Source organism: Mustela lutreola, chromosome 5 (genome assembly GCF_030435805.1).
Source record: "Mustela lutreola isolate mMusLut2 chromosome 5, mMusLut2.pri, whole genome shotgun sequence".
Lineage (NCBI taxonomy): Eukaryota > Metazoa > Chordata > Mammalia > Carnivora > Mustelidae > Mustela > Mustela lutreola.
The window spans coordinates 4387187-4531365 of NC_081294.1; the positions used below are offsets into that span (position 1 = coordinate 4387187).

General features: G+C 47.3%; 1 long non-coding RNA gene across 1 annotated transcript; it reads right to left on the bottom strand.

Annotated features, from left to right (window-relative positions):
- Positions 1–114503: 114503 nt before the first annotated feature.
- LOC131831295 (uncharacterized) lies at positions 114504–115957 on the bottom strand. Its single transcript, XR_009353583.1, has 2 exons — positions 115774–115957; positions 114504–114864 (listed from the first exon to the last, which is right to left on the bottom strand). It is a non-coding gene; the product is annotated as an uncharacterized LOC131831295 (long non-coding RNA).
- Between the last annotated feature and the right edge of the window lie 28222 nt (positions 115958–144179).

Sequence of the window (144179 nt, forward strand, 5' to 3'; positions counted from 1 at the left end):
CGGGAGGCTCTTTGGAGAAGGCAGGCTGCGGCATGAGTGTGGGTGGGGAAGGCGGGGTAGAGGCAGACGGGCCGCTCCGGAGGATGGAGCTTGTGCCCACCCGAACCGAGGTGAGGAAAGGGGGAAGGTGAGGACGGGGTCTCGGGCCGGGTCTGCCGGGCGCAGTCCTCACCGGACGTGGATGGTGACGGAGACTGTGCTCAGGAAGGACCCGGGTTCCTGGCTCATACACCTGGTCCCGGGCCGTGGTGGGCCTGCGCCAAGGTCACACGAGATGCCCCATCCAGCCGTCGACTGTCCCCTCACGTCCACCTGTGGGATGCCCACGTGGAGACTTTTGGGAAGCGGCTGGAGACGGGCATCAGGAGCTACGTGAGAAGTGGGTGATGGTGTCAGACTCAGGCTGAGGGCTGAGGCAGGTCCCTTCGATGACTGGCTGAGCGAGGAGAGGCTGCTAGGGCAGCAGGAAGGAGAGGACCCACCCGGCAGCTGAGCAGCAGCCCCCGTGGTGAGAGGACAATGGCCAGCGTGTGACATGAGGCGGCAGAGAGGAGTCTTCCCTGGAGGGCTGGGGTGTCAGCGCAGGGCGCCCGGGAGGCTTGGACGCAGGGGGACATGCAGTGGGGCCTGGAGATGGCAGAGACCACAGGGGAGAGACCTCAGGCGTCTGGACAGTCGTCACTGCTGGGACCAGAAGGAGTGTGGAGAAGGGATCATGGGGGGCCTGGTGGGAGGCAGAGTCCTCCCGGAGCGTGAGGCAGGGGTCCGCTGGGAGGCAGAGTCCTCCCGGAGCGTGAGGCAGAGGGTCCCCCACACAGAGGGCGGGTGGTAAGCTGCTCTGAGGAAGGAGAAAGTCGGCAGCCTGAGAAACCAGGGCGGGGCCAGCACAAACCCAAGGGGCCCTCGCATGCGACTTGGCGTCACCCCCAGCCGGCTTGATGCCCCATTCTGCTCTGCAGCCAGGGCTTAGGGCGGGGTGATGTGAGGTGCACGGGTTAGCACCACCAGAAGGGCACGGGACGAGACCCTGGGAAGACAGCAGAATGGTTTTTGAATCTCAGCTCTTTTTGTCTTTTTGAACCCCCGACGCACCGCAGAGCAGCTAGAGAACCGAACCCAAGAGCCACGGTGCCCTGTTCCCCGCAAACCCCTTTGCTATTAGGGTCCCCCACAATGGCCAGCCAGCCGTGCCCTGTTCCCTGTCCGGGTCTGTCGCAGCCATGGGCCACAGGACACCAGGGGGGCTCATGGAGACGGGGGGCGTTCGCAGCAGCTGAGGGGTCAGGGCTGGTCCCGGGGGACTCCTGGACCCACAGTCAGGGCTCCCACAAGGCAGCGTCCCACACTGAGAAGCTGCAACTATAGGAACAAACCAAAGTGAGTAGGACAAGGACAGACAGCAAAAGCCGTGCCGGCTGAATGTTGCGTTGCCTCTATCCAAAAGCCACGTTCCTTCTGTGAAGTCACATCATTCCTGAGTCATGTTTTCTTCTGAAATTTCAGGAAACCCAATTTCAGATTAAAATAAGTTTCAGAGAAGGACGAAGACGTACCCCATTCAAAGTTGTCATTGAAGGGAGCACAGGACAGCATCCTAGCAGGCCGTGGAAGCACAGCAGAGAGGTGCAAGCTCCAGGGCCGGGCACGGCCACCTCGGTCCGCTGCACCAGCTGTCCCTCCTGCTGCGGCAGGGCAGTGGGGGCTGCGGCTGACATGCACAGTGACCGTGCGGCTTGGGCCCAGGGCACCAGGGAGCAGAAGAGCAGGTGGGCCCAGTCCCAGAACTCAGGACAGTGTGATGTCTTGTCTCTTTCTGTAGTGTGCACTTGTCCGTGTGTCTGTGTGTCTGTGTGCGTGTCTGTGTGCGTGTGTAAGAGTATATATGGTGCATGTTTGTGTGTTTGTGTCTATATGTTTGTGTGTGGTGTGTGTCTGTGTAACTGAAAGTATGTGCGGTGTGCGAGTGTGTGTGCATGATGTGTGTGTGTGTGAGTGTGCCTGAATGTGTATATTTGTGTGCCTGTGTGTTTTTGTATCTGGGGGGACTCCGTGGTGTGTGTGTGTGTGTAGCTGTGTTGCCTTCAAGGGAGAAGGCGAAGGAGACTGTGTGTGAATAACTGAAGGGCTGGGTGACGTCACCCCCTCAGGCACAGCGAACGCCCGAAGGATGGAGGGAAGCCCCGGAAGCATTAGAGGCCAAAGTCAAAGACAGATGCGAGGGGACCCGCGCTCTGCACCAGCCCACCGCAGACCCGGAGCAGATTGCTCTAGCTCTTGTGCCTCAGTGTCCCCCCTGGAAACGGTCATGTTGGCAGCGTCTGCCTTGCGTGCTCTGCCAGGAGCGAGGTCCCGGCAAACCACAGCTGCCTGTTTTGGGGGAAGCCTGGAAGCCAGCGCGGTGTGGGTGCGCGGTTCCTGCATTCTCTGGGCGCCCAAGAGCGTGCCGGCACTGGGGGACATCAGAAGGCACCAGAAGGCTGTGGCACAGGCAGGAACCACACTGATGGCTCCCTGTCTTATGGGACCAGGGCACGGGCGCTACGGGAAGTGGAGTGAGCGCCGGCATCCCACCTCCTGATGCCTGCAGCTCACTCCTCCCCAGGAAGCCCCGACAAAGCTTGTCCCCATATTAAATATTATAGAATTAATAAGACTTTTAGCAGTTCACGGCATACAATAATTTCTCATTACCTATCAGAATTATTAGTCTGCCTCACTGCAGTTTAATTTTGGCTACCTGGAAAATTCAGTAATTTAATGTCTATTTCTCAGATGAAGAGACTGAGGTCCAGAAAGGCCATGGGATTTCCCAAGCCCCCAGTGAAACTAGAGCCGTCCTGAGCACTCCAAGGTGGTGGCTGACGCGTGGCGTCCTCGATAAACAGCATGAATAGCTCTGGAGTTGTGTGAGTGGCTGAGCCATTCAGCCAGTACTTGGCAAACGAGGTGGGAAAACCTTGACTTTCTGACTTTGAGGGCACCTTAATTTCCTTCCTCCTGCTGTGGTTCCTCCTTTGACTTCAGAATAAGGCCTTGGAAGGCCGTCTTCACCGGGCTCCTGATTATCGAGATGGAAAGGAGTGGTGTGTACAACACTTTACAAACTAAAACATAATATGGGCGTGCAGAAACCCTCCCCAGCAGCTGAGACATACAAATGAGAAATGCTCGAAAACACCCGTCTTACTTACTGAGCTCACCCTTTCCCGCACATTCTTTCCTCCAGTTTGTACCACTCGGGCTCGCAGGGATCCATCCCTTTTTTTAAGTGGCCAGGAAAAGTGCCAGCTGCTATCCTCAGAGGAACATTTAGTTGTAGACAATTTCTCCTTGTTAGAACATTTGCCTCTCAGTGGCCCCATCGCCAGCTGTCTTCTGCTCTTTGCCTGGTGTGTGCATTCTTAGCTTTTCCGTGTTTGTGGATCTTAACCTCAAGCATCTGGGTCACAGCTAGTTAGTCTTCAAATCACCAGTAATTGCCTCCTAAAGCTCAGTCTTCTGTTTACCTCATAGGGAGCTCCTGGCATTTTCCTTTCTGTGAAAGTCATGAGCCAAGAGTTTGCCTTAACCTTGAAAATGGTCCCCAACCACTGAACTATTATAAAAGGGCAAATGGGCAAAGGCAGGATGGTCATTGCAAGCTGTAGAAAGATTCCTCAGCAATCGTCTTGAACTTCAAGAAATTGTTTTCCCATCAAATTGAGAACAGAGATTGAGCAGGAGGCAAATTTGACTTTGTAAAACTATATGGTTGCCTTAAGGCTACCTCATATTTAAGGGATGCACTTGTCCTAAGGATCGCTACCCTACATCTGTTGGAAACCATTGGACCTTCCATTGATACACCTATTTCAAAGATTCTGTCACACATTAGTATTTTTTCAAATAATATTCCCAAATTCCATCACAATGTTAAATCCAAAGCTCTAACTGCATTGAGGTACAGAATAAAGCAGAGTCACCTCTGGTATGTCAAAAAAAAAGTCAAAATTAAATAATACTTGTATCCTATAACCAAACCATAGCAATGGGTCATTGTACCTAAAGAAAAAAGCAAAAGAACTTTAAATAGTGAAAATAAATAACAATAATAATAATAGTAATTGTTCATGTTGAGACCCATAAGTCCCACAAGTTAGAGGTTTGAGAAGTCACCCTTGAACACTTGTGTGTAGGTGTAAGCATGCGTACATGTGTGTAAGTCAACTAGAGTCAGCAAGATCTCATTAAAGAAATTAATGGAGAGCTTGAACTATTGAATGTTTTAAAGAAATGTAAATTACACTGGTTGATACTTTCACAAAGAGCTTTGATTTATTTCTTAATTAGCATATATCAATTGTTGACAAGCAATTGGGTAATTTGAATATGCTTGAGAGAGTCTGAAAAAAATTGTTATCTTAAGCCTGCAAATTTATATGCATGGTTATTTTGTTAGTAATGTCTTTCTTCCCTGGGAGTGCTTCGATTAATCCTGTTGAATAATCAAAAGTTGTAAATTAGCATACAATGGCCAAGACGTTACTGCATTTGTGCAATTTCAACATACGAATGCATTGTCTTTTTCTCAGCAAAAGTGAAGTGTGTGTGTGTGCACACACTGCCGTGTACCTGTGCGTGCGTCAGAGCCCGAACCTTTCTACGGAATCATAAAAATTCAGTACAAACGCAGAAGAGGATGAAGAGAAGCCAACACCTGCCTACGCATTCCCTTTGCCAACTCCTACAGTCATCTCGTTCCTTCCCTGTCTCACTTTCTAACTTTCTAGTTCACGTCAAAATTTTCCTTCTTAATGAATGTTAATCAGAGTCTACAATTATTCCTGGTAGGCATAAAGTGTTTGGGATTCTTTTCAAAGTGGGAAGGCTGTACTGAATACATTGCTTCATTTGAGCCCCAGAAAGCAAGGTCAGCGTGACACTGTTTCATGAAGGCATTTGTGTTCCCCGCTGGGTGAGGTCCATGCCAGCATGGGAGCTGCTAAGGGAACAGTATTTGGTGCAAGGAGCCCAGGTAAAGTGGCGCCAAGGAGTCATCTGTGCGCAGGGAAACTACCCCCCACACCCCATTGTCACCAGGGACAGAGGGAGTAACGGACGGGAGAGAAAGGAGATGGGGGCACGGTTCACTTCCTGGAGAGCACGTCCCCTGTGCACTTGGTGCTAGGTATCAGCTTCCAGACACTGGGCGTGGAGGTGTGTCTCATTTCACTGAATAAGCTTTGTATAGAAACCATCTGGATGCATGAATCTGACACCATGCATTAGGAGTGTTGGTGTCCAAAGCAGCCTTGCAGGTAACATTTTAATACTGAGAAGACTCCAACCAGATGGCTGTCAGATGACAGTTTTTCTTAAAGCGAGATTTTGTGCCGTTTACTGGGCTGGGCTCTCTTCCTGCCGGTACAAAGTCGTGGCTTCCCACGTGCTGGACAGCACCTTGTCCCTGCCAGCCAGGGGCGGGGGCACTGGGCACGGGCACACCTCCTGGGAGCTGGATACTGGCGGTCTCCGGGAATTCGCAACATCAGACGCAAACGAACATCCACTTCGCTCTTTGTAAGGGCTCCCAGAGCTTCGTTTAATCCTTGGGACATTCTGGGAGCAGCGATTATGATCCCCACTTCATAGCTGAGGGAAATGAAACAGAGAACGCAGTAAGCAGCGCGCTGGACGTGCCACGGCCCATCAGCGGGACACACGCCACACACCTGCGTGGTCGGAAAGATGCAAACAAGAGGGAGCAGGTAGGAGGTGACGACGGGGAGGTGGCCGTGGACCAGCCTCTGCCGGGCAGGGTGGGTCTGATTCTGCAAGATCATTTTCACACCGGAAAACACCGATGTGCTGATGGCCCCGCTGCTCCACTCAATCCATACCCGATCAGCCGCACCAACGTCGCAGCCACTTTTCACCGCTCAGGGGTGTTTCTGCCAGTCAGCTCGCTCATTCTGAATGTGATTTCCTCATCACTGATTTCCTTCAGTTTTTAAAAGCCACTCCGTGAGAGTCTGTTAGTGATCCTTTCTCTGGGTCTTGACTTTCCTGGTTCTTAACTTGGCAGTTCTATGCCCTCAGCCCTTTCTTTGTTAGTGGGGAAGACTCTGAGGCCAGTTAAGTTGTCATTCCTCTGTATGCAATCTCTCCCTTTCTCTGTTTGTCCCGGAGGCTTTTCTCCTGGTATTTGCTGTTACGTAATCAGAAAGCAGTCTGTTTCGGTGTGTGTTTAGTTCATGTGTTCGGCTTGTAAGTTCGTTCTGTTCTTCAAGCTGCCCCTCTTCAGGTCTGAAAAATTTTTAGCTACTGCTTTTTGGAAAACTGACTCAGATCCCAGATTCTATTACTGATGTACTAAACCTCCTTCACCCTCTAACTTGGGCTGTTTTCATAAAAAACCCATGTCTCCCACCCTCTGTGTCTAACTCAGGCTGATTTCCGTGTCTCTCTTGTCCAGTCAACTCCTGTCTCTTCACATGTATCAAACATGTTGTTTGCTGTTCATCGCTCTCTTGGATGGTCGTATTTTTCACTGCTAGAAGTGCTGTTTATTTCCTTCTCCAAATCTCTTTTTTTGCCTTCTTGTCCTGAACTTACCTCAGGAACTCTGAGGTAAAAAAAAAAAAAAAAAAAATCAATAAATTTAAACATTTAATATTTCATTATCTCTTTCCGAAGGTGAAGTTCCTGAGGATACAACAGCCAACTGGCTGTGTCTGTCTATTCTGACACACAGAGAACGGACTCGGTGTGGTTAATTTTATTTCCATTTTGAGTGCCTTTGGAGTACAGAGTTTCTTCCAGTTTTTATTCAAGTAGTGTTGAACTTACAAATCCTATTTACATTTTTCTGGATTACCCTTAAATGTCGGTTCCATAAATGTATTTTATCCACGTCTGGCTTTCACCTCCTCCCTCTGACGAGGCGAGAGCCGGCTCCTACTGCTGTTTCTTCTCTGTTCCCATCGCCTCTCCCATGTAATCCTCTGTGAACTTCTTGCCAGATATGTATCAGTTGTCTTGCTTTATGTCATTGTTTCGTGTCTGAGTTTCTCTCATTGTACTGTATCCGTTCTGTGCTTTGCTACAGTCAAGTTTGAGTGACCCCTCCAGAGAGGGCGTGAGGTTTGTGAAGCTACTGTAGGTTTGCCTTATACTCAGAGGTGTTTAGATCTTACCCTGGAGTGTGATTTTAGCAGGATGTAGGATTCTGAGATTAAAGTGCTTTTTTCTAAGGACTTAGAAACCTTTGAGGATCTTTCTCCTCTTGACTCTAGCATCATCCTTGTGGATGAAAGTTTGGGGCTGATCTAATTTCACTCTTTGTAATACTTTGGTCTCGCCATCTGAATCTCTCTCTCTCTCTCTCTCTCTCTCTGGGTCCCTCAATATTTTCAAAATTTTGCTCCTTAGAGGTGTTATTCTAAAATCTCTATTATCGTTATATGTCTTCTTTACAATAGACATTCTTTAGTATTTGATGAGAGTCAGTCATCCATAGGAACTCAGTTTTTACAATGGTTCTATATGTGTTCAAAACCATTATAAATGAGAACTGGAGTGGATGGATATTTCACTCAATTAAACTACTCAATGAAAATGTATATAATTACTGTATCCTTACAACTGAAAAGAATGCTAAAATCTCCCGTTATTTCTGTGAGTCTGTTCTCTAGTCTCCTTTTCTTCTTATTTTACTGGTCAAATACACATTAATCCACTTGCTTCCTTTAATCATTACAAGTTTTGTGATCACACTCAAGATTTTACTACATATAACTGACTTAACCAAAAACGTAAAGTTAATCACAATCTCTAAAGTCTTCCTCATCCGTGATCTAACAAGACTTTGGACCACTGCCCTCCCTGCCTTAACTGTTCTTCATTGTTGTGCACCAAAGAGTCTAGTCATTGTTCTATGCATCGCACTAGAAAGTCGACGTTCATTTAGATTGACCAACCAACTATTGTCCCTGCAGCTTATTTTAGCTTCAGTTTTCTTCTTCCTAAAGGGTTTTTATCTTACTCTTCTATGGAGATTTATGGTGGTGAAATTCCTCCATCTTTGACTAATAAATAATATAGCCATATAGCTATATAGATTATATATAATAATAAACATATAATATACAGATAATATAGATAATAGCATTATCTAACACTATATATATAGTGCTATATATAAAATACTGATATTATAGATATATAGAGAGATATACAGATATAAAGATAATATAGATATATCTATATAGATAATATAGATAATAGCATTATCTAACACTTATTATTAAATAATACTAATACTTTAGCTGGATATAGAATTCCAAGCAGAAGTTTATTTTCTTTTAATATTTTATAGATTATTTCATTATCATATGATTTCTATTGTTAATATTGAGAAATGTTTTGTCAGGCAAATTTTCACTATGTAAATAACTTTGTTTTCTTGTTGGACATACTTAAGAGCTTTTTTTTTTTTTCTTTTTGGAGTTTGTACCTTCTTTATAATGTGTCTACCTACATCTTTTATTTATTCAGTTGCATTCATTGATATTTCTGCTTAGGAGAATTCAGGTTTTTCCTTAATTCTGAGAAATTTCCAGCCATTATACTTTGACTGTTTCTTCTCTTTTATGCTCTCTTTTTTCTCCTTTTGGAATCCTTTCGGAATATATAAGTATAATTTGGTCCCTCATTTTTGCTAGGAAATCTTTATGTTTCCTTTTAGAAATTATATATATGGTTATTATATATGTTATATATAATACATATATATGTTATGTATAATACATGTATATATATACATAACACATATATGTGTTATATGTAATATAGAGAATTATATATAGCTACATTATATATAGTTGTATATAATCTTATATACTTATATATAATAATATATCATATATTTATTGTATTATATAAGTATATATATATATATAATTTAAGAAGAGTTACTCACTGTTTATACTTTTCAAGCATTATGTAAATATCATTTCATTTAGTCTCTAAAACAAGCCTGAAGGGCACATGTGTGGCTCAGTCATTAAGCATCTGTCTTTGGATCAGGTCATAATCCCAGGATCCTGGGATCAAGCCCCACACTGGGCTCTCTGCTCAACGGGGAGCCTGCTTCTCCCTCTCCCACTCCCCCTGCTTTGTGTTCCCTCTCTTGTTGTGTCTGTCTTTGTCAAATAAATAAATAAAAATCTAACAACAACAACAACAAAAAACCAAACAAGCCTTGAGATAATGTTGAGGAAATCACTAGAGCAATTCTGTAGTTCACTGACTCTCTCTTCTGCTTTGTATAACTTCCCCCATTTCTTCAATTATCCATTTCAATTACTGGGTGATTTCCATGTCTGCCTGGTGTTCAGTTTTATCTCATAACTTCCTCATGCCCTGGACTATTTTTAATGATCTTGTGTGCTTGGCTCTCCCCTGCTTTCTTCCACCAGATACTCCTGGACCTCTTACATGACTGGCTGTGTCTTCCGACTCGTGTCGTGGCAGGTTTTCCTTTCGTGTGCTCGTCTGTGGATTTGTCTTGGGTGGCTATTGTAGCTGGGAATCCTTGGTAGCCTGGGTTGCAGGTAGTCCCTAAAATGTTCTTTAAGTGTTTCCGTTTGGTTGTCATAAGGGTATTCTGGCTATGTACCCCTACTATGCCAATTCATGACCATTCAGATGGAGGTAGTATAGAGTTCAACCAGTAGGCTGGGCCACATTCTATATTCTTTGGAAGCACTTCTATTCCTCTCAAAGCCTTAAGGTCAAGGCAAGAAAGCTTAATTGTTTGCTTTCTGAACTAATCAGAAGACTTTTCCTCCTCCACTTTTTACTGAATATGTGATTCTGTGAGGTTCCTAACATGATGTCATAGACCTTGCGTAGACCCACGGCTTTTCTTACACAGATCTGCCCCTCCCACCCACAGTCTGGTCTCCCCACTTCTCATCCCTTCCAGAAGGCTTTCGCGACAGATACTCCTTGTGCCTTTCTTCTTAGGGCCCACACATCAGCGTTGCTGAAAATTTCTGTTGCTTTTCTAATACCTTATCTATATATTCCAACACATATCACTATAGTGTTCCTAGCATTTTTACCTGTTTCCTAGTTGATTAACAAAAAAATAACATCACAGCTAACAGGGTGAAGTCTGAAGGCGGAGAGCCTTGGTTCCATTCCCAGTCTCACCCCTGAAAAGACGTAGAAGACTTAGAAAGTTTTATAAATTTTCTGTGTCAGTTACATCATTTGTAAACCAAGATTACGGCATTCCCTTTCTCTTTTGAAGTGTGAGAAATGAATAAATTAGCTTACGCAAATTATCTAGAGCTGTCTGTAAGTGACAACTATCATTATAATTGTTACATGTTTGCGTTTAGAAGGTCATCTTGTCAGAAACCCATGTCCCCTTCAATGCAATTTTAATATAATAGGTGTTATTTTGATTGTGTTTTGAATAATTCTTCTTGTTTTACACTGGCTTATCCCTTACATACATTTCTTACAATGCCCCAGTGCCACCTGAGCCCCGAGAGATAGGTCTTATTACCTCCATCTGGCAAATAAAAAAAAGTGGACATGCAGCTACCTCCCAGACCCTCCGCAGGGATCAAGGATGCAAATCGCAGACTCTACAAGCCTGAATTCCTTGCTTTTCCCACTTGTATTGAAATCAGACATCCTTATCTCTAGTTACTATGACTGTCTCTTAAAAACCACATTTTTTGTACCATAAGACAATAGGCATGCCTCCCACAGTACTCTCTTCTCAGAGTACCTGAGTTGTGGTGCACAAGAAAGAGAGGAGGAGTCTTGTGAGTATGGAAATGGCGAATCTGAGCTGCTAACAGGATGCAAAACCCAACACCAATGGGCAGGTGGACAGAATAGGCTATGGCTGTAGGTATGATTTAGGCGTGATAACAATGGAGAAAAACATAGGCAGGAGCAGAGATTGTCCTTTGTTATTTACTACCACAGTCTGCCCTGCTGGTAGTCCCTGCCTTACTAATATTTAATCGATGAACATCAATATCTTTTCAATAGGCACCAGGAAAACCCAACGTAAAACCTACAGCTTTATCCCATGTCCCAATTCAAGATACCTTCAGGGAGAGGAACATGTTCACTGGGACGGCCGTCCCAATCCTTCATCCCCAGCAACACTTTGCGCAGCGTTTTCTCTGATTTGAAAATGAGTCCATGGCCACTGGAACTCAAACATACGAGTTTCCCCACAAAGCCCTGTTGGGAAGGTGAGTGCATTCCTGGGCCGGTGCACAGAGCATTTCAAACATCGTGACAGAACAGGACACGGACCCTTATGTAGCCTGACTCAGCTCTGATGTATGAATTTGTTCAGTTTTAGAAAGTGGTCAAAATTCCTCACAAGAGGCTTAAAATGAGCTTTTGGAATTCAAACGCTTTCTGAGTTAGAACTGGTTGTATTAACATTTGTTTTGATTTGTTGCTGTGTTTTGTTCTATGAGCCAAAAGCGATTGCGTATTTTCCTTTGAAGTCTTGCCTCTCTTCTGTGAAGGAATACGAGTTAATTCAGTTTTGTTTGCGGGAACGTAAATGTTCATTAAGAATTAATCACAGGATTGAAAAATATCTCACCATCTGTAGCCCTCCTTATTATTATTCCCAAAAGTTCTTGAGACTTCTATTTCTGGCCCCGTTCTCTCTCCTCAGCCAAATTGGATGGGATCCTTCTCAAAGTTAAGAATCCAGGGTTTGGTGCCTGCTGAGGTGTGAAGATGTCCCACTACGGGGGGTTGGGGGGCGGCAAAGGGACAGATGGGAGGCAGCGTGTGGCCGAGGGGGCGATGCTTGTCAGACTGGAGACCATGTGTGGGTGTATCCATTTGTGGGATTTATGTTTGTCCTCAGCACTTTCCTTAGAGAAAACTTTTTCTCTATGTATAAAAATATCCAGCAAGGAAATGAACGTGATGCTGTTTGCAGGACCCTGATTTGTCTCACTGCCAGGCCACTTGGGCTTCTCCAGGGACCAGCTAGCTCTGAGTCTCCCGGCCCTTGGGACGACTGCTCATTCATCGATGCTGGCCCCCTCTGTAGGTATTTAACTATAGTACAGAGTTTTAGGGATGGGCTGTCAAAAGGCGAGAGAAAGAAGTCATCCTTGGTAAGGGAGACCCAGAGGAAAAGATCTTTGCAGGTTTGGAGCAACCTGGTTGACGGGAAGACAGCCTTTAAATCCTAGGAGGAGGACTGGTTCGGACATGGCAGTGTACTGCTGACAGTATTGGAGAAGCAGAGAAAATAAGACCCTCCATGTCCTCATGCGAGTGCGTCGTGGCTCTCTCCAGGAGAGGTTAGGAAGGAAAGTGCAGCGGAGAGCACAGAACCGCAGAGCACCGGTATTGGGAGCTGGAGGCATCTGTGTCTCCTTTCTGGTTGTTTAAATACGCTGTCTAGACACACGTCTCTAATGTCATTTTCACTGCTCTGAGTACGGCGAGCTGGGCTCTTGCGGAGGGGCTGTCTGCCGTTGTCTCCATCTTGAACAGAGATTGGACAAGACACATGGAAAGTGATATGAAACACTGCATTGGGCCACAGAGACATTTCTTCGTGGAAAATTCTAGAAACTGGTATGTGAGAATTGGAGTGGAGATGGAGGGCAGTTACATGGGGGTGGGAGGGCCGCTGCCCCCTCCCTCCATTGCCTTTGCTGAGTCCGGTCGCTGTGGGTAGGGGAGCACAGGTGGGAGCCTGTCCTGGCTTCTGAACCTCCAGGCTCACTTCTCCTGAACTCGCTGCCTCCCTTCTGCCGTCCTGCCACCTCCTGTCAAGTAAATTTCAGCTGCTTCAAATCCAGCACAGAATTTAGATGTGCCATCAACACCACGCTGAGCGATGTCCTGTGTTCTGCCTATGTGACATCACAGCCTCCAGCACCCCAGGGATGTCTCCCCCGACATCCCTGGAGGCCGAGGCTTACCCTCAAGGGGAGTTAGAGACTTTAGCCCGCAGCCATCCTCCCCGCAGCCCCTTGAATCAAAACTTCCATAGAAAGCTCTCATTTTAAAACTGTTTCATAGTTAAAACACATGCATAAATCTATAGTCTGTCAATTTTTTTTTTTTTGGCTACTTAAAAATCTTAGCCAGTAACATGTTTACCTGCAAAGTTTGATAAAAATATCATGTGTATGTATCTGTCTCCATCCTAGAGGCATAAGGGATTTTGAGTTCACAGTTTCCAGCTTATTTGGCTACTTGGAGCTGAGTTTGGAAGGAGAAGGGAAAGAAAATGGACATAAAAGGATACATGGTTTATATCCTTACAATGTCCTTCTGGAAAAAATAACCATGGTTGCCAGGGCTGACACTTAGGACCCACATCATTTGCCCCCAATACCTCTGAAGGGCTGTGGCTCAGTCCCCCACCCTGTGACCCGATACGGCTCTTCTCTCAGGGTGTGCTTGCCTGGGGATGTCCTCGGCTCCCAGGCCCAGCCTTATAGCCTCCATGAGCTTGGCAGCAAGCTGACCTACCAACAGCTGGCATGGTGTGCCCCCAGAGCCTCCTTGCAAGACCAGCTCCACATGAGGGTGCCGGGGTGTACACCAGGCTTTCATTTTCAGGTTGAGTGGCACGTGGCTACATAAAAGTCATTCCAGAAGGGCTAAAATTGCAAATATAATCAACCTCAGAGTTTCCACATGTTCCTTGGGAAAAGCCTCCCCCCATCTTTCTTATTATATTTATTTTCTACAGTCCGGGGTGGGGGGCAAGAAACAGACATTTGCAGAAGGATGCAATTCGGATGTGCAGAAAGTGTATGTCGTCACATTGCTCTGGACTGTCTAGATTCTCATCCCAGTGGACTCTCCTTATTAAGGTTTGAGATAAAATCTGCCAGTCACTGCCGTCATCCAGCATGCACGCAGGCCAACACTGTTTCTGTGCAGGCTCTGTTTCCAACGCTGCCAATGCTCCAGAGCTCCCAAGAGGGAGAAATCACAGGAAACAGTCCAGCTTTCTCTGCAGTGTGAATTCCAAATTCAAGTCAGATCTCCTAAATCTGAATCGGAAAGTTTTGAGATGCCCATTTCTGACCCGGGGGGTGGAAATGTGTTGTTTGTCTTTATATATGAGATGCGACCTCTGGGCACTGCTATCGAGGGGGCAGTCAGGTTGGGGCCCGGATAGGACCCATTGACATCACTCGGGATGGCTGTGGGTTTGCAGAGGTGGGGTCCAGCCCCGGAGGAGCTGGGAGTTTGGTGGAGGAAGAAGGGACGAAAGTTGCCCCATGTGCACAGAGGCTTCGTGAAGGTCTGTGGCCTCAGAGGGATGGTGCCGGTGAGCGGAGGTATAAGGGGCCATGGGGACTCCGGGGGCCTGGAAGACGCTGACTCAGCAATCTCAGAGTCCAGCCTTTCCCTGCCAGCCTCGAGGAAGCAGCCAGCGTCTGTGGCAGTGGGGAAGCCAGATGTTAGTGGCCAAGGCCAAGGTCTGGCGAGAAGGCTGGCAGTGTCCTCGGCAGGAGGGAGAAAGGCTACAGCGCACGGCCTGCAGGGCGGGATGTGGTGCTGTCCCCACATGGAGGCTGGGACCTAGGGGGCACGGGCGAGCATGAAGGACAGTGACCGCGATCCCATTCCTTGAGGTCTTCTGCTTTGCTGGAGACCATGTCTCTGTGCTGTCCCCCCATTCATATGCTGAACACCGAGCCCTCCTTGTGATGGTATCAGGAAGCAGGACCTTTAGGATGTTATTAAGGTTAGATGAGCTCATGAGGTTGGGGGCGCCATGGCGGGATTAGTGCCCTTGTAAGAAGAGACCGGAGAGCTCGCTCCCAGGAATGACCTTGTGAGGGCACACGGAGACAGGCCATCTGCAAGCCAGCAGGAGGGGCCACACCGGGCCCTGATCTTGAACTTGCAGCCTCCAGGACTGTGACCAATGAAGGTGGTGTTGGTTAATCCTCACAGTGTGTGGTATTTTGTGACTGGGGACCAGCTGACGAGGCTCGGAGTTATTGAGGGCAAGACAGGAGTTGCTGGGAGAGGGGCGAGGTCTGTTTGGACATATTCCATTCGATCTGTTTTGAAACCCTCAGGAAGACTTGCCAAGTTGGCAGGTGAATCAAGTCTCCACCTGGGGCAGGGGAGGTTGGACTTAGACACATACCTGTGGTCCCCACTGCCTTTGAGGAGCCTCTCATGGTCCTCGGTGGACTACACACTCCGTCTCTGTCTATTGCTGGGCAGATGCAGCCACAGCTTGCTCCCAGCTTACACGACAGGACAGTGAATCTCTGTGAGATCATGTAACTTGCCAAGGTCAGGAGCCCGTCTGCATCCAATTCAGAGCAGGGGAGGGAATGGTCAGGACCCTCAGCCCTTAGCCTGTCCGGCGAGACAGCACAGAAGGGAAGGGACAGGAGAGTCACCCATGAAGCCACAGCGATCTGCCTGGCCAGGGGAACACAGTGGGTTTTGCAGTGTTTTCCTTCGTTTTGATATTGATGGAAAGACAGACGCACCCTGGCCCACAGAGCCCCATCAGGTCTACAAGGGAAGGGCCCACAAAGGCCTTGCCTGAAATGATGGATGACTTCCTTGCAAAAAAAAAAAAAAAAAAGGCATTTAAAATTGAGAAAATTACAACACAAGGCAAACCCCTCCTGTTACAATTCTACCTATGCAAATTAAATTTGGAATTAATAATTCCCAGACAGTTATTTAAAAAAAAAATGAAGAAACCTGGCTTATTGATGAAACTAACCACACACCTTGGAAATGAAAAACCACCACAAGCACTAATGGTGAAGCCCTCCCACGTGCCAGCTCCCTTCGAGCGCCACAGGCCGCAGCCCATCCCAGGAAACAGAACGCACGAGACACGAAGCTGTCCCTTCTCCCTCCTCGCCTCCCCAGCTGAGCTCCTAACAGACCGTTTCCTAGCGAGCAGCGGCCAAGCTGGAGGCTGGCGAGAGTCTCTGCAGCCCCAGTAGCCTAGCCTTGCTGGCTGATAGGACCCACAGGCTTTTCCCGGTGGCCCTGCACGCACCTGTCATCACCAACAGACGCCCCCGCTGGGGTCCCGTCAGGGGCAAACCTGGGCTGATGCTGGCTTCTAATTTCCATTTATCCACAGGGATGTGCCTCTCACACACTCTGAATCACACCCATGTGTTCACACTCTATATTTTGTGCTTCACACCATCACAGCATCTGAAATGTGGGCTCGGGACTGAAGGCACACCCAGAGCCTGATGCAGGGAAGGGAGCTGGCTATGAAGATGAGCAGAGAAGCTGTGGGTCTGGCGGGCTCATCTCTCTTTACAGCCTCTGTAGATGCACTGGGTGGCGGGACACCGTGGTTGTCCCAGACTTGGGAGCAGCGCAGCTCACTCGCAGGCAGGTGAGAAGGGGAGAGGGTGGGCTGTTCACCCCAGCTCGGGGGGGGGGGGGTAGCCTGTTGCCAGTGCTTGTTCCTGGGGACACACGAGAAGAAGGGGGCTGCCCCTAATGACTTGCCCTCCTCTTACCTCGAGGACACAGGCACCCCTTCCCTCACCTGCCTCCGGGTTCCCCGGTGAGAACAGGTGCCGGCTGGGGGCAGGAGGGAGAGGATTGGTAGTTCAGGAGCCCTGCTCGGACCCTGCACCCGGAGAGGCCCTGATTTCCATCTGCTGTTCTTCCCCCTGGAATTACTTACTGTCGCTTTTCTCAAGCAGCTCTGAAGACAAATGAAGCCAGCAGGTCCTGGTCAAGGCAGCTCCTCTCAGTCCTCCAGCCTCGCTGTCCCCTGCCCCAGCTCTGTCCCCCGCCCCAGCTCCGTCCCCACCCCAGCTCTGTCCCCCGCCCTAGCTCCACACCATAGCAAGGGCACAGGAAGATCCAAATGAAACCAGCGCCAACGCATTCAAAGGTAGTACATGTGCAAGGCGAACCTTCATTAGGGAGGATTTAGAAGTGATTTATGATGTGATAAAAACTCAAGGATATAATCTCTCTGTATTTTCAATTTGCATATTATATTCAAACTCAAGTTGATATGCAAATAAAAATGATTTAAAACCTAAAGCCCTGATATTTATTTATAAAAGGGACATGTAACTCCCTTATCCCCAACTTTACTAATTTTCTGAAATGTCATAAAATTACTGTTTTGTGTATTTTTACTCATTTTTGAGGTTCTTTGAAATTAGCCCTACCATGTCTTTAATTAATCTATCCAACTCGGTTTCAAAGTATAATTTTAACACATCCTCATTCTTCAACTTATGCATCAGTGATCCATAATCTCATAAAGATTGTCTTTTAAAAAAAATTCTATTTATTGAATTGAAACATGTTCATTATAGAAGCTTTGGGAGAAGGAGAAGAAAATAAAACTTACCCCTCCTGATCCCATAACTCAAATGTAATATGTATTAGAATTAAGAAAAACACACAAAACTGTTTTTAGTTACAAGAAGCGGAAGGTGATGACCACAGAGTCACTGCCCCTGAACGGCGTGCAGAGAGAGTTGGCCACGCTGCAGCTCAGAAGTCGAACACAACTCAGCTCCCTCCGAGGACAGACTGGGAAGACCAAACCTGGATTAATTGTAAAAGAGGCTGTCCCCTGTCTGAAAGATGGGAAATCCGCAAACACACTCCTCACAGATTTTTTTTTTATCACCTGAAGAAATATTATAAAAGATTTGATCAAAGGGAGAGTTTTCTTTTTCTTTCTTTCTTTCTTTTTTTTTATTTATTTTATTTTTTTATTTTATTTATTTTTTTAAAAGATTTTATTTATTTATTTGACAGAGAGATCACAAGTAGGCAGAGAGGCAGGCAGAGAGAGAGGAGGAAGCAGGCTTCCTGCTGAGCAGAGAGCCCAACGCGGGACTCGATCCCAGGACCCTGAGATCATGACCCCAGCCGAAGGCAGCAGCTTAACCCACTGAGCCACCCAGGTACGCCCCCCCCCTTTTTTTTTTAAGATTTCACTTACTTGTTAGAGAGAGCCCACACACCCACACACAAGCGGGGGAGCGGCAGGCCGAAGGAGAGGGAGAAACAGACTCCCCCCGCCCCCAAGCAGGGAGACCGATGTGGGGCTCTGTCCCAGGACCTGGGACCGTGACCTGAGCCGAAAGCAGAGGCTTGACAGCTTAACTGACAGAGTTCCCCAAATGCCCCAAAGGGAGGGTATTCTTGTGAGGTTCGAGCTGCAAAATAATAAGTGAAAAAGGAGTCAAAAGGTTGGAATAACAGATGTTGGTGAGCAGTCCCGTGCGGGGAACCCTTCCTTCCACAAGCATACGGTACAGGCAGCTCGTCAGACACGTGGGAAAACAATTTTCTTCTAAAGATTACTGTCAGTAGCTCCCGAGGGGAAAGTAGAGAGAGATTTAGTTCATGCCTGAACAGGTATATTCAAATATTTGCATTCTGCTCGGGATGGTTATGCAGATAAAAATAAAAGTGGGTATTTGGGGTATTTGTCTAAATGACACAGGAACTGACTGCTACCTTTTTACTTGAATGTGTGCTGCTCAGGTAGATACAGCTCTAAGTGGCCTTTAGAGCACGGATCCCCTAAGCGTGGAGGCTCTGCAGCCCGGGAAGCTCCCGCCTGTCAGCGAGGAAGGGGCTGGTTGCTACCGCAGCAGGGCGCACAGGCATGCGCAGGGCTGGACCCTGAACCGGGCGCTGTCCCAGGGGCCCCACGCTGCGCAGTGCGTGCTCCTGCCAGGGACTGTGGCTCCCGCGGTACGAGTGACGAATGCAGACAGAAGTCAGCCCCTTTCACTCGGAAGCACACCACGCTGAAGCTATGGCTGGGTGTGGCCCCCTCCATTTTACCAACTCTGACATGGTACAGATTCTTTGAAGTTTGTGGATGGAGCATCGGCCCAGTGGAAGAGAGAATGGCGGGGAGGTGTGTATGATGTGGAGCTGGCCCGCAGTTTAGGGCATCGTGCTGAAAGCTCACAAAGCAACTGCAGGGTATGGGCTTATCTTAGAAGTAGAAGATGGTAAGTCATGCACATCATTTTGCTCTTGTTTTGGCAAAATCATGAGATTTTATTCATTTTTATTATAATTTTTTAATCTAAATTCAATTAGCCGACATATAGTACATCATTAGTTTCAGTAATTCATCAGCTGCTTTTCTCATCCTTAAGGCCCATCATCCAGTTACCCCAACCCCCCCACCAGCCTCCCCCACAGCAATGCTCAGTTTCTTCCTGTAGTTAAGAGGCTCCCATGGTTTGTCTCCCTCTCAGATGACTTCCAATTCGGTTTTTCCTCCCTTCCCCTAGGACCCTCTGTGCGGTTCTTACATCCACATGTGAGTGAAGCTATATGACAACTCTCTTTCTCAGCCCAATACCCTCTAGTTCCACCCAACTCACTGTAAATGGGACCTATTCATCCCCTCCGATGGCTGAGGAAGACTCTATTGGATATATAGACACATCATCTTCATCCACTCATCTGTCGACAGACATCTGGGCTCGCTCCACAGTTTGGCTCTTGTGAACATCGCTGCTATGAACATTGGGGTGTTTGGGCCCCTTCAGGTCACTACATTGTGTCCTTTGGGTAAATACCTCGTAGTGAATCTGTTGGGTCATACGGTAGTTCTATTTTTAACTTTTTGGGAAACGTCCATACTGTTTTCCAGAGGCTGCACCAGCTTCATTCTCCCAGCAGTGCAGGAGAGAGGAGGCTGCGCAGCTTCATTCTCCCAGCAGTGCAGGAGAGAGGAGGCTGCACAGCTTCATTCTCACAGCAGTGCAGGAGAAACTTTCTCCGTATTCTCTCCTTTATTCTTTCTCCACATCCTCGTCAACATGTGTTGCTTTCTGACTTGCTAATTTCAAAGAAAGCCCTCGTTCATTTGTTAAGCAGACTTTTGTTGCATGCTAAGGATGCACAGGGCATTGGGATGAGTACTGAAAACCACCTTTGCAAAGATACAGATGTGTTCATCAATCTCGTATAAGCTAATGGGGAATAAATACATGATTATTAAAATTATTTTTCATGAAATGGCACATACATGCCAAGAGTTTATGGGAGCAGATGTCTTCCCTCCAACCTGGAGGAACACACGTCCTCCAGGTGCTTCACAAGACACCCCTGGGCTGGCTTGTGTCCCCCCTTGCAGCACAGCTGTAAAACGGAAGTCAGCATCTCTCGTCACCAGTGGCAAGGACCATTGTCCCCATGATTGCGTCTAAAGCCCTCTCTCCTCTGTCGTTCATCATGAATACCTTACATAGCTTTCCTGGAGTGTGTTTTGCATGAAATGAAGTTCAGGCCATGTAAGGCACAGTGAGATGATTTATAATCAAAGTGTACCTGGCGCCTGGGTGGCCCAGTGAGTTAAGGGTCGGACCCTTAATCTCAGCTCAGGTCTGGATCTCCCAGCTGTGAGTTCAAGTCCCACGTTGGCATGGCCCAGTGCAGAGCCTACTTTAAAAAATAAAATAAAATAAGGACACCGCTGTGCAATGACCACAAAGTCACGCTTCCCAGCAAGTTTCCTCAGGCGCTTCTACAGAAAAATGTTTCACAGAATTCTTACCATTCAACATAAAGACTCTCAGGAAATAAGGACTGATGGGAACTTCCTCAATCCAAGACAGGGGTCTCAACATAGAGCCTCCAGCTCACAGAATATTTGATGGAGAAAGACAAGTGCTTTATTTATATGGAGCACGTAAGACAAGGATGTCCACTTTCACCACTTCTGTCCAATATTGTATAACATGTGCAACACAGCAAGAAAACCATGCAGATTGGAAAGTGATAAGTACACCTATAAAGGCAGATACTGTGATTCTATACCTAAAAAGTCCTGAGGGGCAAAAACTTACTCAAACTACTAAAAATCTACCAAAACAAATATGTGAGATTAATAAGATGGCAGGTACAAGTTTGGTATATAAAAATTAATTATATTTACCTGTACTAGTAGCCAACAAATATAAAATTAAAATTAATAAAAATAATTTTATTACAGTAACATTGAAAAACCTAAGAATAAATATACCAAAAGATTTGCAAAATCTCTCTACTAAAATCCGCAAAACTGCCCTCAGAAATGAAGAAAGTAGAGATGTACTAATTTCTTTGATTAGAATACTTAATATTGTCAATATAAGAATTTTCTCCAAATTGATCTGTAGCTCAAAGATCATCTCTATGAAAACCCCAGCAACCATTGCATTGAAATTGACAACCTGATTCGAGATGTATATGGAAATGCAAAACAAAACAGAACATAATAAAATAAACCTAGAATAACAAAATAATTTTAAAATAAAAGAACAGCCAGTGGACCTATATTACCTGATTTCAAAATTTGCTATAAAATTAAGTAATCAAGGGGATAAAGTATTGGCATAAAGGTAGACATAAAGTTCAATTCATTGAGACAGGATTTATGACCCAGCTTAAAGTCTATCTAGAGAAAGTTCCAGTTGAACTTGTGAAGCAGAAATGTGTTCCATCTGTGTCTGTCCCTCCTGGCATGGCTACAAGACCACTGGCCAAGAAAGGGAAGGAGGGGGTGTGGGAATATGTGAGGTGTGCTGAGGAAGAAAGGGGAGAACAGACGCTGAAACTGAATCTTTTCAAACTAAAAGTAGACAAAGGAAACTTATGTGTTTTACAATATGCCCCAACACTGCTTTTTTTTTTCATTTATTTATTTATTTATTTTCAGCATAATAGTATCATTATTTTTTCACCACACCCAGTGCTCCATGCAATCTGTGCCCTCTATAATACCCACCACCTTGTACCCCGACCTCCCACACCCCTCCCCCGCCACTTCAAACCCCTCAGACTGCTTTTGAAACAGTGAGCTCTCTTACCTGTGGTGTGATTGTACCCTATTTGCAGTCAGATCATCTAAAAGGTATCCAGTTAGTTTCTTAGCTCATTTTGAGAGTAGAGAGATGTTTAAGATTTCAAACACTTAGCTGCCAACCTTCTCGCTCATTCATTTCCTGTAATGGATGTTTTTCCCCAACAGGCTCATGCTTATTTATGATTCAGTAATGTGCTTAATGAAGCTTATGAAATGTTTATCTATAGTGTTGATTTTTTTAAAAAACAGATTTGGATTTATTTTCTCATTTCAGTTGTTTTTATTGTTTTGTACCTAATTATTTTTAACTTAATATTTTAACTTAACTTTAAGATTAACTTAACTTAATCTTTTAAATTTATTTTTCCTCAATTTTTGTGGGTTTTTTTTTTTTTTTTTTTGCTTTTTCTCTTAATGTATTCAAATAAATACAAGTGTTCTCCATATATAGTTTCTCTTCTTGAATGATGTAGCAATCCTGGCATGCAGACTTTATTTTGCTCCACAGCTTTTGATAGAATCCATGAGTTATCTAAGAGAGTGCTTCTCAGTAACTAAAGAGTTAAAGGCTGTTGTTATCTCTTATCACTTATTTCTAACTCATGATCAGAGACACTGAACTAAAAAAGGAAATAAATAAATGAATAAGTAAATAACAAAATACCCCCCCAAAACTCTCCATTTAAAAATGAGTTTAGCTTTTGTAGCTAAGTAATACCAATTTTTGCAAATAATCCTCATATAAAACACTCTCTAAGAAATGTACATTTCTCTATACAGGTATTATTCATTTACACATTTGCAAATTTTTAATTACCTTTTAAAATTAGCCTATGTTCTTATTTTGTTCTAGGGAAAATGTCTGATCTAATGATATTTATGAGTCTTTCATTATACCATTATGTTTGTGCTTCTGTCTCTATAGGTTAAATGTTACCTTGTTCAGTATATTAAGCTTTATTACGGATATATTTTGTTTGTAAGTTTGGACTTCTGATCCTCTATATTGTTTAGCATTTTCCATATCGAATTCTGTCCTAATACTAATATCGCTTCTCAAGCTTTCCTGTTTCCTGTTTCCTGTTCTTGCTCTCTGCATCACTGGTTGGTAACATCCCTGGATGAAAGTGACAAAGAACAGGACCTGTTCACGGTCCCAAAGCCTCTCTCCACAAAGGGCTTAATTACAAGTGGAAAAATAACAATTTTATGATGGAAAAACCTGGTGACATCACTTTAATGAAATAATCAAAGGTAATTTTATGAGCAAAGAGACAAAGGGACATCCTGAGGCTCGTGATATGATGCACAGAGAAGGATACAACATCACTTCTGTAATGTTGCTGCAAACACAAATAATAAAGCTAAATGTAGTGATACAGAAACGTTAAGCAAACCCAAACTCTAGATCACTCAACAAAACAACTGGGCTGCATTCACCTTCCAGGCTGACCCTCAGGCATGGTTTCTTATCCTGTCTCACTCATTTTATTCACATTGAAAATGGGATGTGGAGGGCTGCCCTTCCTTGTGCCCACAAGAGTTGTCTTCCTCTCACAACACTCATCTGAAGAAAATATTAAAGCTGTTGTTTGTGGAAATACCAGGGTTGCTAAATCAGGGTGGGGGTTGCCAAAGAAAAAACTGGAAAAGACCCTGAACCTGTGGATTCTGCCAAGCAGTTACCCCTCCCAGAGAAGAAAGGAGAACTCTTTGAGAAAGAGCCTGTGGATGAAGGCAGCCTGTGGGACGTATATCATAAACACAAGTCAACACCAACTTCTGATACTTACTCCAGCCGAGGCTTTGCTGAGCTTGCTGTATATCCTGGAGTTTCTTTCAGACTCAAGTCGAAGGAAACAACAGATGATAGTTCAATAAATTAAGTGGGATTAAAGCAAAAAAAGGAAGAAAGAAAACAGACACAGAATGATATAGTGATTTCTAATTTGAGGGTATAGAGGAAGAAAAAGAGGGGCATGTTGTTAATGGAGCTCCCGATGGCCATTAAATGCAGGAAAAAGCCATTTCCATAAATTATGGAAATCTGTGCTGGTCTCAAGTGCATCCCATTTTCATATTGTTTTGCTGGCTTAATGACATAGGCTATTTTTGTAACATCTGTTTTTGGGGACCCTCCCTTTCTCCTGTGCTTTATTAGAAATGCACTGGCTCTCCTTTATAATGAGCGTTGGTGTTGTCTGAAAATGGATTGTGTGTCTCTTGTTACTGTAGGGGTCATTATGTCTGAGTTGAAATGGTTTGTCCTTGGAAGAGGTTCTGATGTGACTCTGGAAAAAATACCTGGAAGGTGTAACAGTGGGTGCAATGTGCCACATAGATGGGCATACATTCAGCAAAGGCCAGAGGCTGGGGCCTGGCAAGGACTCCTGGGAGCAGGATCTGACCCCGTGAGGTGGACATTACCTTCACTCTCCCTAAGCAGCAGTGTGAATTCAAAGGGTCTGATAAAGACTGTGTGAGATGAAACTTTAAGACAAAATCTGAATTCAATACCCACAGCTATTAATACTGTTTTGGCAGGCTACTGTACACTCCGAAATGAAGCTCCAGCCACCAAATACCGAAGCTGGGGGATCCGGTGCAATGAATGGCAAGTGTCTCATGCCAGTGTCTCTCTTCCAGCTGCCCAGGGTCACTGTAGAGAGCCGTTCTGTATTACATTAGTGGGGGGTGCAGCTCTGCCCTGCTCCTAGGCTGCAGGTGAGAAAGTAAAACAGAAGGAGGAGAAATGCGAGAGTGAGAGGGAAGAGAGCAGGAAGCCTGGAGAGCAGGTGGAAGTGTGGTGCCCAGCCCTTCACTCTCACCTGCACTTGAGCAGACAGGATCCCATACTCCTCCTCGTTCTGGTCTCTGCTGCTCAGAAAGGGCCCCAAAGGCAACAACAGGGAAGAATTCCTTTGGTGACCGGGAACCCAGATGAAAAGGACTTGCCTGTGTTCTGCCTCTCCTGGCTTTGATTTGCTGCTTTGAGTTCTGCATTTTAGTCTGACTCTTGTAAGTATTCTGTCATTAAGTTATTTTTCCAGAGTGTCATGTATCAATCTGAACTACAAAGGCAAAAGGTTTGTGAATCATAACACCTTTTTGTTTTCTGAAGAAATGAGACCCTTACATAACAAATCAGCCAGACTTCTGTCCATCACACATGGAGCACAGATTCCAAATAAGCCCTTCTGTTTCCTTTCCTGACTTACCGTCTAGCCTCCTGTTTTCCTGTACTCCACCACCTCCAGCCTGTTCCCCTCACCTGCGCACACGTGTACACACAGGCACAAGCTTGCACAAATGCACACACGTGCACACACATCCCCTCCTCGCCCTCCTGCCCGCCTGGCACGATGCATCCCCTTTGCCAGGCGAGGCTGGGTGGCCGTCCGTGGGACTGCTGAGGTTAATTTCACAGCTTGGATCCTGGGCTGGTCATCTTGTCCCTCCGCCGGCCTCCAGATCTGCTGCTTCTTGGAGACAACCTTCCACAGACCCTGGCAGCCCTGCCGTGCGGCAGCCGTTTCCAGCCCGAGGGCAGAGACCCCCGAGGATGCCTTTCTGCGCCGCCTCCTCCTTTAGTCCATTTCATCCAGACATGCTGATGAATTAAGCTCTCCCACTCACTGTCCGGCTCAGCCAGAAAGGCCGACAGGGCAGCAGGGCAGGAGTGAGGCCGCAGCTGCAGGGGAAGCGAGCTGGCCTGCGCCCTCTCCGGCCAGGCGGGCAGAGCGGCCCTGCGTGCCTCCCCTGCAGGGGGCGCACAAGAGCAACCTAAATGCAGCCCCGGGCAGAGCCTGGAGCCGAAGGGCTGCTGGACCTTCAGAGCAGGACAGCTCCACCGCAGCAGAGCGCCCCTCCTGGGGTCACAAACCTACTCTTCAGAGTATTTTTTTAAAGATTTTATTTATTTATTTGACAGAGAGAGAGAAAGATCAGAAGCAGGGTCCCTGCTGAGCAGAGAGCCCGATGCGGGGCTCTATCCCAGGACGCTGAGATCATGACCTCAGCTGAAGGCAGAGGCTTTAACCCACGGAGCCACCCAGGCGCCCTTCTTCGGGGTATTTAAATAAAGAAAGTGAAGGGCCACACACGAAGCCCCGCCCAGCTCGGGTGGACTTCATCTTCAGCGCGGCAAGGCTGTGCGCTTGAGCACGTGCTGCCGGTGTGCGCATGCGTGTGTGTGCTACCTAACCGCGCATGCGTGTGCTACCTAACCGCGCATGCGTGTGCTTCCTAACCGCGCATGCGTGTGCTACCTAACGGCGCATGCGTGTGTGCTGCCGCGGCCGCACTCGCCCCCGCGCGAACACGGCCTTCTCGGTCCGCCGCTGCGGGGCTTACCGAGTTCGAAGGTGGTGCTCCAGGCCAGCTTCCGTCACAGCAGAGGTGCCCGGGAGGCTGTCCTGGGGCGTCGGTGGGCCCCGCCACACTCGCAGCTTCTGGAACCCTCCGAGCCTCCCCGGCTCCCCGCGCCGTCCCCGCGGGCCGCTTCTCGGACGGCCCCTGCGGGAGTGCACGGGCCGCGGGGCCTCCTGCCTGGGCGGTTCGGGGCGCGGGCCCGGGGAAGCGCCAGGCCGGTCTCCCTGCGGTGGGGACGGGGGCGGGGGCGGGGGCCGGCTCCGGAGAGGACGCGCGAGGACCTCCCCGGGCGTTGCAGGAGTGAGGCCGGGCCGGGGACGAACCGGAAGGGATGCCGCGCGGCAAACAGAGGGCCTTGGGCCGCGGGACCCAGCCGCAGGCCTCCGCGCCCGACACCCCACCCAGGGGCACAGACTCTGCTCGTAACGTCCCCTGGAGGCGTTTGCTCCGCGGGCTCGTGGGTCCGCAGCCTGGGACTGGCTTCCTGCCCGCTGCACGGGACCGTGGGCGTCTTCACTCCGTGCAGGGAGGGACCCACTGAGGTCTCGTCATCGCCGCGCTGCCTGGTACGTGGCACACACGGCTTCTGTTCTTCCCAGCGCCTCTGGCTCCGGGGCCTTGGCCACTTCCAGCCAGCCTTGCAAGGACTGAAGCGAGGTAGGCTCCATCTAGACTTGAAGGCACACACTGGAGGCTCCTTTCTTTAGCCTCCTGACCCCACTTCCTTTATATGCAACCCTTACCCCTCTCCCCACCCCAGAATGTCCCTAGAGACATCGAGCCCTTGCCAAACGTGAACTAAAATTCCCAAGGGGAGAGCGTTTGAGACGTGAGCTGCGCAGCTGAAATCCCCCTCACCCACGTTGGGAGCCCTGGAGATGCAGCAGTGTCATGCAGGGAAAAAACCAGCCAACACAGCGGCTGCCCCGCACTGGCTCTCCTTTGTCTTTATCTCGCGCACCTTTGTCTTTCCTCCCGCCCTTGTAGGGCCTTTGACTGTGCCTCCTGGACATAAGCCTGGTGGCAGAATGGGTAGTGGTGTCAGAAGTACCTGTGTGCTTGACTTGGAGTCTTACCTCCAAGAAATCCGAAACAAGGTTATTCTACCATGAAATTCCTAAAAAGTCTTGCACTTTATTTCTACCACACTTAGAAGAGCTGAGAGTGTGAGAACAAACAGTCATTCTTCCTTCATTTTCTTGTCAGGGTGTCTGACATCTCAGACCCCAGGGCATCCAGATAGGAGCAAGCAGTGTGGAGGGAAGCACCGAGTTCTTCTTCTGGGACTCAGACTTCGGTGAAAGATGCTTGGGACTGTGTTCAGCTTGAGGATGGATATGGTCCCCTGGATTCCTGATGGTTGCTTACGTCCCGTGTTCTTTTCCTAACCATGCTTCTGTAATTCCAGTTTATTTGTTTGTACCTATATATTTGTTAATGTTTGCATTAACCAATTACTCTGGAGTGGCTTTTGTGATACCAACAAGCCCTTCTCCTATGACCAGGGGTCTGAGGAAAAGAAAGAACAGAAATGCTCCTCCTTCACTGCAAATCCTTGCCCTATAGTGTTTATCACAGGGCTGATGTTCTTTAGACATACAGGAAGAGAAAGAAGCTTTCACTAAACTGTTTTAGAATTCTGCATCATACTAACAACAATCACCATAAAAATGTGAAGATCTCATAGCTAAAAACTTCAAGCTGTGTTTATTTCTATCTATGTGTTCTTCATGTTCATTAAGTCTCCACTGTTCAATACCTTTATATTGTATTGATGTATTTTTCTGGCAGATTTGCAAACGAGGTGATCCCAACAATCTTGGCTTATGTGTTGGAATAATCCAGAGAAGATGGCATATTTTACTAAAGCCCTTCTGGCCTAGTTTGACTGATTCATATATGTAATATATGCATATATATTTAAGACATATGCATATAAGGCATGTATGTTCTATGAAAGACATGGACACACATATACAGGATGCAAACACTATGTATCAGATGTATACACATGTATCAAAGACAGGCACAGTATCTGCATGACTTGTGTACATGAAGTGAGTGCACCTGCAGTGTGAACACTCCCTCACCAGTTCCCTTGTGTGTTGGTTGCCTGAGGGTAGCACCTGGCTGCAGAGGTAGCCATATGCGCTGATTTATGAATGAATGACCTCCATGAACCAAACCCTGAGATTAGCTGATCATGAATCCCATCAGATCCTCCAAAGAAGCCCCTAGAATATGGGATGGAAACGGCCATGCACAGCAGGAGCCAAGTGTGCTGCAGAGCTGCCATCTCTGTTCCTGTCAAGTGCCTTCATCCTTGCTGTCCTATAAGCCATCCACCTGAGGATGACCTTTCCGAGTAATCTTATATCATGAAATTGGAAGTAAGGTGAATGCCCAACCAGTGGGGTCAGAAAATTGTCAAAGACAATCTGAGCAGCCTGAAACTAAAGACAAGATAATTAGTGTGTTCTCCTAATCACATACTTTGTAAATAAAATAGAAGATTTATTTGATGAAAATACCATATTCATCCAGTATTATCAGGAAACGGAAAGTTTACTGGGAATCAATTCTTCAGTAAACTGAAGTGTACCCCCTTCCGAGACAAATCTTTCTTTCTGATATTTCTCTCCAAAAATGTAGCATGGGTTTTCCTGCCTTCTTAGGCAGAAACTGTTGACCAGGCTTTGATTCCCTAATGCTCCAAGTCCTGCTGATGAAAATGTTCAAGCAACATCATGGCTGCTGTGGGGAACCTTGGTCTCTCCTCCTCAGGCTTGGCAGTCACTTACCCCTTCCCTGTCTGTCGTCATGCCTCATGATTTCCACTGCTTTGCTGCTTCTGGTCTTCTCTGAGCCAGGATTCCACACCAACCTGCATATTAAGCATGTCATACTGAGAAAGATTTGATCAGAATCTGAGTGAGAACTCAAGCCTTGGGGAGTTGCTTTAGGGACATCAGAGAATGCTTTGATAACTTTTTAATAATGAACATGCCCCACAGGGATGAGGCTGGGAACATCTCTGGTTGACAGTTTTGGTCTAAACTAGTGGCCATCAGCCTTCACTATACATTATACTTTAATATTTCAAGAAAAACCACCTTGCATGATTGTCACTTAATTGGTTTAAGATGCAGCCTGAGGGGTGCCTGGGTGGCTCAGTGGGTTAAGCCGCTGCCTTCGGCTCAGGTTATGATCTCAGAGTCCTGGGATCGAGTCCCACATCGGGCTCTCTGTTCAGCAGGGGCCTGCTTCCTTCCCTTCCCCTCTCTCTGCCTGCCTCTCTGCCTGCTGTGATCTCCCTCTGTCAAATAAATAAAATCTTTAAAAAAAAAAAAATAATAAAATAAATAATAATAATAATAAAAAGATGCAGCCTGAGAATCAGGACTTTTTAAAGCCCATCAGGCAAATATAACATGTAGTCAATGTTGAGAACCTCATTTCTAAAACATGTCTTATATGGAAACCAGGCTCTGCAGATAGAGGTCAGTGGGGTCTAGGGAAGTGGTTGCTCTTCACAGGTATTATGAGTTGAATCGTGTCCCCCACCCTGACAAATATGTAGAATTTTTAACACCCAGGGCTTCAGAATTTGACCTTATTTGGACATTGTATTGCTGCAGATATAATAAGTTAAGATTGGATTGGCATAGATGGGGCTCTAATCCAATGATTGGCATCCTTTGGACACAGTCCTCAGAGGGAGAATGAAGGGTGAGGATGTAGGCAGATTGGGTGATGCTTCCACAAGCCAGGGAAAGCCAAAAATGGCCAGCAGTTCCCCAGAAGCCTGGAGAGTGGCCTGGAGCTGACTGTGTCTCCCAACCTCAGAACCAGCCCAGATGACAACTTGACCTTGGCCTTCTAGCCTCCAGAGCTGTGAGACAACAAATTTCTGTCGTTGAGGGACCCGGTTTGTAATACTTCGTTATGATAACCCTAAACTTAGTACATGAGACATGACTATAAATTCTCAGAACTCCCATTTCGAGTGTGCTTAAGAAAAACCTTTCCCAAGCATCTGCTATAAATCAGACCCAATGAGGTATTGAGAGAAGATGCTGGGCATTCAGGAATAGGAGAGGGAGCTTTGCTCTTAAGCTTACCTGGTAATTTTTGTCTTACATTATCAAGTCAGATTGCTCTACAGAGAAGCAGGCAACTCACACTGAGATGGGGGGTGGGGGCAAATGCAGGATCGCTGTAGGAACATTCCTCTCTCTGATTTGCATGTGCAAATAGCATGGGGATCTGTGTGTTTAACTGATTCACAGGCATAAATGTAAAATGCAAAAATTTGCATTGCAAAACATTCTTACTCCAGATGCTGAGTTTACAAGAATTTCCCTTGCTTTATAAATTATAACACTACGATTTTATGAGATCAAATACTTTGGGGATTTTTAAAGGATCAATTCAAAACCATATTTCTTATCTATGAAAGAAAGTTAATTGTGTGTAGTTTCTAATATAACCACTGGCCTTTAGTAAAATGCATTTTGCATGGATGCCTTTACTTATTAATCTTTTCTGAAAGTCAGTATATAGATACTATTCTCAAGGGTCTTTGAAAACAGGAACTGCTTTGGGGAAAGTAAAATAAAATATCTTTTCTCAAGAAAAAAGATGACATTTCATAGGCAGTGACACTTTTACTACTTTCTCTAGACATTTTATTATATTACCGATATAAAGTAAACAAAATATGTCGCTGAAATCCACATGATTTTATTTTATAATATTTGTTGCTCAAACTTTTCCAGGTCATATTATTTGAATGAAGGAAGATATTCAGCCTATTAAGAAACGACAGGGTGAGGAGACTTTTTGATACATTGATCCCCGGGCTGGTCTCTGGAGACTGAGATGGTCTGGACAGTGGGGACAGAGAAAAGGAAGGGGATGGTGATGGGGCCTTGCAGGAGGCCACAGGGAATGGTCTGTCACTCCTCGTGCAGCAGAGAGCAGACCCATCCGTGGACACGGAGTTGGGTGTCAGAGTGAAGCTGGCCATGCGGTGCTGGGGAGAGGAAGTGGACTCCGCGGTCCGACTACTCGCCTTCAACAGCGGGCCCTACTGCTCCTACCACGTGCATCTGAACTTGAATCTCTATTTGCTTCTCTCATTAATGGGACTAAAGAACCAAATACATATCCCCTGAGAGATCCAGAGAGACAGTAAATGCCGACATGCTCGCTCGAGTATAAATGCTCAGTAAGTACTAGTCTCCATCTTCCCAGTGAGCGTCCTTCCTCGGGTCCCTCCTCCCTCCATTCCTTCCTTCTGATGAAGTTCTAGAACCTAGGTGAGGTTTGGTGGGCTGAGGTCTGGAGCCGATGACCAAGAAAGAATTCTTGAGACATCTTTGGTGCAAAATGGTGGTTTATTAAAGCACGGGGACAGGACCCGTGGGCAGGAAGAGCTGCTGCCCCGGGTTGTGAGGGATGGCAGGTTATGTACCCTGCGGTTGGGGGAAGGTGAGGGGAAGGGAGGTGTCAGTGGAGTTTTCATATGCTAAAGAGGGCCTACAAGGTGCCAGGATGTTCCAGGCCTGCCCGGAGGCCTTGCCCTTGCTGCTGGATCAATGTTGTCTTTAGACCAGCCATTAACATTAAGATCTTTGGGAGACTTTTTGGTGGGGTCTCACAATCCTGCTATCAATCGTCTTTGTTAGTGAGATTTAGGACATTTGTAAGCCAAGGGAGACTCCTGTCTAGCAGGATTGTGAGCTCTGCAAGTTAACTATTTGCTTATTGTTCATGGCAGTCAGGGCTGCCTGAGGGATGCTACACTTCTGGAGGAGAAAGGGTGAAGGGGGGGTGCAAGGCGCCAGCTCTTGCTTTGTCCTCAGCCAGCCTCCTGCTCCCTCATCATTCCCCCCTGAACAATTTTGACCCTTAAATCTTTAAGGTGGTTGAAGGTGGAAGGTCTCATCTTCTGTAACTTCTTCGTGCTGAATAGGGGCGTAGAGCTGTCCCTACCTGCTCAGGTCAATATTGATCAGGGTAGGAACGTATAGGGGAGTTAGGAAAGGTGGAGGCAGCTGAATCCAGCGCTGACAGTGAAGAGGCGTCCTCGCGCGTGACCAGGATCGTCTGTCGTGGTGTAGTCATTGTAGCAATGGAGTCTCGGCACCAAGTAGAGAAACATGGAACAAAGCAACATATTAAGATTAATAAGGCGATAAGAATAAGAAGCCCGAAAAGGAGATTCGGCCATAGCCCTCCTTCAAATTAGGAACTTAACCATTTACTGAGAGAGAGAGAAGGATCTTGTAGGGCCTTAATCTGGGTATTCATATCTTTTATTAGTCCTGTGACATTTTTGTGATAGTCTGGAATGTACACGCAACATTCTGTTTTGATGATTGCACATGTGCCACCCTGGGCTGCTGTCAGGACATCTAAGGCCATCCTATTTTGTAGGACTGCCTTGCATATCTGTGAGACTTCGGTATTAAGTAGGGAGATGCCATTTAGTGGATCATTGAGTGCCTTTGTAGTATATTTATTAAGGGCTTCTACATGCCACATGACCTCCTCTAGTCCCGCAGATGGAACAGAAATGGATGCTAAGTGATCATACCATTTAAAAACAGATTGTGTCCATCTTTGTTTCAAGTTGGGGGATTAGCTGGAGTTGTAATGGTTTTAGTAATGCACCCATGAATCCAGGAAAATCCTAAAGTACAGCAACCTATCCACCCTGGAGGAAGCCAGGGCCACAGGTTGGTTCCACATATCCAGTGGGTTCCGTTTGGAGCTGGCCATCTAATGCCAGGTCACCTTACCCAATCAGTAGCAAAACATTCAGTAGCCTGGAGTACTATTATTTGGGAACACATTTCTAATGATAGCCATCCTCGATACTGTGTGTTATTTGTCCAAGTATCCTACGTATGATTCTTTTGTTCCCAGCATAAAACTGCCTTTTAACTGAGCTGTCCAATCGTGGTGTGAACCACAAATATGTATCCCGGATCTGATATATGCCATCTTCAGTATAGCGATAAGGAGGGTTTTGTAACTTAGGCCCATATTTGATTGGGGAGTTATGGCTTGATAGCAATCCCCTTTCCTTCCAAATTGCTCCATGGGCATGTAGTACCAGGAAAGCATATTTGGAGTCAGTATAAATGTTAATTCTTAGGCTTTGGCAATTGCAAAGTGCTAGTGAGCACTATGGCATACCTAGCTTATCTTTATTTTTTTCTATGAAAACTACTGTCATCAGAAAACCAACTGTCATTCATATTTTTAACAGGGGTATCTTAAATCTGGCCATATAGAATAAGCAAGATCAATAACCTTTTTTGCATTTATAGAGAAAGAAGTACAGTGGTCATGTTCAGGCATACAGGTAACTAGGTTTAAAGTTTGGCAAGTTTTATTTCTGGCATATCTGTTAATGTAGCCCAATATTTAATAAGTTGGCCTCCATCATCCATTGGTGGCCTTTGCCTTCTAAGACAAATCTGGACCTGATGTGACATCATTACAGTCAAGGACTGTCCCATAGTGAGCTTTGAGGCTCTTTTATAGGAGGGCTGTTCCATGCTTAGCTAAAGCATCTGTTTGCAATTGCACCTCAGAGGTGGCCTCTAGGATAAATATAACTAAGGGATGAAACCAATAAAAAGACCTTTGAGTGGTCCGATTACAGAGGATCATTGGCAAGTGAGAGAAAACTTGTCAAGAGATAAGGGGAGTCCCCCATGGATCATTCAATCCACTCATAAAGAAAGTGGGGTCATCCATTGTTTCCACAAGTCCATAGTTAATCCTATGGAGTGCAATAGGTTGGCTTTTAGGCAATTTCATTATTCCAGTTGTTTAATCATGTGCCGTGGGGTCTGCTAATATCCCCACAAAACAGTAAGATCGACTAAAGAAGCTATTGTGCAACTTTTCTGAAGTTTACCTCAAATTGCTTAGCATAGGTAAACAAACATTTAAAGACAATCAAATCTAGAATTTAACATCCATAAAGGTGTTACTAAAACAATTTTTCTCTCTAAAATAACCCTCATTTACAGAGATAGCCAAATCAGGACTAATTCACTTGTGAAACAAGTCCAGTTTTAACAAACTTGGCCTATTATTTACATAAGCTCAGCAAGAACAGTGAGTGTGATCAATAGATCTTTTAGAATCTGCTTTGCTGGAACTTTGTATAAGGAATCTCTAGGTTGAACTTTTAGTAGCCTCTCCGGGCCAGAAGCCATGCCACATACTTGCCATCAGGCATGCCTGCAATACCTGTTAATTTGGGAGAATGCCTCTTCTGAGTCTCCGCACCTACCAAAGAGTGACATTCTTTACTCACCTGGTGAGGCTGCTGGGAACTCTGTAAGCAAGGTATCAATCAGGCCAACAGTCCCAAGGGGCTTCATGGCTCCAGGTTTCATAAAGTCAACCTTAGTTCCTTTAAAGCTGTCTGGTCATATCTGAGTCTATGCATGTCTTTCTCAAATATGACATTCCAGCCAAAGCCTTGGTAAAATAACCCAGGTTTCCAATTCTTTCCTGTTACAAGGAGAACAGATTCTTATTGAACTTATGCAAATGACTGATTGCCATGGAAGAAAGAATACTTACTGAGACCTTTTTGTTTCAGAGGGTTCAGATAGAGAGAAAATTTGAATGCTTTGATTTGTTTGCAAATCAATACTTTTACATCTCTGTAAGTTACAGATAACTTAAGGAAAAAGTATCCCTAGTCTGGAAGAGCAAACAGTAGAAAGAACCAGCAATATCTAAAGTAAGACAAAACATTAAGAGACACAACACTATAATCTTTTAGTTCATTTAGTCCCATATTACTAATTCTGGTGAATGCGGCTTTAGTCCGTTTTGGAAATTCTTACCCATTTCAGTTTTAGGATTTTCAAGTATATCAAATATCTGTATTTGTCCTGAAAGTCCTTTATAGGAATCTCCTTGAAGATAAAACTCATTTTACAAGAGAATTAAAACAATTATAAATGACAAAAACTCAGAATGGATATGGTTAGAGCTAAAGAGACACGGGAGTTTACAATTTAGCTGCAAGGAAATCAGGTTATTTCTGTGATACATAACATTTCCATAATTACAGTATCAAGCGATGATCTCTCAAAACGTTAAAACTTTAGGAAGTGCGTAGAATCTCTAGAATAGTTATAGCATTTTCCCAAATGTAACCCAAGGTTTATCATTGGTTCAGTAGTACTTCATGAGCAACTTCACATACCAAGGAAAAGCCTGAGTTAAAGAGATTTATGATTTAAATCTTGTCAACATTTGCTAAAATCTTAGAAAGTTTTAAAGCACATGCTAAATATAATTAGGGATGTTAAACACCTGATAAACAAAACATAGAAACTCGTTTTTCTGGGCAGGCAAAGAGAAAACCATTTACATTTTCTTAACAGCAGATCAATTGATCTAAGAAAACATTGTCCTTTTGAACAGAGAATTTCAGTCTTGTACCAATGTACCTTTAAAACCCATTCATTTCAATCTTCGTTCATTCTTGACTATAGCTAAAATTCCTTTTCTGAAGATTTCCCTTCACAAACCTTCTACAACTTTCCTTTGTATTCAGGTTTTGTCCCAAGTCATTTCCTTCTAAACAACCATCTCATTTAGGACAAAATTGCCTTCCTTTACCTTCAACAAAATGTATTCCCATTCCTTAAATCTTTCTTACATATCTCCTACTTTCCTACATACAGTTTCCCTTTATTTCCATCAGTCTTAGTTACACTAAGCAGAACTTTGTATTCTTAGAAACACCTTTAGTTATTAACCAATTGTGAACTGCTACAACAGAATTCTTCAGGTGGCAAATTTATGAATCAGTTATGTGGAAAACAAGTTTACCAACAGATTTAAATACTCTTAGTTTCTTTGCAGTAAGAAGTCAAAAGCACAAACCTACATTCAGTAATTAACGACTTAGCATTTTATCCTGTTTGGTTAAGACCTAGATGTCCACAATTTAATTCCATTTGTCATCCAAGCAAAACTTTAAAACTTTCAGGTTACCAAAGACTTTGAAAGCTACTTCAGCAATTACCCATTAGAACTTTGAGACAGACAATTAACCATCAGTTTAGTCATTTCTTTGTTAACAAATTTTAATAAATAACATGAGCTTACTTGACCTTCAGTAAACTTCAAAGTTTTACATTTACTGCTGATAACTCAAAAGACACGTCTTTCTTAATTAAACCAACAAATTTAACTTAGTTCCAATAGCGATTTACATTCCACCTGGGCCCACTCCAATTTGAATGTTTACCTGAGACATGCGTGGGAAGATCTGGAGTGGGTGTTAGGTCCAGGGGGTTCTCTTCTTGCTCCTTGACAGTGAAGAGAGAAGGAGCTGTGGTGCATGATCTAGAGGCTAGTCATGCAGGTTGCACGCGCGTTGGTACAGAAACAGAAGGGGAAAACAGAGGAAACAAAGTGCTGCCAGGAGGCAGAGAAAAGATTCCCGGTTTCAGAGCTCATAAGCCCCAACAGAGGAGCAGACGCCATGCTTTCTCACCAGCAAGGGGGAAGGGGTTAGGCAGTCCAAGTCAGGCCAGAGAACACAGGGAAACTTCCCCGAAACAAAGAGAGTTTCGGCAGCTGCTTGGGAATATTCCTTATAGTCTCTGTCTCGAGTTAGACCAACCCCAGTTGGCTCCAGTTATAGCCATTAACACGGGACGTGAGTGAGGGAGAAGCCCCCACATCTATTAAGAGAAACAGAGAAATAAAGCCAGAGTCCCCTTTGCTAGGGATGGCCCAGCAACCTGGGTTTACTAGAAGAAGGCTTATTTACGTAATTATCATCGAATATGTCAGGAGAAAGATTACTAGCTGACTCATTTGGGCAAACACATTCCGCAAAAGCCCCTTAGTCTGGGGTCCTGGTATAGAGCAATAAAGGCCTAGGTATGAGCGGTGAAGGTATCCTAGGTCCATTTGCCCTGTTTCCTGCAGAGGAGATCTGATAGATCCCACTGAGGCCATGCAGTGTTACAGGAGCTCAGTCCTTTCCTACGTTTTGCAATCCAAATTATTTCCAGTGGGTTAAAAGGCACCCCAAGGTAGAGTCCTTGGGAACTGAAGAAGCCTACTGAGGCCATGCTTCCAGAAAAGTAATGAAGGTCCATTACCAAATCCCCCCTGACTCCTGGGTAGCGTCCCACGCAGGATGTCAGAGGTTCCTGTGTGGCAGGATCGATCACCATCCTGCCTTCCCTAGAAGGCGTTCCTGCCATAAAAGGCCCTGGAGGGGTGCCGGCATCCCTCCACTTCCCCATCGCATCCTAGGCTGCTGATGGGTGCCTGGTGAATGGACTAAAACGCTTGTGCCATGCTATCGTATGTCCTGAAGACTGCATACTGTTTTGCCATATTAACCCATGGAAATGCTAGAGAAGTTTTGGCAAGGGGAAATTACTCAATTTCATAGCTTTAGGCGGTTTGCAGAAGACACTGACGAGAAACAGTAAAGACTGAAATCCATCATGGTCTATGCGACATTCCAACACATGTGGTCTTTACAGCCAACTTCCCTAGGAAACGGTCCCCGGTTGCGTTTTAATTCAATCGGGTACTGGTTTCGGCCGGCTCCCAGTGGATGTCTCGCGGCCAGAAGTGGCTAGACCGGGCATGTGGAGGGGATCACATTAGATCAATCAGGAGGAAACCTCACACGGGAGTCTTAAGATTGGCAGCCGTCCTGGTGACTTAGTTGGCTGTCCCGTGCCCAAGAGAGACAACTTTCTATAAGAACAGGAATAGAGTGAGGCCATCAAGTTTCTGGGTCTTATTGCCATTCCGGCCAGGGTACTAACTTACAGCCAAAAGGCAGACGCTCTCCTCCCCGTGGAGTAGCCACGGGCTAGAGGATTACAGCCTGAGCAATTGACATGCAAGTGTTCCAATAAGACCATACTCCTTGAAAAGCCCCTGAAATCAGAGTAAATGGAAAGAAAGTACTCACCAATTTTGCACCGAAGCTCAGAGTCCAAATGTAAAGACTCACAGCCCCACGCTGGGCGCCATATGATGAAGTTCTAGAACCTAGGTGAGGTTTGGTGGGCTGAGGTCCGGAGCCGATGACCAAGAAAGAATTCTTGAGACATCTTTGGTGCAAAATGGTGGTTTATTAAAGCACGGGGACAGGACCCTTGGGCAGGAAGAGCTGCTGCCCCGGGTTGTGAGGGATGGCAGGTTATGTACCCTGCGGTTGGGGGAAGGTGAGGCGGTTGGGGGAAGGTGAGGGGAAGGGAGGTGTCAGTGGAGTTTTCATATGCTAAAGAGGGCCTACAAGGTGCCAGGATGTTCCAGGCCTGCCCGGAGGCCTTGCCCTTGCTGCTGGATCAATGTTGTCTTTAGACCAGCCATTAACATTAAGATCTTTGGGAGACTTTTTGGTGGGGTCTCACAATCCTGCTATCAATCGTCTTTGTTAGTGAGATTTAGGACATTTGTAAGCCAAGGGAGACTCCTGTCTAGCAGGATTGTGAGCTCTGCAAGTTAACTATTTGCTTATTGTTCATGGCAGTCAGGGCTGCCTGAGGGATGCTACACTTCTGGAGGGGAAAGGGTGAAGGGGGGGGTGCAAGGCGCCAGCTCTTGCTTTGTCCTCAGCCAGCCTCCTGCTCCCTCATCACTTCCACATGCATTTCCTCTCCCTTCCTACCTTTTCTTTCCCTCTTTTCTTCCTCCTTCCTCAGAAAGGAAAGGTTTGCAACAGACACTCTTGGGAATATCAGAGAGAATCCGCGTCCTCTTTTAAGTGTCTGCCCACAGGCCCTGCCCTCCCAAGCGAAGAAGCTACAAGGCCACTGAGCTGTCCTACCTGTTGTGCCTTTATATTTCTTCTTCTGATTATTATTATGTTATGTTGGTCACCATACAGTACCTCATTAGTTTTTGATGTGTCCCACGGTCACTGTTCGTGTTTAACACCCAGTGCCCCAAGCAATATGTGCCCTCCTTAATATTCCCCATTTTATCCACAGCCTTCCTGCTAGCTCAGCTTCATAAAGAAAATTCCAGAATCTAAAGGATTATGTTAAGTGTGCACTTAATGTACAAGAGCTTAACTGTGCGATTGCCTTTGGGAAGACTCCCAACAAAATGTTCCAAGCAAATTAAAATCTATTCTCCTTTTAAAGATTTCCCAAATACGTTAATTAAGAATTTACTCTGGTGTTTAATAACTGGATATGTGAAGAAATCGTCCCAGAAAATCCTCTGAATGCTGTTTGCTGCGGTGGGAGGGGGTCCTCCTGAGGAGGTGTTCATTACCTAGAGCGCCAGCTTCTGCCGAGGTCCCCTCGGCCGTGTTATCCGGTGTGTGACTGCGGTGCGTGTCTCAGTTAATGAGCCTCCTTCTGCATTTGGTCTCTCCTCTTGGACAAAGGAAAATGACCCAGCGCCCCACGAGGCGTCCTAGCGCTATGTGCGTCTGCGTGACAGTCGGACACACACCTCGAATACGGCCCAGTGTGGAGGAGAGTTCCCTGAGTTTGCTGAGCGTGAGCAGCCCGGAAGCATCATCCTGAGTGAGGACAAGTCAGAAGGCGGGGGTTTTAGATTTACTCGGTGTGGACTGCCTGCCGGGCCTGCCTCCCTTCAGTCAGGCCGTCCTGAGGCTCTTCTTCACATATCAGACAGTGACACCAACAAGGACATGAATTATTCCATAAAACGCAGCCCAGCTTGGGACAGCATCCGTCCTTGGTTCGGAAGGTGATACATTCCAGGTTTGTTTTTTTAACTTCATCACGTATTTTGAGCTACATCCGAGGGACCTGGGGACACAGGCAGGACGGGAAGTGGCCCCGTGTGTGTGAGCAGGTCAGGAGGAACTCTAGCCAAATCTGGGCTTTTCATTGGGGTCTTCTGCAATGGTTGAGCATTGAGTTTGGGCCGGCCAGTTGTGGACACTGAAGCATGTTTGGAAACACCCACCACACTCTCCCTTTTTTGGCTGTATTCTATAGCATCCTTGGAAGGACCATGGCAACAAAGTCCAAGCCCAGAACCCCCTTGACATTCTCCTGGACATGACCAAGCTGTCCTGCAAATGAGGCTCTCAAGGCTGCTTGTCCGGACCCCGCCATCCCCACTGGGTTCACTGCTTTCTTCAGATTCTACATTTCTTTCGTTTTTTTTTTTTTTTTTTTTGGCTACTAGGAAAATTTTAATAAAATTATTTACATTAGTAGACAAAGGGAGAAAATTTGAAATGATCAAAAGGTTTTTTGTTTCTGATGAACTCCCCAGTGATGGTGATGCTGTCAGGTCTGGCCCACATGCTGAATAGCAAGGCTCTAGATACTCTAATTAGCCCAAACAAAGTGGAAAATGCATTTATGACATAGGCCTTTGAAAGATGTTTTCAGTGGGTACCAGGCATATTCATATAAAATTTGCCTTTCATGCTGCAAAGCTAGCATCAAATAAACCGTAGATGTGTGAATACCGTAGGAACGCCTGTCGACTAGCCCAGGCCCGGGAGGTAACCGGGAAGAGGGCAGACTTCTGAAAGCACGAGTGCCCTGGCCGCCCTCCTGGATGAATTCAGGCAGAATATCTGGGGCTGGGACACAGGTTCCTGCGGGGTGGGAGCTCCCAGGTGACTTCAACATGCAGTCAAGGTGGTGATCCCTGAGCACAACCTGACATGTGTCGCCACTTCACACCCCATGTGAGATATTAAGACCAAAGTAACTTCCCAGCATTAGGTCCCCAAAACACTCAGGACCTGGTCAACTTTTTCTTACTAATTCTCAATGGCCACTATTTCTGAAAACTCTGTCCCTATTAACAGCTGGAGGGAATCCTGCCTGGACGTCCTGATATCCAGTGTCGGTTCGGAAGCATCGGATGAAATAAACCAGTTGAGTTGCCGTCTGCAGGCACGTGTCCTATTTTGATCTTGCAGGTTTCTGTTTTCGACATTATTTGAATATTCTTTCCTCTGCTTGCCAGCAAGGTGCTCAGTTTCAAAGGACCTCATGGTAACGAGCTTGAATCTGGCCAACAGTGACTTCTCTAAGTGGTCCCAGGAGAAAGTCTGGTGAATGACGAAGGGCATTGGTCCCTGGGATCTTCAGGAGTTCAGCCAGGATCCTCTGAAAGGGAATGTGGCCCTGCCCAGCAGAGTACGAACAAAAGAACGAGTCACCGTCCGGCTGCCAGAGGCTCGGACCAAGAGCACCATTTTGGTTTTTTGATGCAGAAGGAACAAGGGTCGCCTGAGAAGTGGAGGACGGAAGGTGGGAAGCCCCATGTCACTGTCACTCCTACGTGCACCCCGGGGAAACGGAGCCCCGAGCCCGTGCACACGCACACTCATTCCCGTGCTTTCCACAAAAGCCAAAACACAGAAACTACCCAAATGTCCAGCGATGTATGAATGAATAAATAAATTTTGGGCTCAGTACACGATGGAAGTTATTCAGGTTTAAGAAGGAATAACGTCCTGGTCACACTTTAACATGGTTGAAACTCGAGACCATTATCTTAAAATGTGAAAGAAACCAGAACGCAAAGCCATGTGTGGTTGGTCCCCTGCATAGGAAACACCAGAATGGAGAACCTCATAGAGACCGAATGTCCCTGGAGCCTGCCAGAAGCAGGACAGGAGGAGGAAATGGGGGCACCTGCTTCTCAGGGAAGGGGCTTTTTTTTTTTTTTTTAAGATTTTATTTATCTATTTGACAGACAGAGATCACAAGTAGGCAGAGAGGCAGGCAGAGAGAGAAGGGGAAGCAGGCTCCCTGCTGAGCAGAGAGCCCGATGCAGGGCTCGATCCCAGGACCCTGAGATCATGACCTGAGCCAAAGGCAGTGGCTTAACCCACTGAGCCACCCAGGCGCCCTGCAAGGTAGGGGTCTTGCTTGGCAGTGATGAAGATGCTTTGAAAGGAGATAGCGATGGGGGTTATGCATTACTGGTGCACTAAATGGCACTGAATTATTCTTTGTAAAAGGGTTGATTTTATTATGTGAATGATAGGTTATTTTAATGATGGAGAACGTTTGGTTTATCTGATGGCAGTATGGCTATGGAGGAAAACAAAGCTAGAAAGGCAGTTGGGGAATGGAGGTGAGGGAAACATGTTTACATGCAGCCCCTGGGGAGGCATCTCTAAAACCTGAATTTGGGTAGAGCCTAAGGGACGAGGGAATGAACCCCTTGGACGTGTCTGAAAAGACCACTGGCGGCGGGAAACCCCCAGCAGAGGGTGCTGGAGTGTGGAACAGAGGGACTGGCTGGGCACACACACCTGTAGTCTGATCCTAGGAGGGAGTGACAGGGGGTAACTGGGAACCACAAGGAGTCCAGAAGGAATCAGACAGAGGCCGGAAGGCGTGGGGAAATGAGAACTACAGCAAATCACATGGAAAACGTTGAATTTAAGCCTTGTTTTTTAAAAGCCTTTTTCTTAAGTGGGTTGCAGGGCTTTCACAACTGGGTTAAAACTTACTACCTATTTTAATAATGACCTAATAACTATAGAAACAGCATAATTAGGTTATAAGCGCTTTATTAAATGTTGTTAACTTACTGTGTTTATCAGGACTCAATCTCTTCGGGCCCGGCCCCCTCCAGGTGGGGACAGGCAGCATAGCCTGCTGCGGTGCAGAGGCAGGGCTCAGTGTGCCGCCCTGGGGGTGTGTGGGGCCAGGCTTTCCTAGAGGAGCCAGAATGGCTTCTCCGGGCCGGGTGGGGGCGGGTGGTCTTTGAAGCCAGGAGTCCGGGTTCAACAGACATCTTGTCTGTGAATTGAAGCCGCTTCCATGCATACAAACTGTGCGCTCCCCGCAGTAAACCTCCTGCCAGCTAAGCACCATCCTTCCTCACCCGCCCCGCCAGCTTCTTGATTCCTGCTCCTTCCCTCACCTCAGCTCTAAGCCACAGTCATCTGCCTCACTTCAGCACCTGTCCCTGCACTTCCTGCCCGCTTCCACTCCCCTCCGGGCTCTGGCGCACACCCTGCGCCAGTCCCTCCTGGGAGCTGCTGCTCTCTGCCCACCCTGCCCACAGCTTCCGTCCGTCTTCCTTAGACCGCGCTCTTTGTCCCGGCTGCGCCCTCTGGCCCCGACCAGTTCTGGGTGGAGGTGTTTCTCCTGCCGCCGTGCTTACTTTGCAGATTCAGAGAAGCAGGGAGGGGGGTGGCTGGAATGCTGGTATGGCCAGACAACTGGTCTGATTTGACCCCAGATGGTCCAGGTAGGTGAGATGTATTCAGGGAATGGTTAGATTCAAGATACATTTAAAAACTGAACACTGGATGTTCATCACTGCAAAGGCCACAGTCGCCAAAGTGTGGGAAGAGCCGAGATGCCCTTCAACAGACGAATGGATACAGAAGATGTGGCCCATATATATAATGGAGTATGATGTCTCCATCACAAAGGAATACCCAATATTTGTATCAACACGGACGGGACTGGAGGAGATTATGCTGAGTGAAATAAGTCAAGCAGAGAGAGTCAGTTATCATATGGTTTCACTTATTTGTGGTGCATAAGGAATAACATGGAGACATTGAGAAATGGAGAGGAGAAGTGGGTTGGGGGAAATTGGAGAAGGAGACGAACCATGAGAGACTGTGGACTCTGAGAAACAATCTGAGCATTTTGGAGGGGAGGAGAGAGGGGTGTCGGGAGAGCCTGGTGTATTATGGAGGGCACGCATTACATGGAACACTGGGTGTGGTGCATAAACAATGAATTCTAGAACACTGAAAAAATAAAATTAAAATTTTAAAAACCCTGAAAACCAACATTTTGGTTTTTTATAAAACAACACAAAAAGTAAAAAAAGCAGATTACATGGTAATTCCCACTCTTAGCCAGATTTTTTTTTCGTTAACTCTTTATTACTTTGCATACTTTTCCAGAATCATGTGTCCTCTACTGCTCTGAAGATGAGCCCAGGTAAGCCTTATACCCACAGAGCTTCCGACAGCTGGAGACCTAAGGGACTTCCTGGGCAGCTGTCCAGCCCCTGGGGCTTCCCATGTGTGGTTCTGAGGAGGAACCTGCTGGCCGGTCCATGCAGACTGTCCTGTGGTCCCAAATCCCATGCACAGGCTCACTCCCTGTAGTTTGGGTCCACAGAGAACACAACGCTGAGCCTCTCAGGAACGTGCCCATTGTGACAACAGCAGTGTCACAGAGCAACGTGCAGGAACGGTCCCACCTGCCTCCATCTCTGGAGGTGGTGAGCACTCTCCGTATGCAGCCCTGTCTGCTGCCAGAAATGCCCTCCCCGCAGCTATCCCCAGGGCTCCTTTTTGCTGCCCTCAGGTTCTGTTGGGGACAAAAGGGGACAGACTAGTTCCACCTTTCTCCCAGGCCTTGCTCAGATCAGACCATAGCACTCAGCACCTTAGGGCGTGCAAAGCCATCAATGTCTGCTTAAACCTACACCCTTGTGTGCATCCAGGTCTTTGCCGATGTGATCCACACATGCGTGTAACATCTACTCCACTCTGCAGCTGAGCCCTGAGCAACACGTGGTGAATGGCACTGACCCCCACTCCCAGCACAGTCAAAAATCCACATGCAGGGGCGCCTGGGTGGCTCAGTGGGTTAGGGCCTCTGCCTTCGGCTCCGGTCATGATCTCGGGGTCTGGGATGGAGCCCTACATCAGGCTCTCTGCTCGGCGGGGACCCTGCTTCCCCCTCTCTCTGTCTGCCTCTCTGCCTGCTTGTGATCTCTCTCTGTCAAATGGATAAAATCTTTGGAAAAAAAAAAAAATCCACATGCAGTTTTAGCTTCCCAAAAGTAAGTACTAGAACAAAAGAGCAAAAAGAATACAGTAAAAAAGTATTACATTCTTACAATAAAGTGAGCTGGAGAAAAGAAAATGTTACTAAGAAAACCACAAGGAAGAGAAATACATGTACAGCCCCGTCTTGTATTGATTGGAAAATGTCTGCAGGGTCCTGGATCTGCCCAGTTCAAACCAGTGTTGTCCAAGGATCGGCTGTTAGGCAATGTTATATAAGATATATGACATGTATATGCATATGAGTACCTTTACTGTATATAGGTGCACCTACACATTTGTGTTAGGTGGACTATGTATACACAGATATGCGTTCATCATTTTTCTCCTGCCTTTAAAATGCAAGCTCCATGAGGAATCTTCTTGTTTCGTTCATTACCAAGGTCCCAGCACTTAGAATAGATTCTGAGACACAGTAAATCCTCAGTCAATATTTGAAGAAGGAGAGAAAGGAAGGAGGGATGAGAGACAAGGAAAGGGGGAGGGGGTGAGAGAGAGAGAGAGAGAGAGAGGTTGGTTCTGACTTCCAGCCTGGGGAACGTCAGCTCCCGGGTGATTAACACCCAAACTCATTGCTGTAATGTCAGAAAAAAGATAGCTCCGACAGACAGCCAAGATAAAAAGATACCTCAAATGGATAGCCGGGTTTCTAAACAGTAACAATTAGGGGGAACCGTTAGGAAGTAATTTGGAGAGGCTTTCAATGGGTTGGGAGAGATTTTACTTAGAACAGATGGAATGAAATGTCTGAAGCTAGAAACCACAGAAGACCAAGGACAATTAACAAGTGCGTAAGTGGTAAATGGCTTGAAACCCCATGATAGACGTTCATAAATGGGTACGCGTGAAAAATAAAGAACGCCCTGCGGAGAGAGTGAAACAGCCCCTTGCATCACTCCTATTAAAAGCCATCACCCAAAGCTGGTGATGATGTCGTTGTTTTAAGACAGAAGGCTGTAATTGCGTGATTGTGTGCAGCCCATTGAAAACCTTCCGGAGCAGAGGCAGGAGGCTAATTTGGAGCAGCGAGTGGGTTAGCATTCATTGCACAAAGTCTTCTCCCCGACACACATGCTACGTCAAAATGGACAGCCTTGCTCTAGCCCCACTATTCTCTTAAATATATTACCCACATTTGCATACGTGTGTTTTAGCTCCAGGCAGGGAAATATTTGTAAGTAATACCTGGTGCCCTGAAAGATACACAGTCTACTCCATCTCCAACTTTATATTTTCTTTGCTCCCGAGTTCAATGAAAAGACTCCCCAGTGAAGTTTTATTGATTTACTATAATATATGCCTTAAACTCAGTCAGGGCATAACTGATTTCTAAACACAATATCCTGTCGATGAACAAAAGATGCCACAAAGTAACTGTCAAGTTCTGCTGACAGATCATTTTGCTCATGTTCTGGGAGACTTTTCTTTTTTGTAATTCTCTCCCCGAGTGTCTTCAAGATTGCTGGTATTGTGGGATAATCGATCATATAATGTGTGCCATCAAAAGAATTGGGGAAAAATACATCCTTTTGAAAAATACATCCTTTTGAAATTTAAAATCTGTACAGTTTTCCTTCAAAGAAACTAATAGGTCTATGCTTCCAAGATAAAGTTCTTTCTGCAAGCTATCAGGGGTCGGGGTGGAGGTGGAACATGTCCCTTACAGATCTGGTCATATCAATGAGGACATAAAAGTTCCCTCCCTTTGACCCACAGCTCCAGAACCACGGACAGAGCCTCCACTTCTAGCGACCGATGCGCCCGGACAGGTGGTTCATCACCTGCCCTCCAAGGGCGGGGGTCAGGGGGTACAGAAGAGCCCACCGCTGGTGTCTTCCGAAGTCGTTACTATTAACACCCAACGTGGGCATTCCATCCAACCAATGGAAGGGATTTTTTGTCTTTTAAAGAAATCAGAATGTCAGAGGACTTTCAGGACGAATCCCAAACGAAATGATGCTGAGAGCTTTGTATCGGTTCAGAGCCTTGCTGTGTGTTTGCTTCTGATAAGTGCAAACAGACACCAGCCTCCCAGAAAGATCAATAACTCACCCTGGAAGTTAGAAGGAGTCCAGTGGAGATCAGCCACCAACTGTAAATGTCATGAGACAAGCAGGAAGGATGGCTCGCTCACAGACAGAAGAAGCCCAAGAAGAAGCTTCTCAGGCCCCCATGGACAGATGCCTTCCCTGCCTTGGAGAGCTGGACCACATGGACTTCTGACAACGTGGGTCTGCTGTCACTGCTGCCACAGAATGGTCATGATACCCCTAGAAACGTCGATACCCCTTGCCTGCCTTCCTCAGCTCACACCTCATATGTCACTCATCCCACCATGTTGGGCTCTCTGAGAGGCTCCGGTGAGAGTGGACAGCAGCACTGTTCCTGCTTCTGCCCTGGCACCCCACTCCTGCCATGCCCGGCTCCCTCCTTGATGGGGTCAGGAGGTGGAGAGGCTCCTGCAGGCCTTGCTCTGCTATTTCTGCATGTAATCTCCCATCCCCGCTGGAAAATGGACTCCTGCCTGCCCCAAGTCTCAGGCATGTCCTCAGGCCAGACTGGCTCCTAGGCATCCATCTGCTCCATGAGGCTGAATTTCTAGTTCTATTCCAGAGCATTCTTCAGTTTCCTCTTCAGCAGCTGGGGCTCTGTCTGTCTAACTGCTTGCCCATGGTGGGGGTCCCCAGCCCATCCTCTGACAGCCACTTCCCTGGAGCTGACTGGTAGCCCCAGTCGCCCCTGGATTTCTGTCAGAGCCTCCCATCCCCATCCTCTCTCGGACACGCTCAGCTGACCTGTGTGCACCCGTGATTGCCACCGTGCTCCACTGACCACCGTGGCTGTCCTGGCCCCTTTCTCGCTTCTCTGGCTAAACCTCATTGTGTGAGCCCCAGCTTGTTCTCACACAGGACACAAGACTCAGGACACGAGAATTTCTGTGTCACATGTGGAAAAAAACAAGGCAAACAAATAGAGATAAATAAAATAATCGAAATGCTTGCCCTGGTGATCTTCTGGTGGATGATGGGACCTGCTTATACAGAGTGGGCTGGACTCTGCGGGCCATCCGTACATGGGACCCTCTGTTCACACTGAGGTGACCAAAAGCCCTTGCCACTAGAATCACACTAGATAAAAAGCATATTACTTTAGATGTATTACATCATTTCATTTATAACCACTTATATGAACACTTTACCATATGTTATTTTTAGCAACTGATCTCATTTATTGGGAAATTATAAAATCTCTCCTTGTCCAAGTCCTTCACACACTGCACTCCTTTCCTGTGTCCTGTCACCCGACTCACTTGCACACACGCGCACACACACAGCACACGTTTCCCTTGCCCTGTGCACTCCTCATTCTTCATAAATGAGACGTCTGGGGGTTGCTTACACCGGGCCTCTGTACCATGGCGGACGTGACTTTGAGGAAACACCGTGGCCACCATCACAGAAAGGGCACTGGATGAAAAAAAGACAATCCAGTACAGGAAGTTAAAGGCAAATAAAAGTCCGACTCAGACACAATCCTGGAATTAATAGGGGAGCGGAGCAAAATGAACATCCCGAGGATAACAGAGAGGGGACAGGACACTGTTGCTTAAGACCCTCGCACCCAGCGAGGTTCTAACCAGAGGTTACCGACCAGTCAAAGGGCCTGTCAGCCACACCAGGCAAGGAAGTCAAGTGTACACAGACAGAGGAAGGGGCCGGGGTTCAAGGAGGCAAAACTGATGCGTGAGTGGTTGCAGCACTGGGTGGTCTTCAGAGCCTCAACGGTTTCCTGTCTGGCCCTTTGCAGGTAAAGGCTTCTGACTCCTGCTCTAATTAGGCAACACCCTGTAGGCCCCCACACCCTTCAGAAGACTTCTATCCTTGTCTACCTACTTAGATGTGCTCTCCATCAAGGCCTGGGTTTAACAGTTGCCTTCTCTCTGAACCCTTGGCCACTGCTGCCCCTTCTGTACCTAGCACAGTCTGCCTGACCTCAGCCAGGTCATGGTAATTATCTCCTAGCTGAAAAAAAATTGATAAGTGAATGTAACTCACGGAACAGTTACTTCAGATCTTCATTCAAGTAGGACTTTCTGAAAGGTATCACCACTGTTACTAATGATCTAACTCCAGCTAGCATTTCAGCAGAAATTTAAAAGAACTACAGCATGCCAACCCTTGCTTAAGCAGGAAGTCTGGTCACTCTTGGTGCATGAATTGCCAGCTTTGTCTGCATTGACCTCGTCGATACAAGCGTGCAGAAATGGTGTGCACTTCAGGGGAGCCTGAGACCATCTGATTCTCGGTTTCTGCTCAGGTCCCGATCTCATGGCTCGTGAGATCCAGCCCTGCATTGGACTCCACACTCAGCCAGAGTCTGCTTGGGTATTCCTCCTCTGCCCTTTCCCTTGATTGTGCACGCTTTCTCCTCTCTCTCAAAAATAAATACATTTTTAAAATGGTGCACACTTCAGGTAGACAGAAGGAGGGCATGGTTGGGGCTTCTAGAACTTCTCAGCACTCTTATACTCAGTCACCTTGTCAATAGACCTGGTGCCTGTGAAGAATACTGTATAGATTTCCAGATCTACTTACAGATGACTATAGTGTACACAAATAAAATGGAATTTGGTGGCTCCCTATCTCAACTTTATCTGCAGTCCACAGACAGACTTGAAAAGCTTGTAGGTGGTAGTCGGACTTCAGTCATGGGATGAATCCATGACAACAACGAAACGACAACAAACTACTGTGGGCATTTCAAAGCCTTCGTAAGTCAGTTGGAGAAAAAGATTAACACAGCCACAGGTGATCCTCCAAAGATCTGACTTCCATTTGTGACCGAAAAGATAAGCTTCTGGAAGTGACTACAGACACTCCAAGACATCCTCAGTTCTCCTGCTGGTTTTTCATTTTGATCACAAAAAGGTGGTATTTGTTACAAATAATCCTGTCGCATCTAGAAGCCATCCATTCAATGATTACATGTAGCACGGATATACCTGTCATTTTACCTCGTGTAAAATGTGCCCTGTGCTTCCCCACAGGCTTAATTCATCCCTCTTTTCCCTGAATCCAAACATTACAAGTTGTGGTAGCTGATTTCCAAAGGTAAACCCCAACTGACAGGTTTCCCAACATGAGCACTCTTGCATAGCCTCCCCCCACAAATTTGGGTTGGCCTATAATTAATTTCATCTACAATAATGTTTTGGAAGTGATGTCACAAATCTGTGCCTAAACTTTGGGGAGGCCTGATAGGTTCTCTTTTTCTGCTCTTGGGAGTTCTGAACAGTCATATAGGAAGTTTAACTACCTGGCTGGCACAGTAGTCCCCAGAAGGACCCTGGGTTACATGGAGGGACACTGGGGCTACACATGCAGGGACCCTGGGGTTGCGTGGAGAGCTGAAAAGAACTACCAGTCCCAGCATCAGAGGTGAGCCTCCCTAGGACTCCAGCCCTGGCCACTACCAATCTGCAAATACATGAAAGATCAAAGTGAGAACGGCAGCAGAACCAGACCCTAGTCCATGTGTAGAACCACAAGAGATCATAAAATAGCCGTGTTTTTAGTGTTTGCACCAAAAGTGTGTTACATTACATCTGTATCTTTGGGGTAAATACCCAGTAGTGAAATGGCAGGGTCATAGGGAAGTTCTATTTTTAATTTCTTGAGGAATCTCCACACTGTTCTCCAAAGAGGCTGCACCAACTTGCATTCCCACCAACATGGACGGGACTGGAAGAGATTATGCTGAGTGAAATAAGTCAAGCAGAGAGAGTCAATTATCATATGGTTTCACTTATTTGTGGAGCATAACAAATAGCATGGAGGACATGGGGAGTTAGAGAGGAGAAGAGAGTTGGGGTAAATTGGAAGGGGAGGTGAACCATGAGAGACTATGGACTCTGAAAAACAATCTGAGGGGTTTGAAGTGGCGGGGGGGTGGGAGGTTGGGGTACCAGGTGGTGGGTATTATAGAGGGCACGGATTGCATGGAGCACTGGGTGTGGTGAAAAAATAATGATACTGTTACGCTGAAAATAAATAAATTTTAAAAAAAGAAAGTGTGTTACACAACAATAGATGATCAAAACAGCAGCAGGTGACCACAACAGTATGCATTGCTAGCAAAAACAACGTGTTTTGTTCTGGACTCTCTGACAAAGAATACCCCTGAATGCTCTGGGAGAGCTTGGAGTTATTATTGACGGACACTTTTCTGTCTGTGAGAAGTAGGTTAAGGAAGACAGTTACTGAGCAATGAGTAAAGATAAAGGACCTACAGAACCAGTCACTGTGAAGGTAACGGTTCTCCTTCTCTCAAGCCAGCCTTTCAAGGACACGTCCCTCAGCAGGAAAACCACAGCTGGAAGTTGGTCCTCAGCTTTGACAAGCTGTCTTCGCACTATCAAGGCACATGTAAAATCCCAAGTATACTGGTAAGCACAGGATCAGAAAACAGATCTCATGGAGGAATTGAAGGCTTCTCAAGACTGCGTATCTAGAAAGTTTTGGATCACATTCCACATGGATAAAACATGTTTGTGTATCACTAATGCACATGCGTGTTGTGTTTGTGCCAGCGCCACTGCATTCATGTGTTACATATGCTATAAGTAAATACTAAAATGAAACACACAAAGAGGAATGCCAGCAGAAGTTCTTGTGTTTCACTCGCACACCCGCCATGTTGCTGTGTGTCCTCGTGGTGGAGATGCGCTCCAGACTAGAGGATTATTCTGCTCCAGGTGCAAGTACTGTGCATGTTTCGAGAGACCAAGACATCTGTTAACAAGGACAGTAGGCTTTCTTTCTCCAGTTGATGAAAACTGATAATGTTTAACTCCTTAATTCCTTTTTCTAAATCTCTCCTTTATCAGCATCAGAATCTCCAACTCATTCCACGGGCTTTGCTCCAGTTAAGCTGATGACATTTGCTCCCCACCCAAGACTGGCTCCATGCCATAACAGTCAGGTCTCAACCCCAATCACACTCCCCAGAGGAGTCCTGGGATTAAGCCTAGAGGGTAGGGTACTGCATGTATGCCTGGAGGTGGACGGTGCTGTCTGCAACACATGCAATACCTCAGATAGTACCCACAACCTCCTACTTTTGAGAATAGGAAGGACTCAGAATGTGAGTTGGGTCCTTCCCTTTGCTACTACTGCCTGTCACCACCCGGCCCACTTCCCTATTCTGTCCCCTCCTGCTGACTGGATGTGGAACAGAGGAAGCAAGGAACTCAAGTTCTCTTTGAATAAACTCTTTGAATAAACTTCTCTTTGAATAAAGAGTTACTGAGACTTGTTAGCAGAATGCTCATTTTCCCCATTCCTTGTAAATCCCCAGAAGAGAGAGAACTCCTTGCCCATTCCCAGAACACTGAGATTTAGCATCCTGAAGCAAAGATGTTCTTAGTGAAGAAAAAGAGAAAACACTGAAAAATAAATCATCATCAACCAAACCAAAAAATCATTATCCAACAACATAAAGTGATCTCATATTCAAAAAATCTTAATGAACCTACCAAATTAGGTTGAAGGATAAAATGAAAATATTTTAAAAATCAATTGAATGTTGTATATTAGCACTGAAACTTGGATGTAGAAATTAATATAATAATATCAATTACAAGGTCATCAAAATATGTAATCCATAAGGATAAATCTCATAAAACATTGATAAGATCTTTATGCTGAAAGGTGCAAAATACCACTGAGAGAAATAAAAAAGATCTCCATAAATTGAGCTACATACCATGTTCATGGATCAGAAGACTCAAAATGTTACCAAGTCAATTATCCAGAAATTGATCTATAGATTCAATGGAACTCCAATTAAAAAAAAAAAAATACTAAACTAAACTGATGTTTTGTACAGTCAAGAGGCTGACTGTAGAATTGATATAGAAATGCAAATAGCCTAGAAGATCTAAAACAATTTAGAAAAAAACACAATTGAATCTCCCACAGTGCTTGATTTAAACACTTACTATAAAATGACAGTAGTCAAGGCAGGTATTGGCATAAATACAGACATAAAACAATGAAACAGAAGATAAACTTGAGAAATAGAACATACACATATGACCACCTAATTCTCAACAATACTAGGGCAATTCAGTGAGGGAGAGCAAAATTTTTTCAATGAATGGTGCTAAACGACAGACATTTCTATAAAAAAAAAAATAAATAAACAAGGTCCTCAAGTCATAAAGAATGAAGTCAGAAGAATAATAGGCCTAATTATAACAGCTACCACCATAAAATCTGTAGAAGAAAACACAGGAAAAACATCTTTGTACCTTTGGGTAAGGCAGGGATTTTAAATAGAATACAGAAAACACAGACTGTAAAAGAAAAATGATTATGTGTTAGATTTTATCAAAATTACCAACTTTTGAATTAAAAAATAAAAACACCATTAAGAAAACAAAAAGGTAAGGCATAGACTGGGAGTACATGTTTGAAAAATATATATTCAGGGGCGCCTGGGTGGCTCAATTGTTTAGGCATCCAGATTGATTTTTAGCTCAGGTCAGGATCTCAGGGTCATGAGACTGAGCTCCATGTCAGGTTCTGTCTTTGGTGTGGAGCCTGCTTGGGATTCTTCTTCCCTCTCTCTCTACCCCTCTCCTTTGCTTGCATGCACTGTGTTCTCTCTCTCTCCTAAAATACACATATATTTTATATATTTTTTATTTATATATTCAGTGAAGTGTTTCTTTGCCGACCTTTCTCTCTCTCTCTCTCTCTCTCTCTCTCTCTCTCTCTCTCTCTTTTCATACACACACACACACACACACATACATACACACACATTCAAAAATTAGGGGGAAAATCTAAATTTTTAAATTGGGCAAAAGATTTGGACATTTATTGCCAAAGAATATATACAAATAGCAACTACATACAGGGAAAGATTCTTATCATTTCTAATCATTAGAGAAATGTAAATTAATCCACAGAATGTTAAAATTTAAAACACTGACAATACCAAGTGATGTCAAGGACTTGGAGCAGTTGGAAGGGTCCTCTGCTGCTGGTGGATGGAAAAGGGCACAGTTATTTTGGTGAACAGTCTGGAAGTATCTTACCAAGCTAAAAATATATTTACCATAAGACATAGAAATTTCACTCCTAGGTGTTCCCCAAAAGAAATAAAAGCACAAATCTGCATAAAACTTTGTTTGTATCTCTTCCTACTAGCTTTATTCATTATAGTCAAAACCTGAAAATAGTCCAAATGTCCACCAACCAGAAAATGGATAAACATGTGGGCTGTCCATACAATGATACATTCCTCAGGAAAAATGAATACATCACTGATGTACTACCACGGGTTTGAATCTCCAAAGTAGTATGCGAAGTGAAAAAGGCACAAAAGGCTACATACTAGAAGAGCCCATTTATGTGAAAATCTAGAAAAAGCAAAACCATAGAGATAAAAACCACATCAGTGTTTGCCACGTGTGGGAGGCCATAGAAGGATTGACTGATCACTAAGGGGTGCAGAGAAATGTTTCAGGAGGGAGAACATGCCCTCCATACCATACCTAGCTAAGCAACTGCATACTTCTGTCAAAACTCACCAAATTGTACTCTCAAATCAGGTGATTTTTTGATATATATACTTCCTCTAAGCTGACAATAATAATAATAATAATAATAATAATGGTACAAGTGGAATTTGATCTATTTTTTTTTATCACATTTTAAAGAATCTGGAAATAAACTTCAGGCTGTCAATAGTGATTATCTCCAGTGGATTTTTGTTCATTCTTGGTTTTCTTTTTTTTTTTTTTTTTTGGTTTTAGCTAAATGTGCCCATCTCAGATTTCCAAATAATTAATATTTAATCTTAAATATTATTATGGTTTTTCATTATTATAAATCCTAATTAATTATATTTTGGATTTAAAGTAGGCAAGAAGCTTGCTCCCATTTTCTCTGACCACATTTCTCTATCAATAAGTATCTCCCCTAGTAACCAGGATGGTGGAAATAGAGTACACCTCTACCCTCCCACCTTCTTCGTGCTAGTGAAAACCTGCCAAAACCCTCTTTCTTCCTCCATGTCTCCTTGCTTAGAGCTTCAGAAAATACCAAGAACAAGAGAGTGTCAGCAAAGAATCACCCCATCTCATGGCCTTCATACCACATAAGCCACTCCATTTATGAACCTTTCCACCATATACCTAACATCTAAACCTCCCCACCACTTGGACCCCACTCTATAGATAACTCCCACCTTTTGGACCTCCCCAACCATGGATCACTCCCACCCCATGATTCTTCCCACACCATGGACCTCCTGACCTCATGAACCTCCCCACTCTATGGACAGCCCCCACCAAATGGACCTCTCCAACCATGGATCACTCCTACCCCATGGACCACCCTCACCCCTTGGACATCCCCATGGATGGACCTCCTTACCACATGTATGATCCCAAACCATGGACCACCCCACTGATGGACCAGTCCCCCATGGGCCTTTCCATCCATGGAGCTCCCTGCTGCATGGCCATTTAAAGCCTCCGTCCAGTAGGATCTGTGTTCTTTTAACTCTTCATGGGTTTTGCCTCCCCTTAATGTTCCAAATGCCAACATGTAGAGGCTAATCTCTGGGACAAAGCAGTGGTCCGATTTATTCCTCTTTATGTTGTGAACAGCACCACATAGAAAGTTCTTTCACAGAAACCTATTTAGGAAGATAAAGTTGGGGATGAACAGAGAGAGATTTCTCTCATTAGGCAGCAATAGACACTTACTATAAAAGGGCGCCTGGGGTGTGAGGTTTTCAAAGGAACTGGTAGCCCCACTAATGAGTGCCATGCTTGCTCTGAGTTGACATCTCCATGGTCTAATGCCATATTACCCTGGGATCTGAAGCCACCAGTAGGAATGAGGAGGTGACCCAGATATGAAGGTTCAAAGTTATCTTCTCCCTGGACTTTCATCCAGAACCAAAATTATTCTATGGAACACTGGGACTGCACGTGGTGGTTTCCCCCATCCTGTTTGTGTTCCTCAGCAAGTGCATTTCACCCAATCTAAGATTTATATTTCTCATCTTCAAACTTAAAGCAGAAAATGTATTATCTTCACTTGAAATATAGAAAATCTATGGTTATCATGTATTATAGAACTAGCCTCATTCATACAATAATGAGTTAATTTTGATCCAACATTCACTGTGTACTCTTTATGTGAAATATGGCCTACTGTTGAAGGTGTGGACAATGTGGAAGGAGTGGAGACTCAGGACACACACTCACAGAGGCACACTCACAACACAGAGATACTCATACAGACACACAAATGCATACAGGTGCACACTCACACATGGATGACAACTCACACACAGGCACACTCACTGGCGCACATTCACAGGCCCACATCCACTCACCCTCACAGGTGTGCAACTGATGCACACTCACTCACAGACACACTCACAAACACACACACTCACCAATGCACACATTCGCCAATGAACACAGGGATACACACTCACTCACAGAGGCAAGCATGAGTCCCTGCCCTGTCCCCCTACAAAACTGTAAGGAGAGGGTAGGAGTGTGGGCTCAGGGGCTGGCCACCTGGGGTGGCAGCCCGGCTCTTCGACGGACCCAGAGCAAACTTCCAGAGCTCCCTGGACCTCTGCTTTCTCATCTGTCAAGTGGGGCAGTGGAGGAAGGAGGACAGCAGTTAGAGAAGCCGGCCCCCAGAGCCAACCCGGCCCCCCAGAGCCAACCCGGCCCCCCAGAGCCAACCCGGCCCCCAGAGCCAACCCGGCCCCCCAGAGCCAACCCGGCCCCCCAGAGCCAACCCGGCCCCCAGAGCCAACCCGGCCCCCCAGAGCCAACCCGGCCCCCCAGAGCCAACCCGGCCCCCAGAGCCAACCCGGCCCCCCAGAGCCAACCCGGCCCCCAGAGCCAACCCGGCCCCCCAGAGCCAACCCGGCCCCCCAGAGCCAACCCGGGAGTGCCTGGATGTGGCTAGCGGTGCCTCCATGCTGAGCCGAGGCTCTGGACACTCCTTGCAGGGCACACACTCAGTAGCTGTCATGGGAAGTCAACCTCAAGAGCTGGAGGAAAGGCTGGGCCCCTGCAGGTGCAAATCCAGGGGCAGGGGCTGGCAACACCCAGCCGTCTACTTGCTGAGGCCCCGCACTGCTGCAAGCCATTCTCCTGTCTCCCGTCGGTACACCAGAAAGCCCACCGACAGAGAGCTCGGAACCGTCCACACGGGACCAGTTCATATCCGTCTTCATTCCTCCTCTCATCTTCGGGCAGTAGTTGTAGGGAAGAAGGAACTAGGCCCCATGCATCTGGGGCTGCAGGCCTCCAGAGCGGTGAGACAATACAGGTGTGTCACTTGAAGCCACCACCTCCGTGGTTATTTGTTACGGTGGCCTGGGCAGGAAATGCTCCAAAGGACATGCTGTGCCCCCTAGTCCGGCCCATTTGGGGCAAGGACATTGCAGCCTAACCTAAAAGCAGGTAGAGCCGGTAGGTTTATGAACCACATCACATGCTAGCAATCCCTGGGAAATCAAGGCACTGTGGCCGCCTTTGTTCCCAGAGGTGAGGAGAGTTACCGCCCTCCGTGCCTGCCACCTCTTGTGGGTGAGGCCACCTCAGAGGCAGCAGCCACACCGCGCAGCAGGAAAGAGTGAGAACCACACCTTGGCTGTCTCAGTAGGCTCCTGGGCATGAGCTATGTATGTATGTTAGTGTGCCAACAACCATCCCATTATCCCGGTTCCGGTTCACACCCTGCCCCTTGGCTCTGTTGCCCAAACCTCGTGGCTCTCCTGTCCGGCCATCCCCCTCTCTTCTAGGGAGTGCTCTCTTAGCTCTCAGCCTGGGTTACTGCTTTCCACCCTGGCAACTGCAATACCCACCTGTGTCATCAAGCAGATGCTGAGAAAGCCACAGGCCGAGCTGGGACGTCATTACAGTGCCAGAGGAGTCCCACGGTGGCCCCAGACTTCCTAGCTCCTTGCTGGCTGTGAATCTCTGCAAACCAATGTCTCCAAGAGGATCTTCTCCTCACTGTTCCCTATCTCATCTCCCAGCCCAGTCCACCTCCACCTGCCCGAGTCCTCGTCTGCACCTACAGGCCTCCTGAAGATAGTGGCTTTTCTCTGCAAAAGCTGACTGTGAGAGTCAGGCATGTTGAACCAGTTGCTTTATTATACTGTCCAAATCTGCAGGAAGGCCTGAATTCAGCTCACCCATGTCGGGGCTAGTGTTCCCTCAGCACAGCTACTAATTAGGAAGCCAATCTGCGGAAGCAACGAGGGAATAATAATTAAATTGCTGGCAGGTGATTCTAATGAAATAATGCAGATGTTAAAGAAACAAAGAAGCTAACAAGTCTAATGGTTTGGTGGAACTAGGTTGCAGAAGGGTCGTGGGCCCTTCTAGCACCATGGCCACCCCAGTGCCAAGGAGCACCTCTTCACCCTCGCAGGACTTGGCTTGTCCATCCATGTGATGGACACACTCATGGCAATCATCTCAGCTCCAACTTGGACTAAGAAAGTTGCTTGGGCAATAACAGTAAAAAGCTTAGAAAACCTAAATGCTCTGATTTAGGAATCATATAATCTGTTAAATATTTTCAAATCACCCAAGATAAACTTAAGTGTTGCTCTTAAAACCCATTGACGGGCTGGATCCATGGAAACGGGGGACATCTGCAGGAAGAGAGGTGTTCTGTGGCTCCACTCCACCATCAACATTAACCCTTGCATACAACCAAAGTGTTGGTTCACAACTGGACATTATTTTACCCCAGGGGACATTGGACAATCTCTGGAGTCATTTAGTTCTTGTTCTTGTCTTTGTTTTGTTTTTAATTTTATTTATTTGATAGAGAGAGACACAGCAAGACTGGGAACACAACCAAGAGGAGTGAGAGAGGGAGAAGCAGACTTTCTGCTGAGCTGGGAGCCCAATGCAGGACTCAATCCTAGGACCCTGGGATCATGAACTGAGCTGAAGGAAGAGGCTTTACAACTGAGCCACTCAAGCACCTTTTCTTCGTTTGTTTTGTTTTTTATTTTTTAATATTTTATTTATTTGACAGAGAAAGACACAGCAGGAGAGGGACATTTAGTTTTTTAAGATTTTATTTATTTGTTTGTTTGTTTATAGATATAGAGTGTGGAGTTGGGTTGGGGGCAGGGTGAGACAGAGAATCCGAAGCAGAATCCATGCAGAGCATGGAGCCTGATGTAGGGCCCAATCTCAGGGCCCTGAGATCACAAGCTGGGCCAAAATCGAGAGCTGGCTATTTAACTGATCGAGTCACCAGGGCTCCCCTGGAGACATTTTTGGTTGTCATTTGCTGTTGCTGGGGCTGCTAGTGCCTGGACGGGTGCAGGCCAGGGATGCTGCTGAACACTCTGCAGCACACAAGGCAGACCCAGAGCAAAGATTTATCTCACTTAAAATGACAGTCGTGCCACAGCAGAGAAACTCTGACTAGAATGACCTCCCCTCTCATTAGCCTTTTGTCTCTCGAGGGTCCTGCTCGATCCTTGAGTTGTGCTGGAGACCATGCTCCTGATTTGGACCGAGAGAAACACCAGACCCACCAAGTACCGAAGAGATGACACCATCCCAGCCTTTGAGCTTAAGAGACCCCATATTCATGCTACGTCAGCTGTAAACTATATAGAAATGTCTTGGGAAATGCAGTAGAATGGAATATCCTGGAACTCTGTTCTACCAACTGACATCCACTCCATGCACATGAGGGGAGGAGGGAATGGAAGACAGAATCCTCTATGACCCCAAAAAGATGGCGGCCAAGGAAGGAGCTGGAGTTTTGTAGATGACTTGGAATATCCTTTATGCAACTTTCACTTATCAAGCACCAACTGTGCATGACCCAGGTCCCAAGGAAGAACCAGACATGGGCCCTCTGTCAGGGAGCTTCCAGGCTAATGGGGATCATAAACCATACAAGCACCAGAAAGGCTACGAGAAACCAAGCTGTGTGAGGGGACCCGGGAGGGATGTGTGCAGTTAGGCAGTCTCCTCGGGTATGGTGCGATTCAACCTGCCCGGGACGGGGGCATCAAGTTACGAGGCCAGCATGAAGAAAATTCATGGCACGAAGCGATGCATTATTCGAGTAACCTGGGCCCTCCTCCCACTCTGGCTGTGCGTATCTCCACACGGTGTGAGGCTGACACACACCCACACTACCTCCCAGCCTTCCGCGTAGGGCTGGGGCATCGGAGGACGCAGCTGCCAGGCCCTGGTGGGCTTCACCCTTCCCGAGGACTCGGTCTGCTGTCACCAAGAGCCCCCCAGCACGTCCCCGCCAGCTCCTTACCATGATGGCATTTAGTTCATGGCTTTGCCTGCTCCCCGCAAACAATGCTGGCTTTGGAGCCTGCCCAGATCACTTAACTAGAAAAAAACACACAGCTAGAAGAAAAGAAAAGAATTAAAAATTGAGAAGAGTTGAAATAGGCAGCCATCCATGGGGCGGTCCGTGTTTCAAGACAGCTTTATCTCCGCAGTTCGCACCCTTTGGCTGTGAGCAATTTCAAGGTTGACAGGGTAGCAAGTGCCAGACATTCTTCCTGGCTGGTGTTGATCACTCCTTCTGTTGTCACAGGGCCGCACCGGTGCTTTGGGAGGGAGACAGCTTCTGCTCATCCCCCTCCTCATTAGGTCAAATCAAGCTTTTCCAGGGCCAGGGCCTGGATCCCAACTAGAAAGCCCTCCATGCCACTGTGCCGTTCTGATGCACGATGCTCCTGTGTCCGCAGAACCCACTAGAACAGAGTGTCTCTATCAGGGAGAGAGAGAGTTGAACCTGGAGCTGGTCCCCAGCCCTCGCCCACCTTGCTAGAATGTGATAGATTCACAGCTTCTTCCTGCCTCTGGACCGTCACCTTTGCAAGCCTTCAGCCCTGACACTAAAAAGTGTCGGTGACGCTGGGCAGGGAGGGTGATGGGTGGACCCTCGTTCTGTCTCGGCCCCAGAGTGGGGCCTTACGTGAGCTCCCAGCCTCCCTGGTCCCCGCTTCCCCAGCAACCACCCGAGGTGATTGATGGGGAGGACCCGCGTCGCGTCCCGGAGCTCCACAAATGCATAAAGTCCTTTCATCCTAACACCAGCTCTTCCCTCAAAGCCGGCAGCGAGAGCCCCTCTCCGTGAGGGCCTGTCCCCATGGCCCCTGAGCCCAGACTATTAATGACTGTAGGTTTCAGACTTCCAACAAGACCCGTGCCCGCATGGAGCCCCGCTGCCCACACGCCACGGACTCTGCGGGTGTCCTTATAATACATTGTGATCTGCCATTTATCGGTCACTTCCTGTGGATTCTGAAGCTTTTTACTGAGAGAAATTCCAGGGACAGAAATCATACACGTAGAGGGAAAGGTCTCTGAGGAGGCCCCAGTGTGAGCACGGCTTCCTCGGGGCCTGAGCCGTGGCGACAAAGAGCAGTTTTAAGTCCACGTCTCCCTGCAGACTGGATCTGGAGCAAGAAGGCTGGGCTCATGTATTCTTAGGTACGTGTATGATGTACACATACACACGCGTGTACTTTATACACCATCTCATGTGTAGCATGGCCGCTTAAAAGCAAGAACAGAAGAAGTTCTGGCACATTCTGACTGTTCCACGGTTAGAAATAAGTGAGGAGACCACCCATCAGCCCAGGAAGCCGTATTTGGATTTTGAATGGGCCTTAAGCTTAGTGACGATGAACAGATGTCAGAGCAGCCTTTCCCACTTGGGGCGTAGTCTGAGGCATCATTTCTTTGGCTGAATGCTCCAAGGGAATCAGGGGATGATCAGTGGCCAGTGTTTTGTCACCTTCTGGAGAGCTGGACCCCAGGACCTGGGCTACAGAGAGGGCAGCTCCACAGGGGCCTGGCCCCCAGCCCGGTGTGGACCCCACCCTGAGCTCCCACAGCAGCTTCCCTGCTGCATCCTGAATGCAGGACTCTGACTCCCTGACAACCTGCCAGGTGCTCGGCCTTTCCCTTCTCCCTGAACCCAAGGACTGCTTCCCCTGTCTGACTTCCAGGCTCTGGGTGACCCTCTCTGGAGGGCCATGCGTTCTGAGCCTATCTTTGCCATCAGCTGGCTAAGGTCTCGGGCCAACTAAGGGACCTCTCTGAGCTACATCGCCTGGTGAGAAACAACAGCCCTGTCCCATACCCTCTGTCTCCCGCAGCAACAGCTAACAGCCAAGAGCTAACCAGATGAAGTCCGTTCCAGAACCCTTGGGAGGACAACGAGGAGCCACAGGTAACCATCACCTACATTTATCTACATCTCACTTCTCAGAGGACATCTATGATCTCTTCTTAATCCTGCTACGGGTTTGCCCCCTGGCTGGGATCTCGAGGATTTATCTCCACCTCCTCTAGCTGCACCTACCACCATGGGAGCCAGTGGGAAAAGCCTCTTCCTCATTCTTTTTCAAGGACAATATAAAGGCAGCCCAAGGACTAAGCCAGCCCCAAATCCCAAAGGAAATAATAAATATTCTCAGAAGGAACCGATTAATAAGAGAGAGTCAAAGTGCCCAATACTGACCAAGCTGTGTTTTATCATCAAGCCATGTTTTATCATCCAGCGGACACAAGAGCTCCAGAATTGATCAGGACAGACCTCAGGGGCCACTTAGAATTCCAGACAAAGTCTAGACGTCATTGTCCACTTGAGACTGTGAAACAGCTGACACCCGGGGCTGGAAGCACAAGGCCGTTTACTCATCTGGTATTTACGGAGTCTGTGCTGGATGCTGGAGACACAGCTCAGACGCAGACAGAAGCAGAAGTAGGTACAGATACTGCACTTCACACCGGGTAATGCTGAAGAGCCTGTGGGTGTTGATTGATTGAACTATTCATTCATTCATTCATTCATTCATTCGAGAGTTCTCATTCAGTGTCCACGGGCCATGCATCAGCTCCCCTTTTGGTCTGCTGTATTTCTGTCTTTTTCCGTAGGACTTGTCATCTTCTAAAATACAGATTATTTTTTATTATATTATGTCTCCTTTAATTGTCTGTGTTTCTCTGCTGGAGCATAAGACCCCAGAAAACCTTTGTCTGATTCACTCACTAATGTCTCCCCAGAACCTAGTGTAGGGCACATGGAAGGTGCGGGTAAATATTTCCTAATGAATTCAGTCCCTCTCCATGGCTGCAACACAGACACAGGCTTCAGCACACCTGGACTGCGGGGGTCTCTTTCTTTCCACCCTGGCTGGGTCTCTTTGAGGCAGAGCCTTTGCTCCTGAGTTCTGCAGCTCTGCTCAGCCCTTTTGGACAGACAGTGTGGACACCTCCTGCATGTGGTTCATCCTGATGGTGCTGCCTCTGCCCACGGTCTACTGGGTCCAGCGTCCCTGCACTGCCAGTCTGGGATGGGCACTCACATGCCTCCCTGGCATGTCTTTCTAAACCCCCCTCCACTTCCTGTCAACTTCCCTGAAGGTTCTGAGCCCCTGGAGGAGAGAAGAAGGGCCGGGAAGTGGAGAGAAAGGTAATGGGATGACCAAGGGGCAGAATTTGTGAGGGGTCTGTCCGGTTGCAGGCAGGCACTGAAATGTGGGCTCACAGGGGGAGGAACACTGCTCCTGGCTCCCTATCACATATCGGTAAGGAGCTCCCCCCACCCACCCACCTCCACCTTTGAAGGCAAGTAGAACACAAAGCCACTTTGTCTCCTGTCACCAGCCCCTTGCTGACTTGTTCCATTTCTGCTTGCCGATTAGCCAGTGTATGCTTAGCTCTGGTCAGAGAAGGGATGCCTCAGGAGAAGGAGATATTGTGTCTTATCACCTTCCTGCTCAGAGATGGGGGGGTGAAAGACCATCTACCTGCTTTCAGGACCAGGAGACACTGGCCATGCATTCACTGTAGTGTTACTGGGAAGGGGGAGGGATGTACACATATATTCTAGTCTCCTGTCTCATGTTTTTGAGCCCAATTCATAAAGGACCCCCAAACTACTAAAACTCATACAGCAATTCAGTAACGTGGCAGGATAAAAAATCAATGTACAGAAGTCAGTTGCTTTCTTATTCACTAACAATGAAAATATAGAAAGGGAAATTAGAGAATCAATTCCATTTACTATAGCACCAAGAGCCATAAGATACCTGGGAATAAACCTAACCAAAGAGGTAAAGGATCTGTACTCGAGGAACCACAGAACATTCATGAAAGAGATTGAAGAAGACACAAAAATATGGAAGATCATTCCATGCTCTTGGATCGGAAGAATAAACACTGTTAAAATGTCTACACTCCCCAGAGAAATCTATACTTTCAATGCCATTCTGATCAAAATTCCACTGACATTTTTCAAAGTCCTGGAACAAACAATCCTAAAATGTGTTTGGAACCAGAAAAGACCCCAAATCACCACGGAAATATTGAGAAAGAAAAAACTGGGAACATCACATTGCCTGATTATAAGCTTTACTACAAAGCTGCGATCACCAAGGCAACATGGTACTGGTACAAAAACAGACAGATAGACCAGTGGAACAGAGTAGAGAGTCCAGATATGGACCCACAACTCTATGGTCAAATAATCTTTGACAAAATATCCAGTGGAAAAAAGACAGTGTCTTCAATAAATGGTGCTAGAAAAATTGGGAGGTTATATATAGAATAATGAAACTCGACCATTCTCTTACACCATACACAAAGATAAACTCAAAATGGTTAAAAGACTTCAACATGAGGGAGGAATCTATCAAAATCCTAGAGGAGAACATAGGCAGTAACCTCTTCAACATTGGCCACAGCAACTTCTTTCAAGACATGTCCCAAAGGCAAAGGAAGCAAAAGCAAAAATGAACTTTTGGGACTTCATCAAGATTAAAAGCTTCTGCACAACAAAGGAAACAGTCAACAAAACAAAGAGGCAACCTACGGAATGGGAGAAGATTTTTACAAATGACACTTCAGATGAAGGGTTGATATCCAGGATCTGTAAAGAATTCCTCAAACTCAACACCTAAAAAACAGACAGTCATGTGAAAAAATGGGCAGAAGACATAAACAGACACTTCTCCAAAGGAGACCTACAAATGGCTAACAGACTCATGAAAAAATGTTCATCATCACTAGCAACAGGGAGATTCAAATCAAAACCACATTGAGATATCACCTTACATCAGTTAGAATGGCCAAAATTAACAAGACAGGAAACAACAAGTGTTGGAGAGGATGTGGAGAAAGTGGAACCCTCTTCCACTGTTGGTGGGAATGCAAGTTGGTGCAGCCACTTTGGAAAACAGTGTGGAGATTCCTCAAAAAAATTAAAAATAGTTGGGGGAAATTTGAAGGGGAGGTGAACCATGAGAGACTATGGACTCTAGAAAATAATCTGAGGGTTTTGAAGGGGTGGGGGGTGGGAGGTTGGGGTACCAGGTGGTGGGTATTATAGAGGGCACGGATTGCATGGAGTACTGGGTGTGGTGCAAAAATAATGAATACTGTTATGCTGAAAATAAATAAAAAATAAATGTTAAAAAAAACTTGATATATCTAAAAAAAAAAAAATACTCTATGACCCTGCATTCACACTAGTGGGTATTTACCCCAAAGATACAGATGCAGTGAAAAGAAGGGCCATCTGTACCCCAATGTTCATAGCAGCAATGGGCAAAATCGCCAAACTGTAGAAAGAGCCAAGATGCCCTTCAACAGATGAATGGATAAGGAAGATGTGGTCCATATACACTATGGAGTATGATGCCTCCATCAGAAAGGACAAATACCAAACTTTTGTAGCAACATGGACGGGACTGGAAGAGATGATGCTGAGTGAAATAAGTCAAGCAGAGAGAGCCAATTATCATATGGTTTCGCTTATTTGTGGAGCATAAGGAATAACATGGAGGACAAGGGGAGATGGAGAGGAGAAGTGAGTTGGGGGAAATCGGAGGCGGAGATGAACCATGAGAGACTGTGGACTCTGAGAAACAAACTGAGGGTTTTGGAGGGGCGGGCTGGGGGGTGGGTGAGCCTTGTGGTGTGGGTGAGCCTGGTGGTGGGTATTAGGGAGGGCATGTATTGCATGGAGCACTGGGTGTGGTGCATAAACAATGAATCTTGGTACACTGAAAAAATAAAATACAGTTTAGAAAAAAGAATTCTTTTAAAGTTCTATTTATTTATTTATTTATTTGAGGGAGAGAAAAGCAGAGAGAGAGAGAGAGAGAGAGAGAGAGACAGGATGAGGAGGAGAAACAGAGGAGGAGAGGAAGCAGGCTCCCCACTGAGCAGAGAAACTGGTAAAGGGATCGATCCCAGGACCCTGAGATCATGACCTGAGCCGAAGGTCATGTAGCCACCCAGGTGTCCCTTAAAGAACATTTTTGGTAAATGAAAGAAATAACTGTGCTTTGAGGAATAGAGGAAGCTACTGGCTTGGTATGAGTCAGGTACGTCTGACGTCTGAGAGCCAAAAAATGGCCTGGACCCTGGGTGGCCGCTCTCAATGTGTTTCTCACCCCATTGCCACACTCACAAATTTGGCAAACTTTAAATTATGCAAGAGGTAAACCACTGAATTAATATAACCCTATATTTTGCGGACTGATATCCTAGGATTACATCTTTGAATTGGCTTAGATGGGCTTTTTTTTTTCTCCTTAACAGTGCTCAAGTTCTACCAAAAGGTTCTGTGATCAGACTGTTACTCTACAACTTACCCTTGAGGCAGTAAAGATAAAAAATCTACAAATTAAATCCTAGCATGGACCTTCCACACTAACCTGCCTGCTCTCATTTCAAATAACAACAACAAACATGTAAACCCCACCACACGCATTACTTAGTCCAAGACCTTACGTTATAAATGCCCAGCGTGACTCATTTAATCCTCTCAGAAACTTGAGAAGTTAATCACAGCCTGTAGTAGTAGACACAGTGGGGTGAATGAAAATCTTTTGTTAATATTATATAGCGAGTTCAGAGCTGGGATTGATTTGGGGGCCTGATACCAAGAGCTGACCGGTGTCTCCCCGGGTCAGCTTCTCCATTTAGTAACATCGACTCTTACTTCCTTAATCAATGCATTCTGCTAATTCATGTTTAATAAGATGTATACATATTTCAACCATTCCTTCTTCTCTTATCATTTATCACATAATTTGGAAACCAGATTTTATAGAAGGGACTGGGGTAGAAGCTGACCCTTTAGCAATGGGCTTCAGGTCCAGCATTCCAAAAAATTATATATTCAGGGGTGCTTGCGTGGCTCAGTCTGTGAAGTGTCTGCCTTTGGCTCAGGTCACAATCCTAGGGTCCCCCACTAGGGACTGAGCCCCACATTGTTGGGCTCCCTGCTCAGAGAGGAGCCTGTTTCTCCCTCTCCCTCTGTCCCCTGGCTCATGCTCTCACTCTGTCTATATCTCAAATAAATAAGCAAAATGTTTAAAAAAAAAAAAAAAAAAAGAAAAAATATATTCAGCATCAGGAAGGAAATTCAAAAGGAACATGCCTATAATTTGGTACAAAGAAAGTGCTGGTACCTAGTGTGTTTCGACTCAAACAAAAACTTCTTCTGTTAGGTTTCTGAGCATCCTGGAAATGAGACTGAGATGGACTGGCTATACCATGCTTATCCTGTGCATGGATGACGCTTGGGTTGGGGGAGAATCACTGTGTCTAAGAGCAGGAATCTTGCTCCCCGTATAGCCCTGGATTTGAAGACTGAGAGGAAGCCTTCGTCAATCAACCACAACAACAGGCAACATGATGTTGCTTGTAACAAATCAACCGGGACTGGTTGTCAAGGGCCATGTGAAGGCCGGCCGGATGGAAGGCATGTCCGGAGGTTCCCGGTGTGAGTCACAATGACAGTGCTATGGGCCGTCATTTAAAACATTACCTCAACACCCTTGAACTTGCTTTGTGTTCAGTGTGTGCTCAGGGGCGTGACGTAGAGGACTGGGTGTTATTAATGTCCACAGCCTGACCTCGCAGCTACACTGCCTGGGGCTAGTCCCAGTGTAGCCCCTCCCGTGTGGCCGTGGGCAAGTTATTTCACCTCCCTTTGCCTCGTGTTCTCTCCTGTAAAATGCAGAAATTCCTAGGTTGCTTTGAGGATTAGAGTTCATAACGATGTCCGGACACTGTCTGCATTTGCGGTTCTTAGCATGAAGATAACGCGGGGAAACATTTGAGTGGTCCTTTATTTTTTGAAAGTATGTTATTTAAAAAAGAAAAAGAAAAGACAGATGCTGAGAAGGTGATAAGGAATCAGGTAATGACAGAATAATGCCCAAGGGATCGGGCGTTTAACCTGCATGGGGTTACTGAGATCTATCTGGATTCCCCCTGAAGAACCAAGCGCCGTGTTAATGAGTTAGCACATCAACAACTGAAGACGATCAACCATGGTTGATTGATGATCCCAAGAAATCGAGCTTGGGAAAAATCTGCTGTGGAAAGACCACTGGGTCTTGGGGTTACAAGTCACTGACAACGGTGCGAATGAGATGACGAGCCTCACGGGGACAATGGTTCTCCTGCCGGGTCCTGCTCCATGGGCTTCGCATTCACCGTCCAACATCCAGGCACATGATATTCGCATACAACCTCCACCGATACTCTATGTTCAGGGCCTTCACCCTTGCCGGCCCTCCTGTTGGGGAACCACTGCCCTGTACTGTTTATCCAGCTACCGCCTACCCACGCGTAAGTCTCAGAAATGGCCTCACTTCCTCTGAGAGCTTCACAGACCAGCTCCGTCCCATTCTCCCTCCTGCCTGCCCCCTTTGCAGACACTTCTGAGTACACTGAGCCAACAGTCTCAGCGGGGGGACTGTGTCTGGGCCAAGATGGCGCACGACACACAACATGTGAATATTCGTGAAATGAACTGTGAGCGCTCTCCAGCAAAAATTCACCAGGACTGAGCAGAGTTGCGTTTACTGACTTGTTGCAACAAGGGAGAACGTGCACCATGGGGCGCTGTGAGGTTTCCCAGAAAGAGGGGATTAGAAAGGACTTACAGGATTTGAGCTTCTGTAGGGTGATTCTGGGGAAGTTTCCAGAATGTCGGACTTTGTTCTAGACTGACTGCTGTCAGGATGGAGTAATTCTATGACGGGTACCTTAATAAAGCATATGCAGATGGTAGAGGGAGGCAACAGGCTAGTCCTGTAACTATCCAAGCTCAGTCACACCTATCAGCCAGGGCCGGGGACTCTGTGATCACGTCCATGGTTGGACGTCATTCGTGTTGGTGTCTATGCTCAGACATGGTTATGGAGTGGTCTTGTTATTTCTGGCACCATTGTGGTCACCAAGCAGCCCTCTGAAATGCTGCCATTCTGGAAGACTCGTAACCAGCAGGCAAACACCAACACCTGGCTGTTGGATCAGGCCAGTTTCACGTGCACGGGGCTGCTTCTCTCTTTCTCAGAATAAAGCACCAAAGAAAGGTCTGTGCTGTCTTTCTTGTTCTGTTTCCTCCCCATCTCCAGTACGCTGTGACCTCGTCCGCAGACCTCAGACTGCTGATGCTGCTCTGAGTTTCTGAAATCTGGCTCCAGCAGGAGCTGAGCTCGTGACCCTGCTCCCTTGGGGGCTGAGCTTACCTTCTGCTGTTCTGACCTTTCGCTCTTTCTGTCACTGCCTCTTGCAGTGCGGACACCAACCTCGCGGGTATCAAAGGGTAACTCGTAGAGCTCTCCCTTGTGAACAGTTCTGCCACCACTTAAGTGATGTGGCACAATAACCCCTACTCTAGGTACAGCCGGGCTCTCCTCAGCCCTCTGGGGTGGCTTTTCTAAATTGGAGAGGGCACAGCCGGACCTCCACAGGCACAGCAGCATCCCACAGGCCTCCATCAAGCTTGTTTGCTCTTTACCTGTTGTACGAGTTCACTGAACTCAAGAAAAGTAATTTATTTCTAAAAAATGAAGGGCAAAACAGCTGCCCCACCCCACCCCAGCCCCAGCTGGCTGAGGTGGAATTGAGCTGCTTGGTCCACATCCAGGACCCTCCCAGCCATGCGTGGAGATGTCAGGGACACTGGTGGGACAGCAGCAAGCATGCTCTCCCGAGTGCAAGGGGACATCGTAGAAGGAGCAGAAATCTGAACAGAGTGTGGGCTGCTCCCAAGAATGCAGTGCAAACCGGCACCACGCCCCACACCACCTTCTCCACCAGATGCCTAACAAGGTACCCAAGCCCTCCAGCTAGTATCTGCTAGACAGCTAGTGAGTCCATGCTAGGGTCACCCCATCGGTGCCCAACCAATGTGTATCAAATGAGGGGAGGCTGGAGAGGGTTTCACAGGGCATCCTTCCTCCTCAGCTACCACACATGGTCCCACAAACCTGGGCCCCTGGAAGGGCGACTTCAAGGCTCCAAACACCCCATCTCTAACTTCCCCTCCTTGCCACAGACAATGATCTCATGCTCAGACAAAGAAGTCAGGAAGACAGCCCTCATGGGCCATGGGGACAGCCTCAACCATGTCACCACTCAGGGCTGTCGAGGATTAGCAAGTGCTTCCCATGGAAGGCAGGAAAGATGGCGCAGGGAAGGCTGGGGTCCGTTTGCTTTGGAAGTGAACTTGGATTTGCTGCTTGGAGGCAAGCCCCATCCTGGAAGTACAGGCAGGTGAAGGCACAGACTGCTCTTCTCTGGACAGTGTGAATTAGAACGTCGCTCCTTGGTGAGGGACAGAACCCATGGGAGCATACAGAGCCCTCTTTCTGCCGTGCTAGTCTCTGTCCAGACTGGGAGAGGCTGGAGAGGGAGGGGGAGGCTAAGCGGACTGGAGGGGGCAGGGGCCCCACATGTGTCCTAGGACCCTCTCCTCCCCAGCTCAAGCGCACAGCAATCCACTAGGGACTCTGCACCCACAGCCTTCCCCAGGGACTTGAGGCCATGGCCCCAAGGGGGTGTCTGTGGAGTGGGGCGCTGGCCAGGACAGAGAAGTCCACAAAGAGGACGGCCACCACATAAAGAAGGAGCTGGACAAGCCGCTTTAGCTTTGCTGGGATCATCCAGAAGGCAAGACAACCACAGCGATAATCTTGTGCCCATCTGGAATCCAAGTGGGGCAAGCACATTTATCTGAGGTTGCCCCCTTTTGATTTTATGAATTTTACAAGCAAGAATAAAGTATCTTAAAAAACCTGAATGACTTCACAATTCGCAGAGAATAGAGTAGATTAACAGGAACATTTCGAGACACAGGGAGGGCTCCCCTTCCCAGACTCATTAAGATGTCAAATGAGTTTCTCTGCACATTAGCACCCTACACACGCCTTGCAATGAAAAGATAAAATTAATTTATGCAGGTTGTTCCCACTCTTGAAATTTGGAGCAGTCTGCGTTTCTCTGCAAGTCTTCCAGAAGGCCTTCGCTGATTTAGGTTGGAAAACACCTTTGATGTGGCGGGTGCCTGACCCAGAGGGGAGGGAAGTGATCTGGCTCTAGAATCACACACATGAACTCCGGGTGTAGGGGAGGGAAAGCTCACATAAAGTCACGCGTCCCATATGCTGTTCCTTTCAAGCTACCCACTTCAAATGTAAAAGATGGAATTTCCCAATATGCTGACCCTGGCGTGATGCTTCTGTTTCTGTTCAGTATGAAATTGCTTGGAGCTGAACTTCACAGGAAGCAAAACAAACAGAACCGCTTTCTGTAATTAGATGAAACTCGCATCCTGCCTGTCCCTCAAGGGGCGGTTGGTTTCACTGGAATTTCTGTTCATGGAATTGGCTTCAGCAAGGTATCTTGGTTTCAATAAGCACAACGCAGTTAGTTACATTTAGGCAAACTAAGAGACACAACTTTCATGGGTTCTACCCTTATTATAATCGATCACTCCACTGATAGAGTGCTTAGGAAAAGTAAAACAGCCAGACCAGTATTATGTTACCGCAGTGATACTCAAACACAACGGCATGTTTCCAGTGAAATGGACATTTCAGTAACCTGGAATGTGCCCTCCATTGTTTTGTTCTGGTTGTTTTGTTTTTCGGTTTGTTTTGTTTTAGAGGCAGTTCTTTGAATTCTAAAGGAGCACATGGCACCTGTCCTGCCTGCATCAGTGCGGCTGACCTTGTGTGCTTTTCAGGAAAGTGTTAGCCCTCCGTTGTTTGGTTCACACCATTTTCATTAATTAAACACACCAGGCTCTGGGGAGAAATGCACGTCCTTTTCATTAAAAAATAAATAAATAAATAAAAGTTCAAAATGTCAAGACAAAAGGACTCTGGATTTATGCCCTAACCATCCACTCAAGCAAAACATAGCATCCTCATTAAATAAATCCTTTGAGATCATTAAAAAAACATTTAACATGAAAAGTCTACAATGTTAAGCAAAACCAAACAAAAAATGGGCATTCTATTGCAAACTAAAGTCAACTGTGTATTGATTCATACACAGTTCTTGCTGTAAAAATTTTAAATATAAGTAACAGCACTATTTTCCTGCTAATTGGAGATGTCCCTATTTTGAAATACATGTTGCATAAAAGCTGCTTTGAGAACATACAAAAACAAAAAATAAAAAGCAAAACCAGGAAGCTACATCTCCTCTCACAGATTATCTGTATTTTTAACCTGTTTCTTGAAGAAAATCCATTTCCCCATATATGTTCAGGGCTCCAATCCACACCCAAGGGCTTGCCCAAACCTGAAGCAGAAGAAATGTGCCCTGTCCATGAGGACAAGAGGACGGAGCCTGTCTTCCTACTTCATTCTGTGACCCTGCGTCCCAGTTTCCAGAAGACAGAGCAGAAAGTCCCCTCGTCTCTGCTCTGCCACGGGATCTCCAACCCATGCTCAAGAGCACACTGTAGGAAGAACGCACTGATTTCCTAGCTGTTGACTTGACCACGTGCAGGAGAAGTTCCAAGCCATCCTTCATCCCATACAGTCTGCTCATCTCTAATGGAAGATTTCATCCAATTTTAACCCCGTTTGGTGGAGGAAGCTGGAACGTCAACCCATCCAGAGTCTTCTGTTGCTTAAATGAAGGACCTCAAGAGGAATTGGGGTTGATGTGAGGGTGCGTCCTGGGGTACGGTACCCATTCTGGCGGGGAAAGTAAGGTCATCTATGGGCTGAAGGATAGGGCTGGATGAGAAGTGCATCTCCACAGAGAAAAAGACACAGCAATAATCCAAGGCCTGAAGGCAGAAGTGGCCAGCGAGGAGTCCCCTGAGGTCGGAAGGGCCATGGCTGCTCTGAGGCCTGTGGAACTTGTTTGCTGAACGGTGGAGTCTTTCCTTCCTTTCCTAAGTCTAACGTTGATTTCATTCCTAGAACAAAACTCACGTGCATGTAAGGTTCCGGGGTTGCGTTTCCAGCTACGTGAACAATCGAGGGCACACAAGCGAACGTGGGAGCGCACCGCACACAGCACAGCAGACACACACGCTCCCAACCACACAACGTCGCATTCATGCATACTCAGTCACATACCACACAAGCACAACCACACACATTTACCCTCACAAGGGCACACTCTTCTCACACACTCATGCATGCACATGCTTGAGAGCACACACCCAACAACACCCGTTCACACACACACACACACACACACGCACACTACCCACCATCATCTTCATGTCGTCACGTCGTCCTCACCCTCTACGGAAGCCCCAGGCCCTGGTTGTGAGTGTGACTGCTGTGGCTGCTCCATCCCATGGGACCAAGTGTGAGACCGAGGGAGAAGGCAAGTCTCACGGGAGCTTCTGCAGCCGGTCAGGGAGCGTGTGGAGCCAGACCCCCGCCCCAGCACCCAGCTCGGCCTGCCCGCAAGTCACGGTGAGGGAAGTGTGATTGCCTTGTGGGAGTTCACACCTAACAGAGTCAGAGGGCAGAGGCCGCACTGTGACGGCCATCAAGGCAAGGACGGCCAGCCGACTCTCGAATGTGTGATGGCGACAGGCCCTGCTTGACATCGCGCCTCTGCCTCAGAGACCCGGAGCCCTCTGCCTGGGAGAGGGGGCCAAAGGGCAAAGTCAGCGGGGTCAAGGGGCTGAGTGACGCCTGAGATCCCGAGAGGGCAGCGTTTCCCCAGAGAACCCAGATGATCTGCTCTGAGGTACTTGCACAAGTCACAGCGACCACCTGCCACTCCAGAGCTCCGTGGAATCCCCTTCCTGGACCAGCCAGTGGCTGTGCCTCTGGGGTGCTGGTGGGCAAGAAAGCACCTGGAGGATCCAATGATGACCGGCAGCTCGGCCCTCCCCTCCCCCGATCCCCACTTCTACCCTACACTCCAACCCCCGCATCCCCCCCTCAACTCCCCTAACACACCCATACCCCCACATGCCCAGCCCCCCCACATCCCTACAGCCACACCTCCAACTCCCCCAACACCCCACATCCCAACCCCAACCCCTTACACCCCCAAGACCCCCAGGTCCCCCCAGACCGCCGGCCTCCTGGGTCCTTGCTCGCTGCACTGAGCCAGCATCAACATTCTGAGGCAGAGACCATCCATCCTACTGGCTCGAATTAAAGATGAGAAGATTAGCAAGTGTCTGGCCGTAATTACCTGTAAATCACTTTTATTCCTCTGGTTCTCATTACCGTAATATCCCGCAGGACAAACCCTGAGGGATCAACAGCTACAAGCCCAGCCCTGCTCCCCGTGCTCTGCTGAGGGGCCCTGACTTCCCAATTCATCTCCGTGGCTCCGTGATTATCTTTCACTTCTCACTGCCTCGTTGGGGAGGGAAGAAAGCCACTTGTCCCTGAGGGGACCCCTCTCCATCAGCTGCTCAGTCTCCTGGCGAGCCACCCAGAAGCACCCCCTCTGGAAGCTGAGAGTCCCTCTGACGGTGTCTCTCCCGCATTCGGTCGGCCGCCAGATCTCCTTCTGTCCAAACCTCTCTGTCACCCACCTGTGTGCTGGGCCCTGTGGGCACCGGGACAGCAGAGCTTCCGGCGTGGCCTCCCCAAGGAGGGACGAAGACAAGAGCCTGTCCATAAAGTGCCGGGTACCCGCGATGGAGGGGTCATGGCTCCCAACCCCCCAGACTCAGACTCAGAGAGGGCGAGTCGCCACCCCCAGGTCCCACTGAGGCATGATTTCGTGTCTCTCTGTGTTGCTCTAGTTTGTTCCCAGCAGCGCTTCCTGGACCCCAGCTCCTTCGGGGACACTGCTTCCAAAGCAGCTGTGAGGAAGCGTGTGGGGACCTGAGCCCTGGGCTGGGTTCCCCAGACGCCTCCTGCATTTATGGTTTCCGAGGAGCAGCGGCTCAGAAGCGCACCCATCAGTGGGCAGCGTCTTCGAGCTCGGGGCCACCTTTCCCCAGCAGCTGTCCGCCCCAGGGGAGCAACGTTCCACGGAGGGCAGAGCTCCTGAAGGAAAGTCACGATCACAGACACACCGCCAATTTCACCACAGAGTCAGAACAACAGTGCACAGTTACTGCAAGAGTCTCTCTTTCCAAAATGCTAAAATAAGACTTAATGGAGTTCTGGTGCAGTTCTGTGCAAGATGGACACCCCCTGGGAAAAGGGCAGGAGACTTTTGTCGCTGCTTAGGAAAGGTTTATCTCAAGAAGAGGAAGTTCAGCCTTGCCCAAGAGGTGGCCAGTTTGTGATGTGTTTCAAGAGCAGGAGGGAGGGGCGCCTGGGTGGCTCAGTGGGTTAAGCCACTGCCTTCGGTTCAGGTCATGATCTCAGGTTCCTGGGATCAAGTCCCACATTGGGCTCTCTGCTCAGCAGGGAGCCTGCTTCCTCCTCTCTCTCTCTGCCTGCCTCTCTGCCTACTTGTAATCTCTCTCTGTCAAATAAATAAATAAAATCTTAAAAAAAAAAAAAAAAAAAAAAAAAAAAAAAAAAAAAAAAAAGAGCAGGAGGGAAATGTGACGAGACAGTTTATGTGAAGCAGCTGAGTTGCAATCCAGCCTCATTGCTCCGGGATGGAGAAACGAGCCCAAGAGGTCAGCCAGCAGGGCCGTGCCCGGGGTGGTCTTCTAGACTGGACAGCACATGGCTCACAGGTGTTGAGGCTTAAAAGTTGGATCCAAAACAGGTGTGTACGTGTGTGTGGGTGTGTGCATGCGTGTGTGTGAGAGAGAGGCAGAGACACAGTGCGGTGTATATGGGCGGATGCCCTTGACTCTTCAACTTTCCATTAGACTCAATAGCTTATTAGGCAGATTCTTGTGAACGTCCCTGGGACCCAACTCGGCAGCTTCTGCAGACCAGATGCCAAATATGCTAGTGTCCACCCAGTACCTACAGCGTTCCAGGCATCCGGCGAGGTTCTGCGAGGTTCTGTAGACATGACAGGAACGACACTGCACCTGTATTCTCAGGACATCCAAAGCGTGCAAACTAAAAAATGCTCTAACACCTAGACTTTTCTGCATTAGGTTCTTGACAAATCAGACACCTTTTTGATATAAAGTTTAAGAGAAAAAAATCAGATGTTCTTATAGTAGCTTTTAAGTCAAGATTCAATAGAATAATTTTGTTGGTATCATTTTGTCCAAAATTTGCGTCTTTTAGTGGTCATGATCCTAACTCCTCCGCTCTGTGCTGTTAGTGAAGACCTTGTTTCTGGGAGCAAATTACTATCCTGTCTGTCCTGAGTCACTCTGGGCTCCCAGGTGCAGGGATGGTCCCTGGTTGTCCGCTACCTGGTCTCCTGGGGGCGGTTGAGCAAAGGAATATTGCCTCCTGAGTATAAACCTCCCAGAGAGAAGGTAACTAGGACTGTGAGCTCTGGGTTTGTAGTTTGCATATGAAAACCATGCTCCAAGGGGAGTCATTTGCTATTTCTAAGAATTAGCCAGCCCTAAGAGGGGCGTTCTCTCCCTAGCCAATAAGGTCCCCTTAAAAAATCATGAAAAAATAAAAACATGGTTAGTACAGCTAAGAATGAACGCGTGGGACCTGGCAGGGAGACATTATTGAATTCTTCCTGGAGGACACAGTACTGAAGCTCAGTCTCAATGACTGAGAAAACCTCAAGAAGGCAAGGGGCTCCTGTGTGGCTCAGGAGTGGGCGAGTGCCTGCAGCACAGGCTACGGTCCCAGAGTCCGGGGAAAGAGTCCCGCGTCAGTCTCCCTGCTCAGCTGGCAGCCTGCTTCTGCTTTGGCCTGCCCCTCCCACTGCTTGTGCTCTCTCTCTTTTTCTGAAAAAAATAAATAAAATACTAAAAAAAAAAAAAGAAATACTAAATACTTTTTTAAAAAGGAAGAAAAAAAGAAATACTAAAATTCTAGATTTAGGGAACAGCTGATAGGATTTCCACGGTGGACTGGAGGGACTAAGAAGGTTGTGTGGCGGGGCAGCAAGCTGGCTGCTCCTGAGGGACTTGGGGCAGGTGAGTGTTCCCCGCGTGTTTTATTTGCTTATATTTTTATGTCATTTCTTTGTGCTTATTTATAAAACTTGGACTGACGTACAAAGTCCATGCATACAAAGTGAGCACATTGTACTTGTCCTTTGAACAGGCTATTAGACAATGACTAGACCCATCATTACCACTGCCCCAGTCAAGATCGCAACAAGGCCAACACCCCAAAAGCCTCCCAGGGATCCCTGCCATGACCTGTTCCCTGTTAAGATCACCACCCCCTGCCTTCCAGCTCATAGATTAACTTTACTTGTTTTGTTTTTCTAACTAGCCCAAATCGGTTCATGCACTATGCGCACTTTCACGTGTAACGGTGTCATCCGAAGTTGTGTGTGTGCCTGGAGCAGGGTCCTTTGCTTTGCTGTTTCAAATACACTGTGTGGATACGCACCATGTATCCAATCTGGTGTTGGTGGACTTGGAAGGTGTTTCCAGTTTTGAGGCGTCGTAGACAAGGCTGCTATGAACATTCCTTTAGATGCCTTCTGTGAATGGAGATTCTCATTTCTGCTCTGTGGAGCTCCCCATGGTTCCTATGTTTCTGGGTCATGGGGCATGTATAGGTAGATGCCCTAACAACATTTGGCAGATGCTGCCAAGGAACCACTATTCAAATTTTTTTTATTTTTTTAAAATTTCTTTTGTGTTCCAGAATTCATTGTTTATGCACCACACTCAGTGCCCCATGCGATCCGTGCCCTCCTTAATACCCACCACCAGGCTCCCCCTCCCCCCTTCCCCCAGTATTCAAATTCTTGTGACATTTTCCACTCCCATCACCAGTATCTGAGGAAAGATTAGTTTTCCACATGCTTGCCAACACTTAGTGTTGTCTCATTGTCTTATTTTTATTTTTAGTCATTTCAGGGGAGTGTGGGACCATATTGTGGGTCTATATTCCATGTCCCAAATGAATTTCTTATTAGTTCAATGGCCGTTTAGATATCCTTCATCCCTATATAAAATGCCTGTGCAAGACTTGAACTCAATAACTTGAGTTATTGGCTTTTGGCTTGTTACTTTGTAAGATTTGTTTATATATTCTGTATCTGAGTCTTATCAATATCTTCTCTTTGTGTCTTTCTTTCCTACTCTCCCATGGTATCTTTTGGTGAACAAAATTTCTTAATCTTTACTCAGTCCTATCTGCGGATCTTTCAAGTAATGGTTGGTATTTGTGGTGTCCTGTTTTAGAAAACTTAACTGCCCTAAGGACAGCTCTTTCCCTTTATTATTTCTCATGATTTATTACTTTGCCTTTCACATATGTAATTTTTTATAAGGTTTGATTTAGGGGTCACTTTTTCACTTCTTCCCATATGGATCTCTAATGGACCCATACCACGTACTGAAAACCCTGTTCTTTCCCAGACCATATTTCATGGTCACTTGTGCCATAAAGCAAGTCTGTCCATCCCTGTGGTCTGTCTCTGCTCTCTCCAGTCTGGTCCGTAGTACCACATTGGGTTCCTCCCTCAAGATTTAAAATAGTTCTCGCCATGCAGTACGTGGCGGTTCCCTCTTCTTCCAGACAGTTTTCGCTGACTTTGGTCCTTTGCATGTTTCTCAAGTACCACCAACAATTTAAAAAACACACACACACACACACACACACACGTCAATGAAGCATGCACATCAGTTTTCAAGCACACCTGGAACGTTTATCAGAGTTGGCCATATATTGAATCATACGGCAGGTTTCAATAGATTTCAAAGGAAGATTCCAGAACATGTTTGCTGATGACTTGAGTCTCCAACTGGAATATAACAGCCAAAATAGAGCTGGAAAATTTCTCTTGAACAAAGCACTAATATAATTCACAAATCGAAGAAGAAATCAGAAGGTAAATTGGAATTATTTTTTTTTAAATGATATTAATTTCACAGCATACGAAAACTTGAGAGATATATAAAAGGCTATATGTAAAGGGAAACTGAGGAGTTTAAATGCATGGTTTGTAAAATAAAATCAGATGAAGATCGGTGATATAATTATCTATTTCAAGATATGAAGACATGAACAAATTAAATACCCAAACATAGAGGCAGATTAATATTTAGATAAGGTAAGGTAATATAAAACATAAATTAACATGACAGAATCACAAAAACAAAAGTTGGTTCATTTTAGAACAATAAAAATTTATTTCTGGAAAGAATATTAAGAAAAAGAAAGAATAGGGGCACCTGGGTGACTCAATGGGTTAGTCCTCTGCCTTCAGCTCCAGTCATGATCTTAGGGTCCTGGGATTGAGCCCCCAATCGGGTTCTCTGCTCAGCAGGGAGCCTGCTTCCCCCTTTCTTTCTCTACCTGCCTCTCTGCCTACTTGTGATCTCTGTCAAATAAATAAATAAAATCTTAAAAAAAAAAAAAGGAAAATGAAAGAATATGTGAGACCAAACCCATTTGTTTTAGGAAATCCATATACTTTGATATCAAACTCTGACCAGGCAAAAAGTAAGATTACAGAACAATTGTTCTTGAACATAAATGCATAAGCCCTAAATAAAATAACAAATAAATTACAGTGATGTATTAACCCAAAATGCTGGGTTAATTTAGTCAAAGAAAAGTGTTTGGTAAATTTCACAAAATTAACAGAATACAGCAAAATAACGAACTATCACCTTAGTGGTTGCAGAAAAAGTATCTGTTAAAAATCAATGTATGTTTATGATAAAATTACTAGCATTCTAAAAATAGAAGACTATTTCCTTAACATGATAAGATTTATCTACAACAAGCCTCCAGCAAACACCCATTCTTTGGGGTAAAATACTGAAAGATGTATCCTTCTGGTCAGAACTAGGACAGTCATGTTCACTGTACCATGCCTATTAAATATTTCATTATAATTTTAACTAGTTAAATAAAAAACAAATAAATAAATATAAGGTTTGAAGAAAAAGAACTAAGCTGTCATTTCATTGACCAAAGTGGATGTGCTTCTTTTAAATAGAGAGTCTAAAAGGATCTATAGAAAAATAGTGTCAAAATTAGTAAGCAAATATATTTTTTAAATTTAATTTAATTTTTTCAGTGTTCCAAGATTCATTGTTTGTGCACCACACCCAGTGACCCATGCAATCCGTGCCCTCCTTAACACCCACCACCAGGCTCACCCATCCCCCCACCCCCTCTCCTTCAAAACCCTCAGTGCATTTCTCAGAGTGCACAGTCTCTCATTTGCTGGATGTTGTATCAGCAGCAGATGATTAGAAATTTTTTTTTCAAATTAAGATACTATTTACAGTAGTCTCCAAACCATAAGACCTCAAGGCAGATAACCACAAAAATGCTACTGAAAAAAAAAAAAAAAAGGAAAGAAAATTTAAGTAGTAGGCTATACCTTCTTACAGATAAAAGGACTTAATATAGTATGATGTTAATTTTCCTCCCAAATCTAAGAATTTGATGTTATTTCAATTAAGATTAAATAAGTATATTTGATTATTTATTTATCCTGCTAAAATTTTGACTGAGAGATACAAACCTGATAAATCAGTTGGAGAGATCTAACATCCTAGCAATGTTTAATTTCGTGCCCCACAAACCCAGTTTACATTTTCATTGTGTATCAATTTCCTTTCATTTCTTTCAGGGAACGTTTCTGGTGTTTTTAGTATACGGATCCTCCACATATTTGTTAAACTTGTCCAGAGATGTTTCATGTCATTCTACACTATTTTGAATATTATTAAGTATTTTTTAAATTTTCTAGAAGATATGAACAGTTGAATTAATAACAAAATTACCCATACTTGGTCAATGAAGAAATTCTTTACTACCTGAGAAGATTTGCTAAAAATTTTCTTTCGTGTTGTCAAAAAAAAGTTGCACAAAATTTATTTTAGTCAATTTATAATTATTATTATTATCATTATTATTATATTTTATATAAATCAGATCTCTAAAATTGAACTTGGCAGAAATAATGGCCCCAAACCATAACTCTTGATGACAGAAGGCTAATTGGGTAAATATCATATGTACAATAAATTATTGATGAATCAAACCCTCAACACAAAATTTTCACAGAATAAAATTTATGCCAGCATCAATAATTTTGTAAAAAAAATTATGCAGTTCAATAAAAAACAATGTACAACCGGAAAAATTCATGAATTCTGTACTGCGGATTTGATCAAGGTTTAGGAGGCAAGCTCTAGGGAGCACCTCACCAATAAGGCTTCTTCAGTGTTGGCGTGGACCTGATAAGAACGCTTTATTCAGAACATGAAGTCCAGACGTTCTTAAGAGGAAAACTCTGGGCTGGACATGTCCATAATCTTCCTCCTGATGCCATTGCTGATTCCATAAAGGAGCTGGGGCCACAAGCCAAAAACAGTTGACCTTATTCTACAACAGGAAAATCCCATCTCTGACCCAAATGAGGTGAAACTTGATGGTCAAATGCATACACGGAGCAGAGAGGAAATCAGAGAAATAGAACACAAGACCGTGGGTTCCCAGAGGAGGCCTAAAATGAGCCGGCCTGGACGGAGGATTAATGGCCTCATCAATGACCAGCAGCCAAGCCAAGGAATTGTGGGCTGTAGACCCTCCTGGGGACCAGGCACTGGCCATTACTGCCACATGGACAGAAGCTTCCTTGGTTAATTGAATGTTCACAGGAGCTCCTGATCCCTGCTGCTCTGCTCATTAGCTATCCTGGGCCAGAGAGGAGGGCAGGCAGTAGTTGATTTACGCAGCAGGTAGAAACAGCACAGCATGCAAAAGGCCGCGCACCTGAAACTCCGGAGAGACCACAGGAGCTCACACTGAAAAGGACAGATCCGGTCAAGCCAGCACTCTGTGTTGCAGGGGAGGAAGAAGAAACAGCTGAAAGGTTTAATTGTCCGGGTCACCCACCTGGCCAGTGAGTAGGAGCCAGGACAGGGACAGCCACAGCCCCTCCTCCTTTGCCATCCTACAGCCTCAGAATCCCAGGGTGGGTCCAGAGTTCCTGCATCACTATGCACTTGCTGTGAACCAAATAAACACACACACACACACACACACACACACACCCCTACCTGCTATATTTTTCAAGTACATAGATACTACTGTGATTTGTAAAATACAAATTTATTTCAAGGTGTTACTGAATTCATATCTTGTATCATCCTGTACTTTCCTCAGTTAGTGTTTATCGAAAGTACAACCCTCTCCTGAACTCGCCCCACGTAGGTGATCTTACGAAAGGGCTCTGCTGGAAAGATTCAGAAGCCACTGTCCAGCATGATGCTCTAAGTCTTACCCATTTCTGGAATCCTATTCTGAAAGAAACAAGACAACGTTGGTTGAGAAGCACAAATATTTGAGAATCCCTCTCTTTTCTCAGTCTTGGATGATAAGAATGTTTGTGGATTCTGTTCACTAGCCCATCTGTATGGTAAACAGTGAATGCCCCACACTTCTTCCTGAAAGGTAGCAATTGCTACATTGATTGTAACCACTAGCATTGTCCCTGCGAATCACAGTGTAAATGAGCACAGACATGTGCAGGAGAAACCAGTCATTCTATTAGGGAGGAAATCTGAAACTCCTAACCATTCAAGTGCTTTTTCAAATCACAAATTACTTTAAATGCATCTTTAAAATAGTACACATAAAAGAACAAAATCATGGGTATTTTACTATTTTGCCACTTAGGCTCTATTGTCTTCCACTACAACCAGAAGGACACCTGTGTCCAGAGAGAACATCATCTGTATTTTCAGCAAACATTTAGCCCTTTTGCATCACGGAAACTCCTTGGATAGTGGAGTCTTAGAGGGGTGGGTATGTATGCTAGCTGAGGCCCTCCCCAGGCAAGATTACAACTGAGAACATAACCTTTCAATCTGCCAAGAACCACAGACCGAGAATCTGCTATTTCTTAAATAGAATCATAATGCTTCTGGAGTCGGGGCCAAGCAGGCAGTGAAAGCAGCAATGTGCTCACATTACTGAGCAAACAGTGTGGAGGCATGAGGTGAACTAATCATTACAGAAAATCGCAAGAATTTCTATAGAGTCAGTTCTCCCCCATAGACCCTAGACTAGGGTAAATTCCACTTTGAAAAACCTAAATGTGGGCTTTGTATGTACTTTATGGGACCAGATTCAGTGGGAAGATGGGCTTTGAGACCGGGTATGTGTGTGCTGGTTTGGGGGTACGTGCCTGGGAGGTGAAGGAAGAGGGACTGTGCAGAGGGAGGAGGTGAACGGCCAGCGTCCCTGCCACAGTGGTCTCAACTGACCCTCGGGAGGCACAGGAGACAGGGTGGCTCTTTGGAGAGGTCCCTCTGCTTCTGGATCATTAGGGAGCAGCCCACAGGTAACCCCAGAGCCTGCTCCTGCCATGAGGCTTCTCGGCAGCTGAATCAAAGACCAAGAGCAAGCCAAGCACAGTCTGCAGGAATGAGCTGTCATCGTCACATTCATGGTGATGGGAGCAGGTGCCTTTCTGTGAGGATGGTCCCAGGTCAGGCACTGAGCCTGGCACTCCCCAGTGGTTGTTTCTTCTCCATGAGCATTCTGTAAGGTAGCCCACTCCCAGGATTGCTGTAACCCACGACCACAAACTGGGGGGCTTAAAACAACAGAAATTTACCATCTCGCTGTTCTGGTGGTTAGAAGGCCAAAATCAGGACACCGGTAGGGCTGGTTCCTTCTAAGCACTCCGAGGAAGAATTGCTCCACACCTCTCTCCTGCTTCCATTGACCTCTGGCAACACTTGGCGGTTCTTGCCTTGTAGACACATCACTCCAGTCTCTGCTCTGTCGTCAGCTGATGTCCTAATCTCCTCTTGGTATTAGAACACCAGGTATATTGGATTAAGGCCCACTCGACCCCAGTAGGACCTCTGCTTTTCCTAGCTGATAACATCTGCAATGACCCTATTTCCAAATACGTCCATGTTCTGAAGTACTGGGCATTAAGACTTCATGTGAATTTGGAGGTGACACGATTCAACCCATAACAAGATGTATTCATTCTTATTGCCATTCTACATATAAAGAGCTTAACACGATTAGCTGTGGTTCATCGAGGACTATAGAAACCACATCAGTTATTTTAGCAGAGAAAACTTAACACAGAGAATGAGTTAAGTAGGTACTCGTCATTGAGAAGGTACAAAAAGATCCTAGCATGGAGAAGGACTCACAGAGCACATGCAGGAAGCAGTTACCCACCAAGGACACTCTATAAGCCTCAGAGACTCGGATGAGGATGTCAGAAGCTAGCCCACAGTGGACATAGCTCTGGAGTTGGGGCCTCATGACAACGACCATCCAAGTTTACAACTGGGGTGCTTCTCTCTCTCAGGGTGCACCGGGTCTGGTTTGGGGAAAGGAGTCAAAACTGGAAACTAGAATGAAGAGGCAGAGCCATGTGGCAAAGGTGGATTGCCAGGACGGGCACATGAGGCCTGGGCCCCCCAGTCTTCCTGCCTGGAGGTCTCCCCCAGCTGTCATCTTCAGCAGAGTGTCACAGGGAGAAACCAGCACAGCAGAGGAGTGGTTTGGAGAGCGCTGGCCTGCAAAATCCAGAGTGGGAGTCAACAGTTCGATCACAACAACCCACCCAGATTCAGAAAGACTTAGTAGGTGGGGGGGGCCAAGGTCTACACCCAGGTCTGAGCCGTTTCAAACTCAGATCCTGGCTCTTTTATTTACTTCCCCTTCAGACAGATATTTAAGAATGGGTAAGTGTGAACTGCTTTCATTAATTACACTATAAACTTGGGAGAGCAGCAATTTATTAAACAGAAAAGAAGAACCATCTACTCAGTGACCAGGCTCATTAGCCAACCCTAGATCACAAGTGAAAAGTCGGCTGTGCTCCATCAACGGCAGGGCAGAGGGGAAGGAATGCTCTACAGAAGAACAGCAACTAGAACCTTGCTGACCTCAGACCTAGGCGGGGACACACGGGGTGAAGAACCCTAGTAAAGTCAGTTCACTGTTCTCAATCAAATAAAGATCAAAAAATGGGATTTATATTGCTATCTGTGAAAACAATCTAGGAGAAGGTGAGATGCTCTTCTGATAGAAAGCCCACTAAATAAATCCTTTTGTAAAAACTGAGGAGACTACCCATTCCAAATCACAAGTGGGGCTTCTATTTTTTTTTTTTTTTTAAAGATTTCATTTATTTATTTGACAGAGAGGGAGAGAGAGAGATCACATGTAGGCAGAGCAGGGTGGGTGGTGGGAGAAGCAGGCTCCCTGCTGAGCAGACAACCAGATGCAGGGCTCGATCCCAACGTCCTGGGATCATGACCTGAGCTGAAGGCAGACACTTAATAACTGAGCCACCCAGGCACCCCACAAGTGGGGCTTCTTAATGTCGATTATACTGCTGTCTTTTGGGGACAGCCTTACCTTTAATCCATTAGCAGATATTTTCTTGAAATGTTGAAGCTGAATGTTTGTAAATCAAATCATCCTTTGCTTTCACTTCTGTTTTGTCGCCTGAGCTCTCTAGTTTACATTCAATGAACCAGTAATAAAGCCACCCTTAGTGTCTATGCAAGCATGAATAGCATGAAAGAAACACCATAATTATTTACTTTTTCCATATTGGTGACCTTGATACAGGACATTTGTATGACTGCCACAATTTCCCATTGTTTTCTGCATGTTGTAAGTCGTAGAAACATTTCAGCCTTCTTTTCTGCGTTTGTGGGACCATGACAGAATCGATCTGGTACCCGCTCATTTACAGCAATTAAACCCCAACAGTGAAACAGCACTATCTTTGTGTAAAGGAGATGAGAGGCACCAACAGAAGCTGAGGAGGAGGCAGACCCTTTTCTTGATTTCCTGACTTCTGACTGTGGTGAACCCTCAGTCTTGACAATCCACAGAATTTCTAACTTCTGCTTGTTTCTGTCTCAAGATAAACCCAGACCAACAACCACTCATGTGCTGCCGCCAAGGTCCATAAACCCAGATTCCATCAAGATCATCTCTGAGCCTCTGACTCCGTCACCCTCCTCCCCAGGGAGCTCACCCTTGCGCACCCTTCCTCTTCTCTGAGCCCCTGACCCATTCCCTTCCTCCCGGGGGTACTCTGCTGTATCCTTCTTCCCTGCAGCATGCTGACTTGGTACTCTGAGTAGATTTAAGAAGAAAGAACATGGCTTCAGAGTTCAGCAGAACAGGTCTCCAACTCTTGCTCTATCACTTTCTCCCCTTGAGGGTCTCTCTTTGCTGTGTTCATCTGCATAGAGAATCGGATCACACCTGCCTCGGAGGGGTTTTGATTAAGGAAGGGCTATGATCAGATGAGCTCCATGAAGAAGTACAAACAGCCCCTCTCTCCAGCTCATCGTCCTACATCAGTGAATGTGGTGACTTGGGTTCCTGGATGAGCAACGCCTCTCACGGACAGAGGGACGGAGCCCTCAGACAGCTTAGCTACCACCTCTCTGTCTTCCGGTCTTCCTTTCAGATACTGAAGGCAGTGTTGGAATAAAACCCAGGTGTACTTGTCCAAGTCATGTTGGTGCAGACAGACAAGTGAACTCTGATTCAACAGTGTTAAAGTCACATTATGCAAGCATTCGATCACCTGTACCCGTGTCCTTGCTTCCCAGCTAGGAAGCCAGCTCCTTCACATTAAACTGTGACTACCTGGCTCAGTCCATGTAGGCTGCTGGAACACAAAGCAGCTGGGAGGGGTGTCATAACACACATGTATCTCTCACAGCTCCAGAAGTGGGGGTCTGGCAGCCTGAGGTCAGGTGAGGGCCCTCTTCTGGCTGCAGATGTCTCACTGTCCTCCCATGGTGGGAAGCGCTGTGTGAAGAGCCTGTTCTCCTGTCCCTTCAGGAGAAAGAGATCAATCCGAGGAAGAGCAAGAAAGATGGAAAGAAAGGATACTGCAAGCCTCATTAGCTGAGCCAGCTTCAGGGTCTGTGCGATGAAAGGTCACCAAGCCCCCCCCCCCCATCCCCCGCAAAATATGAGCCTTGAGAACATTGGTTTGTCTGAGAGCTAATGGTTCTGGTGAATTTTTCTTTTAGTGGCCTGGGAAACATAAGTGAATGAAGAGATAAGGTTAGTCGACAGGGAGAAACTTGACAGACTGAAAGCCCAAGCCTCTTATTTCTTCCAGATTAAAGAGGAAAATAGTCAATCACCAGAGTGCAGGTAAATGGAGTACAGGTCAGAATGCTGACATTCTGGGAAATCAAATACAGGTTGACTGCAAAAACAGAGCCGTATGGATTGATGTATTAAACCTCTCCCCATGGGTACACTTTCACCACCTTGTATACATCCTGGAAATCGATGGCACTATACAGCTCACCAGGCTGTCTTTAAGCATAATTAATTAATCTGGCAGTAAGCTACTGGAATGAAATCTACTTTTCATTACTTGTGTTCTTAAAAAATGCATGACTCAAGGGTATTTAACAATTGTTAGAGTTTTAAGGTGATTATACTTTATGTTATATGAAGAAAATTGATTTCATTTATGTGAAGTTCTCATTTTTATACTAATTTCCAAAAAAAAAGCTCAGATCATATGATAAAACTGAAATGTCAAATTCTTTTTAATTTCAGGAAAAATTCAGATTTTAATTGTGACATCACAGGTTTATTCTCCAGAGTTCTGACCGTGGTTATAAACTTTAAGAATTATGTTAGAAATCTCATGGTGTAGGGTTCTCCTTTTTATAACCTCTATACTTCGCATTTGTGAGATGTTGAGAAGAAAGGTCATTTACTCACATTCCATGGAGGGTCTGAGCTCCATTCAGGTGTGACTGCAACCAGCCCCAAATCCACTCCCGCACCCTCCCGCCCTCACCAAGACTCCTTTCCAAGCATCTAGCCCTGACCGCGTATTTCCATCTTCTGCCCCGCCCTGCCACACCTTGCGAATCTGCTTCTTTCTCTATGATGTCATTTCCCATAACTCTCCTTAGCTTCACAGGTGGTTTGGCCATACTTCTTTTATCTCTTCAGGCTCAAAAGTGTCATTAATTTCAAGCAGGAAAAATTGATATAAATGCACACTAAGATTATTTTTAAAAACTTTAAAATCTCCGAAGAAGGGGAAATCCTAAAAACAGCTAGAAAAAATACATCTACATATATACACAGTGTGTGTAGAAAGAGACAGAGATAGTCCTTCCAGTGAATAAAAGTAACACCTGACTTCTTGCTAACAGCCACAAAAGCCAGAAGACACAGAACTGACATTTGCAATGGGTGGGTGGGGGAATAATTTTATACCCAGTGAACATATCTTTCAAGAACAAGGCCTAAATAAATACTCTTTACACAACAACAAAAAGTAACAGCACTGAGAACAGCACAGTAAAAGAAATTAGGGTAGAATTCAGGTAGTCAAAATTTTCCAGATAGTAGGTTTGAAATACAAGAAGCAAGTAATGCAGATAAAGTAACATACATATATATTATATATATATATATTATATATATATAATAAAATTTATCATATAAATATAATATCTCTGAAAAATTAAAACAAAATAAAATCTTTAAAAAGAACAGTGACAATAAATAAATTGGGAGAGAATAAAAGAATTAAAGCACTCTAACTTCCTTCCATTGTTCAAAAAGAGGGTAAACATAATTATTGTAAAAGTGGTGAGTTGAGTAGGAATGGTGCAATTTCTGGGATAAGCATTAAGAGAACAAAAGCAAAGTGCATGACTTTAAACCAAATAAGAGGTAAAGAGATTTGAAAAATACTTAGTTAATCTAAAGGAAGTCATAAAAAGAGCGAAAATATATAGATCAGGTGGGGAAAATCCAAGTCACAAAGTAAGATGTTACACTTAAACTCAAGTATGCCAGTAAACCCAGGAAAGAATTAAATGTCAACAGAATTTTTCCATAATAAAGAACTAAAAAATCTCCTCCCAAGGAAACCATTAGGTCCAAATGTCTTAACTCAGACTTTTTTTCCTCTAACAAAACAAACAAACAACAACAACAACAAAACCCAAAATGTAAATAAATTCATTTGGAGAACAATAAATGTCATTTTCTGAGATGAGCTTAGCATTAATGAAAAATCCTACAAGAACAATAGGCAAAAGAAAGTTATAGGCCAAATCTTTCTTGAATATATATCCAAAAAGTCTAAACAGAATATGGACAAACTGAATCCAGCAAAATGTATAGATATCATTACTAAATTAGTTTAACTACACAATGCAAGTTTGGTTTGATGGTGGACAATCAGTCAATGTAATTCAAAACCTTAACAGAACAAATGAAAAGTCACAGATGCAGAAATAGCACTTGATAAAGCTTTTCATGATAAAAATGACAAATTGCCTAAGAAATTAAGAATAGATCTTCTTCAGTCTAATATAGAGATTTTATCAAAAAATATGCAAAGCATATTTAATGGTTAAAAAGTTGAAATCTTTTGGGCACCTGGGTGGATCAGTGGGTTAAGGCTCTGCCTTCAGCTCAGGTCATGATCTCAGGGTCCTGCTAGGATTGAGTTCTACATAGGGTCCTCTGCTCAGCAGGGAGCCTTCTTCCCCCTCTCTCTGCCTGCCTCTCTGCCTACTTGTGATCTCTCTCTGTCAAATAAATAATAAAATCTTTATTTTTTTAAAGGGGGGGAAAAGTTGAAATCTTTTGAGATCAGGAACAAAACAACAATACCTTATAGTGCACATTGCTTTCAACACTGTAGTGGAGAGCTAGCTACCAGTAAGGCAAGAATTGCAAAGAAAGAGAAAAATGTAAGACCTGGAAAAGGAAGTGATGTCATTTTGGAGATATTATGAATTTTTTTATGTAAAAAGAACCCATAAAATTTAATTAGAATTAAAAGGAAAATTTAGCAAAATTGAAAGTTTATTAAAATTCAACATGTAAAAATAAATTTCATTTCTATGTCAACAATAAAAGTCTACAAAACAAATATTAAAAATGCCAGTTTTAATAGCAGTTAGGAACACTGGATAGCCACATGAAAAAAAAAATGAAACTGGACTACTATCTTATACCATACACAAAAATAAAGTCAAGATGGATTAAAGAAAGATCCACATATAGAACCTAAAACCATAAAACTCCTCAAAGAAAATGTTGGCAGTAAACTCTCAGACATCAGTCTTAGCAATAAGCAAAAATAAAGCATAGTTTCCCCCTAAAAATCTTAAAAGTATTAAGGCTTTTACCAAAAAAATACAAAATGTCAGTAGGAGATATTAAAGAAGACTCAAATAAATGGATAGCATTCATTGACAGACTCAATTTTGTAAAGATGTCAATTCTTCTCAGATGTACCATTAATGAAATCTCAACTAACAGTACAGCAAGATTTGGGTAAACTTGACAAACTGGTTTCAAAATTTATTGGGAAATATAGAGGGATTTGGATATCCAAGTCATTCTTGAATACTTGGAAATGGGAAAACTGTTCTGAAGCTTTATTATCAAGTGTAGCCACCAAGACAGTTTAATACTTGTTTGTGCAAAGACTAATGAATGAAAGGGAATGAGGTAGGACCTGGAAGCAAATCTGTACCTCTATAAATTCTTAAAAAAAAAAAAATTATGGCTCCATGTCCTTTAAGTTTTTAATCTGATGAGTGAAAATACCTTTTTTTTAATTCAAGTATAATTAGCATACAGTGTTTATTAGTTTCAGGTGTACAATATAACAATTCAACAATTTTATACATTACTCAGTGCCCGTCATGATAATCCTTAATCCCCATCACCTACTTCACTCATCCCCACCACATCCCTTCTCGTAAACCGTCAGTTTGTTCTCTGTATTTGAGAGTCTGTTTTTTAGTCTGTGTCTTTTTTCTTTGTTTGTTTTGTTTCTTCAGTTTCACATATGAGAGAAATCATAGGGCATTTGTCTTTCTCTTACTGACTTATTTCACTTAGTATTAGTATTAGTATCTCTAGATTCATCCAGTTCTTATAAGATTATGTTGTTTGTGGGAATGCAAACTGGTGCAGCCAGTGGAAAACAGTATGGAGGTTCTTCAAAATATTAGAAATAAAGTTCCATTTGAACCAGTAATTCTACTAGTGGGTGTTACCCAAAGAAAAGAAAAACACTAATGTAAAAAGATGTATAGACACCTATATTTAGTACAACAACTTACAATAACCAAGATATGGAAGTAACCCAAGTGTCCATCATATATAATTATATTATATATATTAAGTTATATAAATATAAAATTTATATAAAATTATATCTTATATATATTACTCAGTCATAAAAAATGGAATCCTGTACTTGCATGAACTCTTGGCATCAATCTAGAGTGACAATGGAGGTATAATTTTGATAAACACTGCTGAGATAGTTATCCATATGGAAAATCATAGATGAAATCAGAGTACTACTTCATATACCATATATCAGAAACACTTGCAGGTATATTAATGTCACTATTGTTAAAGGTAAAGGATAAAACTTGTAGACAATTATATAGAAGAACACATTCATGACTTTAGGTAGAGAAGAGTTTCATTAACAAGACAAAAAAAACCCCACTAATCCTAAATTTAACTATATTACATTTAAGTACTCACAATTTACTAAAAGACAAGATAGAGACAGTGAAAAAGAGGGTTTCCAAGATTTTCCATTTGTTGGCTCACTTGTTATTGGCACAACTGGGATAAAGTCAGAAGTTGACAAAAAAGAGGAGACCAAATGGACATATGAATTTGGTTTGAGCATATTGAACTGAAGATGCCATGAGATGCCCAAGTGGGATCCAAACTCTTGTAGCTTTTACAACAGAAAGAGTTCACTCATGGGAATCCCGTTGCCTTTGGAGAATAAGCTTTTCCAAAGTTGTTATTCTTCATCGGCCTCCTTCCCATGATCTCACTCATACTTGTAGCTTTCAGTGTACCTGCAAAAAGGCAACTCCATAAATCTACTTTTGCTAGTTACCCGTCTCTCACCATGCACCCTTTGCCTCTGCTTACTGGAATTCATCATCTGTAAACACACACAACAATTTTCTCTCCCAAACCATATTGTCCTCTTGACTTCACATTTAATCATGTTTCTCATCATGCCGACATAAAACCCTCAAGTCACTTTTGATTCTTTCTTCTCCTTTCCTGCCTCCTCCTATAGCCAATCAATCACCAAGTCTTAGGAAGTGTTCTTTGTATGGTTATGTTTGCAGTTTCTATCCCTTTCTTCCTATTCCCACCATCTACCCTCTGGACCATGCTATCTTCAACCTCTCATTCTTGAACTCCCACAAGATACTTCTAAACCATCACTCTGCCTCCGATTCATCCATTCTCAGGTCATTTCTCTCATGACTGTATCACTCCAGTGCTCAAAAATAACCAAGGGCAGCCATTGCCCAGAGCAAACACCAGGGAGTCTGACCACATTCTGCCATTAACCTAGTGTGTTCTGTGTTCTGTGCTGCCATCAGTCATCACTGGAAGCTGGTCCTTCCTTCTGCTAACCTCTACCTCTTCACATATACATCTCCTAAATGTTCTCATTTCTGTTTTCTGAAATTCTGCTTATATTTTTTTATCATCTTGTTTAAATTGACCTGTACATGAATCACCCAAGTTAAATTAGCTCATGTCTGAAATGCTAGACTATGTCATCTCTCCTTACAAGACTAAAGTGATGTGGTTGCAGTTTCTTGTGCATGTTTTAATCTTGACTCACTAGAAAACGAGCTGTCTGTGATCAAAGGCACAAGGTCATGTTGTTTTGTATGCTTAGTGATACTCAAAAAGGTATTTTCCACATAATAGATGATAAGTAATTACTTAATGAAGAGTCCATGCTTTTAACTATTCTCTCAATCAAAATACTCACTGAATCTGGAATGGCAACTTTTTCTAAAGGTTCATCTGGTTGTCTTCTATGGGAAAGTAAGAGGGTAAATATGTTATGAATCCCTCTGAGCACCACATTTGAAACACAAAGAGATGACTTGTTTAAAAAATCCTTACTATGGGTTTCTATATCTTGAGCATGTATATACCTCACTGATAAGCATATGTCCTCCTTACATATTTAAAGGTTTTAAGAAACTATTTAAGAAAGCCCAACTTAGGGGCGCCTGGGTGCCTCAGTGGGATAAAGCCCCTACCTTTGGCTCAGGTCATGACCTCAGGGTCCTGGGATCAAGCCCCACATCATGATCCCTGCTCAGCAGGGAGCAGGATTCCCCCTCTCTCTCTGCCTGCCTCTCTGACTACTTGTGATCTCTCTCTGTCAAACAAATAAATAAAACCTAAAAAAAGAAAGAAAGAAAGCCCAACTTATTCTCAATGTGCAGAGAGACTCAAAATTGAAATATTCATTGCCCCCTCCCAAAAATTAAAAGCTTCTGCACAGCAAAGGAACAGTCAACAAAACAAAGAGGCAACCCACGGAACGGGAGACGATATTCACAAATGACAGTACAGATAAAAGACTGATATCCAGGATCTGTAAAGAACTCCTCAAACTCAACACACACAAAACAGATAATCATGTCAAAAAATGGGCAGAAGATATGAACAGACACTTCTCCAATGAAGACATACAAATGGCTATCAGACACATGAAAAAATGTTCATCATCACTAGCATCAGGGAGATTCAAATCAAAACCACATTGAGATTCCACCTTACACCAGATAGAATGGCCAATATTGTTGGAGAGAATGTGGAGAAAGGCGAACCCTCTTACACTGTTGGTGTGAAGGCAAGTTGGTGCAGCCGCTTTGGAAAACAGTGTGGAGATTCCTTACAAAATTAAAATAGAGCTTTCCTATGACCCTGCAATTTCACTCCTGGGTATTTACCCCAAAGATACAAATGTAGTGAAAAGAAGGGCCATCTGTGCCCCAATGTTCATAGCACCAATGGCCACAGTCGCCAAACTGTGGAAAGAAACAAGACGCCCTTCAACGGACGAATGGATAAAGAAGATGTGACCAATATACACTATGGAGTATTATGCCTCCATCAGCAAGGCTGAATACCCAACTTTTGCATCAACCTGGACAGGACTGGAAGAGATTATGCTGAGTGAAATAAGTCAGGCAGAGAGAGTCAATTATCATAAGGTTTCACTTATTTATGGAGCATAAGAAATAACATAAGAAATAACATGGGGAGATGGAGAGGAGAAGGGAATTGGGGGAAATTGGAGGGGAAGATGAACCATGAGAAACTGGACTCTGAACAACAATCTGAGGGTTTTGAAGGGGCAGGGGGTGGGAGGTTGGGGGAGCCTGGTGGTGGGTATTATGGAGGGCACGGATTGCATGGAACACTGGGTGTGGCACATGAACAATGAATTCTGGTACACTGAAAAGAAATTTTAAAAATAAAATAAAATAAAAAGAAATAAATAAAATCATTTAAAAAATTTAAAGAATTACTAAGTCCAACAAGAAAATATAATTTACAGTGGTTTTGAGGCCATTAATCTTTTGATTTTCTATAGTTGAGGTTAATACCTACTTTTAAAATGAGGAAATAAAGTATTATTTGGCACAACCACAAGAACAGGAGGGAAAGAAGGAATAGGAGGAGGGAACAGGGACGAAGGAGAGGATGAAGCCATGAAACGTGAGTCTAACTATACCTTACATCACATTTTGCCTTCTTTCTTCCATCTTTGGAAACAAAATGCTTCCTGCAGCAAAGCAGGCTTTGCAATGACAGGCTACTTGGGATGGACATGTTTAATTATCTGAGCAATCAGGATAAGGAGATAACAAACAGAAAGTCATAGATTATCCAGAACACTCATTTTTGTTATTAGCTTGGATTTAGTCACATCTCAGGCTGTCACCTAGCAACATCCAAATATCTATGTGTCTATGATCAGTTCAGCAGAAGTTACCTCTTGCACAGTGAGCAAAACCAGGTACAGAAGTCATATTCTTACATATTTAAATTCCTCTTGTCTATTCCCAAGCAAAGGGCCCATGTGTACCCACTTTTACTTCTAGAAATCAGCGCATATCTGGGTCATCATTTCAGACTCTCCTACCAGGTAAGCAAACTCAGCCCTCTTGGAAGCCTCTGCGTCCTTGAGGGAAGGCTCCAAGAGCAATAAGACAATCAGGACATCTCAAGATTCTTCTGGAAGAGTTCCCATGTCCTGGGTTATTTACCAGAGAAAATCCACAGCCCAACCCTGGAATAAGTCTACACTGTTCACTACATCAAGAAGAGGTTCTTGAGCTTCTGTGCTGTCCAGAATCGCCAGTACTCGTAGCATGGCATGGTTGCTCTCAGGAGGCTCCCTACTGGCTGCATGAGTCTACTCTCATCCCAGCAATCCAGCATCAGCTGGGGTACTATTCTAGAGTCTCCAGGGAGAAGACCAGCGTCCTGTCCTTGAGGTTCTGGAGTTTCTCAGAATAGTCCTGCACCTCAGCTGTCCTGGGTTTGGCTGTGGCTTGAGGGACCATTGCCAGCTGGGGCTGGCTGAACATGAATGGCTGCACTGGAGGCAGACCTTCTTATGCCCTGTCCTCAGTGAGCATACTGTGAGGACATCTGGGTCTTTTAACCTTCCTTTTGTGTTAGGCTCTTACTAAAGACTTCTGAAGATCCTGGGCTACAAAGTACATGAATGACTAACTCCATTAGCTGCTCCCGCCAATGGTCCCAGCCACTCTCTTCCTAGAGGAAAAAGGCAAGTGAGCCCCCCAGTAATGGAGTCTGTGGAAGTTACTGGAGAGAGAGAAGGGAGAAAAGCCCTTCATCTCTGAGGAAGATAAAAGGAGCGAGACCATAAGCCCTGTCTCTTAAGAAATCCCTAGTCTCACAGCCCCTTGGACCAAGTCCGCAAGGACAGACATCAGAGGTGAAGGTGTACAGCATTGAACATAATTTCAGTACATAGACATTGTAGGAGAATTCAGAACAAAGATAAAGATTTGTCATTGTAGAAACAAGGCACTTTGGAGCCCCATGTAAAGTGACAGCTACTGTCTAGAGTTTATATGTGTATGTATCCGTTGGCTTCTCTCTTCAAAAATATAGCAAAAAGACCTAGTTGCTAACTGAACATAATTACAAAAATAAAAGACCTAGTTGAACCATGGCCCCCTCTCCTCCAGGGTGTCAGTGCAGCTAGGGGGTCAGCGTCTCCAGGAGAGGGTAGAGCAGACTCTTAGGGCTGCTCGTTGGCCCTGATTCCTCATCGCCCTCTACCAGTTAGTCACCTGGAGTGGCTACACCTTCAAACCCCACTGGGACACCTTCCTTACTGGGCTGGGCTGTTCCCAGCTTCCTCAAGGGCTGCTTCACCTTAACCTACCTTATACTGCTTATCTACCTCATGGTGGTCCCAGGGCTCCTCATCACTCATCTGACTTCCTGTTCGCAGCTGTCAAGGACCCACATGTCTGATGCTACATATAGCTAGATTGGTCCTGACCTCTCCTTTTCTCCCTTAAGTCACGTAGCTTCTACACTAGCATGGTTTCCAACGCTTTCGAAAACACTCTTTGTCCTGTTTCCAGCCTAGGTGTCTAGGGCCCATCCCAGGGATCTGACAGCAGGTAATCGCAACTCCACGAATGCCACCCAGATGGCTGGCCGGGACGTTGTGTCTGTCATCTAACCACACTCGGCTCGAAGACGAATCTATTGATCATGGCATTCCCTCCGTGAAGCAAGCATGACCACGCCTGAGAGAATCGCTAAGCGGGTCTGATGCTGTTAGCAATGAACGCAGAGAGGAGACGGGCTCAGATTTACAGGAGGACGATAGAGCTGGCCGCCCTCACCTCCGCCCATCCTCAGCGAAGGTTCAGTGAGTGAAGTTTCATTTTCCGTGATACTGCTCCACTTGTTCCTTCCAAAATGATCCTGAAAATGTGTCTGGGGCTGCATTTTCTCCGCACTCTAACTAAGCTATTTGTTAGTTTTCCGGTAGGCTGCTGACATTGCAGACTTACAAGAAGGTGTGTTCGCAAGGCGCTGGGCGGGTGAATTGAACCGAACCTGGTCCCAGAAGTGGGGCGGGAAGCAGGTGAAAACCCGTGTTAGGTCAGGGCTTCACCTTGGTGGGACGTGGGGAGGTCTGTCCTGTGCCAGCCCTGGGGGCTTGGTCAGCCACCCCGGGGGGTCCTGCATCCTGTGAGCAGTGCAGACCTGGACCTCCAGAATGTGCCCTGCCCCCTGCCACAAGCCCCAGTTTCCGCAGTGAGCCCTCCTAGAGGGCACTGGTCAGGTGTTTGCTAAGATCAGTCAGGCTGCCTTGCACGCCCACACTGAGAACTATCTCCAGGGCCCCTGACACTTCCAGCTGCCGCGTTCACCAGCCCCCAACACATCCCACCCCTCCCCCACAAGCCCCCCCCCCCCGCAGGCCCCTCCTCTCACTGCCTTTGTTCCTGAGTCCGGGAAGGAAGGGACGGCTGTCCTATCCTAACCGTAGCAGCCCCGTGCATTCTCGAAAATGGTTGATTCCATCACTTGACTAAATATTCCTCTTCGTCTTTCCCTCAGATCCACAGCTCTTCAAACACTAAAGCCTGTCGCTGCTCTCTGCGCGACCCTCCGGAGGTAAATTGCCTGGCCCTCACTCTGCGGCCTCTCAGGGCGGGTGCTTCTCTGGGTTGGCCTCTCCTTAAGGGAATGGGTATAATGATTTAGCTGAAGCCTTTCTGTCTGCATTTTAATAAATATTCGTCACTACTTCCTTGCCTCTTCCTTTTAAAGGGGCTGCTGCCTGCTCAGCTCCCCCGCAGACGCCCCTCCTCACTAATGAGCTGGCTCTTTGTGCTAATTAAGCCCCACCTGCTCCTCCCCTGCCGTCTGACTCCTGGCCTGAGAGATGCTGGTGGGTCCCTACAGATGCCTGGAGATGGTTGCCTCCTCACCCACGGAAGTCAGCTGGCCACTTCACCAAGGTCCCTAGACACAATGACAGCTAAAGGTGACAGCAAACTCTCAGCCTCAAACCACCTCCCTGAAATCTCCCCAAACAGAAGAAAAATGAAAAATCAGCAAGAACTATCCATCCACATTTCAAAAGTAGTTTAGTTTAACAATGTTAATAGACTTACAAGAGTTGTAAGGGGTAAAAAAAGAAAAAACAAAAAAGTCTTGATTTTCATTTTTACAATCATTAGAATTATTTCTCCGGGTATTATGGAGAGAGTACACCTCTTCTCTCGGCCCCCTTACCCTTAGCAGAGTCATCGGAGATGCTGCCGGGTTCAACCCATCAACCCATCCACCGCTGATACACCGAGGACTCTGCACCTGAGAGGGGCATCCTGTTCTGACCATTGCCTTGCCTTGCTCGAGGCCATTTCCGGCACACATTCCTTACCCGACACACGAGGAGCCTCGTCACACTCAGTCTCTATTGATATCTGCCTCATCATCTAATGCTTTTCCCAATGATGTGCTGTTCCATTTCAGGCTCATGACTTTTTTCTGATGTTTATCTAAATGTATGTAACGACAGACCAATGTATGTAACATGTCTTTCTATAGCCAATGCTCTTCAGCCTTCAGAACACCCTTGCCTCCTCTTTATCTTCTCCATCCTAGTAAAAGCAGCAACCTTGCACGTCCTAGCAGCACCCAGTTTTCCAAAGACTTGAGTACTGTGTCCCCTTCCTTCATAAAGACTTCTGCTCAGGGCTTTCCTATGTATACAGATTGGATCACCAGAATGATACATCCGTCATTCACAAGGACACAGCCTTGGGGAAAGGTCTGCCTAAAGGGGGTGGTTAATCTGGGTTGGGTTTTTATACATTCTCTTGCTTTACTGAAACTGAACACATCCATTGACAATGGACGGGCCAGGGCTGAAGAGCTTTCTCTGGACTGAAGATGAAAAGAAAATACAACTGACCCCAAAACGCTGGTATTGGATGGCCCACACTCCAGCCAATTAGCGGAACTGGCATTCAGCCCAGCTTTGTCTCAGATACTAGAAAAGGCGTTACAATTAGATTTCCCTGTCCTTGTGGCAAAATAAGGGTCAGTTGTCTTGCATGTCCAATCATGAGTGTGCCACCCTTATTGCAGGCTTAATCCATATGCCAAGAAATTATATGGGGATCAAATGCATGCTGGCATTAGAGAATGACTCCAGATTGTTCTCAATGGTAGGATTTCATCTGAAAGTAAGTGCTGATTTACATGAATTTACATCTAAAATACAAATGACAGGATTCCCCAATGGAGAGCAGAAGGAAAGTTGAAGGCAGCTAGCTTTCCCCTTTATCTCAAAAGCAGAGGTCCCATTGGTCTTTAGAGTGGAAAACCCTCAAAGACGTCTCCATAGGCAGCCCCATACACAAAGTGTAAACTACCCGATTCCGTGCACTCGGGCCCCGTTCTGGTCCCCAGTGGTAATTCCGAGCCTCTGTCCTCCATCTGCACTGATCCCCCGGCGCCTTCTCCACCACCTGGTACCAGCACAGCAGAAAGAGCAGGGCCTGGAGCACCCGCTCCGTTTGCAAAGGAAGAAGGACTACTACGGGGGGCAAGTGTATAAAAGCTCTGCTTTCTGGGGCACCGAGGTGGCTTGGTCAGTTAAGCGTCTGCCTTCGGGTCAGGTCAAGATCGCGGGGTCCTGGAATCAAGCCCCAGATCCGGCTGCACACTCCGTGGGGAGTCAGCTTGAGATTCTCTCTCTCCCTCTCCTTCTGTTCCCCTGCTCCTGCTCTCTCACTTGCTCACTCTCCTTCTCTCTCAAATAAACAAAATCTTTTTTGAAAAGTGATCCATACATATTAATAGATAAATGTATGTATCTTGTACCTCCTGCCTTGGGCTTTATTCCTCACGGCCCTCTGGACGTGCAACACAGTCTCCCAAGCCAAGTCAGCTGTGCCTTGCTGGGTGATACAGGAAGCAGAAATCGGGGGTTCAAGGGTGCCTTCATCACCCCAGCACCACATAGGGGAAGGGAAGGTGCCTTATTAATTAGGCACCATTTCTTCTTCAGTACAAATTTAATATTTAGACCGAACATCTACACCTGACCTTGAAAGGTTGTGTGTGGGCTTATTCCTACAGCCTGCGGAGGTACAGGCAGATGAGTTCTGGTCCCCAGCAATGGGGATTGCTCCATGGGGACACCAGGAGCTGTGTGAACAGGTGGGCCTGCCCTTCTCATGTCATCCCTCTCAGGATTGTGTCTACCCCGGGGTCTCCAGAGTCGGGATGCCAAGAGTTCTTGCTGCTTCGTCCAAATTTCAGAGACAGCCACCGCTGAGAAGAGGAGGAATCTGATGTTTGGGATGCATGTGCCTAAGAAAAGGACAGGAGGACTTACAGCAAAATCTCATTTTTTAGAATTAAAGACGTTTCCACAATTTTCTAGCCAGAGCTTCTGTCATTAAAAAGTAAAGGATGAACACCCAACTTTTGTATCAACATGGACAGGACTGGAGGAGATGATGCTGAGTGAACTAAGTCAAGCAGAGAGAGTCAACTATCATATGGTTTCACTTATTTGTGCAGCATAAGGAATAACATGGAGGACATGGGGAGATGGAGAGGAGAAGGGATTAGGGGGAACCGGAGCAGGAGACGACCACGAGAGACTGTGGACTCTGAGAAACAGAGGGTTTTGGAGGGGAGCAGTTGGGGGGTTGCGTGAACCTGAACCTGGTGGTGGGTATTAAGGAGGGCACGGATTGCATGGAGCACTGGGTGTGGTGCATAAACAATGAATTCTGAAACACTGAAAAGAAATTAAAAAATAAAAACTAAAAAAAAAAAAAGCAAACCTATATCTTTAAAAATATCATTGTTCTTCTGGCGCCTTAAGTAATCAGAAGCATATCCTTCTTCTCACATGCTCTAGACCCAGCTCATGTCCCTTTCAACCCTCAGCATCCCAGAGGACCAGTTCTTCTTCTGACTTGTTGCCTTTCTCTGGTCAGTGAGCCTCCGTACTTTCTGCTCAGCTGCCTGGAGTTCACAGGTCCTATCCTGAGACTGGTGAGACCAGACATCCCCTCACAGCCCAGCAGGGCAGGGCCCAAGGCTCTGTGGTCACAGGGTCACACAAGGCATCCTTCTAGGGGGTACCAAAATCACGGGCTTTGGCTAGGGGAACCATGGGGGTGTCTATCTGCAGTTATCCAAGATCACCAAGGGACACTGGACTGAGGGACAGGAGCTGACTCGTGGCCGACATTTCACGGGTATGACTTTGAAATGCGGGTGCTGACCTTTCCCTTTCCTTTGAAATGTGTCTCAGTTCTGAAGTTACAAAATGAATGTTCCTGCGCTGCAAGTGGATTAAGACAACGAGAAGCTATTCTTCTGCCTTCACCTGGTCCTGGACCACCAGCCTCCAACCTCTACCACAGCAGGTGCGCACCTGGATAGGGAAGCAGTGTTTCTTGTTAATAAAATATGATCCCGTTATGCACATCCTTCCACACATGGACATGTTTCTCGTTCCTTTCCTGTGGGCATCCTTTGTGGTTAGTGTGCGGGAAGGGGGTAGGTAGAGATCTTACCCTATATGTTTGTACATTTCTTCACAGACTCACAGATCTACTTTACATAAATCGGATACATTATTATTCTATTTTAAGGTGCAGGCTCTTTCCTTTATTTGCATTTTCCTCTTCTTACCTTCCCTTCCCTCCCCACTTCACACGTGGAACCCCTTCTCCTGCCTCCACCTGCGTGGAACCCCTTCTCCTGCCTCCACTTCAGGACCCCTCTCGCAACATTGTACACATTCTCTCTTAGTCACACAAGCATGTGCACATACACATGATTCCTTCTACAGAAATAAAGATGCCACGCATGCCACCGTGCAGCTCACCTTCTAGCTCAGCTGTACTTTCTAGAACTCTCACCAGCCATCCGACGGGGCGTCTGCTGCATTCAGTGGATAACTGCATGCTCGTTTGTGCAACAGATGCATCACGGGTTACTCAACCTTCCAGCAGTTTCCCTACTGATGGGCAATTAAATGGTTCTCTTTTTTGCCATCTGGAAATGGTATGTGTGTCCAGATGTGCCTGCAAATGTCTTGCATTCCTCTCAGTGCAATGGGTTCCCATGGGGGAAATGGCTTGGGAGACCAACTTGGTATTGCTGACTGCAATAGCCATTGTCCAAGGAGATCCCAGTTCTCATCCTGCCGGAAATGACCCTTCCCTCATGCTCTCTGCACAGCCCTGAGGCTGCCTCCCTGAGGTTCCCAGGCAAAGTTAGTCTCTTTACCTTAATTTGCATTCTCTGATGCCTCTGAATTTGTTCTTTCAAATGTTTATGAATCATTTGGATTTGCTCTTCTCTGGATTTGCTGTTCAAATGTTTACCATTTGTCTTTAAAACAGTCTTTCTTCAGTGATTTATAAGCTCCTCCATTTTTGAACAATGATCTGGTTAAACTTCCAGTTCAGGAACACCCCTGGGAGGGTGTGCATCTCAGCTCTGCTGCTCAGAAGCCAGACAGCAATCTCCTTCCCTAATCCTCGATTTTCTCATCTGTTGACTGGGGAGAAGTACCCCCATCTCACAGGGATATGGAAAGACATGTTAGCTAAAAATAAATATTCATAAGACAGAGGCTGGTTAATGAAAACCATCATTTCTGTTTATTTGGTTTGTGATTCTTAGACTTGACATAGGTTTTTTAATTTTTATGTTAAAAATGTGTGTTCACTTTGAATGTTAAACCTTTCATTATTTCTGCCATGGTTAGGGAAATGTCCATCTCCTTTTAGTCTGTGATGCACCTGTCCCAGCAGGGTCTCAGGCTTCTTAACCCCACAGGTACAGTTTCCTCCTAAAGGCGGGAGTCCCCTCCAGTTCCCATCTACCCATGGTTCTGCCCTTCAGTTTCCATATTTTGTCGAGAGATGACCACACTTTCCTGTGACTGGGTTTCTGAATCCAGTCTACCCCTTCACAGCCAGAGTCCTGGGGCACAATGAACCCCTGAGAGCCTAAAGCCCTCTTCCTGCACAACACAGTAACTTCCTTCCTACGACATAGGCGGCTAACAGTATGAAGTGTGTAATTGGAAGTAACTTAAATGATAATTTTGATTTATTTAATACTTCCAATTGTTTTCTCTTGGTTTCAAGTTTTGCTTTCAAAAACAGTAAGTGATCATTGTTACTTTTTCAAGGATCTGAATGGAAGAGTGCACTTGTACAGAGCTTTTTCCAGTTATTACCGTGAGCCACTCTTCCAGGAGTCACGTGGGACAGGCGGTGTGAGAACCCTTATTTTGCCATAAAATAAATTACCTAAATGTTAATATCATTGATTTGCCTTTTAGCCAGGACGTTGTCATATCCTTCCTCACCACCACTCATACTTTGATTTGTATCAATTTTGACTAATCTTTGTAATTAACTGCTTTGGTAAGTAAACACAACGCAAATTAATGGAGTTTCTTTGTATTTAATTGCTGGATTACTGTTTTCACTGAGATTGCAAATCGTTTTGGCAAATATACATTGTTATGTTTTATTTTATTGCCAATGACTCAAGAAATTAATGATTTAATTGATTAACTCTAATTAATGACGGTGATCGATATCGGCCGCCCCAGTCTACAGATGAATGGACGGCACATCTTTCCGTCTCGTTGGTTTCGTCATGTTCTCTTCCATATTCAATGTGAAAAAAAAAAAAAAAATACCGGTCTCCAAAACAAAAGCCACTAATCAGTCATTCTGCCAAGAGTGTGTTGCCAATTCTTTTTAGACCAGACATATTTATCTGCAATCCACACCTGTTTCGTATACAATTCTTCATGACTTCAGGAGATCCAGGGAAAACACTTCATAAAATGGCCTTGGCTGACAGGCCGGGGTCTGGGATACAATCTTTAATACCCTCACGGCGCTCAAGCAGAGTCTTAAAAGCCACTTGAGGATCCGTAATTGGAGACTTCTGGTGTTTTCTGACTGGTCTGCTCTGACAGGTACTGACACTCCCATTTTCGGTCATGCTCTTTTGCGGCACTCCAGATCCCGAAACCTAGACCAGTGCTCCTTGGGGATCAAATATTAACTCTAAACCACTCAGTCTGGCACTCAACATGCTCTGCCACGGGGCTCCATTCCACCTGCCCTGTTGGCCGAGCTCTATTCTATCCTGTTTAACAAGGCACACTTCTCACCCGGGCTTCCGGAGCCACCTGTTAGCTAATCTCTTTACCTCCCCACTGTCTAGAGGCTGAGGCTCAGCTGTGCTCACACTGTTTCAGTTTGAGTTAATGAAAGAGATCCATAGTTTTGAGAAAGAACTCCAAAAGCTGAGCTTACCTTTCATGCCTCTCTATAACCTGCTCTGAGCTGCAAAGACAGCTATCACTCACTTTCCACCATCTCTTCACCTCCATGTTCCCAGCAGAGCTGGGATGCTTAACTGACTGAGCCACCACAGAAAACAGCAAATGGCTTCCTGACCAAGCCTGTTGCATTAATCCTCGAGGCTCTGGGATCTCCAGCTGACCATGCACTTTCAGGACATAAGATATACCAGAGTTTCCATGGTCCTAGGCCCATCTCAGAAGCTAGGCCTCATCGAGCCTTTCCTGGGAAATTGTCTTCTGGGTTGAAGATCCCCTAGAGTTTCTCTTGCAGACCCTATAGTACTCATGCACGTACCATAATGAAGTGCTGCTGTGAACAGCTCGGCCCTCCTCCTCGTGCTGTTCAGAGTTGGCAGCTCCCAGCTGAGTACCACGTTGGAATTTGTTCTTGGTTGAAGAGAGCTGCTTCACCCAAGGTCATATGCCATTCAAAGGCCCAGCCCCCTCACACCAGTAGAGCGACATTCAAAGGAACCTTCCCAGCTCCAGAAGCACCCCCACCCCCGGGATCAGCTGAGGCCTTTCTTGTGCAAGCATGACAGCTCAGCTCCCCATTCTGCCCCTTCCTGCTGCCCTCCCTTCCAGTCAGGGGTGCATCCCGAAAGCACTTTCCAATGAACTTTCGGCCCACAAATCTCTTTCTCAGAACTGCTTCCTGGGAAACACAGCCTGGAACATAGGACTGGGGGTAGCCCCTTGGGGTCAGAGAACATTTCATGGTCCATATTGTGTTCTATAGAGAAAGTTTTGTCTTAAATATTGGAAGAGTCTATTGATGTCTGTTAAACTGAGTAGATTCGCTATGTAATGGACAAAGATGGATTACTTTATGAAGCAAATGCAGACTGTTCTCTCTTCACACTGATAAACCAACAAAGAGTCAGCAGAGAGCTAGAAAGATCTGGCAACCCTAAATGATGTTTCCATTTCCCACAAGCCAAGACTCAGAGTGTTTATAGCTACTACCAATGTCACCATTAAGCAAGGTGGCTTCTTCAAAATACATAGATAAGCCAGAAACCCTCATTAAGAGATAGAGTCCGTGCACTGACTGCCACACACTCATCTACTTTCCTGCTTTTATGTCTGAAAGACATTAGGGTGGCCTATACAAGTTCATTTTCCTTTCATGCCGAGAGGCAGGCTGGGCTGGAACATGGTATTCCTCTGGGCTAACTACCCTCCAAGTAACAGTGCTTAAAAAAAATAAGAAAATAAAATAAAAATAAATGTATGCTGGCTCCTGACCCCCATAGTGAGATATTATGTCCAGGATCCAAAAGCAATTATGAAATTCACCCCCACTGACATGTCTCTGGGGATTCAGGAGAACATGCCATAGGTAGAGCTGTCATCACACAAGAAGACATTGGAGGTCTCCAATTCACAGGGAACAAGGAACTCTTTAGACAAAAATACCTACCACTCTGTGGCCTCAGCGACAACAGGCATCAATCTCCCTCCTTTGCACAAAGTGGTCAGGTGAACACAGTCAGCTGGTGCCCCTCCTCCAGTGGCAGCATGTTCTGTTGTAATTATATAATTATGTACCAGCTGCCGTGCCCAGCACTTTCTGAGGGCCAAGAATGGTGCTGAGTACTTCACATGCACCTACCTTGGCTCATTTAATTCTCACAAAAGCCCCATGAGATTAGTGTAATTATTGCTATTTTACAGAAAAGAAAATTAGGGCTTAGAGATATCAAGTAATTGACTCCAGTCCACACTGCCAGTAGGTGGAGCAGGGTGACACCCCTTTGATACCTGGATGCTCGGCGGCACTGCCTCCCCCAGTCCCAGATCCCAACAGACAGCAAGACTGTATTCTTCATGGCAGGAAAAGCATCCTGTTTCCTGTTGGTTGTTTTCATAATAGGTGCCTCCATAATAGATGCCTAACACACTGGCAGAAAGCTGGGGTCATGCAGGGGTGAGGAAAGAGTGAAGAAACAGAGATGATGAGGGGTTTGCATCTGTGTCCTAGTCTATTTTTAAGAGAAAGTCCCATTGACAGTAGATATCATCAGGTATCTATGGTCATAATAATACTTTACAACCGGCACAAAGATCCAAACTCATATAAGAATAAGCATTTATTTAGCTTATACACCTGTGGGCTTCAGCTGGGCACGGCACAGGTGTCTACTCCATGTGTCTCTCCTCTTCGTTCTGCCCCAGAAGTTCTTCTCACAGTGATGGTGGAAGGTCCAGGGAGCCAGCCCCATGGCATAGGCATTTTCCAAGTCTCTGCCCACATTGGTTCTACCGGTGTTCCACTAGTCAAGAGAAAAGTCCAGGGGTGTGAGGGCAAGAGGTTTGGGAGGCAGGTGAGAGGTGTGATTCTGGATCATACTCCAATCTACCAAGATCTCGCAGCTGTGTCCGAGCATGGTGACAGCCGTGTTGCTGTCTATCCCGGACACCCACCATTCATCCTCCAGGTTATTCCCACAACCTCCTTGGGCTGCCCCTACCTCCTGGCACCTTTAGTCACAGTGGGGTCAATAACCTACTTTAAATAAAGCAGTGTGAGAAACATGCTTTGATTGCAAATGCAAAGTAGGTATTTCAATTTAAAGCATAAAATCTTTTTCATTATTCATTGTTTCAAATCTTCCATGCTTCAGCTTCCCCTTTATATGATTAGTCAAGATCTGTCCTAGTTTTGAGTTATGCTTTTGTCACATTTAAGGCCAATCCCTTCTCAAACATTTGGTTATCATTATCCTTGCCAGATCAAACTAATAAAAATCGATGGGATTTATTTACAGTGTCATTTTTCCAGTATCAAATTATCCCTATTTTGACAGTTCTAAAATGTTAATGATAGATACATAGTAAACATAGAGAAAATAATTATTAAGTACATAGAGAATAGACCATGATATTTGTGTAGATTTGCTCGCATAGTTACATTTATAAATGTTTCAGTGTTTTGAGTTTACATAACAGAAATGTTTATGAGGCACCTAGTAAAGAAGAGGTTAGAATGTAACCCTGCTAACTTAGAGCCAGAAGCACAGAAAGCAGCAAATGGCTTCCTGAGACTTAAAATACTCTGTGTCAGCTGATAACATCAGTCTGCACCAGTAAGAAAAGGAGCCTATTCCTCATAATGCAAGGAGGCCATGAGTGAGAGCCAGACAGACAAAACACAAGCCTGGGGCCTAGCAAGAATACCTAGCGAGTTAGTGCAGCCAGGAAACAGAACATGCCTGCAAAGGCAGGGCAGACAGTCTCCACGGTTCATGGAAGGGGGACCCTTGGAGGGTCCACGAGTCTACCTGCCCAGAGAGGGTCTGGAGATTGAGAGCCAGGTTGGCGGCAATGGTGTGGTCCCATCACCAGATTCCTAGAGGACAGAACCCCTGGTTTTGAACTTGAGATAGTAAAGGTTTGGGGAACAACAGAGAGCTATTTGGGGGTCTCTGAAGTGAAGTCGAGGGGATATGCTGCAACCCTGTGGCAGTCATGGGTAATGTCTAACCTCCTTTTACCTTCCTCTACCTGCGAAGCATAGTCATGTGGGCGTTTGCTTTTGTTTTATTTGTGACGCTTCCTTATACAACATCACAGAACAGAAAAATGCCCCTCTGCTCCCCTGTCCCACTCCATCTCTCTCAACTACGAGGGATCCATTTTTTAGGGTTTTTTCTTTTTCTTTTTTTTAAGATTTATTGTCAGAGATACAGAAGGACACTACATCATTCTTAAAGGGACGATCCACCAAGATGATCTAACAATTATAAATGTCTATGCCCCCAATATGGGAGCAGCCAACTACGTAAGAAAACTATTAATTAAGATAAAGAATCATATTGATATGAATACATTAATAGTAGGAGATCTTAACACGCCTCTCTCAGAAATAGATCATCGAAGCAGAAAATCAATAAAGAAACAAGAGCATTGAATGATACATTGGACCAGATGGACCTCATAGATATATACAGAACATTCCACCCTAAAACAACAGAATACGCATTCTTCTCAAGTGCACATGGAACCTTCTCAAGAATAGACCACATACTGGGTCACAAATCAGGACTCACCCGATACCAAAAGACTGAGATTATTCCCTGCATATTCTCAGATCACAATGCTTTGAAACTGGAGCTCAATCACAAGGAAAAGTTCAGAAAGAACTCAAACACCAGGAAGCTAAAGACCACCTTGCTTAAGAATGCTTGGATCCACCAGGAGATCAAAGAAGAACTGAAACAATTCATGGAAACCAATGAGAATGAAGACACTTCGGTCCAAAACCTATCGGATACAGCAAAGGCGGCCCTAAGAGGGAAATACATAGCCATCCAAACCTCCCTCAAAAAAATTTGAAAAATCCAAAACACAGCAGCTGTCTCTACTTATTTGAGACAAAGAAAGAGAGCTGGAGGGTTTGCAGAGAGAGGTAGAGGGAGAGGGAGAAGCAGACTCCCCGCTGAGCAGGGACCATGATGTGATTTGGGGCTAATGATACAGGGCTCGATCCCAAAACCCCAAGATCATGACCCGAGCCAAAGACAGATGCTTAACTGACTGAGCCACCCAGGTGCCCAGAGTTGTTCTATTTCATACTAATGGTCGCTGTTTTTCTGGAGCCATTAACCAAGGTCTCTAGATCTCTGGGCAGATTGATGCCAAGATCCAAGAAGTGAGAGTGTGATCAGGCATTTACCTGCAAGCCCCGCCCCCAGGAGGGTCAGAGAGTCATTTGCACAGCATCTAAAGCCATGGCCCAGGACTGCAAACCCCGCACACACATCTCTAGCAGAGGGACACATGAGGCTAACAGAACAAACATGGACAAAAGCATGAATTGTTACCATTGCCAGGAAAGCAAGAGGAGAGAGGCCGGAAACATGGCTCTGCCAGCTCCAAGTTCACACAGCAACATGACAAGATGCAGTACAAACCAGCTACTCCCATGTGCAGAGGTTTGACTGTACACAAGAAACAAGAAGGGCGCAGGATCTCTGGGGCAAAATGATGGGCATGTCTTGCACAAATACAAGGTGATAGGCATGCGTGCGCTCTTAAGATGGAAGGAAATCTGGGCGGGGGGTAGAAAACAGATGGAAATACACTTGATCCTGCAGTGTTTTCGGGTATAAATGCTGGCCAATGAGTTCCAGTGAAATCTGGGTCGGCATGAGGTGTCTCAGCCCACCTTCCACTCCACCCCGCACAGGAGCCCGTCTCACGCAGGGTGACCCTGGGGACCCATGTGTAAGCACAATGCTGGGACCCCTTCTCCAGGAGACCCCAAGCCTCCACACTGAAGACAGGCCGAGTTCTGCAGCATCTGATGATTTGTGAGTCCGATCCCCAAATTCAACTAAGCAACATTGACAGAAGCCATTTCTCATGTGGTAATAAAACAGATAAATCTAAATTTCAGAAATGGACAGAAACAACGGAGAGAGTATTTGACGTGGACAAATGTGTGGCAAAATAACCAGAGGGAAACGATCAGCCATGGTATAGAAAGAGGCACTGCCATTGGGAAGAAAACAACGCAGAAGATGCCTGGGCAGATCGTGAGGGTAACGAATTGTGCGGGAATACGGCTCAGCTCCACTGCCACGGATGATGAATTCCCTCCTGAGGAAGAGAAGGGAAGGCATTTAGAATTAATGTGCAATGAGTGCCCCTTTTTGGGTCTTGGTAAGTCCACTTTGAAACAGTTTGTTCTCTTTTGAATCTCCCGTTATCAAAGGGAGCTTCAAACATTAGCTAGAAGATCAGTATCATAGGAGATTATGTGATTCTTGGGTCCAGCTGGAACAAAGGTCCCCAGAAAAAGGCTTGATCAAGGGAGAAGACACAGAGGAGGATGAGAACAAGATTGCTCTTTTGGAGTAAAAGTAATGTAATGTGGCCACGGACCCTGGTCTGGTTTAATTAGGACCTGAGTTCTAGCTGTTGCGCAATCAAGTCTGGCCGTCGGGTTGGTGGCATCCTATGCCGTCAAGAATATTGAAGGAATATTGAAGTTGTTCCCACACCTGTTCCGCATGTGGGAGTCACCTGGAGAGCTTCAAAACCACTGATGTTTGAGTCCCAAACCCAGAGACTGGGATTTCATTGGTGAGGGGACTAGTCCAGCTCTGGAGCTTTCAGAAGATTTACAGGAAGAGTCTAAGGTACAGAAAACTTGTGAACCACAGCTCTTGATACATTCTTTCTTTCTTTCTCTCCACCTCCCCTCCAATTTGTTAGGTGTAGGCAGCAGGACATCTCCAGAATGTGCCAGGAGACGCAGGCGTAGCAGTGGGAATGGAGGGAGGAACAGCTACAGCAGAGAGACAATTGTTGATGGAATGACTCACAGGAGCCAGGTGATTCTGCTGAACCAGACAGTTCTTGTGGTGTTCTTATTAATAATCCTACATTTATGGGAAAGCAAGCCAAGGCAGAGGGTAGTTCTACCCACCTGCCAGAGATCACTGAGCTGGGAAGAGGGAGAACTAGGTTCATCTCCCACCTGGATGCTGATGTGATTCTGCTCCTTCCGCTCGGCAAGCTGGAGCCGTGCGCCCTGCTTTCTAGAAGGCAGTTCCAGCTCCACCTCTCCTTAGCTACTCCACCTGCAGCCAGCATTGTCACTTCCAGGGCGATCCACACCCAGCCCTACCTTAAGACTGCCCCCCTACCTACCACGGGAGGTATGGGCAGCCCTGCTCTGAGGCAAGCACAGGGGACGTGGCTCCGTGCAGCTCCTGCAGAGACCAGCCCCTTCCCATCACCTGCCTCTGCTTCTCCTCTTGAGGAGGGCTGGGACCCTGAGGCCTCAGTTGCCTAATCTACCGGCCATGCCTCCTGTTTCCATTTGTTTAAACCACCTCTGCCTCCATCTCTGGGTCCCACATGGCTCAGGGGCTGGGGCCTCCAGCCTGTGCCCAGCGGCATCTGTGGGCAGCAAGGTGAAGCTTACCCCACCTCCCAGGGCTAGAGCTTCTGGGGCCTGACCAAGAGCATCCTCTGCACACCAGGCCTGGGAGGGAGCACCTGCCCTAATAGGAGCCTCTTTACTTGTTGGGTTCCTTTTAACTGGAGAAGAGGTTCTTTTAGTCTTTAATTAATTACAATTTGGGGTAGGATTACATCATTTTGTGCTTACACAGCCCGTTAGAAAATTAAGATCTGGCACTTGCATTTGGTATGCTGCACTCTCTGCTGGAAGCAATTTACTTCCCTTGAAGCCCCATCCACTACAGGATGGAGAGGAACCAGGAGAGGAATGCAGGGTGCAGAACACCCAGGGCTTCCCCAATGGTGGGGATGGACAGAGCCCGGCCCAGAAATCCAGGGAGTGGGTGGGTAGAATCCTGGCACAGAGCATGCCAGGGTCACCAGCTCACTCTGAAACATGCAGGTACTGTCCTTGGAAAGGAAACCCATCCCCCATCTGGGGCTGGATCCCAGAACTGGAAAGGATCCTGGAGGAGGAGTTCATCTACTACCAGAATACAGTGTGCGCAGTGGCATTTCACAAGTGTCTTCCACACAGAAGCTGTTTCTCCGACTTTCTAAGGCTGGTGGGTGGTGTGGACCTTGCTGGTGGGAGAGAGAAGGAGCCTGAAACCCCTGTGGTTACCCAGAAGCTTGCTCAGAATGAGCTGTGAAGTCTGGCCAAATGCCAAAGCCCAATCTTCTAAAATCACCTCCTCCGTGGAACAAACAATCGGGCATTCCTGCCCCAGCCCACCTCCCACTCCACCCCTGCGGGAGCCCGCCAGCATCTCCCGTAGGCTCACATGTCTGCGAAGGAAACAGTGGTAGGTGGGCTCCAGCTACATCCCCCTGACCAGGAAGACCACAGTGCTTTCCCAGGCTTCGAGAAGACCTCGAGGGCTTGCCTCCGGCCACAGACAGCTGCCTGCCTGAAGCCTAAGTCAGGCTCAGGTGGCAGAACAAGGCCAGCTGGGCCGTGTCCCAGATGGTGAGGGAGACACACATTCAGAAGACTGGAGGAAATGCCAAGCATGCGGCTTTTGCTTTCTCTCTTTAAAAATGCAAGCCTCTGCCTTCAGAGTACAGAAGTGTGTCTGGGGCGAAGGGCAGAAAATGGAGGTCGTCAGGGTCCACATGCTGCTCCCCAGGAAGTTCCCTTGGTTTGGTCTTCACACCTTCCCACCTCTCTGAGAGGATGGGGAAGAAACGATCAGACCCTGAGCCTCCGGTTTACTGTTCTCTCCTCACTGAGTTCTCGATCCTAACAAAATAAAAATGAAAAGCTAAAGCACATGACGAAGTGTGGCAGCAGTAATCATATGGGAAATTCACTGGAACCAAGAAGTACCATGTGTCCTTCAGCAATTACTCCATAAACAAGTAGAATATAGTAAGACGATGCATGTGCTTGTGCGAGCACGGTGCGGGAGTTTTCTTTTCTTTTCTTTTTTTCTTTTTTTTTTTTTTTTTTTGCTTTTTACAAATATGACAGAAACAAATATTGAGTGTTTGTTCCTCTCAGTTTCCAGCTTGGAGATGAAATCTAGAATCAGGCCAACTGCAGCACCCCAATCCCACTGGTGTCATGGCCCACACAAAAGCACACGGCCCAGACAAGGGGGGCCAGCCCTGATGTCACAGTGGGATGTCATCAGACTACCACACCTATGTTTCCCTTCATTTCAAAATGTAGGCTAGGAGATCAGCCCAAGATCAGAAAACTCTGAGTAGATTCCGTCCCTGAAAACTGATGTGTTGGATCTTCTCCTTATGAGAAGGCTGCACACTTGGCTCCCCCAGCAGAACGCTGGGCTAGCTCTGCCTCTACTTACAATTTAGGAATTGCTCCGGGATGGGGAGACCTGTGGTGTAGAAAGGGCAGAATTCAATAGCTCAAGCCAAAGGAAGAGGTTCTCTCTCACCTGGAGAGCTGATCAAACCTCCCAAACCCCAGCTTGGAAATGAAAGTTTCCTACAAGGTGGAAAGGAGACCCAGCAAGGACAAGCCCCTGTGCCAGCAGCCGAAGGCACGCACCCCTCCTGCATGGAGGAAGGGCGCTGTTGGAGCTAGCCTTTCCAGGCAGGCCCTGTAGGACTCCTCCTGGGAGGTAGCCTCTCACCCAAGGGTCTCCACTAGGCAGCATGATGCCCCTCGAAGCCAGAAACTGGAATCCCTATCCCACCACACTCTTAAGTCTCCCATCAAAATCAGAAGCTGTCCCTTAACTCTGGGATGGTTGGTGGCCCAGGCCATCTCAATGTTTCCCCTGTGGGATTGGTTGAAAATGAGCCGGCACATCCCATGGACCTAGCTTTCTAGAAGGGAGTCACCAGGTGGTACCCACCAGCCATGTGTGGGCAGCCAGCAGAAGTGCTGCCTGTCCCCTCCCTGGTCGCAGAGGACTTCCTGCATCGCTTCTTGCTCCCCTTCTTCCTCTGGTATCCCGGCCCCCTCCCCACTGACAGCCCCATTCTGCGTCCTCACTGCAGCTGCCAGGCCCCTCTCAACCACCTCTCTGTCGCACTCCCACCCCAGCAAAGTCCCAGGGCTCCAGCCCAACACAGATCAACACAGAGAGTCTTGGAGACTTCTGGAACCACATGTGGGCTGAAAGTATGGTCTACAAAGGGCTCATCATTACTAGACCAGGTAAAGTCGCCTTCCCATGGTTGTTCCAACTCTCTAGCTCCAAGCAGTTGATTTCCCAGTGGCCTCTGGAGTCCATGCTCTGTCCATCATGGGCCCTTGGTTGAGCTGTGCAGACAGGTGACAGCAGGTGCCCATCCTGTGAAACACTCAGGGACACAGGTCATAGGACCAACTTTATTCTTGCCAGGATTGCTTATTTTTCATTCCACAGATACCCAGAGAGCAAGAGGAAGCCATTTTTCATGGACACCTGCAGAGCATGTGGATCAACCCAGACTGTTCTCAAGTACAGTCCGCTACGAAGTATGTTGTGACTCGAAGATGTGTTAACAGCAGGTGCTGGTGCTCTCTCCTGGGTGCCCCCCGGCTTTCCTGCCAGCTGCCAGGACCAGCCTTTTTGCCTTCATTTCAGAGATAGAGAGGCTGATGCTGACTCGGGGAGCTACCTGAAGTCGCTGCAACAGCAGAGTGACTTTCCATGAGGCTGGTGGTCCGGCATGGACAGATGACCAGGACATATGCTGTTTTGACAAAGAGCAGAGAGCAATGTCTTTTTAAAGAGAATTTACCTTTGTCAATAAAAAAGAGAAAAGACCTCAAGGTAAGCAGATTATATTTTCCAAAAATGACCACAGCAACATTTCCCATTCTGCAACCTCTTTTAGAACCACCTGTTTCATCGAGAGTTGGAGTCCAGTCTCCTTCCTCTCTGTGCCTGGGTGTCTTTTCCCAAGTGCGTCAGAAAATAAACTGTGCAGGGGCAGGCACAGGTGACTTCCAGGGCCGGGTCATGATAGGTGGTAAGGGTTGCACTGGGCTCCCTCTCCCTCTCTCCTTCTGTCACTCTCTCCCCTTCATGATGGGTGTTCTGGAGCCTTAAACCCACACGCAGGGAAGAAGCTAGGCCGTGCTAGAAAGACCATGTGCAGAGACCACAGGTGCCAGCTGTGTCCTCAGCTGTGACCCCAGCTGTTGGGGTGTCCTCAGCACAGGCAGCACACACAGAAGCAAAGAAGCCTTGGAGATAACCCCACCACAGAAACCGTCTGACTGTCATCCCATAAGGGACCCCAAGGCAGAAATTCCCTGGACTATTCCTGAATAGCTGACCAGAGAAAGCAGGGGAGAGATGAACGGTCACTGCTGTTTTGGGTCACTTTGTCATTTAGGAAAAGATAACAAGCACGAGGCAGAGATACACACTCTGCTGACGCATCGCTTGTCTGTTTGGGGAAAGTGAGACATTCAGTTCCTGATTCTCATCCTTCCCCAGTAACCACCCAATTCACGGAAGAAGCCCATCCTGCCAACAGAAGTTGATCAATGTACAAAAAACAATTTTAAAATATAAATATCATGAACGGGGAGCTCAGAGAAACCATGCATGTGGACAGACGTCCTGCTGCCGACACATAGGGCACGATCCTGACCTGGTGACCGTGGGCCTCCCCGCAGGGAGAGCTCGAGCTGCCACATCCACCAGGCGCCGGGTGCAGGGGAGGTCCCTGTGCAGGGCTGAGGGGTGGAGCCCTGTGGGGGAGGTGACCATGAGGGCAGGGTTGAGAAGAGGCACTCAGACATTATCAGGGAATGACGTGAGTTTCATCCACATATTTCTGTATCCAGTGTGGTTATGGGGTGGTACTACTGAGCACCTGCGGATCTGAACCTGCTTTTCTTTTACGAAATCTCATCAGTACCCAGTGAATCAGTAGCGAGAATGACCATTTTTCTTTCTCAGCTACAAGTTAAGGAATAAGGAACAGGTTGCTGCCACAAAATTTCTTACCCTACGAAGGGGAGTCACGATGCACAGAGCAGGAGACCACCTGTTACCTGCAGGGGCAGGTAGTAGTAGTAGTAGGCAGTTAGTAGGCAGTTAGTACTGCAGTTTAGCCTTCAAGTCAGTAATGAAAAGGCTATACGGTAGAAAATGCTTCGGACTCCCCGCGGGATGCTAGCATAAGTTTCAGCGATCTGTGGTGCAGGAGAGACAACTGACACCAGGCGACAGCTCTCATAAAGCTCAGACACACAGAGCAAGGGGCGCTTATTGAACTGTTGAGTAAGGATTTGGTTATAAAGAGCTCAGTGCCCTGGGCATCAAACCACCACAAAGGAAGGCTATTTTGTCTCTCCGAATGGACCCCATCCTCTTAGGTGACTCGGACTCTGAAAAACAAGAAGAGAGAAGGGGACCAAGCACCCACCTTTCTCTCCTCTTCCTGCTGAGACTCCAGTAAAGTTACAGTACAATGATTACTAGAGACAGCGAGAACAACAGAGGGTGGCAAGAGAACAGGAAGAGATTCATCAAGCGAAATCCACAGAGAGAGGATAAGGACTATGCCGGCACTAATGATGGCAATGGCCATATCAAGACATGCATCGAGTGAGGCTCGGGTCTATGCCCAGTGAGACCTTGGACACATATTCTCACATCCAGAGCTCACAACAACCCTGAACGTTGCACGCAGTTACTATCTTGGTTTGTAGCTGAGAAGATGGGGGCCCTGAGGGGTTATGTAACTGGCCCAAGGTCATAGGACATAGGAAGCATGGAAGCCCTGATGGGTGCCCAGGAAGTCTGGATTCCGATCTCATGTTATGCCCCCTGCCCCGAACCCCCAGATTCTGGTGAAAACAGAGCTCCTATATTCCAGACTCTTCCAGGTAAAGTAGATAAGATAGCTACATGGAATGGATGGATGGATGGGTGCATAAACAGACAGACACGAGAATTGAATCTTACCCCAAATCCACCATCCACTCTTTTATTCAAGAGTAAGCCCCGTTAGTCAAAAAGCCTCCCCAGCAGACTCAGAGCTCTCTGAAAGTGTTCATATTCAGAAACCAGATTTCCGCACATAATGGCAAAGGGAACTTACACCAGCTATCTGGATAAATTAACCCATCCTGCCATCCTTAAAATATCAGACTGTAAGGATTGGGAGGCATATGAAGAAAACCATCCGAAAGAAAGAAAAGGGACAGACAAGAGAGACTAATAATTCAACTGACAGTTGAGGAGGGGTGTGGGGAACAGGATACTTCAGAGAAGAGACCTCTCCCAAAAATAAAGGCCCTCTAATCAAATTTCTCAGAGTGATCTGAAGAATCACGGCATCCGTCACATATGCTGCCCCAGCTCACCCCTCCTTTCCTTCGGTTCTGTGTCCCACTGTCACCACAGGAGCAAGGCACAAGAGGTCAAGAACGCGAAACACAGGGAAAAAGCAGAGTGACAGGATGGTCCTAAAGGCCATTTGAAACCAACACTGAGGTTGGTGGCAACTTTCACAAGAGTAGTTTCTGGAAGCTTTGAAATTCTACCACAAACACAGGCAAGATCTAAACCCAAAGCACAGTCTCTTGACTCTCCCTTTGAAATGCCTGTCACCTGTCCCTTCCCTCCGTGCCTCCTGCTACCACCGTCATCCGGACCCTTACCTCTTTCTCTGCTGGGTGACCTCAGGATTCCCCGAGCTGTAGGTTCTGCCCTTCCTTTGCCAGTTCCCCTTCGGCCAGGAGATCTCCTAACTCCACCGTCCCAACCCTTCCTCCCTGGATACTCCCGCTCTCCGTACAGGGTCCCGTAGGCCCCTCCTTCCTGCCCCGTGTGTGTCCTGGATGCCTGCAGCCCACACAGGCTCTGCCAGCCCCCCGACTGCTCTCCTGCCACACAGCGTGCTACCCTCTGCCTGCGGCATGCGTGTCAGGTGCTTCTCCGTGCTGACAGAGACCGGGTCTCGCACACTCGGTATGCAGGCAGGTATCCAATTAAGATTTGTAACTAATGGAGCAACAGAAGTAGAAAAGATGAACTACTTCATCTTTATGTTTCAATTTAATCAGGTATCAATACATTAGATGGATGTATATTTTCTATTTTAATTACAGGTCCCACCGCTAATTTCTGTAATTTTTCATTCCTGCAATTTTGATAGCCCTACTTAGATATTATTCAAGTGTTACTGAATTACTAAGATCCCTAAAATGATGCGATTTATTTAAGTGTTTTTAGATGGCCAGGAAACCACAGGATAGCTGGGGGGAAATGGAAGGGAAATTCACGCAGCCCAGTGTGGAGGCTGGGCTGGGTCTGGCCCGCAGGGGCACGCGCACAAGCACCGTGTGAGGAGCACGGCAGAGTGAGTCTGAGATTCAGATGTCAGCCTCGTGATTTTCCCCATTAGTGGGAGCTGAGCAGGCTCTCCGTAGCCCCTGCTTGTAAGTCTTACATCAAAGATGTTGACAGCAGTCGGTTCCTCCCTGGGTCTAATGAGCAGCTCTGGGAGCGGGAAAGCAAAGTCCTGGTAATTCTCACCGTTGCCTCCAGTGCTTTTAATCAGTGCTAAGAAGCTTCCTGTGAAAATTGGCACTAATTACGCATCCCTCAGAAACGTGGTTGGGTTTACTGCAGCTCTGCGCCAACCGCCAACCACGCTGTAAACAAGAGTGTTACTTCCTTCTGCACAGGGAGGACACCTGCCCCAGAAGTTGAACAAAGCAAGGGTGTGAGGGTGGCCCAGGAGAGGCCTGTAACCAGGCTGTGGGAAGCCAGAGGTCAGCAGGCAACGGAGTGCGGCATCATCAGGGGACAACTCTCACAACCCGCTCACTCCTTCCAAAACAGCCCTGCCTCACGGATCACCAGAACCAAATGCAACCGCATGGTGGAGACTTCCTGGGGACCCAGCCCTGCAAACTGCTGTAGCTTTTCTCTGCCCCTGAAGCTTACATATGAGAGACGACATCCCCAGTTCTGGTATCAGTGGACCCTGCATCTGCTGGCCTGCCTCCCAGTGGTCCTGGGCCCCCGCTTTATAGCACTCAGCTCCCCAGTTCCTGCCCAGACACTGCCTGGGTGCATCCTGGAGGCTGGCAGGGTCACCAGACCCCATTCGAGGCTGTTCTGCTGTCCCAGCTGCAGAGTGCCAACCGGAAGGCAGTTCTGCTAAGCTCACCTGAACCTTTGTGACTTGCAGCCCAGCAACGCTGCGTGGAGGACAAGACAGAGGCGTCTCGCGATCTCTGTCATTTCAGCCCCTCCTCAATTAGTCCCATTTACAGCTAACCCACTAATTATCCCAGGGACCAAGTCTCAGTGCAGCTGCTATTGAGATACAGGACCAACCCCTCCCTGAAAGGTCTGATGACCTCTAGAAGGGGACCCCGGAAAAACATCCAGTTCCATCATGCGTTGGACTGAATTGTGTTCCCGAAAGTCCCATGTCGAAGCCCTGATGCTGAGCCCTTCAGAACGAGGGCGTATTTGGAGATGGGGTCTCTGAGGAGGCAGTTGGACGGGGCCTGCTCCAGCGTGACAGGTGTCCTGGCAAGGAGAGGGGGTTCGGGCACTCGGAGGAGATGCCAGGGACCGGAGCACGTGGAGAGAGGACCCTGTGGGACGCAACAGGAGGGTGGCCCTCTGCACACCTGGGAGGCGGCCTCAGGAGAAGCTGGCCCTGCCGACACTCCACTCCGGACGTGCAGCCCCCAGGAGAGAGGGTCTGCCTTGAAGCCGCCCAGTCCGGCTGCTTCGTGACGGCTGCCCATGCAGACTAGGACACATCATTGCACACACACACCCGAACACCAGCAAACCAGGCTATGCGTCCTTTCCGGGTGACGGCAGACCTCTCTCCTCCTATCCTTTGTTGAACCACTCATGCCTGTCGACAGCCCTCTTCTCTGCTCGGACCTCTGTCCCCAAAGTGCATCGTACTCGCTGCTTCACGCTGTCCGATCGTCCAGGAGCTGCCTCACTCCCACGCAGGAAGCCCTTGCAACCCGGGAGGCTCTCACACTAGTGCATTCTTGGGACAAATGTATTTACTCACTCACTGGTGTGACAGGTGTTCACGGAGCCCACACCCAGGCTCAGATCGATGTCTTGGATTAGAGATACACGTTCTTGGTTCACGTGGCTCATGCGGCCTGTGCCTCCGTACTCACAAGGACCCTGGGCCTCACTCCCTTCCACAGCTCGTCCCCAGCCCAGCGCTCTGCCCCAGGGTGGGCATGCATACAATAGGCGTCTATCATCTTCATCCTCCGGGACCTCCTTCTTCTGAGAGCAGCACTCCCTGGAGGGACCTCTTCCTCCCGCTTCCCCAGACAGCTCTGACAGGCATGGCCCTATTTCCAAGTGCTCCTGTCCCAGTCCAGCTCCTACAACTTCTATCTGGGCTTCCTCATCCAGGACCAGAGGTCGCCTCTGGATGGCCTCTCTCAGTGGATAGAACAGTAAAATGTGCAGGCCAGGTGCTCTCATCCACCATGGTGAGCAGAGGCAGAAGTTCTGAGAGAGAAGAGGGGGCAGGGGGAGTCAGGGGAGGGAGAGACCCAAGCCCAGGGCAAGCAAAGGATGGGAGAGGCCAGAAGACAGATCGTCCTGGAGGGTTCAATGCTCATCCACCAGGTCCTCAGTTCCTGCTTCATTGCTGCTTCTCCCACTTCTCCGTTGCTCGTTGGCATCTGAGACCCCAACCTTAGACCTCCAAGACTTTGTTGTTTATTGTAAGCTAGTCGTGTTGGGTTTCAATCACGTGTGAACTTTCCTATGACGAAGCACACAATATGTTCTCGGAAGCAAATCTCACTGGGGTTGTTCGAGAATAAATGCAGCGGTGAATTTCAACATAGCGAATGCAGCTCTGCTGCTTTTCCTTCCACACGCACATCGCTGGCCGGAAGTCTCAGCATGTTGGTCCCACTAGTGGCATCCATGAAGGTTTGATGCATCAGCTGTTAATATACAAACGGTGGTCCTTGAACACTTGGAACACCCCACCTTTTTGCACCGTCAAATCGTTTAACAGCACCTCCCCGATGGGTGATACAAAGGCAAGCTTCCAACACCCTAGAATATCAGCACCCTGGGCTGGGAACGTAGGGGAGAGGCTCGGCATCCCCAGGAAAGCAGCTCCTTCCTCCTACCGCACCCACTTCCTGCTCAGGCGGGCTGGAGTGGTCCTTTCTGCCAGCTCCGCACATCGGAGAGGAATGGGCAAAACTGAGTTCATATCTGTGAACCATCCCAGACCCCCTTGATAAAAAGTTCGATAAATACATATTGCTCGTTGCATTTCTGAATCCTTAGGGGAAGTTGGATTCAAGGAGCGCCCCTCGCCCCTCCCATGAGATCTGCAATGATTTCCCTAAAGCTGTGCCTGGTGGAGGGATCGCCGGGGAGGGGGCTTGAGGAAGGTGGGCTGGGCAGTTCCTACAGACCGCATGGATGGAACAGCAGGCTGCGTCCCCGCGTCTGGCCAGATGCCAATCCATTAAGAGCAAAGAGCAAAGATTTATTCCTCTGCTTGTATTATATCCATGCATAAAATTTGGCCCTGTCACTACAGACCAGTGCCAAAATCTGTTTAGTTCATTTAAATTTTTGTATTTATTTTAATTAAGCACCAGCAGAACGCCATTTGCAGTGGCATATTGAATACCTTTGTAATTAACAGTACCAACCAGAGAGATGGGCTTTCTCCACCTTCTTTTAATTGACTGAAATAGTTCAAGGACAGAACCGCAGTGATTTCTGTACGGATGCGGGATGGGGGGGGGGGGTAGAGTATACGCCACTTGCTGGCAATAATTGTAATTTTAAAAACTCAAGGATCTGTCAGAATATATTTCTGTTTTTACAGCCATTATCAGAAGTAAGAATGCTAAGTGGATGCAATGTGTTCAATATTCTGACTTAAAAAAAATCCTCATAATATGGCAAAAAAAGGTAGAGATTCCAGTTTGCTTGAATGGGGTAAATGAGAGCAATGATCCAATCTGTTATCAGCCACAGGGGTCCCCGCAGCCCCTGAAACCCAAAAGGCCGGTCCCAAGTCCCTTCTGAAGGCTCCCTAGAACCTAACAAGAGGCATTCACAGTCTCGTCCCTTTTCTCTTTGCCATGTTCCTTTTATCCAACTTCTACCTCTCCCTTCCCCCCAAAAAAGCCTCCCAACATTTTGAAGGAAATTTAAAGGAAATATGTATTTCTTCCTGTGGATCGGCTCAGCTGGAATTCCTTCCCCGTGCACTTGGGATGCCTGTGTGCGTTAGCCCAAAGTTCAGCTTCGGCAGCTGGGAGGGCCCGGGCTGCATTCCTGCTCTACTGGGGGCACGGGCACACCTCCCACGCAGCTGGAGGGCACGGGGACGCAGTGAGTTCACATGAGCGCCCCTGGCCCAAGTGAAGTGGGACCCTTCTTCCCCGCCCAGAGCATCCACTCAGGGACCCAGCCCAGCCCTGCTGCACCCTCATGTCACTTGAAAGACGTAGTTCCAGCCTTACTGAGCATGGTCAGCTGTGGCCCTACCGAAGAATCAGCGCGCATCTGCCAAGCTCAGACTCCGCATGTGCAAGGCACCGGGAGACCCGCGTTCCTGTCTCTGCGAGGGGCCACCACCGTCTCCTAGGGGAGCAGGCTCTGATCCGTGCTGTCTGCACGCCACAGAAACTCCTGAGGTGCAGCACGATTCCTTTTTTCATTTGCTGAGTTGAACAGCCCCATCTTTTTCTCCTTTAATGCACGACTCTGAACTCACTTGTCACAGAGGCGGAGTGCCGAGTGAGATCCCTTCAATGTTAGATTCTTGGTCCATCAAGAAAGGGGAATCATCCTCGTGCTAAGGAAATGACATTTATTCCACACAGAACAGATCATGAGTATGCTGTCAAGTGCCAGACATTTAATAATCGCCACAGATCTTGTCTTTTTGTGGCCCCTTCCGCCAGGACAGACTGATGGGCTCAGAAGGGAGGCCTGCCCTATTTTATAAACAAGAGGAGAGAAACCATCTCTCCCCTGAGACAGGCTGCACGCCCCACCGATTTGTTCTGTCTCAGTTCTCCAAGTAAGGGCACTAAAGCTCTGCCCCAAGGCAGCTTGTCCTGTTCAGGAAGCACTTCCACGGGGCCTCTCTGGTCCAGTCCTCATGACCACTGCTCTGGGAACAGCTGTGTGTCTGCCTGGCGACCCTTGGCAAAGAAGCCACCACCCCCTCCCTGGCTTCTTGCTGAGAGGCCAGGTCTCGGCTCTGCTCAACCACCACAGCAGAGTCTGCCCTGGACGCTTCGAGGGAGGACAGCCCCACCCCCGCCCCATTCCTCCTCCAGGCAGCTCTCCTGGGTCTGCTGCCTCCACACTGCTGGCAGTCGAGCAGGTGGAAGCCATGGGGACAGAAGGGGCAGAGCCATTGGCAGGAAAACCCCAAACAGAGTGGACTCGGTTAGCCCTAAAGAGAGGGCCTGGGGTAGTGCTCGGCCTCAAGAGGGCATGGGGCTGCTCCTGAGCCTCGCTCCAGCGAGATCTCACAGCCACCAGGGTCACCGTGCAGGGCCAGGAGGGGCTGCAGGCCAGAAGCAGACCCTCCGGGGACAGCCCCAAGAGGTCGTCTTGGGCAGGGTCTCTGTTCTATGGAGAAGGGTGTGGAATGAATGGAGCAAGCGAACGAGTGAGTGACCGCCCTGGAGGGTGACCTAGCAGACCCTTCCGCTCACTGCTGCACTCACTGCCTCACTGACAACTTCTGATGTCGGGACAGCGGAACCTACCATCTGGACTGGGGGCCCGGCTCCTGGCTAACTCCCGGGCGTCCTGCGCCCCGGGTTCTCCTGTCACCTCTGCCTGCCCTCTGCAGCGGCACACACCCCCCTGCGGCAGGCGGAAACCCTCCGCCCACGGCCCGGCTCCCAGGCGAGAGGTCGTATTCCCAGAGAGGCCACCAGAGTCCCCCGGTGATAACTGGTCAGCACGTCAATCTGCTTTCCATTTTGGGAAGAGAAGAGAAACCCAGCTGAAGACGGCCGTGGGGCGTCCTGCAGGAGGGCGGGCTTCGGGGTGTGACCCCCGAGCGACCGGTCCGTCCTTCCTCCCAAGAAGCTCGTCAGTGATTGTAGGGAGCACGTGATTCAGAGATGGGGCGGGGGAGGGGGAGTGCAGGAGGTGGGGGAAGCAGGCGGAGACAGATGATCCACAGATGATTGCAGAGACAGAGCCATATGCCCGGGGTGTTCTCTGTTTCGTGTTTCTTACCACCGAGATGGGGCAGGTCCAGAGCCCGCCAGTCCGATGGCAGAAAGACACAGGGGTTGCAGGACTGAAATCCTGCCATCTATGGAAACACCCCACGAGTTCTGAAGAGAGACAAGAGGAGCGGGTCTAACACCCCACCTGCAGGATGGTGGAAAGGTCCTGCCCTCGAGGCCACAATCCTTTTGCCTTGAGGCCTCTCTGCTCCTTCTTAGAAGCCCCCGACCTACGACCTACGGGATAAAAACACGAGCCTGAGCCTGGGTCCTCCCGTGGCACCTCACCATGGATGATTTCTGGCAAAGCCAGCCTGCCGGGCTCTCCCGTCTCACTCCTCCCCGGAGGCTGCGAGTGGCCCTTTGTGCAGGATGGGACGGGCCCCCACACAGCCTGAGAGAACTTCCCTCTCGTTCGGGGTCCACCGGGGCCTAATTAGGAGCTGGGCAAACCCAGCAACTAACAGACACAGATGAACAGTTCTTCTGGAGCCATGAGGGTGTGCGGGGCATCTGGTGGGCCCCACAGACGCAGACGCCCTCACAATACCCCAAATCCAGCCATTAAGGCCCCAGAGGGTGGCCTGTGCAGCCTGTGCGATGAGGCACACACCTCCTCCCTGGGCACACGGCGTCCGCATTTGCTGCACCTCATTAGATCTGTTCCGGGGTCACGGTCAGCCACCACAGTGCTGTGCCGGGGTTGTTGGGGCAACAAGCAGAATTACAGACATGACCCAGCCACAGGAAGGGGTGTGGAGTGAGCGGGCACCATGTGGGTGCAGGACATTTGTCTGACTCTGTGTTGGGGGTGTCCCTTGGAAACTAAGAAGCAGGAACCCCTGTCCTTTTTACCTAAAAAAAGCCCAAGATCATTGAGACCACACATATCTCGTCAAAACTTCTTCTGTTGGTGTCCTACATTTTCAAAGATGCGATTTATTTAGCAGGACCAGATAGCCTCATTTCCAAAGCAGCAGCTCTCACGGTGGCATTCGGAGGCTGCGGTGGACTCCCAAAGGGGGCCGGCTAGGGGAGCCTCCCGGCCTCTGTCACTAGCTGCTTTCATGCTCTGTTCCCCAGTCCCAGGCCTACCTGGCCTCATCACAGGGGCTGGGAAGCATTTTGACCTGGGACAGGGTAACACCAGGGCCACCTACCAGGGTCTGAGGTGATGACTCTGGGAGCTGACTGGTCCAGCAGTTCAAGCGGAGAAGGAAGCCTCTGGCCTCCGCGCTCGCAGGCACAGTGGCGAGAAGGTTCATGAGCTCTCGTCCAGCACAGTCAGAGGAGTGTCAGGCAACACGGGGCCCCCGGGCTCCCCAAGAAAAGGTTTTCCTGTGTTAGAGTAAGTTGTAGAGCCCCCCGTCAGGACTAAAGTGCCATTCTACTCGTGTTTCCTGGCCTTAAAAACAAAACAAAACAAAACAAAAAAAAAAAAAACACTGGTTTAAGGAAGTACCTCCATACACTTCCTGGTTTTACATCCGCTGCAATTTTGTGACAAAGGTTAGGAAGACATCATCTATTGTTAGTTTTGCACAAATAAATCTCTGATTTTGTTCCGTAGTCGCCCACTAAGGGAGCAAATTTGACTGCTGCTACCTATAGTCAGTCACCATGTCAGTGCATTCCCACACCGCAGAAGAACACTTTGGCCCTGATAGACAAGGCAAGGGTTGCTTCTTTTCTTCCATCTCTTTTGCATCCCAAGACTCTGTGCAAATTTATGGCTCAGCTGTAAGAAATTGAGGATACCAACAGAAGATCCAGAACCAAGATCTGAGCTGCCTTAAATAGAGGATCTCCTCAACTCCAGCACAGGACATGGCCTTAGGTTCTAGAACATTCTTCCCAGGATTCTAGGAAGCTGAGATGCAAAAGCATGGACTTTGGAAGGTGTCCTCTGTGCATTCGTCAGGTGCTTTGTTCTGGGCTGAAGAAGGTGGTCAAGGTCTATCAGCTTATGGGCTGGTTCCAGGTCAACATGCATCCAAGAGACCAATGAGCCTCCACAGCCGGTCTAGAGCCTGCCCTTGGCTCAGTCGGGGATGATCACAGGAATAAACATTCTCCAAGGAGATTCTGAGTCCTCACAACTCAAGGGAGAAGCTGAGTCTATGGGGCTGTCCTAGAACAAATTTGGACCCCTTGAGTCAACTCTGGGCCATACTGAACTCCACGCCAAAGCCCATTGAAAAAGTAAGGAGTATATGTTGATTCCAAACTGACAGAGCAAACAAGGAAAATCTGAACACAGGTAAAGCCTGGTTGTACTTCTGTACCTAAGAAAACGACCGCAGCTTCTCCCCATATTCTTTTCCCATTCTCTGCAATGGGATATCAAGAGGCCACTGCTGGGAGCAGGTGCAAGAACCATACCTTTTATCAAGGAAGCTCTCCTAAATTCTGAACTCTGAAAATACATATTCAGTGTTCTGGGAGACAGACTATGTCCAGAGCACTGATTCATGAAGCATGGCCAAGACTGTTTTTCCCTCTCAGGCCTAAACTATGACCTAAATTTTTGTTTTGGTTTGGTTTCTGGCTTGGCTTCTTTTGGTTTGTTTTACGTTTTTCATTAGGTTGTTTGTAAAAAAGAAAAAATAGTATCTGTTATTGCCTTGCCTGTATCTCTGCCTTTTGCAGTATGATTTTTTAGCCTCTCTCGCTTATAGGTGGAATTTATGTCCCTAATATTCAGATCTGAACTCCCCTCGTGATGTTTCTTGGGCAACAAGATGTGGCAGCCCCAAACCTAGTGCCCAGCCCCTTGTGTCTCTGCACAAACACTCCAGGAGCAAGACCGCACTCACCTGGCAAGGATGGGAGACCGTGCGGACGCCAGCTGCCTTGGGAAAGGCCATCCTGCTCTGGTGAGTCTTTGGCCCATGCACACGGGGTAGCCCCGCCAAGATCAGCCACGCCTGGCCCAAGCTGGAAAAATAACCCAGACAAGCAAAATGGTTTGCCCGAAGCCACCCTCTTAGTAGGTGAGATTATCAGACACTGAAGCTCAAATTACTTTGATTCCATGGTAAAATGGTTCTGCGTCCAGTTGCAATCACCTACAAGCAATTCTCTGACACGAGCTAGGTGTCCTCCTATTCAATTCAGCTCTGAACGGGCACCTCACCACCTGGAGAGATCATCGGATCCCACAGGCTAGAGCTCAGTCCTACAAGACTGCCCACCCACACACTTCAGACGCCACTCACAAGCCCAGGCCACCCGGGCTTCTGACTAGCCTTCTACAGAGTAGAGGTTCCTTAAGTTCGTTTAATTTGCTAGAGAACTCAAAGAAACATGTTACCTACCAGAGTACCAGCTGTTCATAAAAGTACACAACTCAGGAACAGCCAGATGAAAGAGATGTCTAGAGTAAGGCATGGGGACATGGTGCACAGCTCCCGTGCCCTCCCCGAGTGCGCCTCTGTCCCCGAATCCCCACATGCTCGCCGCCTCTGAAGCTCTCCCAGCTCCATCCTTTTGGGACTGCGTGGAGGTTCCTTACATCGGCATGGGTGATTGAATCATCGAGCACTGGTGACGACACAGCTTCCAGCACCTCCACCTCTCCCTCCCAGGATGCTGGCGGCAGGACCAAAACCTCCAACTCCCCCAGCCCTGGGCTGGTTCCCCTGGGCAACCAGCCCCATCTTTGGGTGGGGTCCAAAAACCACCTCATTAACCTAACAAAAGGCACCTTTATTGCTGGAGTCACTTAGGAAATGCCACGGGTTTTAAGAGTTCTGTGCTAGAACTGCAAGAGAGACAAAATATATATTTACTAAAAACCACATGACACATGGGTACATTCTCTCCAGTTACTAGAAATTACAGACATCTGGACCTCAGTTCTACACTCGAGTCTGGGATCTAGAGCTTGTACTGAATTACCAGATTCCAAAGACAATTATTTTAGTGACCCATCTTACTTTCTAGAAATTGATACAGGGACATGTCCTAACAACACTTATTTCTGAATATTTCTCTCCAGATAAGCAACCCCAATCTATAGAGCATATTTGTGTGTTCTGTGGCTTACGTCAGTCCTAGTGAGACTGCCTTCTTTAAGTTCTCCCTGCCAAAGTGATTTCCCAAATTATGTGCCAACAAGATAGTTTCTGATGGGATACAAAGTGGTGACCTTGCATTTTCCTGAAAATAGAGTTTAGCTACCATTTCAAGAAAAGCAAAAGGTTTGGCCTTAGCAACAGTAAAACTAGAAGGAACCAGTGGGCTCCTCAGCAAGGGGGTACTTTGAGATCTACCAGCACCTAAGAGTTTTCATTCCAAGAACTCATGGCTATGCATTGAGGCTGGGCTCCTTTTCCAAGTCTCCAGGGCCCACTGCTCTCCTGAGAGGCAAGACTCTGATAGAGCTGTCTTGGTGATCTCCAGAGCTGGACACCCCTGCCTATGCCAACATATCCCTGGTAACCGTGACCAGCATGGGTCTTTTCTGAAATGGAAGCATCTGACATGACTCCAGCTCATGTTATGGGGAGGGATGCCATAACATGGGAGTGGAGCCTGGAGAAGCAGCAGATGTTTTGGAGATGCTGTCCTGCCACAGGTGCAGCCGTCAAGCTCTGAGTGAGAAAGTAAAGTAGCATATTTGTCAAATTCTGAAGAGCTCATGAAACACCTTCTCAAAAACGTTCTCTTGGATCCTGCTAATGACCCTAAATATAAGTGTGATTACAATTACTCTCACTTCATGTGAAGAAAACTGAGCCGTAGGAAGGTCAGGCAACTTGGTCACAGCAAGAAAAGAGCAGGACCTGGGACCACACACATCGCCTGCGATGGAGCATTCTTTCTCGTAACATCACGCTGACAGCAGATTTCCCACTGACATGTCCTGGTGTCAGCTCTACAGAACAAAGAGTAAGGAGCAGCCACGTTTCCTGTACCAGGAGCCCAGCCCACTAGTGAGGAGGTGCGGAGCAAATATGTCGGCAGGCAAGCACGTGACCGGGAGCCATCTGAGAGCTCCTCCAAGGGAAAGGTGTGGCTTTCTCCAGTCGCAGAGCAGCAGGCTTGACTTGGTAGAGTTCCTTGGCATGACAAGGCCACTTCCCTTTGTAAATCTGCCTCCATCAACCCAAGCCCTGTGGTGAGCATCCAGGACCTACCAGCACCTGGCACCCACCTGCCTTCACGAGCTGTAAAGCACTAGCTCTCTCAACTGTGTTCTTCTGTGTTCAAAAAAATCCTTCTGCCTAACATCTTTTGTTCAATCTTCTAGCTCAGCTGTAGGGAAAATAGTCACAGAATAATTGAGAGTGAGCATTCTTTCATTCTTGTGAATCGTCTCGTGAAGACTGACGCCTTCTGTAATGTCTCACCGATGAGCTGGCCAACAGCTGCCGGCGGCAGACGACTGTGGCCATTTTTTTTATTCTATGATGACTGTTACTTCTCCTGAGTGCCCTGGGCTGTCCCAATGGCCTTTGTGCCAACGCTGAGAAGGTTGCTGCCGCGCTGCCGTTAAAGAATCAGGATCTCTAGCATCTTCATATCCACCATTTATGTTGATCCAAAGGCAGCAGATATCAGAAGCCGTGTCTTGCCTGGCTCTGTGGCGCAATGGATAGCGCATTGGACTTCTAGACAGAAGCCGTGTCTTTACCTCCTCCATGAGCTGGTTCTTCTGGATCACAGAGCTCCCTTCCAAACAACCCTGCATCTATAAAGGAGACTCTGGGTACCTGTTCACACCTGGATCTTTGAGCTCTTTCTCTGTGGAAGAAATTAGATCTCCAAGGACTGCCATGGTTACCTGGCATCGCGGCTCTACTCCTGGATCCCTGAGTCCTGCATTGTGTTCGTGCTGTAAGCCTCATACCGTTTCCTCTAAAATACAACCAGGACCCTTCCCTCCCAGGTGCTCTGAGCGCGCTCTGATTTGAGCAGCCATCCTACTTACCAAGTCCTCCTACCGCTCCTGGAGCAGTGGCTCGTCCAGCAGACCGTGAGTGTTCACATCCCTGTTAGCTACGAAGGCAGACCTGCCGACCATAGACGTCCGCAGCCTTCGTGAAGGCTCCCCTCCACTCCGTGCTATCCCTTATTCATGTTTCCTTCTCCCATGGGCCCCGTGTCCTCCCTGACACGTGTGTTACCTTCAGAGAGTATCAGCGGCGCCTGCCAGCTTCGAAGCCAGGCTTGTTCAGCATCCTGGCGGGGGGCAACCTGGGGTCCCATCCCCCTGCTCCCCAGCCACATGGGGCTGCACACCACCCTGCCCGTGGGCTCTGAGCTCCGTGAGAGCAAAGGTGGGTTTCCTCAACCTATAGCCTCACCTTGCACTACTTCCAGCCCAGAGCAGGTTGTAAAAACATTTTCTGAACTGTCCCCACCTGGAGGGTTTTGAAGCTCCAAGGGGCAATAGAGGCATCCATGGGGCCCTCGAGGGGGTCATGCAGAGGATGTCTAAGAGGGTGTGGGGAGAACAGAAACAGCCATTCCACCCGGAGGAGTGAGGCCTGAGGCCTGAGGCCTGCTGCCCCCGGAGAGGCCGGAGCCCGTCGAGCAGACGCGGTGGGAGCAAGAGGCTCGGGGACCTTCAGCTTCGCAGCGGAAGTTACGGCATTCCACGGCAGTCCGGAGCACCTGGACCTCATAGGCCCCGGGCGCCTTTGGGGACGAAGCCATTCCAAGGATATGTCCGAAGCAGGAGGGAAAGAACACAGGTGGTTTGATTCACGAAGACAAGCCAAGCTCGGGGTGGAGAAAACTGGCAACAGCTGAATGCGTTTACATTTTTTTCTTTGACCCATGATTACAATCTCAGGTTTAATTTAATCTCTTAAAATAAAATTTTAAAAAGGACCTTGGTTTCCATCAATTTCAAAATTCACTCCTGAGATAACTATATTGGTAACTTAAAATAAAAAGGTAGAGAAGAAAAAATAGCCCAAGTTTAGTCCTACTGACGTCCTCGGCTGTCACCCTGCACAGAAGCCGGGACACCCCAATAAGACAGGTGCCCTGTTGGTCTCAGGTTCCTTCTCCCTCACCTGGGGTCCTGGCTGCTGGTCTCCTCAAAACACATTCATGAATATCAAATGGCCTGCAGGTGAACAGTGGTTTTGCTACAGGGCAGGGCCAAAGCAAGACTTATTACCGGCCGTGGACAGCTCCTTCCACACGACCACGTTCGCACGGGCGGGTACACACTTGGAAGCAGCATCAGGTCCTCCTAAAGTGCCTCATGAGGGGTCAGGGCAGCAAAGCTGGTGGGAACAGTGATCTTTCCCGGTCTGCAAGGAGAACCACGCTACATGCAGGCCTCACCCTGCCCCAGACTCACTGAGGTTTTAACCAGTGAGCAATTAGCGAAGAGACACCGTCCGTGTATATTCGGCTGAGTCGAATTCCACTGGCATTCAACCCTATATAAAAAAGTTAGGAAGTGAAATTGTGCATGAGACCCAGGCTCTGCTCCTGGAAAACACTATTCATAAAGTCACAACTAAGACAATGGTAATAACAGTACTCAACCCTCCCGGAGCTCCTGGATACAGACCAGACCAGGCCCAGAGCCAGGTGACCAGCGTCACACGGAGACTTCCAGAGGAGACGCACTGCTGCTGGGCGGGCCATGGGGAGGCGGCCACAGTGACAGTCAACACGGGTCAGTATCTCCTTCCTCCTTGTTTAAAGTACAGAAGGACATGTTACTATCCGATCAGTAAACTGCTTGTGATGCTAACTACATGAGTAATTTCGGGCTTTGGGCAAAACAGTACACTGACCATGTCTCCTGCTTTCATTCCAGAAAGGAGAGTCCTGGAAAAAGTTGTGAAGGCCCCACGCACTTTCACCAGCTCTCCTGTCATGCATGGGCACCGGCTGCTTCCACGCTGACCCCCGCCCCAAGACCACCCTCAGGGCGCTCCCCTCTACCCACTGTGGCCCCGCTTGCGGCCTCAGTGGAAACTTCCTCTCCTAAGCCCACAATGACAGTCACACACTACAGCTCTGATATCTTGGAACAGTGTTCGCTTGTCAACTGCCGGGGGACATGTCTTCAGCCACACCTGTCATTTTTTTAAAAAAATATTTCATTTATTTATCTGTCAGAGAGAGAGTGTGTGTGCACACAAGCAGGGAGAAGGAGCAGAGGCCGAGGGAGAAGCAGGCTCCATGCAGGACCCAACCCCAGGACCCAGGGATCACGACCAGAGCCAAAGGCCGCCGCTTAATCGACTGAGCCACCCAGTCGTCCTCCAACACACCTGTCATTTAGTATAGCCTCTGGGCTTGGGGATCCCCAGACACTCATCTCTTTGACCCAGATATTTGCTAAGTTAATGGAATGTTCTAAAGAGGCAAACTCTGGCCAGGGAAGAGACATCAGATCTCTGGCAAGGAAGCCTTAGGGACTTGGGGAGCGTTGAGACCTGCTAATAGCCCCTCGGAGTGTGGCAGGAGCCTCTGTGTGCAGCACACCTGTTGTGGATTAGGGGTCATGGTGAATTGGAGTGAAGAGAGATCTCTGTCACAGTGAACGTCCCCGGGGAGCAGAGTGGGGTGAACAGCATCGGCCGTGGGGACAGGCTTTTCCCATGCGCTGCTGCGCCGGGTGACCCCATGTGAGTGTTCCTCCAGTGCGTGCAGACCACCCCAGGCCACTCCCTGCCTCCCATGCTGGCTAGCCGTATGCGAACACAGGCCAAAGCAGGCAGATCGTGCACGAGGTCTCCAACAAGTGGCAGGCCGAGGACCTGAACCCGTGCCTGCAGCAATTCACGCCTCGCTCCTGTCACTCCATTGGATTGTGACTCATTACCCCATGGGCTTGGGTGACGTTTACTAGCAGGGGCTCTGTCTTCATCCCCGCGCAATGTTCCAGCTAACAAGGTCCTAGAAGAGCTCCGCATTCAGTGCGCTGCCTCAGAAACTTTTACACGACAGTGATCTGAGAGTAGCATGGTAACCATAATCTAAGATTTTATCAGAGAAAAAAATCCACATTTAAGGTAAAAGCCATTCTTAGAGGTCAGGTAAGAAATTATTTTCTTATGAGTTTGAGAAAGCTATAAAATAAATGACTTGAAATGACATATTATAAGATACAAGAACAAAAAGTTACTCTTGAAGTCCAAATTGGGGGCGCCTGGGTGGCTCAGTCGATGAAGCGTCTGCCTTCGGCTCAAGTCATGATCCCAGGGTCCTGGGATCGAGTCCCGGATTGGGCTCTCTACTCAGCAGGGAGCCTGCTTTTCCCTCCTCATGTTCACTCTTTCTCTCTCCCAAATAAATAAATAAATGAATGTCCAAATGGGGGAGGGAGATAAAAACAAATTCAGGAACCCAGGGAAATATAGAATTGACTGACTGAATGAGCAGTTCCGTGGTACATGTATTTTGGATGGAGGATGAATGTCAATAACCCAGAGAAAGCAGCCAGACAGAGTTTGTTTAATTTGACAAAGCTTCCAGCTTCCAGCCTTATAATGAAAACGGAATTTAGACTAGGCAGGAGTTCTCTAAGCTTTCAGCAAAGCTGGGAAGATGGGTAGTTCGATGCCCTCCTTGGAGCCAGTACACCCCAGCGCCCAGGTGCTGTGGACGGTGCCTCCCGGCGAGTCACAGCTGTGGCCTTTCTGGGTGCTCTGGGTCGAAGTGTGCCCTCTGCAAATTCATGTGTTGAAGCTCTAGTCCCTCCAGACTTCAGAATATGACCTTATTTGGAAATAGGGGTTTTGCAGAAAGAATTAGATCCTACAAAGGGGGTTCATGAGGGTGGACCCCACCATCCGACTTCAATCCCAGTGTGTGGCTTTCACCCCCACGCATGGAAGCAATTCTGGGACACAGGATGGGTGTCATACGATTCAACTCGATTCTGACACTGTGTACCCGGAGCTACCATCGGAGCGCACGTGTGCACGGCCCAGGCCTCCAGGCGGCTCCCTGCTCGCCCACGCAGACACCAGTGCCCTTCCAGCTGCCGCCTGTGCCTCTGACCGGGATTTTCCGCCGACGCCGTCCTCCGGGTTGGTAATGTGCTAGAGTGGCTCCCAGAACTCGGGAAACCGGTTACTTATGAGACCCCTGGTTTACTGTCTAAGAGAGAAGTTAGGAACAGCCAGAGGGAAGCGAGGCGTAGGGCAAGTGCCGTGGGCACACTCTGAGGGACGCACGCCAGCTGTGTCCTCCCCAGTCATGAAGCAGTCGCAGGAATCCAGACCCAGTGACATCTCAGCACGTGTTTACCTTGGTTTCTTGCACGGCCCACAAAGTGAAACACAAGACAGGCCACACACCAAATGAGAGAGAACAAGGGGCAGGAAGATAAGGAACCCAAAGCTAAGTCAGTGTGTGGGTTCACAGCGAAGATGGGGCTTCAGTCCAGCCTGGACAGCTCTCCGTACTAACTTACTATGTTCCCGCAGGGAAGGACCTCTGTTCTGCGCAGAGGTCAACCACGCGGAGCCTTCAGCGGCAGCTGGCTTTTTGAAGTGGTCAGACATAGAGGGGTCGGTGTCTGAAGAGTCTGGCAGTTTGCTGCAAAAATCCTCCCTTTTCAAAGAGATTGAATCAGTCGTGGGCCCCAGCGGACCTCCCCTGCTTCTGTTTGCAGTCAGTTTCGGGGAGTCGCCGGCGGGTGCTGGTCTCAGTGACATCTGATGGCTGCAGCGCCCTCACTGCTTGCCTCAGTGCACGGCACAGACCCCTGCGTGGCATCAGTGACTCCGCCTGGCTCTCTAGCACACGGGCTGGGGAAAAGCTGTGGGCCTCCCTGATCCCTCCGGGCCATTACGCTCCCACATGATCGCCCACCCAGAAGCTTTTGAACCCCGTCCTTCTGGGTTTTTATGGAAGATTCATTACACAGACAAGACTGACTAAATCACTGGCCATTGGTGATCGACCAGTTCAACCTCCAGCCCTTCCCTCCCCAGAGGCTGGGCCACACTTGAAGTACCTGCTCTTCCTCCCGGCAACAAGCCCCATCTGGAGGCGCTTTCCAAAGGCCACGTCGTTGACACAGCAAGACACCTTTATTGCTCTCAGCACTTAGGAAATTCCAAGGGGATTTAGAAGTTCTGTGCCAGAACTAGAGACAAAGAGCAAATAAATATTTCTTCTTATAAATCACAATAGCATAGCCCCAATCCAATATGCCTGTGTCCTTATGAAAAGGAGAAATTTGGACTTGGAGGAAAGATGATGTGAGGAGGCACAGGACGTCTACAAGCTGAGGAGAGAAACCTGGACAGATTCTCCTGGACGCAGAAGGAACCGGCCTGCTAACACCTTGACCTTGGGCTTCCAGCCTCCACACCCTGCGAGGCTACACACGTCTGTTGTTCAAACCCCCAGTGGGCTGGCGATTTACTAAGACACGGGGTGTTGCCCCTCGCTGCAGGGAACAGCAGCTCTGCCCCAGGCTAGAGTCCCAGGGATGGCGCTGCAGTCACAACAAGCTGCTGCAAGGAGAGAGAAGCTCGGGCTTCTGCCTCCCTGCGGACCACCCAGGGCTCCGTGGAACCCACCCTGAGAGTCAGCACCAGCCGCTTCCCCACCCGCCACAGCCTGGCGTGAGCCCTCACCTCCCGAGAGCCTCACTCCCTCCAGGAGAAAGCTCCGCAGACAGCTCTGCCTCAGAGTCTGTCTCCCAGAGCAGCCGTAACCCCGCACTGGGTCATTATGGATATTGGTCTCTACTGGAAGCTGGTTTTATTAGATTTACATCGACACCACTGCTCGGAAGCAAAACTACACTCTAACGGGTCTGAACCCAGGCAGGATGAGTCCCAAGGCTGCCTGGACACCCTCCCCTGTCTGAACCCCAGAGGATTTGGCCATGACTGGCACCCTGAGGACAGCCGTGCATCAGCAGCTCAAGGAGCTGGAACATGGAGACTAATATTTCTGGCGGCTAATGGCAGGGAGGTGCCTCTGCTGGCGGGGCCGAGACAAGACGTATTGGTTCCCATGAGCCGAGGTTCTGCGGACAAGGATGAGCAGACTCCCTCTGACCTAACACCAGGACGCAGGGAGCACAGAGCTCACCCTGCATCGCTGCCCAGGAGCACAGGGGAGAGCAGCAGGGGGCCCGTGGACCCGCCGGGGGGGGGGGGCTGTACCCATGCTGGGGCTTTGCCAGCTGGCCATTCACAGGAGCACACTCAAGCCACCAGCTCAGCACCCACCCTTGTGAAGGGACAGGAGTCCTTGCTGTGTCCTCACGGGTTGTCTGAGTGGGAGGGGGGAAGGGGCCCGAGGGATGCAGGAAGGAGCTGCAGAGACGGTCGACCCAACCAGGGGCTGGTCTCCTCCCACTCTTCCTTCCACCGGACCCCTGCATCCAAGCCCTCTGGTTCCCCAGGTCTCAGGCCAGTGCAGAAGGAAGAAAAGCCCAGATTGACAGATGTGCAGGGGTGGTCCCTTCCGGATAACCATGGTTTCTCGGGGTGGTGGCCATTCTGCCTTTGAAAGTCATGCTTATGAAACAATCGTTCCCTGTCTGGCTTCCGTGACAAGTAGGAATCAACCGGAGTCCCAGAAAAGCAAAAGAAAGCCATTTCATCCTGGGGGGAAGAAAGCATCGGGGTCCCAAGGCTGCCTTCCCATGGCTGAACAAGGATGGCATCAGGTGCTCTAGACCCTCCCCACCTGTGAGGTTCTGTCCCCAAGGCCTGCCTCTCACTCGGAGGTGGGATGGGGGGCAGAATTTAAGGCCGGAGGGAGCAAGAGGAGGATACTGACCAGCCAGCCACACTGGGGGGACAGGCACTGCAGGAAGCGCTTCCAAGCACGGGGGCCCGTTCAGCGCCAGGTGGGAGCTAGAACCCCTGGCCGCACATACTCTCTGTGATTGAAAGTCGACTCCCAGGGCCCCGAGCAGGGCCCCGAGCACTGTGCATTGTACAGGACACCTCTGGGGGCCGTCAGGCAGGCAACATCAGCGGCCTGCCCCCCCAGAAGCAGACAGGTGAGCGTTTCTGCCTGCTACATCACGACACAGCAGTCACCGAGGAAATCACCATCGCCAGACTCCAAGAGGAGCAACATGGGGCTCCCACACAGAAGAGGCCGTGAGGTCAGCTTCCATGCAGGATCGGTAGGTCCCTCCTGTAGGCCCTGCAGGCCCTCTGGTCGGCCTCACCTTCCCTGTGCCGCAGGAGCAGAGACAGGACCCCACCCCCACCCCACAAGGGACAGAGAAGGGGGTGAGGCTGGCCAGGTACCACGTGACCCACACACTTAGGAAGAGTCAGGCAGCACCCGCAGAGTCTAAAGCAGGAAACAGGGGAACCTGGGTGGCTCAGTGGGTTAAGCCTCTGCCTTCGGTTCAGGTCATGATCTCAGGGTCCTGGGATCGAGCCCCGCATTGGGCTCGCTGCTCAGCAGGGAGCCTGCTTCCCCCTCTCTCTGCCTGCCTCCCTGCCTACTTGTGATCTCTGTCTGTCAAATAAATAAATAAAATATTTTAATAAAAAATAAATCAAGCAGGAAACATTCCTCCCGTCCACGGTGACAAGCCCTGCCCATTGGGAGGGCTCCATCTCAGGCTGGCAAGTGCTCCAGGCCTGGGGCTCATTCTACGGTGGCCCCAGAGCGGGGTCACACGCCTGAGTGCAGGAGACGATCTCTCCCACCCAGGGCTTTTAACCTCATTGTTCCTCTGCTGCCCGCTCCTGACCCGGACTATACAAATAACCTCTCAGAGAGGGGATCTCATCAGTCTGTTCCCGTGGATAGCGACTGGGGACGCTGTGCTGCGAGGGGGTGGGGGTGGGGTGCAGGGTCAGACCCCTTCCAGCGTATTTGGCACAGCGCCGCCAAGAGCCATGATCAATCCCCGGGAGAGGTGAGGTGACTGCAGTCACAAGCAGGCCTGTGACAGGCCTGAGAAGGACAACCAGCCAGGTTGGTGGGGCTCCCCACTTGATTCAAAGGCACCCAGAACTCTAACCCTAATGATGACTGGCTCATGGCCGGGAAGGGACAGGATGAAAGGGGCTCTTGAGAAAAAGAACACTCACCCCAGTCCCCGGGCTCGCCTGGCTCTTGGCACACCTGTTGGCCTCCATCCTCTGGCCACCAAAGCCCCTGAACATGTCTCCCAGGAAAGAGGCCATGCCACCAGCCCAGAGGCTTCTTGCAGCTCTTCGCCGGCCTGCAGCCTCCGAGCCTGGCCTGCACACCCGGGCCGCTCACCTCCGCCGGAGCTCCCGTGGGCTGCCCCCCACTGCGGATGCTTTTCCCGTTGCACTTCCTCTAAGCGCTGGCAGGAGGCCCGTCTTCCCAAGTCCCAGTCAGGCAGCCTGCGTGGAGAGAGAGGACATGGGAACACCTTCATAGCAGGTTTTTCATCTCGCGTTTTCACCACTGAGAACTTGGTTAGCGGCCGTGGGAGGGCATCTCTGAGGACAGGTGAGCCCGGCTGGTGGGCCACTTGCCGGGGAGCGGGTGGGCGTCCTGCCCATTTCTCATTGTCAAAGTGCTTGAGCCCAGCCTAGCTGTCTGCTGCCAGAAGCCGTCCCCAGAAGCAGAGGGAAATAACACGGAGACCGCCAACAAGGCAGCTCTGACACCAAGGAGACGGATGATAAATTAAACGATGACTCTCTGGTGTGGGCACAAGACCAAGGAGGAGGGGTCGGTTACCACATTTCCAGCACAGCGCGCGGTAGAAAGAGCTCTGAGGTTTTCGGTGGGTCGATAGGGAAATGGAGACCTTAACCAAGGGGTTTAGATGAACCCCCAGTGTGAGGTGTTCACTTAGTGGCCCACGCGCCAGGCGTGATGGAGCTGATGGGTTTCATGCAGGCGTGCTCCTTCCTTTATGGCGCCACGTGAGCCGCTCACCATGTTCTGGGCCATGCTGACACGTCGCTCGGTGCAGCACGACCTGGCTTTCTCACCGGTGGAATTCGCCATCGGCTACCCCGCGATGCCTGCCTCCACAGGCTATTTCCACGGCGGGCTGAGGGCGAGACATCGTCCTGGAACCTGGGGGTGCAGAGCGGCTCCACCTGGCACCAGCTCCCAGGCTCTGGCACTCGCACACCTGGGCTGCAGGTGTGGGGGGCCTGTGCTGCAGGCGCCATGCCGGCCACACTGGTTCCTAGCCCTGCCCAGTTAGGACCCAGTCTTTCATCACAGTGAACTTCCACATGAGGACACAGAGATGTGCCTCTGGGTAGCATCCAGACCGCAGTCTCAGAGGGCAAGAAGAAGGTCATATGATCACGAGCTGTTACACAGAAAGCGGCCTGGCCACGCAGCTCAGTGAACAACACCCAACGAGGCCATGTGATGTTTCCTGAGTTAAGGGAGGCTCCTGGGCGGGAGCTCCCGTCTCTGACTTTGGTCAGTGTGCCCGTTCCTAAAGGTCTCAAGACCTCACGCGGCACAACGGCCCCGTAGGGTGTGTTGGTGTCCAGCATGGACAAACTCAAGCCCACGCAGGTAGTAACCTCACCAATGACCTCAAAACCCTCTGTATCCAACTTCAGAAAGAGAAAACAGGACATATGGAATCTGTATGTTTGGGAAGTCACTTCTGTCTGCTCTGGGCTCTAGAAAATGTGTAGCCCCTAAAAGGACCCCTGGTACCATGTGGCTCCCCCTGAGTCTGGGGGCCCTAGTACATCTACAAGGACACCCACAGCCCACCAGGCCTCCTGCCACCCTCCCGTGAGGCCTTTGCCCTTCCCATGTCTTAGTCCCTTAGGGCTGCCTAACCAAGCACCCACACTGGGTGGGCAAACACCAGAGTGTGCCTCTCCCAGCTCCAGAGGACAGAGGTCAGCGATGGGGGGTGGGCACCATCAGGCCTCCCGAGGCTCTGCAGAGTGTGTGTCCCAGGTCCCCACCTGCCGCACTCGCACAACCCTTGGCACGCATCTCCCTGATCCCTGGCTTGACCTTCAAGTGGCCTTCCCTTGTGCATGTCTATGCTCAAATCATCCCTCTTCACAAGGATACAGATCACGTTGGATGAAGGCTACCCTACCGGCCGCATCTTCACTAATCCCCTTTGTACAGAACCGGTCTCCACATAAGGCCACAGTGAGATGAGGACTTTCAATGTACCTTTTTGGGGGGGTGGGGGGGCACCATTCAATCTATAACATCTGGTATCGGTGGGAGGCCAAAGAGATCCCCCAGCTTCAGGGAGGCACAAGGATAGGTGAGCCCTGGGAAAGAAGCTGTCTCTTGCACTGGGCGCCTGAGACATCCTTGGCATTACTCCAACCTGAGCCCGGCTGCTTGTTCTAATAAAAGAGCCCCTAGGAGCGCCTGGATGGCTCTATTGTTAAGTGTCCAACTCTTGATCTCAGCTCAGGTCTTGCTTGATCTCAAGGTCATGAATTCAAGCCCCATGTTGGGCTCCATCTTGGGCATAGAATCTACTTTAAAAAAAAAGAGAGAGAGAGAGCTCTTAGTCATGAAGGAACTACCACCCTCTTTGGACCCATGGAGGAACAAGACCCAGGACTTATATATCCCTCTTCCCTCAAGGCCTTTTCTCTCTCAGGAAACTTCACAGTCCCTTGGGCAGCCCTGGTGACCTCCTACTGGCCAGGCCAGTGGTCGCACAGACAGCAGAGTCCACACTGTGGCAGTGTGATCTCCAACTGGACCCCTGCTGCCCAGGCATGACCTCAGGATGAGAAAGCACGAGATCAGTCATTGGTCATCAGAAACATGCCCCCGTACCTTGGTGTGGTGAGTGAATAGGGGTGTGTCGAAAAGTGCAAGGAGATCAAGCCGTCCTTCCAGGCAGCCAAGAAAGTTCTTCACGGTGGCACGTCATTGTCCACATGACCAAGAGGAGAAGAAGGAACAAAAAGAAAAAAAAAAGAGCACAAAGAACTGTAGAAACACTTCAGTAAGTCTTTCCCCAGAAACTACCCTGGAAGGAATGAGTAGGGAAATCACAGCACCCTTGAGAAGAAAGATTATCTGGAGCATCTCCTCACTGTTCACCGAGGGTCTTCACCTTGGCCGCCACCCGCACGGACAAGCATCTTTGCTGCGTTGGCATGTCAAGGAGCTGAGGCTCTCGAGCCAAATGGCCCTGAACTCCAGCTCTGCCAGATACTCACGACGTGGTCTTGTTCACATTGTGTCTCTTCTCTGAGCTCTGGTTTCCTTAGTTTTAAAATCTGGGTGAGAACGGCTCCTTCCTGGCTGGTTCGTTATGAGGGTCCCGTGATGTCGGTGCTCTCAGCATATAGACGTTCCCCGTTCCTGTTCATTCTTCTTTAGCCCTCAGACAATTCGATTTTTATGTTTCATTGTATTTTTAGTGTCAGATACTGTACAGCCAATGTTCAAATCCTCCTGGAAAGAGAATCCACGCAGGGCAACCTGCAGTGATCCGGCGGCGGGATTCTGAGAATGACGTCTGGTGGAGCCTGGCTGGGGAGCTGTCCAGTCTTGGACCCCGCTGGGCTGATTCCCTTCAGCTGCAGAGCAGGTGGGGACCTGCAATGCTGCCTTGTCCTGGGGACCAGGGAGCTGGTGCCCTCTCCCAACCATTCACTTCTCCATCCACTCACCCGGGAGTTCTTCCTTAACACAAATCCACGAATGCCAAACCTCCGTGAGAGACCCACGAGGATTTATTATCTTGTTTGGCACTTTGCGTCCATTTCTTTCACAGGGCTTCAAACCGTTGGAGCACTGTTTTCTTTTCATCTCATTCATTTCAGGGCCTTCTAGTCCAATTCAATCTGTTCCGGAGATCAAGTGATAACCTTTGATTCCATTTTTGGTTTTACCACTCCCATGGGGCAAACTCATGAGCTTTTGGTTCAAAGCATTTTGAAGAACAAGAGTTTCCAGCCCACCTTGGATCTCTATCTGCGTGGCATGGATGCTATGTCCCATGGTATTCCTTGGGCAGGGCCTTCATGGAGCACAATTGGAAATTCTACAGGGTAGAAAAGAATGACATCCAGAAGAAGAAATGCAAACAGTAGAAGGAACAGGAACATCCTTTCTGATGCGGGCTAAGAGAACGGGATTTGAGGAAGGTGAGCTGAGTGGGGAGGACACCTAAGAACCTGCAGGGTCATATCAAGAAACCTGTATGCAGCTGGACCTCACTCAGGCAGCACTCACGGGAGCTCAGTGCCCTGGATACGCCTGATGGCAGGCAGGGCTCCCCATGCCTACGCAGGACGAATCGTACTCAAGCTACGGCTTGGTCTGCCCCAATTGCTCTAACAAAACACTGTAGACTGAGATCCTGAAACAACAGAAGAGTATTTTATCCCCGTTCTGGCAGCTGGATGCCTTAGGTCAGGTGTGAGCATGGTGGCGTGTGGTCAGGCCCTTCCTCCATCCTGCACATGGCCGTTGGCTCACTGCCTGCTCACCTGGCTTCTCAGAACCAGCATTGAAAGGGACACACATAGATCGCTCTTTTTTTTTTTTTTTTTTTTTTTTTTTTGTCTTTTAAAGGATTTATTTATGTGTTTGAAAGTGAGTGAGCTGTAGGCGGGGTGAAGACAGAGAGAGAGAGAGAATCTTCCAACAGACTGTCCACTGCACACAGAGCCTGGCTCGATCACAGCACCTCAAAATCACGACCTGAGCTAAAATCAGGAATCTGCGGCTTAACCACTGAGCCACCCAGGCACCCCTCTTCCTCTTTTCATAAGGCCACCCAACCCCCTGGATTAGGGCCCCAACCTTATGACCTCGGTAAGTTTTAATTACCTCTGAGGGTATCTCTATATTCAGGGCTTCCACATGGGAAGTTTTGAGAGACATATTCAGTCCACGGTATCCTTAAAAAAAAAGAGGAGAATAAAGAAGGAAATAAAGAAAAAGAATATGTGTATACATATGTCAAATTAGCAAGGGCCCAGAGATAATAGTTAATAAGTAAAAGACTACAAGAGAATCACCACCACTACTTCATAGGACAACTTTTATTTTTAATTTATTCCCACTATCCTGGCTCATTTTTTTTTATATATAGATAATTTTTAACCTATTTAACATCACAGTGAGCTGTCCAGTACATCAAATTCCATAATAACCTTCTAACCTGAACTTTTTGATACATACACCTGTGTTTTTCTTTTGCATTTCTATTTTTTGTATTTCTTTTTTTAAATTTTAGTTTAGTTTAGTCTAGTTTATTCCTTTTTTATTTTTATTTTCTAATATTCATATAGAGTTGAACTTCAAAGTAATCCCCTTTCCCCAATCAATACTACCCCTATAGGTAAACCAATTTTTAATCCCCCTTTATCTTAGGAAAGTTGGGTCCTTTAACAAAGATATCAAGATACATCCAGGAAGAAATAAAACAAACTTCCTCGCCCACATTGAGAATTTATAAGCACTCTCCCATATTTTTCTTCCACCACTCTTTCTGTGTTTTTGTGTTTGTCCTGATAGTATATAAATCTAACACTTGGGGTTCTTTTTGATGAGGTTCTTCCTTTATTTGCATATATATTTTTTTCTCTTGTCATATACTTTTATCAGCCTTTTTGTTTGTCTGTTTTTGTTTGTATACTTCATAAATCTTATCTTGGGGCCCATTTGGGCTGAACCTTCTCTTTCATCTTCCCTTTCTTTCCTGTCTCTCTCTATCTTTTTTTCTTTTTCTTTTCTTTTTTTCTCTTGTTTGGGTGGGGAATCCTGATTGCTCAGAAGGGTTTCAGGATGCACCTTGACTGCACCACGGTTGATACATCCAGCTACATCTGTTCAGTCATCTCTCACCAAAATGACTAGGAGGAAGAATGCCCAACAGAAAAAAAAATACAGAGGATGGACCTTCTGCAACAGAGCTAAT